This window comes from Vigna unguiculata, chromosome 7 (genome assembly GCF_037176805.1).
Source record: "Vigna unguiculata cultivar grain cowpea cultivar isolate G323 ecotype 2 chromosome 7, ASM3717680v1, whole genome shotgun sequence".
NCBI classification, from domain to species: Eukaryota; Viridiplantae; Streptophyta; class Magnoliopsida; order Fabales; family Fabaceae; genus Vigna; species Vigna unguiculata.
The window spans coordinates 34,596,788-34,721,658 of record NC_140798.1 but is presented as its reverse complement, the minus strand read 5'-3'; the positions used below and the strand labels follow the sequence as shown (position 1 = coordinate 34,721,658).

Here is a 124,871-nt window from a genome sequence, read left to right as displayed (position 1 = left end):
TACCAGTTGTCTAACATGTTTACTAAGTTCAGATCAATTTTTCCAATTGAATAACCATTTTAAATCGACTATTAAGAATTGCTTGGCACCATACAAGGTAATAGATTTTTTTTCAATATAACCATTTAAAAAATATATACTTAAAATTGGAAAAGGCATTTATTATGAATTTTAATCATGATATAATTATATATTAAAAATATTTATTTACAAAAATATGAATTACATAAATATTAATATTTATTTCCTATATTATTAATATTCAATACTACCTAATACACGTCAAAAAATTGTAATTTAGTCTACTACAAATACAATAAGGTAATAGTAGATTCTTTTTAAATATTATTTTAAGTCGTTTGTATCTATTTATGTTCATATTATCACATTTTAAGCTCAATTTCAATTTTGATGTTGTATTTATGATATACGATATCCATAATACATAATATTAATATTGGTGATATTAATAATAATAGTAACATTACCCTTAGTATTGATATTAGCATTGGTGTTATTTATTATTATTATTATTATTATTATTATTCAAAATAAAGTATCTTTAACTGTCATATTTTTATAGAATTAAAACATTTATTTTGGGATCAATAATTATATCATTTGTTTCTAAATTTATTTTATTAATTGATTAATCATGTCATTAACTATTTTTAATTTTCTAATTGTGAAACGTTTGTTTTTTATTCTATATGTTTTGAAATCTTTTAAATTTAAATATTTACAATTATTAATTATATGATTAATTTTTAAAGATTTTTTATTAATTAGTTAATTTTATTAATTATTTTAAATTCCTTTAATTATGACCGGAGTTTTCTATTAGTAGTTGGTAATACTATTATATAACTATTACTTTTTTTTTATTATTTGAATCAATAAAATATTTGAATTGAAATTATTCATTCATTTATGACTTAAACAATTTGAAGTAATATTTATTAAAAATATTTATTACATTTTATTACTTTCAATCACAAAGTCAATTTCAATTTACTTACATTTTAGTTTAACATCGACCTATGAATAGACACTTTATTTTAATATAATCTATAATAATATTGTATTATTACACATCACTATTCAATCACTATGTTAAATCCATAATTTAGGATAAAAAAAAATTATATATGCAATAATAATTAGTTATTATAATGTCAATGTATACGTTAATAATAATATCTCTATTTATTTCTATTTAAAAAAAATTATTTTAACCTCAAATTCAAATTATTATAACTTTTTTAATATGGATTACATTTCATAATATGTTGCATTTTATTCACATATACATGTCACTTTTGTTTAAATATTTGAAGTTTAATTCATTTTTTTTTATTTCATATGGTCAATACATTTTCGATATTTTTTGTCTATGTTTTAAGTTGTTTATGAATTTGGATTCTATGTTGAATTTTTTTGGTATTATTTTTTTACTGTGTCTCCATAATACATTAATTGTCACTAATTTTGACGTTTTAAAATATATTAAAAAGATATTATATATATATATATATATATATATATATATATATATATATATATATATATATATATATATATATATATATATATATATACACACGTTACTTTTATTTAAAATATTTTACGTTTTTATTTAAAAACTTTAACATCAACATGTTAGATTTATTTTGAAAGAGATCCTTTAGCAAAATATGCCTTCCTTCTTATTAACAATTATCAATACATAGAAATTTCATTTTAATATAATATATAACTTAAAAATTTTATTGTAAATTTTAATTATATAACAATATTGTTTTTTACGCACACTAACCAATTGTTGTGTCAATTTTATAATTTAAAACAAAACAAAAAATCATATCCAAATGTTATTTTTTAATCTTATGTGTATTATTATTATTGGTATTATTAATTCTATTTTTAATAATGTATTATTTTAACATAATAAAATCAATATTTAAAAAAATATTTAATTTAATTTAATTTATTATATAAAAATACTCATAATTTATTATTTATCTTTTATTATTATTATTATTAGTGAAAACACATGCGCGACTTATGTTAGCATTTTATAACTTTTATAGAAATTTGAGTTAAAGATCAATAAAGAATATATAAATAATTTTTAAAATAATTGTTAAATGTAAAATTAGAAAAAAAAATTATATACACAAAAGAAACTGTTAAAATAACTGTTAAAGACGTAAGAGAATTTTAGAATAACTGTTAAAAGTAAACTATTTATAAAATAATTAATATTTAAAATAATAATTGAGGATAAAACTGAAAAAACAAAATGTGCATACAAAAGAGATATCGTCTTTATATATTGTTATAGATTATTATTACTATTATTGTTGTTGTTATTTTATCATTATAATAATAATAATAATAATTATTATTATTATAATAGTTAATATTGTTATTAGTGTTGTTGTTAATATTGGTATTAATATTAATAGTATTAGTATTATTTTTTGACACTGAACTAAGCATGAGTACCTGAAATTGAAAAATTAGACCGGTGAATACATAAAACTTGAACAATTAATTAAGTAGAATAACAATTTCAGGCCATTTATAAAATAAACGATCTATCTTCTTAGCACCTGTTGCGAAATACCTAAATAACTTATAATATAATATATATTTATAATCTAAAAGATACACAATCATCATTTTAAATTGATACATTTAATTACTAAATTTAAATTTACGTTTATATTATTAAATTATATTTATGTTAATGTAATTTTACGATTTATATCTCAAAAAATAATATGGTTATTCTTAAAAATAATATAGATAAATATATAAAATAATGTTTCTTTAAATATTATTCTTATGAAGAGACTTAAAAAGAAATTATCTTTATTAAATATTATTGTTATGAAAATCAATGTCAGCTACGAATAACATTAGGTGTGTGGTTCTCTTTACTTTTTTTCTCCTATGCTAATGTTTAATTGGACGTGTGTTAATGTTGTTGTTGGAGGGTGATGGTAAGTCATATATTTTGTGGTATTTGATTTACTTTATTTCAATTATTTTATATTCAAATTGTTTGTAGTCATATTTAGTTACTTAATCTAGACAACTTAGGGTTGAAAATTTTGATTTAGCTTGATAGCTATTAATCTCATACACTAAATAATTAAACCGTATAAATATGATTATTCCAAAAAAATTGCCAATTTAAATATAATAACAATATTATTTATTTTTGAAATATAAAAAAAAACAGCAACCACCCGCGCATATTATTAATATTATTTGTATTATATTACTATTAGTATAATTGGTATTACTTTTGCTAATATTATCATTATAATTGTTAACTATTTATATTATTGTTATTATACATTTTATCAAAAGATAAGTTGCGTTAGTAAAGAAGAAAAGATAGTATTGAAGAAAGATATCAATGAAAAAAGGGTGTATTGTTATTAACTTAAATAGTAGCATGTACTCCATTTTATTTTCTTTGGTAGAGCCTAAGCATTTTATGTCCCTTTTTATTTTTTTGGTTGTGTGGAGAGAGTAATGGTAAACATAGTTGAGTGAGTGGTGTATAATAGATTGAGTTATAATTATGAGACTTTATTGGAACATTAAATTACACATATTGACATTGACGTCATGAAGAAGGTTGGGGTGTTTGTTTAGCGATGTTATATGCATACTTGCTTGGCACCATATAAGATCAAGAAGGTTGTGATGTTTATTTTATTCGGTAGTGTTGCTTTTTCAATTTATACATATTTTTAACCATTAATATAATTTCAATCAATTTATACATCTTTTAAAATTGTAAATTAATACTAAATATTGTTACAACTATAATAAACAAAGTCATAAAATAAAATATAACACATATATTTTATATAATATATTTGAGACAAAAAAATATAATTAACGTTAATTTTTAACTTAAAAGTAAAATAATATGATGTGAACATAAAGACTTACCATAGTCTATTTTTGACCAAAAAAAAAAAAATGAGTAACAACATCATATTGTTTTTCACCAAAAAAAAAATAAGTAACAACATTATATTGTATATGGTTACGAAGCTATAGTAAAACATTGTAAATGTGTTAGTAAAACATTGTAAAACATTATATCGAAAGAGTTAACCATCTTTGCACTGCTTTAAAACATTATAATTGTGTTATTCTTCGGACAATTAAAATATCAATGTTTTCATAACAATGTTTTTTTTTACAAAATAAAAGAAAGTTAATAAATTTTTTTATGTATTTTCTCTCAACAATAGTTTCTCTTGAGGAGATTATGTGATGATTTTGTATTATAAGCATTTTATTGTATAAATAAGCTATTTATATAAGACTTGACAAAAAATTGTAGTTTAAACAAGTACTATATGATAACAAGTTAAATAATTATAACAAAAATGTGATTTACTCTGTTATTTCAGATTCGGTTGATCGAATAAATATTGGTCCTTTCCACTTTTACTTTCATGATTTCTTGCCCTTCGTATTGCGAAAATAATAAAAGTGTATTTGGTTATTTTTAATTTAAAAAATTTAAAAATTTAATATTTTCAAAGTAATAATTATTTTATTTCAAAACCGGATTTCAATATTTAAAATATTAAAATATTTATTTTTGCAATCAATTATATGATCTGTTTTTAAATATTTTCATCAATTGACCAATTAGTTCTATTAATTATTTTAATTTTATAATTTATTTCATAGGTTTTGAAATCTTTTAAATTTATATAGTTGTAATTAATAATTACATATTTAGTATGTAAAGATTTCTTATCAATTAGTTGATTTCATTAATTATTTTAAATTTCTTTAACGTTAAATTGGAGATTTTGAGTTTATACATTCCTATTTGTTTTCTTTAAATATTTTAAATTTCTTTAACATTAAATTGAAGATTTTGAGTTTATACATTCCTATTTGTTGACTTCTTTAAATATTTTAAATTTCTTTTAATTATTTCCTACAACGATCCATAGATACCTATCTTATTTTAATATAAAATATATTTGTGTTTATATTTATATGTGTTTCTATTTAAAAATTTTAATATCAATTTTATATTATATAATATTTTGTAGACTATTTACATTTTACTATAATATATATATTAAAATAATTAAATTAATAATAAATATTCAAATAATTAATTTATATATAATAACAAAAATTTTGTTTTAAAAATTACAAAATATATAAAAAAAACGACCGTGCGTATGCACGGGTCTCATGCTAGTTGCCTTCTAATTAAGATAAGACCTTCAAAGAACTGTGATGATGCATGCTGTCACCACGTGCTGTCCCACTAACCAAACCAGTTTAACTTCTTTATTAATTGCTCTTCACAGATTAAAAGTAAATTAATATCTTAGTTAATAGTTATACCAAAAAAAAAAAATGAAAATTCCACAAATAACCCTTATGAACTTATTTTGCAAAGTTACTCTCCCATTACGACGACGTATTGCAAAGTTCAAAACTGGCGCGCTTCCGAGCGAGTTTCCGTTAGGGGTGGCAAAACGGGTTGGGCCCAACGGGCTAGCCCGTCAACCTGTGCTAAAAGGAACGGGCTGGGTTGAAGATTTCAACCCGTCAGCCCGTTCTGGCCCGTCCCGTCCAGCCCGTCAACTTGACGGGCCAAAGTACGGGCTGGCCCGTCCTGGCCCGTTGGCTCGTTTTAAAAAAATAAAATAAAATGAAAATAATTAAAAAGATTAACTTTTTAGATTATATATTTTAAATGTAGAAATATATAATAGTATTGTAATTTAAATCATCAACACCTACAAATTAAGTTTGAATTATTAGTTATAATTGAATAATTTAATATGTAAATTTAATAATTATTTTAACTTATCTAATTAAAAACATTAACTAATCAATTAAAATTTAAAATAATATTTTATTTGATTAAATATGACTTTAATAATAATTTATATGTATATATAAACAAATTTAAAAAATAAAATAAATTTAAAAATTTAAAAACTAATTAAAAAAATTAAAAAAAATTTAAAAAAAAAACTAGACAGGCCAGCCCGGCCCGACCCGTTAGCCCGTCCTATACGGGACGGGTTGTGATTATTGATCCGTTTCTATTTGACGGGCTGGCCCGTCCCATCTCTTTTTTGACGGGCCACATACGGACCGGGCCAAAACGGGCCGAGCTGGCCCTTTTGCCAACCCTAGTTTCTTCTTCAAACTTCGCTCAATCTTTCTCCTTCGTTTTCTTTCCACTTTCTTGAGAAACACACAACCCTTCACTTCCCTGAATCTTCAGAAGCTTCTTCTCACGATGGATTTCGATACCGAGTTCCCCATGCTTTCTAGAAGACAACTAGAAGCTATAACCGATTTCCTCAGAGTCGAGCACGAATTCGTGGCTCCTAGGTCGTTTTACACATTATCATCCAACGCTCGGAATCGGATGCACGCGGTTTCGACGATAGCTAAGGTAAGCGAAAATCCGAGATTCTTTTTTCCTTTCTTTTTGCTTTGCTTTTATGAGAATCTTAAATTCTTGCATCAATGAATTTTCTGTTTGTTTCTCAGATTTTACTTTCTCGGCAGTTAATCCATTTCTTTCAGCTTTCATTTTCAACGCTGGGTTTTTGGCTTTCTCGTTCAATCTGTCTGGCTACGGTTTTGTTCTTTTGTGCAAGAATCTGATCCGTCATTGTTCGTTTCGTTTTGCTCTCCTTTTTCTAGGCAGCGTTTATAAGCGAGTTTTTGTCTCTGATTGGATTCTTAGAAAATACTAAAGAATTTGAATGCTCGTTTAATTTCATCCGTGAAACAGAAGGAAAACATAATGTATTATCTTTGCGTAGATCTTTTAATCTTATTAATGGATCTGTGTAACTGCTATGAAGTAAAATTTAACTATCCGCTACTCTTTAAGTTTTTGGATAATTTTCGGAAGCGAAACCGGTTCTTTCGTCCAAGCATATGTCTGTTTCCAAATTTGCTTAATTATTGTCGGATTCTTTTTTCTCTCTGTTTTATTGGCTGTGTTATGAACTCATTTTCCTACCTGTTTGGTTACCTAGAAAACACGAGGAAAACTGAATGTTTGTTTAATTTTCGCGTTAAAACACGAAGAGAATTGGACATAACTTGCACTGTTTTTTAATCTTGTTTATAGATCTGTCACCGTGGATTGAAATTTTACTGTCTGCGCTGATTTCTTTTCCATGTTTTGCCACAGCTCGCTAGCACCGTAACTATGGATACGTACATTCCGTATGTTGCAGTGAATTACTTCGATCGCTTTACTTCAACGAATTCGCTTTCAGTAAATATATTTCTTTCTTTAAGGCTTTCTTTAAGGAGATTTGAAATTTTTCATTGTATTTTCTTTGATTTGTTGTGTTAAAGTCCTTGTTTTTCTCAAGGAATTACAAGGGTCTTCTTTACTTGATAAAGTTCGTTTGGTTGCAATATGTTGCTACACACTTTCCGCCAAGATGAGGACAAAGAATTTCTTCCAAAATGACATTCAGGTAAACCACAATGTCCACTGAAATTAAAATGACGTTGAATTCTAAGCTCACATTATTTAACGAAAATTACACCACAAAATGCACTGATCTTTTGCGCAGACGAGAAGAGATTACAAAAGCGAAGTTGTAATGAGAATGGAATTTCGCATTCTCAGCGGACTTGACTGGCGAATGCGATCTATAACTCCCTTTCACTTCCTGGATCACTATTATCCCACCTTCAAAAGAATCGGGGGTTTTAAACGCCGATGCATTGATGAGATCATAGTCCAGTCTCAAGGAGGTAACATAACAAGAATTTGTTTGAATCTGTATATTCGCTAGTAGTGGTGCTGAGTGAACATTTTTTTCTCATATGTCTACAGAGGTCTACTTCGCTCAATTCAAACCTTCTGAGATTGCAATGTCCGCTTTACTGGCTGCTACTTACCTTGGATATTCCTCAGAATTTACCTCAATTGAGAGATCACTTCGCATTTCGGTACATGCAACTGAAACTTTATACTATCCTGTTCTTCTTGTGGGAGCTTATGACCTGTTGTCTTGATTATTAAATTATGCCAAATTATATTTTTATACTATCCTGTTCTTCTAGGAGGATCTTAAGGCCTGTTATCAAGAGATGGTTGATCTTTGTCGTAAAAGGAGAATCAACATATGTAGCACTAATGGAGAAGTTATCTTTTCTATTATTCCCTCCTCATCGGTAGAAGCTTCAGGATCACAAGCAGCTGAATTACAAGTACAAAGACAAAGCGAGAGCTCGACGACCCAGTTTTTGAACATGGTGTTGGATAATGATGATGAAGAAGAAGACGACGAAAATGTAGCACTGTTAAACTGCCGAAAACGGAATACGAGCGAGGAAGCGGTGGAGGCACCTAAAGAAGTTGCAGAAGGCAAGAGCGAGGCACAGAAACTAGGAGAGGTGAAGCAAAAGGCAACGAGTGTAGCAGGTATACGTATATCTGAAGAGAAAGAAGTAGAAGCTGGGTGTGGAGCAAGACAGGACAAGGGCGAAGAGAAATCTGAAAAAATGGTAGAAAGTGGGAGCGGAACAAGAGATGAGGAGTCCAAGGGGCCATGTGAAGAAACGGTAGGAGCTGAGAGCAGCGGAGCGGAAGAGGACAGGGGCAAGGCTGTAGATGAAATGTCTGAAAGCGAGAATGAGCTGCGAAAAAGACAGATAAAAGGCAAGGGCAAGGCTGTAGAGGAGGCACCTAAAGAAGTTGCAGAGGCAAGGAAACAGGTAGATGTAGCGACAGGAGCAGGTATACGTATATCTGAAGAGAAAGAAGTAGAAAGTGGGAGCGGAACAAGAAATGACGTGTCGAAAGTGCCATGTAAAGAAATAGTAGGAGGTGAGAGCAGCAGAGCAAGAGAGGACAAGGCTATAGATGAAATGTTTGAAAGAAACAGACAGATAAGAGGCAAGAGCAAGGCTGCACTTGAAATGTTGAGGTCAAAGACAGGTCTAGAGGATGCACCATTCAGGGCAATGAACTTTAAGGTGAAGTGGCCTGTTATTGTGCAGCCAGGTGAGAACGTTGACAATATAGATCCGAGCCTATATATAGATGAATCCAGCATGACAACCGCTCGATCTCCTACAACGATAAGAGGGAGCGGCAACGTTCTACCTATAGTTTCCAATCCTTGTCAGTGCACTATCTTGTAGAAGACCAAAAAATAAAAATTCTACACCCAAATAAAGGGGAAAAATGCTGTCAAGTAAGTATATCTTGACGTACTTCTAATCCTGGTCTAGATAACTGTTTGCGGATTGTGCAATATTTTGATTCTTCTGTATAGGGCGGCATTACACAGCAAGTGCTTCCCAGGATTCCGTTTAATTCTCCATAATTGATTTTCAAACCATATATGATCCTTGTTTTCTCCTCCTTAAAAACCGTATAACCAACCCTTCTATCACACCAATATTCCTTAAATACTTCCAGTAATTTCAAAGTATTCAATTTTTTTTTCTAGTTATTATAACAAACTTAAAGAATGAAATATTTTTATAATAATTTGATTTAAAATTATTTTTGAACTTTTTAGGTCTTGTTCTTTCGATATCTAAAGGAATTAGTATTAAAAAATATTTTTTAAGACTTTTTTTTTTTGCCTAAAACAATTTGTATTATAAAAAAATTCAAGGTCTTTTTTTCTTGGAAACTTAAAGCAAAGAGTTTACTTATTTGTGCCTTGAGTCAATTCTGACTTAACGTACAAAATAAGTGGTGTAAAGGTGTTAAGGTTCTTGAGAAATAGATTAAATCAAAGAGGATAAACAAGTCTATACAAAGAATTTGAAATAAGTGAAGATAAATGTACTGAGAAACCTCGAATCGAGGAAGTGGATGAGGAAGTGTTGTAAAAAATCAAGAGAAGCATGATTGATACAAAAAAGGGGTTGAGAGAAGCATGATCGAGATAGAAAAATATTGAGTAAGTACAAACCGAGACAAAGGCTGAAGTTAGATCGAGAGAAAATATTGAGTAAATACAAACCGAGACAAAGGCTGAAGTTAGATCGAGAGATAAGTTATACACAATAATTGTTGTAGAATGTGAAAATAACGAAAACTCCTTATACAGCATGAGTAGTTTAAAATACTTATTGTTAAGAAGTGGATGTTAAGCCTAACTAAAAATTACAAAACTGACTTGTTAGGTGAGGTTTGCACATATTTATATACTATAAATTGACCTTATCACTAGTCGATATGATTAACAACCCCCTTCATGCCGAGGCATATACATTTTGAGTATGAAACTAAACATTAATGAATAGTTTGATAGCAGGTAGAACAATAGACCAAACAAACTTTCACCGGGATAGATTCTAACATATTCTAATACCATGTTAATAAGTGAATTTTCAGTATAACTCAAATTTACAAAATCAACTTGAAAAATAAAGTTAGTACTGACTTATATATTATAAACTTATCTTATCACTAGTTGATATGAACTTCTAACTTTTATTTCATTCATGTATATTTCCTTTTATTTTATTTGTAATGTAAAAATATGAAAAATTATTGATTGAGATTCGCACTAAAAAAGAAACCAATAATATGAAAATATTTATGACTCTAATTCAAAATACGAAGGAATTGTTCACCGATTGATATATATTCATGGTGAATTATTCATAAATACTTAAAACACTTTGAATTAGATTGAAAAACATAAATTTACTAACATATTATAATAAATCCACGTCAAGTAGATTTGGTTCACCCAATAATATTGTCGAAAGTATCGACGAAAATTGTAAGTAATTACAAACTGTTACAGATGTCAGAAATAATAATGAAGGAGGTGTTAAAGAAGCGAAATTAGTTTAACATGAACACAAAATACAAAGATACATATATTTGTTATTTTGAGAGGTGAAGCAGAATAAAGAAAAGAGAAAGCAACCGAAAGCATTGCGAATGCGACAGTGGAGAGAAGATAATTTAAAGTGCATGGTTTTGCGAAGCCCATGGTTTTCAGTGACATTATTTATATTGTTATGATGAGTAATGAGTATTTGTTTAATATAGTGAGTGTTGTCGATGATGCCATATGCCTCCTACTCAAACTGAAACTGAAATTGACGAGAAGGAGCAATGTGTCTTGTTTGTGGAGGTTAAAAAAGGTGAGTAATGAGTGGGAAAACGACCGGTGGTTGTGTCGTTTGGACAATGTTAAAAGTTGAATGATGAATATGCATGAATGTTAACGTGCGATGAAATAGCTATCACAGTCTTAGTTGTTGGTCACGGGAAGACAATGAGGGTTGTGTGAGTAACCTTAGCAACACCCAAACCTAAGATCTTCGATGTCTGGTTGTTTCGTATGATTGAATTTTTGGGACCCATAAAGTAACTGTTGTTGTTCCTATGAACCCTATCCAATTTGGTTGGACTCAGATACTACTCTAATTACAACCACATGGGTAGGACCATGATTGGTGGTTGGGACATGTGGTGGGTTTAACATCTCTACTTTGCTGCAATTATTGCTACTTAACCTAATATTTCTTTAAACATTCTTTAATTAATGTAATATGATGGAATCTTGCTCAGCAACCCAAACACAGAGATAAAAAATTGGTGGAATCACTTTCAGTTTGGTTTCCAAGATTCACATATTTTTGTCTTCTTATAACTGATTTTAATTCTGTTGGGAAATTTAAGCGAAAACTAAATATAGTTTTATATTGGTGAGTAATTTGTAGGGAGTGGGGGAAACAGTGTGCAGTGTTGGGTTGGGTAGATAATTTTTGTTGTTGTTGTGGGGTCCCATATAGGAGAGTGGAAGTATTGTATATTGTGGTGGTGGAACGAGGAATCACGTTAGGTAAAGCAGAGATAAGTTATCGGATGCAACAATAACTGTGTGGTGGGGTCCACTGTGTGCCGTAACAAAACAAAATAGGTAGCAACTGCTTAACGTGGGTGGCTGCCTACAATGCAATCAAACAACACAACAGATTGTGTCCCCTCCACCTCAATAAATGTACTCTTTACTCAAATTTTATCTTTTCTTCATAAATATGCGTAGATTTTTTTTTTTCATAATATTGAATTGTTTAGGGTTAAATATAATTTTGTTTCTTAATTTTTAATAAATTTTGAAATTAATTTATTTTAAAATTTTGGATTAATTTAGGATTTTATTTTTGAATTTAATTTTTTTAATCAAATTTTGTTAGGTTTATTTAATGTTTCAATATTGTATTCGAGTTGTTTATACTATTTGACACATTTTTACTTTAATGTTAAGTCTGTTACGAATCGCGCTTAATATGTCAAATAAACTTAACAAAATTTAATTAAAAGGACTAAATTCACGTATTTTAAAAGATGAAGGACTAAATTTATTCAAAATTTTAAAATGGACTAATTCTAAAATTTACTAAAAATTAAGAAACAAAAATATATTTAACCCAATTTTTTATATTAATAATACTCAATTCATTTTATAATTTTTTTACAAGATTATGATTGATTTATTAAAAAATAAATTATCATTTTTATTTTTTATTTTCTGACATAATTTAGTGGAGTTATTATTCTTTTTTATAATAAAATAATAATATATTCATTCATAATTCATATTAAGTCACGGAGACGGAGATGAGAGTAAAAAAGATTAGAATCATAGTATTTTTTTTTATAGTTTGTCGTTAATGTCATACTAACAGATTGTGATGATTATTATGATTTATTATTGTAAACTATAATGAAAAATGTTCACACTTGCAATTTTTAGAGAAAAAATGTCGAATGTTACTTGACTTTTTTTTCGATATATATTATTTTTGATTATATATTGTTAGAAAAATAATAGGATGGGAAATGGGTCAAAGGTAAAAAAAGAAGGACAGAGAAGAAAGTAATGGGCGCAGACAGCAATCACGTGGGTGGGGTCTTACTTTAAATTTGAAAACCAAAAACCATACACATGTCGATGCGTTTGAATACCAAACCAATTCATATCTCATAACTCATGCTCTTCCACACTCTACACACCTTATCACATTAATGTCCTTCACTCCTTATAATAAAACAACAAATAGCAACCAGACAAAAAATGGAATCTCGTAAATGGGTTTAACTTTTCATTTTAAAAATATTTATTTTAGAAATAATTTCCAAAACTTAATATATTTTTTTATTAAGAAAAAAAGTCACTCTCTCTGTACCGTCACTAGGGATGGCAACGGGTCGGGTCGGGCACGGATAGTATGATATCCGTACCCGACCCGTTTGAAAAAAAACCGTCCGTTATCCGTCCGTTTATCCGCCGGGTATCCGTTTAAAAAATACCCGCGGATATTTTTAAAACACGCGGGTACCGTGGATACCCGATACCCGCAAATATTTAAAAAAATATGTATTTTATAAATTTTTTAATATAAATTATAAAAATAAAATATAAATTAAATTAAATTATAATTATAATTAAATTTGACATAATAAAATATATTGTTACTTCTAATTTTAATTAAATTTAACTTAATAAAATATAAATTAAATTTTAATTTTAATTTTTTTGCGGGTAACGGGTACTCGCGGGTACGGATAGTATGATACCTGTACCCGACCTATTTATAAACGGGTATTAAAATACCCGCTACCCGCGGGTAATAAATACCCGCGGGTAGTAACTATCCATCGCGGATTTTATCCGCGAATATCCATGGGCACGAATATTTTTGCCACTAGTACCGTCCCTGCAGTTTCGTATGTGGAAATTGTGTAAACATAGTTAGCGTGAGATTTACGAACTCTGTTGCGACTGCGACTGCGTAAATGATGGGATTACGCGTGGGAATAAGAGAAAGAGCACGGTCATGTTGTACGGATATTTCGAATTAGAACAACCTAGAGAACAGACACGTCACACGTGGCACGTGCTTTCATCAACACCGTACGTGGTCGGCAATGTTAATTAGATTCCTTCATTTTTTTTTTGTTATGTAAAAAAGATTCCGACTCGTATTTTTGGACCCATACCATATCAATCAGCTTATCATGGCTCTTTTACTTTATGCCCTTTATTGGTGATAAAGGGAATATTAAGACTATCTTCATGCATCTTCCAATAACGAATTAAAGTTGAAAACCTCAGAATTTGGCAAATAGGCAAAACAGCATATGCGCATGCATGTGCTTATATGCCATGCCTACACATCCATCCCTTGTCTTCTAGAAGCTCCGTTTCAACTTACAATATAACGTCATAGCGTACGCTACGCCCTTTTTTCCTTTTTTTCCATTTCACATCTAACATGGTCCTGCCCTTTATTTTTGTAAATTCACTTTTTTTTTTCTTTTAAAATGTGTTTTATTTCTAAATTAAAGGTTTGTTTTTGTTTTTATTTTGGCTTTCTTTTTCGATCGTTTCTCTAATTTCTATTTTTAATATTCTGATTGTCTTTTCGGTTTGTCGTATGTTTTACCCCTAGAAATGGGATATTTTTTGGAACACCGTATAGTCTTTAATTTAATATTGGATCTTGTTAACTTCTGTTATTATTATATGAAAGGAATTCTGACAACATAATAATAATAATATTGATGTAATTTTATTTTATTTAGAGAATAAAAATATTTATAAAAATTATATAATTGTGTATAATATTTTAGTTAATATATGTAATAAAAAGTTAAAAATAATAATAAAATAATTATATTTTAATATTATTAAAAGTTAAAATATAATTTAATGAAAAAAATTAACAGGAAAAATCAATAAAAAATGTTTATCAAAAATATACAATTAAAATATAAATTTGAGGCTTGGTTAAGTTTTCTTTCTTTGATTCCTTTATAATCTTTTGTAATATTCTGGTTAACTTTACAAAAGTTTTCTATATTAAAAAAAAACAATATTTTAATATCTAAAATTATTAATTAAGATATAAAGTTAACAGTATAAAAAATTTAATTACATTGAATTTTTGAATGAAATGGTGGATTTAAATTTATATATCCATAGACACTTTTAATAGAGGTCTTAAAAAAATTTCGAAGTGATTATTTAGATTCAAAGAGATATTACTTAAAAAATTTAAAGAATATTTTTTTTTCTTTATAAAATATGATATTTACATTAATATTATTGAAATTAATTAATTCAATTTTTAATATCAAAATATAAAATCAAATATCATTTATTATATTTTAACAACCGGTACTTTTTAACATTTTATGTATAAATCATAAATGATACGGTGAAACAACACACTCTTGAGATCAAGGTCTCGGCTCAAAGGAAGTTTGATCAGTTATTTTTGTAAAAATTTCTTATTCGAAGTAAAATAAAGGGAAGATAATAATAAAAAAAATCCCATTTGAATTCACATACAAAATATAATATGGTGATATATGGAGAAAGATAACTTATTTATAAAACGAAATAAATTAATATATTTGGACTAAAAATATGACTTCTATCTTTTGCCCAACTTGACAACCATTTGTTAATACTTTGATCGTAGAAATGGCTTCTTGTGACGTTTCATGCCTTTCCCATACCATTATTTTGTCCTTTTTAATATCTTAAAAAGATGAAGTTGTTTACTTTTTTATTATTTTTACTTCTAAGAAACTTATCATTTGCATGTTTTTCTTTTGTTCAAAAATTATTAATAACACTGAATTTGTATTTAAATATCTTCCTTTTCTTTTTTATTATTCTTTAATTTTTTTCCTTAGTATTAATTGTTAAGTTAAACACACATTAATTACTTTCTTATAGTTTATACGTTTACCAAAATTTTAATTACTTTACACATGTGGTTATTGAGATTGTGAAGTTAATTGTATTAATCAATTGTGAAAGGAGTGCACTCATGCATGGAATAAAAGAAAGTGTTGCTTGTTTGGATTGAAGTTTTAAAAGCTATTGCCATGCGACGGAAACATGATGAACCTTGGAGAAATTTTTGCAATGTAAGACAATTTCCTAAATAAGTTCGTTTATTTATTTTATTTTTGAATAGTATTTGTGTTAAAATATTTATTACTTTTTGTATAAATGTTATTGTTTAAGTATCATCATAATCATTCAAGTGATAATGTGTTTTACTTCAATTATGACGTGAGTTTAATAAAAAGAATATAATGAGTTTTTTTTTTCTTTCTAAAATTATTACTAAGGATGTCAAACAAATTCGTACCCACTGGTATCCATAGAAAAAACTCGCAACAACGGATAAGAAATGTGGATATTATAAATGGATATCTGCGGGTAACGAATACGAGTATTTAATACCCGCATATTAATGGAACGAGTACGAGTATCATAATATTCGTACCCGTAGATACCTGTACCCGCTATACTCTAATTTAAATTAAAAAAATAAAAAAATATGATTAAAATATTAATATATTGATTTTGAATGAGTTGTTTTTTATCAATTAGTTTTAAAAGAATTTCATCTTTGTAAACTGTTATTCAACACTATTTAAATGAGTTGTTTGGACTTGGTTTAAAATCTATAAATGTTATGTATTGTATTTTATTTGAATTTACGATTAAAATATGTTGTTAAATATTCATTATTATTTTTTTGTAAATACTCGTGGATATCCATGAATATTAGTGGATATTAAAAAATTATGCGAATATCCACATATAACGGATGCCCGACGGATATAAGTATGGGTACAAAGTGAATATTTATCCAACGAATCGGGTAGAGAGCTATTATTCATACCCTATTTACCCTGTTTACATCACTAATTCTTACTGCTAAGTAATCAATTAAGTAACAAATAAATACCATGCACAAATTAAAAATGATATATTTAATAAAATAAACTTAAATTAAAACATTTGTTTTTCAAATATTCAATAAAAATATATAAAGTATTTAAAATAGAGATGAATAATACAAATACCTAAATTTTTTTAAGTCTGATTGATATAAAATATACTATATCTAACTAAAAAAATGCCAAGAAATTAAATAAGTGATAGATTTATTAATTATTGATGGACTGGTATAAAACCTTCCGTGAACAAATTTATTTAATATAGTTAAGACAAATGTAATATTCACGATCGGTGAAAATTTTGGTCCAACTTCAATTATAACAAATATAATTGTTATATCATCATTTAATAAATTTAAAGATAATTTTGTTTTGTTTGTATCGAAGTTGGGAAAATAAAAAGTAGTAGATTTGAGAGAAAAAATAAAAATAAAAATTGAATTAAGAGAAAAATAGTGAAATAAATTATGAAAATTTAAATAAATTAACTATTTTTTAATTATTTAATTATTTAAATATAAAATATATATTAATATTTTATTTTATCTTTTTCACACAGCCTTCCTGCTTCTGTCACACATAGGTTTGGAAATGAAGCTTTCCATCTTTCGAAACAAACACATGCTTAGTTTTCTTTTCAAATAAAATATTTACGTATCATCAATTGACAAGCAAAGTTTCCATCTATATTTTTGAAAATAAAAATATAAACAATGTTTCATAAAGTACTTTTTAAACAGAAAAAAATATTAATAAAAAGAAATATTTTAAATAATGAAATAAATAACGGGTTTATAAATTTTGATGTATCATTTTCAATATAATAAAAAATTATAATTATAGTTTCATTGTTTTATTTAATTCTACTAATAATTAATACAATTAAACATAAACTTAGTATTTAACAAATGTCACATATATTTACTAAAATAAAATTACCATCAACATAAAATTAATCTTTTACAAATTGTTAAAAGATATTTACAATACAAAAAATATATAAAATTAGAATATACCAATATCTTTATAATTTTATAATAAAAAATTATAATTTTATTTAATTCTATTAATAATTAATACAATTCAACATAAATTTAATATTCAAAAAATGTCACATATTTACTAAAATAAAATTAACATGGACATAAAATTAATCTTTTAAAACTTCTTAAAATATATTTACAATAAAAAAATATACCAATAATTTTCTTACCAATTATTTGCTCTAAATAATTTATCAACTCTTCACATAGAGTAGGAAGAAACCAAAGTTAGTAATTTATCTCACATCAAAACGGTAAAACGTCTTTTCAACTAAACTGAAAACAAGAAAACGAAAATGAGGGGTCACATGTGAGGCATGGTCCCAACATAAAAAGTGGTCATACACTATACTGACAGTGGGTCCCACTATGATAAGGGCATGCCTATATATACACACAATTGCTTATCTTCAATTTTTGCATTTTCAACTTCTTATGACGTCATTGCTTACGCTTTTCAATTCACACCCTTCACATTCAAAAACCCTCTTAAGTTTGAACACTTTTTGTTAAATCATGATGTGACAAAATACTTAAAAAAACTATCATTTATTGTAATTATATTCATTTTTAACAAAATTATGTTGTATAGAAAAATTACTGATTTTTTTTTTCTAGTCATGTCAGTAACACCGATAATACTTTAACTTTGTCCATGACTATTCTATAACATACCTAACTAATTATCTTTAACCAAATTCTCCTCCCAATAAATATGATTAAATAAATTTTTGTTTTTCTATAAAAATAAGATTTGACCAGTAATGCGTCATGAGGTATGAAACATGGCAATTTTCGTGCCTTAAAATTCAATCTCACCAAATCGTACGGCAAAAGATTTTAATCCATTTTCGTTTTTCAATGTGAAATAAGACGGATCTTGCCTCCACTTAAATTAAATAAATTAATAAAATAAAATAATAAATTAATCGAATGTTTCAAAATACTACTATAATGGATCTTGTTCCCCCTCTTTACCACACAAACTATATGATACAAACCTCGTTAAAATAAAATTACTATATGATATGAAGGTTTCTATTTTATTAAGTATTGTTTGTTGAATACTATTTTATTTTTTATACAAAAATAAAATATTCACTCATAATTTATCCAATGTATATAATAAAGTGTGAAAGTAAAAGAATAAAATTGCATGCATCCTGAGATTTAAAACATTATAAAATTATTAATATCGAGACACTAAGTTGAAAAAGCATTGGATTTAATTTAAAAGTGAAGAGTCAAATCCGGAACATAACATAAGGAATCACGTTCACACCTTCATTATATTCATTAAATATAAAGCTAAAGTTCATAAGTAGAACTCCTTTTCTATCAACTTATATTCCTTATTTTAATCATCAGCATCTCTCTACAGTTACAACTATAATGGTTTATGTTAACATGTCATTTAAAAATAATTGCTACATATTTTAAATTTATTAATACTTTAATAATTAAATCGGAAATCACATGCAATATGACTTCATGCTGATTGATAATAATTGTTATACTTCTCCATCTGTTCAAATAAACGAGTCCCACGCAAGTTTTAGAGAAAAGAAGAAAAAGATGAAGAGAATTAGAATTGCAGCTGATTATTAAATAGAATTTATTAAAAACAGAGCACCTGAGTCCACGTGGTCTTTGTTAGTGGTTACATGTCACACCAATTCTCTAAGAAACGGACAGACAAAAAAAAACTTATTATTTTCTTCATAATTCTTTTCCCACCTAAACCAAAAAATATAATATTTAATATTTATTATAGTTACACAACTAGGCAAAACATATGGAACCAAAGCAAACTTTTATAATAAAAACAAAACCCCGGATTTTTAACTTAGCTTTTCTGTCTCAGTTATTTTTGAAATTGGGACATAAAGGAGTAACAGTTTAGAGGTGGATTTAGACGTTGAACTTGCTTGTCCGCAAAATTGCGCAACCTGCAGTAATTAAACATGGGGGCGGGACAGGGTGGGATGACCCATTAAATATTTTTTTTAATGCCCACAATATTTATTATGTTATTTATGTAAGTTCTTTCTATTATTATTATTATTATTATTATTATTATTATTATTATTATGTTTACTTTTTTTTCTTTTGATTTTGTCCAAAAATATTAAATTAAGTTCAATTTGGTTCTGATTTTTAAAAAAATATGTAATTTTGATCATTTTTGTTAAATTTCTTGATATAGATAAAAGATTTTTCACAAAAATTGAAGTTGGTAATAAGGATGAATTGCTTTATTGATGTAATTAACATTATCATAATGTCAATTTTTATAAAAAAAAAAACATTGATTAGTGTTAAGAAATTTAACAAAAAAGACCAAATTGCATCAAATTTTTAACAATCTGGACCAAATTAAAACTTGAAAAAAATTGAAGGATCAATTGACATTTAAAAAAAAAACAAGGACCAAAAGAGTAATTAAACCTTATTATTATTATAATGCATAATTATTGTATATAAGATAATGATTTTCGTTCTTAAATATGAAATATCTTTTTATGCATTTTTAGGTTAACAAATTTGTACTTGTAAGGAAACATTTTGCTATTTCACTTTAGTTATAATCTTTGTTGCCATTATTCCTTTTCTTTGATTCTTTATACTAATTATTTAAAATTATTTCGATAATGTGAATATAAATTATTATGGAAAAATAAAAAAACAATTATTTTGCTCATTACATATGTGAATCAAAACGTATGGTAAGCCAAAACAGATCGAGTTGGCCCACTTTGCCATTGCCATTCCTAATTTTGTCTTAGTTTTACGAAAATCCGAAGTATAAAAGACCAATCTACCTCAATTCTCATACCACCTGAGACCATATATCAAATAAAATAATTTAAAAAATGTTAGTTTTTTAAATTAAACCAACTCATCAACCACATTAAAAAGTAATCGAGATAACAAATCTTTTTATACTTTAGTTTGGAGGGAATCGAAGTCCAAGCATCTGAATTCAAATTAAAAAATTTAAGATAGTGGGAATTTGAAAATTTTGAAAGATATTAGACTATAGTTATATTAGAAATGAGGTAGAAAGGCTTTCATGCTATATGATTATGAAGACAACATAGATATAAAAATTCGCTGAAATTGAAAAGCTGAAATTGAAAAGTTTACATCGTATTTTAATATGGTTATGTTCATGTGTAACTGAGACATAAAGGACGATATAAAAGTTAAAATTTGAACTATAATTTTATAATAAAGAAAATCATTATTTGCTTATTGAGAATGTAATTATCAAAATATTTTTTTTAATTAAACTAAATATTTAACTTCTATTTATAAAGATTATAACTAATTTATTTTAAAATTTATTATGGGTTATGTTATTATAGTAAAAAGATACAACAAATTAAATGTGATTATATAAAATATAAGCACAATATTCTTAAAAATAAGACAATGGAGAATATGTATAAAAGATACCGCCAAAGTAGTTAAAATACTAATACAATAAAATAAGTTATATTTTTAAATATTACATTTTTATAAATGTCTCCGTCAGAAGAACTATTTTCTAAAGGGTCTCAAAGCTAAATCCAAGGGCCATTGTAGACACTAACTTTTTTAATTATTATACTTTAATGCAAGTTTTTAGCAAATTTTCTCAATTGATATGGTGGTAAGGATTGGGATTAAATGATGTTTAATTTAACAAGCTGGATTTATATATATTTTTATTTAGCAACTTAATTGAGTTGAATTAGAGGTTAAGTAATTTAGAAAGGACTTATTTTGTAAACATTAAACTATCTCAAAATAAAAATTTAAACATTTTTTTTATAATTACAACATGAGGAGGATATATAAATATTAATGGTGTGATAACATACATTTATATTATAGCTACGGATATTTTATTCCAAAGAAAAGAAGTCTTCAGTCGTGCTGAAGACTCTGTAAACCTTAAAGACAGGTTCGCTTGTGGCTTGAAAATTCAGCAAGTCTAAATTGTTGCTGAAAGTACACACAAAATTTGACATGTGAGTATCTGAAATACACATCATAGATCTTCTTGGTGTGTGAAATTTAAAGTTCGAACAAAATAAATTTTAAAATTATCAATAAAATAACCACTAAAAATGTTCATTTGAAGCTTCATCTTCTTCCTCTGTATTTTCTCCTCCCTTCACTTCAAGGTTTTTCTTTTATCTTCCTCTCTGAATCGATTCTTTTACAGCAGAATCTGTATTTAATTTGATGATGAGGGTAAAAGAAAACGTTGAGATGAAAAGAGATTGAGAATCCAGTAACATTATTCACTCAAAATTACCATTATTATTATGGTTATTGCATTTACAAGAAGAACAGAGGCAGTTTGAAACTGCACTTTGTAGTGGGGGAGTCTGGGAGATAACCCACTTTCTCACTTTCTATACAGAGAAAATCATCGAGAGTGGAAGAAAACAAGATTCTCTGGACTCACATACATACATACATACAGAGTCTCCCTCAGATTCCATGATAAAAAACAAAAAAAAAAGGGGAAAAAAATCTACTTGCAACCACCAGAATTTACAGAAGCTTCCTCTGTTCCGTTCCTTCCTCTGCCACCACGAGTAGACCAGCTTATTGTCATAGTAGAAGAGAACAAAGACAAGGGGCAAAATCAGCTACACCAACCATCTCAAGTAGCTTAGGTCGTCTCTCTCTTTCTCTTTCTCTCTATCTCTTTCTATATATATAAGTATATCTAGCTCCATTGCATTCATCTCACGTTCAAGTCAACTGAGCCGTGTCACCAGCACTCAAGATCCAAGGGTGTCCTACAGAGAGAGAAAAAAAAACCATCAACACAAAAGCCCCAAAATGAAGTAGAAAGATGAAGATGGAAGAGTTGTTTGTTGTGCAGAAAGTGATGAGAACTTACTCAAGGCTTGTTCTGCTGAGAACCTTCTAGAAGGGTCTCGAGAGATCATTTTTCTGAGGAGATCCTTGGCGGCGGGGGAGACATTCCGGAAGATTCTAGAAGGGAAGCGGAGGTTAGCCCTAACGACAGCCTCAAAGATCTCAGCGGCAGAGTCTCCGTAGAAAGGAGGGATCCCTGCCAACATTATATACAAAATAACACCACAGCTCCACACATCAACTTTCTCATCATACTCCCTTCCCATCACAACCTCCGGCGCCACGTAGTACGGCGTCCCCACCACGCCACTCATGGTGCTCCCGTCGCCGAACCACTCCGCCGACCCGAAGTCCGCCAGCTTGAGATTATCCGCGGAGTCGAAGAGAACATTGTCGGGCTTGATGTCGCGGTGGGCCACGCCCATGCGGTGGCAGTGGGCCAGGGCTTCGAGAAGGCTCTTGATGAGGACGGCCGCCTGGGCCTCGGAGATTGGGCCGTTAACGATGCGGTCGAAGAGTGTGTGGGGCTGGCAGAGGTCCATGACGATGGAGAGATAATCGTCGTCCTCGAAGACATCGAAGATTTGAAGGACGTTTGGGTGAGGAGAGAGAAGAGTCATGAATTTTGGTTCGTTCTGGAGACACTCGCGGTCGGTGGAATCGGCGAGGAGAGACTTGTCGATGACCTTGCAGGCGTAGGGTTCGTTGGTGAGAGGGTCGAAACACCGGAAGATGGTTCCGAATCGTCCACGACCGATCTCCTCGTTTACCTGGTACTGCGTCTTCAGCGCTTCGCACATTCTTCTTTCTTCCGTTTTTTTTTTTTCTCTTTTGTGTTGTGTTGTGGGGTTTGTTTGGTTACTCTGTTTTTATAGAAAAAAAGGGGAAACGCGAAAGATGGGGAAAGAAAGGGACCCAATGTGTGGCGGAGTATTGAAAAGGAATATTCGTTGTTGGATACCACTTCTTCACTCTTTCTTACACTACACCACTTATCACCTTCTCTCTCTGCCCTTCCCTTCAACTACATATACTAAAATAATAAATATGTTAACTAAAAACTTCGACCTACTTTTATTTATCTATTTATTATATTATAAATCTAATTACTAGATATGTTTTTTTAATTGAATATATTTTATATCGTTTAATAATAAAAATAAGTTAAGGTGGAGTTATAAAAATGTTACCGTTTAGAATAACTAAATTCGAATGTTTAGGAATTAATTTACCGAATAGCATGACAGAAATGTTTGAAGGTGATAGTGAAACTATTTTTTTATTTGTTTGAAGTAGGATGAAAAAATTTCCTTGTGCTCGTGAATATTATTTGTGGCGTACCTGAACTGAACCATTGACATCCCTAATTTAAAGCACGTACAAGTGTCTATAATTAGGCGTGAATTAGAGAAATGAATTTGGTTTGTTATTCTGCAAGTTGAATCTCTTGGTTTGCTTTTGTTGTGTTTACAACTGCTTATTTTTAATGCTTTTATAAAGGAGGATTCTTTTTTCTTTGCATCTGAACACGAGGAGTAAACGAATTGGAATAAGGAAAGGCTATATCCTTAGAATATACCTCCTGAGGAACCGAAAGTCTTAATTTTTTTAATAGTCAGAAATTCGCATGACTTTTGTATTGAGGCTGAAGTTTGGTAAAGTAGCTGACTTCACCTCTATGGGCTTCTCACACCTAGAGTTTGATTACAAGCTCACAACCTAACTTCTACTGTGACACCACCTTTTCTTATTCAGAGTGAATTTTTTTTATCATATTTTATGTTATCAACTTTTTTTTCCTAATTAGATTTGACACGAACACAGTATCACATTATTATTATTCCATTTCCTATATTTCTCCTTTTTTTTCTCCTACTTTCATATGCCATAAGCTCTATATTTTACATGTGTTGTAGATTGGATTTAAATTATTAGAAAAAATAGAATAAAAATATATTTTTCTTAAATTCTTCAAAATAATAATAATAATATTAGGCTCGATGCTTGATAGACGTAATCCAAATTGAACGGAACATTTTAGTGAACTCTATTTCTATTCTTTACAACCAAATCCAACTGGCCAAGGACATCCTATACGGCATATACACGTTTAACATTCAAGAAATAAAAATTATACCAAAATGAATATATTAATAATCGGGAAACTAATTTTTCTAACTAAAAGGGTGGGATTTGAAGTTCTATCTAATCTATAAACTCAAACGATCTAACGCCCACAAAAATTAAATCCCAATTTTAAAAAAGCGCAGGATATTTTGATAAAATTAAACAAGTGGAAGATTTGTGGGGTACCAAGTGATTGTTCCCACCACCATAGCAATATTTTTGCCTAAATCCAAGAACTGGATGGCTTCTTTTGGGGTCAATTTTCTGTTTTGTTAATTGTGAAATGTATTTTGTATTAGAAAGGTAAAGAAAAGTTATTGAGCTGGGTCCATTGAAAATGATGATAGGGATATGGACCACAGCTTTTCCGGATATGAAGCCATTAAGAAAAGAGCACCTTAAAAAAGATTAGGATTATTTATTTTTGAAAAATGGCAGGCTCCGTATGACTTACCGGACAGTGCAACGTACAAGACAGGACAATCGATCCAGATATTGGAGAGAAGAGTACGATTAGCAACCACGTTGCATAGCTTTATGCCACTCCAATTTACTCTTTCTACCCACGGGTACGATTAAGTCCATGCTTTAAGTGAGCAGGTCTTCACTCTTGACCCAACATTTCCCCCTCCAAAAAACACCACTCAGGGATGCACTACAATTTTGCGTTAAATTTCATTTATTTAACAAATTAATAGTTCTATAATTTTCAATTTGTAAGTATAGTCAGATGCACTTATACAAATTCAAATATGATTCAAAATGAGTCAATAAAGCCTGCACCTATCCAGTCAAATAATTGATTAGTAATTAAGACTTTGCCCAAAAATACTGACTCTACACTGTGTCAATAAATTATCAATCCAACTGATCAATCCCAAACCAATTACTAGTTGACCTTTAAACAATCTGGGTAACATATTCCAGATATTGATTTCTTACTTGGGCTGCATTTTTTTAAGTCAATCTCAAATCCTAAAGCAATTTTTCTTTTCGCTCCTAAACTTAATACAAATAGGCACTTGGTCATCTTCAACCTTCATCTGGATTTAGCAATACCAGACAGAAGTAGGATAATTGAAAAGAAATATATGCAAAACACAAAGCGACTGGATGAAACGTACACACACCCTCTTCAGCCCACCGTCCTCCCAATAGAAAAAAACAGTCAACTAATATGTATACGGAAGAATCAATATAATCCTGCATACATCTTGAAAGATAAATCTTATCATCCAGAAAAAGAAAAAATGTGACATTTTTATTTGTCTAGCATTACTCGTTAAATTCTTCGACGCCTAACAAAAATATTCAGTGAAAGACGGCAACCAGAGATGATGAGACAAATGCACTCTTCAACAGATCTGGGGAAAAAGGGGGTCGATCACTGAAGCAAACTACTAAAAGTTCCAAAGGTGAGAAAATATTGCTACTTATGTTCCTTAACAACTTGGGTCCCCCAAATAACATACTCACTGATGTTAATAAGATTCAACCTTCTCAGAAAACATCCTCATTTTGCACGGATAGCGACAGAAGGCAACAAAACTTCCATGATAATGGCCCAAAGTTTTATCACTACCAGCATATCAGAATATTGTTGGAACTTGCCCACCAAAATCACATTTTCTTAGCTTCGGAATTTCCCACTAGTTGAAGCAAAATTGGCACAGTCCCCACTTAAAAGCTGATCCGGAGCCCAGTGTCTCTGAATAATGGCCAGTCTATCAGTTATGGGGCATTAATTTCTGTTCATCCCTGTGCTAATACACACACACAGACACACACATACATATATATACAATGCCCAAAATAAGAGAAATTCAGAATTTAAAAAAAAAGAGAGAAGAGGGAATAGACACTGAACTGAACGAAGACCTCATGTTCCTGATTTCATTTTCAAGCAACATAAATCAAACTTCTAAGCATGTAGCATGGTCAGAAGTCAAAAGAAAGTATTATTTTGAAAACACTTACCTAAAATATCTTTAGAAAGGAGCCTCCAGTGATTCATCCCAGACTTCTGCACTTCCGTTGGAGACATCTTCTACGTCTTCTTCCATTGAAAGCCTGATGTATTCTCTATGAGCAAATCGGTCCCACTCTGTCAATGTTGGATTCTCACGTTCCTAATCACACAATACATGCATACCAATTACTAACGATGTCACTAACAGTATCCAAGCTCACATACAACTCAACAATGCAATAAAATTTATCAAATATTTCATGCACCTGACGGATCAAAAAAGGGTCACGAGTTTCAAAGGTCATGAATACATGCATACCAATTACTAACGATGTCACTAACAGTAGCCAAGCCCACCTACAACTTAACAATGCAATAAAATTTATCAAATATTTCATGCACCTGACGGATCAAAAATGGGTCACGAGTTTCAAAGGCCATGAACTTGTTGAGATTGAACAGGATGTTGAAAACACTTCCAGAAAGTTTACCACCTTTCAGATCACGCAGAGTTACAAAACTATCCTCCTGCAGAGCGAAAATTTCAACTGATTAAAAGTCATCCAAAATAATAAATCAGCACTGACATGACACCAACCAAAGATATAGAGGAAAAAAGAAGGGGGGCAATATGTTTGGGATAAGCTGTATTCCAGGAAAAAAAATTAAACTGCTCACTAGATTTGCACTCACTTTTCCAGGTAATGTTACCTAACAATGTTATAATAACAGATCAAACAATCAGCAAAAAGACGGGAAGGCAAACCTTAGGTTTAATCATGTCAATTATCTGACATAATATGTCCTCAAAAAGCACAGGCTCTTGGGCCATGCACTCCATCCGATGCAATTGCTCCTCATAAAAAAATTGCAGTTCATTTCTTGTCAGAACTCCATTTCCATCCAAATCTATGCACTTGAACCTAATAGTAATATTTTCAAGTCAGCCTATACCATGATAGTTAAAAAGTTGGAAAATAAGTTAACCACAATGTCAAATATCAACTCCAATTAGCATGCTTTCTGGTGAAGAAGATATAAAAGAGCAGTTACAATGTAAAGCATATCATTTTGCTCCAACACTTTGCAAAAGATGAAAAGTATACTAATAAGTGCCAAAACAGTTGGGGAACCCACCTTTAAAAGCTAGATATTAAATGAGGAGAAAGAAAACACATAAATACTCCACCAAGCATTCCACACAACTCAATGTGGGGCTTAGGACCCCATGATACCTATGTTCCTAGCACCAACCTAAGGGCCCATGTATCGGCAACTTTCACTCGACAGCACTTCACTCGGTGAACCCTTTGCAGGCAGCTTTTTCCGAGACATTACCAACCAGCCTTAAATTGATAAGTACCAAGGCAGTTTTGGGACCCATTTCAAAAGCTAGGTAGCTATTAAGGGGGAGAACCAAACACTAGTACTCCACTGAGAATTCCATACCACTCGATGTTCCTATCATATATTCCAAGTCCAGACTTAAAGTTAGATAGATGGAAAAGTGCAAAGGTTCATCTCATTATCAATTTTCCTATAATTGTTCTGCACAATATGGCCCAAATTTTCAATACTTCAGTTTCCACTGTCCGATTTTCTGATGTGCCAAGCATCCTTCAGCAACTCTCTTCTAGTATACTATAATCATTTGATACTAAACTTGATTAAACCATAGAATGATGCAGCTGACCAAACATACAACAACATATTCACGGTCTCAAGCACATGGGTTACTTGGCACAAATAGAACTGTTTTGAACAATGCCTTTGATTAATGTACATAACATTCTAGACGTCTAGCTACAGATAAAGCTTCATAAGAATGGACCCCAACACAGGGATGTGCACCATTCAAAATCCAATCAAATAAAGCAGCATCCTGAGAAACTAATCTGATAACTCCTTTCAGAAAAAGAAACCAACAAATGAAATAGATAATGAATGAGAAGCAAATACCAATACTCAAGACTTGGTTCAGATGGTTTATCCTCTTCTGCCAGTATGAAATAAACAAAATCTTCATATCCCATCTTTCCCCCAGCTTTACTGGTAAACTTTCTTGGGACCTGAGAGATAATATTGAAGCAAGTCAAAATCTGCATCTTCAGTAAATGATTTCATAAATAAAAGAGAAGGGGTGTTGGGTCCGTTACTGAAGTTAGAAACAATTAAATCCCAAAGACAGAAGAAACAAGTAATCTACACAAACCTGACAAAATATTCTATCAACAATTCGGTAGGTAAGCGCATGGTTACCATATCTGATAAGATTCTCTTTGTCTATCAGGAAATCATGGTCTGTATCCAGCTCCCAAAACTTGCAGTATATAACATAAAAATGCTCATAAGAGAAGTACCTACAGTAAATTATCAGGTCAAGTAAAAACAGTCAGTATATTTTGGTATGAAAATGTTTCGGCACCTAAACAGAGACAATGTGTAAAGTTAAAGATAATCATAGTTTATCTACCTCAAAACCTTATTGATATCTTCTTCTTCATCAGCATGCATCATTGCATCAATTATGTTTCCACGCTTCAGTTCCCTCAAAGTGAGACAACCATTTCCAGCTCTATTGATGTAGTAAAAGATTCTGTATATTACAGTTTCAGCTGGGACATTGAAAAAATAAATTAAGATTAGCGTACTCAATGCTAAATAAAATATTGCACCAGAAATCAAGACCAGTTAAAACCAAACTGGCATAGATTTCAAGTTTCAACAATCACCTTTAGAAGGCCACTGGAAAAGCTTCTGAATAATTTATTTGGAGTAACCAAAATGGTTCATAATTCTCATAAGCTTCTTTTAGCACATTCAAATAATTTCATAGTTAAATTTCCGATATAAACTATCATGTCATAAGAATAAGATTTAATTAAATAACTGCTTAACTAACCTATACCCAGTTGGATTTAAGGGGGAGAATTTAAAGACAAAGCAAGAACATAGAGAAGGAGTCTATTAATTCCGATCACTGGAAGGAGGAACTAAAAGTTAAATATGATGTAAAGTAGTTACCAGAAAGTTTGCTACAGATTTAATCTGGAAATTATGGAAAAAAGTTTAAAAACAAATTGGTTACATACTTCAATAAGGAATGTGGCAATGGAACTGTGTCAGGACAGTTCCCATTGAATGGCACTGCTCTAAATTCTAATACCATATTAAAATGGACTGGGCTTGTTCACCCTCAAAATCAAAAGTAGGCTCAAGGGAGGAAGATTCCCAAAGTTATAAAGCGACAACATTCTAGCCATATTTTTTACTTTAAGCAAAGTCGGACACCTTTACACACCCTTTATGCTAGACATTTGAAATCTGGAGCAGGAAGTTAGTGTTTAGATATTTGTACGTAACCCAACATTAATATTAGACAGACTTTAACACCACATTAATTTCAAAGAGAAACAGGATACAACTTATTTGGTAAAATTTGTATCACATAGGTTATATAGTAATAGACTTGGTGATGACTACCACCTAGGTCATTACTTTCTATGTTCCTTATATGTGTCAGGTTTTTTGAAATTTTTTGTTTGTCTTTATCTATTCTATTCAAATAAGATAACTAATATTTTTTTTCAATTATACAGTTAGTTCTCTATTAATTTTTAATTATTTATTTGCACATACAATGAAAGTGAAAAAGGAAAAACTAACACAATTTTATTATGAACTAGAAATGAAAAAAGGGTAAAATAGGAAACTTCTTAACAGTTTTATTACGATCAACAAAATTCATTGCATTTATTCATGTCTACATAAAAACCTTGCAAGATAGTTAAAAAGGAACAGGGGTAGTATTTGTTGAAAATCAGAGTAATATATTTTGTACTTATTGTAATAATGGTGGCCTATAAGAATGGAATATTTTTTATAGGAAACAGAATATACCCCATGTATGTATAATTAATGCAATAATAACACTATAAACTTGCATCCGTTGTTTATTCAGACACCATTTCAGTCAAATGTCAATGTTTTCTCTTTCTTAACAGTGTTAATTAAGTGGAACTACCTAAACAATAATTTACCAATGAAACGGTAAATGCATATAAACATGAGATACATGAATGGAGTCTGAAATATTAAGAATACGCTGCCCACTATAAAATCAGAAACATTGTAATTTACCAATTAAACAGTAAATGCATATAAACATGAGATACATGAATGGAGTCTGAAACATAAGAATGCTCTGCCTACTAGAAATCAGAAACAGTGAAACACATGCAGAAAAATCCCTGATTAATCTCACAACTGGAGTTCAAAAGCCTATTTATTTATACAAAATTAGACATTGCTTTAAGCCTTGCCCCTCCCCCCACACCTTATGAAGCTCATTTTTGTCGTCCTATCATCTGTATAACAAAGAGATGCACTCCAACCAAATATTATTGTCGTATTTATTTTGGATTACTGATACACGATGGCAAAAAAATAAGAATATGCCCATTTTTAGTACCAATGATATGCCTTCATCTTAAACATTGTTATTTATACTACGATAAATTTATGCTTCATACATATATGTTCTTACTCTGTTGATGTTACTTATTTTAATGCCTGCAACTATCCTTGTTTCTAATCATATGATTAACTTTGTTTTATTATCAGGAACTAGGAACGTATCACAAAGATACGGATAGGAACCAGAAAAATATGATAGAACAACCAACTCCAGTTGTATTAATAACAGAGGTTCCAACCAGAATCAATGAGATTAAGAGCATAGAAATAGCAGAAGGAAAAAATCATAACAGGGAAAAATCGAGACAGCCCAATTCTCTCCCAAGTTCCAGACAATTCCAGCCTACTTTCCCTCTCCTACGACCTCCTATTTATACTTTCTCTCTCTTTAACAACTTATGCGCAGCCCAGGCCACCAATGCCAAGTCAGCAGTTAGTTAGGCACCCAATTATATCCTTATTCTGATCAAGTGTAGTATCTCACTTTCACTTCTGTATCCTAATGTACACCGTAGGCATAGGGGTCTTATTAGATGCCATGTCAAGTCACAACAGGACCAAGCCTGAGTATATCTCATGGAAACTGATTAGTAAATGAAACAAAATTTCCACTCGATAGGAAAAATAAAGTTTCAATGAACCACATGTGATAGAAGAGTTTAAAATCATTGCATCAATCTACAATTACAAACCCTATGCTTACAAAAAAAAAAGCAATTACAAACCATATCGCTCTTGAAATTCAGGCGTGCTCTGCAGGAACTCCAGCCCTGGATGAGTTGCTAAAAGCTCACGTAGCACAGGCTTAAAATCATCCTGAAATGTAGTAGAGTATTGCTCTAAGAAAGATGGATATGAACAAAATATGAAAGGCAAAGAAATCAACAAGCAAGATCCCTTTAAAAATATAAATCCTCCTAGAATAAAACTGAAATTAATATACGAAATGACATATTTTGATAGTCTAAGATTTAATGTACCTTTAGGATGAACAAAAGGAATTTAAAAGAAAGAAAAAGCCATGGGAAAGAAAAATAAATTAGAGAAAAAACCTGAGTAATGTAATTCAGCTGTGGTTGCTTTAATATTTTGAATATTACCGTAGCTATATCCATTGTCAACATGTTGCCATTAATCCAATATTCAACAAATGCGTTCCTATAGGAACATTTCACAAATTTAAGAATAAGTATAAGGAAATAATAACTGCTAGGCACAAGACCATTCATTAATGATTGCCTGCACTAGGCTAAAGGAGAGAACCAAATTAACCAATATACCTTATCAAATACAAAAAATTTCACCCAATAATTCAACCAGCATTGTGACAAAAAACGGAAAGTCATTCAGAAAAAGTAAAAGAATTTGCACTGAAAGCATTTCATTAGTATGCCTAGAAACATCTTTCCCGACTAAAATGGAAATTTACTAAGGGATTTCCCATATAGTGCCATCCACAACCTTGATGTCTTTGTTGTTTCAGTTGTCCAAGTTGCATGTCCAAGTTGCATCTGTGTGTGACATTCTCTTTGATTTCCCATCATTGATTCCAAATATCTGAACTTCGGAACTTGTGCAGTATCTTCTCCCAGTTTTACTTCCAATTGATTTTGCATTATTGATTGCTGTAATAGCAATACATATACTTAGCCTTACTTCTATTCAAACAAAACCCTTTATTTCCAAAGGTTCTTTCCAAAGCTCAAGTTTAGACTTAACTTTCCCTAATTTCTCAATTAAAACTATACCATTAAAAAACATGCAGTCAGGAGCACTGTAACGTAAATCTTTGGAAAGCACATCCAAGACTAGATTAAACAGATACAGACTCAAGTGTATACTAGATGTAATCCTGCCCTCCATTTTCTATGTGGGCTGGTTCCTCCTTCACTTTGGCCTCTCCTAAATACTGTCTGGCTTCCCCTTCCTTTGAGCCTTTGATGGTTCAATGCCAGAAAATGTGTTATAAAAATTGGTGCAAAGAATAAAACACCCTCAAAATTAAAAAGAAGATTTAGAAAATGAAATATAAGGTAGATCCGTTAAAATTAAAATTATTACCAAAACTGAAATCCAGAAGCAATAAATCCATTTTCTGGTAAAAAGTTTTTGAAATACCTCAATCTTATTACCTAGACCTAAAACTTTGAAATTCTCAACAGCTCAAACAAGAATCGCAATCCATGACACGAAAAAAGTTAACAAGTTTAAGAAAAATAAATTACACACCTTGTCACAACACCAGTTCCATTGTCAATCTTTCGGAAAAGAGTAGTGGAAAAAAAAGATGGCAGCTTGCAAACTTCCTTAGTAATTGATTTGAATTCTGACATTTCAAGAAAACAAGTAAAATGATTCTCAGAACTGGCTGCTACAACTCTTTATTATATTAGAAAGTGAGTTTATATAGAACATCCCCATTTGATCTTTGGCAATATTTAAAATAAGTAATTTTTACTCAACTTAAAGAGGGTGGTGCGAATATCTGATTACTTAGAAAACTAGAACATGAAACTAATATAAAATCACTTTTCCCAGGTGCAACAAATGGCCCTTCAGGCTATATCAGCTACTTATGTGTGATATCTCACCATGCACCTGCAGGCCATCCATATGTTGAAGGAATGCTCGATCAGTTTTAAACAAGCACTGTTCTTTGAGGTCATTTGTAGGTGGACGTCCATTTTGATAGTAGAACTGCAAGTGAGCAAAGATTTGTTATGACATCAAAATGGCAGAAAACAAGGGACAAAAAAGGAAGGATAAAGACACACATAACAATCCCAGCAGAATAGAAAGGTACCTTCAAACAAAACCTAAGCTAAGAGAACTAGACAGCAGTTCTTAATAGGATTGGTATAAATTATTTGCTACATATTCATGGGGGGTTTGCCAGCAGGGTTGGAAGTGTTCTTCTACTTTGGAACAACTTTTTATTATTAAGTAACAAGCTTAAGAAAAACCACAATGTAAGAGTTTTTGTGATAATCTGCAGTTCATTCATTTCTTTGGAACATATGGTTGTTGTGCAAAGTCACATATTTAAGGATGTCTCTGTTAGTCGACTGTCTATAAATATATGGGATAGTATGGTTTATAGCCTTTCTTTGGTGTTCTGCAAGAGACTGTCTGGGTAAAATTTGTCATTTCATATAATATATGTTATGGGATTGAGCATCTAGGCTGAATTTTTTTCATCTTCTCAGAGAGGTATTTTTCTTTTTCTGTTTAGGAGGATGGCTTATCCTCCTTTTACAAATTCTTTGTTGAGTTTTTAAATTTCTTCCCTATTCTATAATACATTTTACAAATTAAAAGAAAAGGCATACCAGACTGCCCTAACCTGTGGTATCACTTCTTTAACTGGCTCACTGACTACTTTCAAAGGGGAACCGAAATTGGAAAAGCCAACTCTTTGTTTCAGAATGCGAGGGGAACCAGATGTCCTTGGTGAAAGAGGCGGAGCAGTGCCAGCAGGAAACATGGAAGGCGCAGAATTACTGGTAGCATTTGGACTAGAGCAATTCCCCGGGACATTCAAGGGAACACCTGACCTTGCTTCATTGAGTAACGACGTTACCTGAATAATTAAAAAGGGAGATGTTAAAACAATATCACCAACTTTGCAGGTGATTTTTTGTGGAATGTTCAGGAGAATGGCGTAACAGTTTCAGGAAATCCAAAAACAAAATACAAAAGCTAAAGCGTTCTCAACCAGCATTGCACACATTTCAGTTATTACCAGGAGCCTATCTATTGATATTGTTCTGGAGTAGATAGGATATACAAAAAATTGGTCATGGTCATTTGTCGTAAGAGATAGAACTATGGCAGTTGAAGTTGATTACTACACAATAATATGGAGAACAACTCATTCATCCCAGAAAAGTGATAATTCTCACACCTGTGTGGAACGGTACCCACAAGTCAACGAGTTAATATAATATAGGACTGATGCATCTTTTCCCCGAACCTTAATTATCTAAATAATCATTGTCTTGTAACCACGGATACTATATCTCACCCCTTTCAACACCAGCATTGATTTATTTCAAATCACTACATTCTTCATGCACACGTATACATACAAATATATCAACGAAGGGAACAAAAGAGAATTAATGAGACTCCTCAAATCCGCAATATAGCAAAGTTCAGATTCCGAAACGGAAGGAAGCCTACCAATCGATTACTTTCCGGAAGCGACAACCATTGGTCGAAGAGCTTCTCGATGAAATTGTGGTTAGACTTGAGTGCCAAAGCGGGAAAGTCTGGGAGCAGCAACAATTCGACGTCCAACGACGCCGCATCAGTGACGACCTCCATGTTAATCTAAAACAATCTTGTTACCGTATCTCTCATTCACAAACGAAATCACTGCGCACAGAGATCAACGCTGATCCTAAGTTTTATTTTTCTTTCCTCCTTTAAAAAAATGCATTAAGTTGATACTGCAGTATCGAAATGGAACAAATGCGGTTCAGATATTCAGATTGGGAGCTTCAGGGGCAGAACCCTAGATCTCTACGAATTAAAATTTAGAATCAATCAACAAAAACATAAAATATGTACGGTAATGGTGATGTGATGAAATATTTGGAATGGACAGAAAGCGAAGGAAAACGAGAAAAGATTATTGAGAGAGAAGGAAAGAAAACGGAAGAGAGCGAGAATTTGTTGCATGTAATTTTATTTTTTTTTTATTTTTTTTGCAAAGAAAAATTAAATTAGAAAGCAACAGAAAAAAAAATAGACTTAATTTCTTTTCTATTATTTATTGATCATTCAGTAATTAAAAAGTATCAAAATAAGATAATTTTAAATTTCTAAAAATATAACTATGTAATTCTTTGGTTAGACAATATTAATTAACGTTAATCATAAATGGTATGACTATGATATTATTAATAATTTACTATTAATTAGATGTAAATTTAAATTACTAAATTGCTAAAAGTCGAGAAGAATCTATAACAATATATAAATATATAAAGAAGGAGATTCTCTTTTTTTTCCACAATTTAAAATACAAATTTTATCTTTTAAATATAATAATTTATTAAATTTTTGAAAAATTAATCATTATTTTTATAAACTTTTTATAAAATCTGTTATCCATGCTTCTTCCCTTTTTCTTATTTATTAATAATTATTCTTTCATCTATTCTGATATATTTCATTTAATTTATATATTAATTTAATAATATTATAATATTATCACCTACTAATATAATATATTTAAAAAATGTTAAAAAAAATGTATACAGACTCGATAGCCTCCGTATTTACAGTGGTTAGTAATTATGTATTTTATAGTTGAAGACATGCTAATTCAATATAATTGTATTCTTAAATAAGTTTGAGCATTTTCTGTGTCTATGTGCCTCTCATCTCATCCATGAACACGAAAAAGATAGGATAAAAAAAATGTAAAGAAACATAAAATAATAATTGCGGTCTCGAATCCATTACCTTTGTATAGGTGTTGGATTCACGCCCCCAACTGCACTCTTTCCTCGTTCTTTCAACCCCTTATCCACAAACCAACCCCTAAATTTTCCTCTGCCACTTCCCTTGTGGGTACCCATTTGTCGATGAGTAGAGAAACCCAAAACTTGAACTCACAGCATCGTCAATGACAACAGTTTCAACCGAATTCCTGTCGCATACCCTCTCACTTCGAACAAATTCGAAGCGTTCGTGGCATCCAAAACCCAACGCTGTCATCAGATGCAGAATCCCGGTTCTGAATGAAGACAACCCCAGCAAGCGAAAGAACAACTACAATAAGGGAAACGGGAGGGTGAGTTCTTCAGACACCAGGCCCCGACACTACGACTTCCGAGACACCCATCACATGAAATCCCTCAACAGGTTGTGCAAAACGGGCAAGTACACCGAAGCCCTCTACTTTCTGGAGCAAATGGTGAAGAGGAATTACAAACCCGACGTCATTCTCTGCACCAAGCTCATCAAGGGCTTGTTCACTTCAAAGAAAACGGAGAAAGCGGTGCGAGTCATGGAGATTCTGGAAGAGCATGGTGACCCTGATGCTTTTGCTTACAATGCAGTGATTAGTGGGTTCTGCAGGAGCGATAGATTTGATGCTGCAAATGGGGTGCTTGTAAGAATGAAGAACAGAGGATTCTCCCCTGATGTTGTCACCTACAACATTCTAATTGGGAGCCTCTGTGCAAGGGGAAAGCTTGATTTGGCTATGAAGGTTATGGATCAGTTGATGAAAGATAACTGCAACCCTACTGTGATCACTTACACTATCTTGATAGAAGCGACTATCATACACGGTGGCATTGATGAGGCAATGAAGCTTCTCGACGAGATGGTGTCAAGAGGGCTTCAACCTGACATGTACACTTACAATGTGATTGTTAGGGGCATGTGCAAACGAGGTTTGGTGGATCGAGCGTTTGACTTTGTTTGCAATTTGAGCACCACCCCGAGTTTGAACCTCTACAACTTGGTTTTGAAGGGTCTTTTGAATGAGGGAAGATGGGAAACTGGGGAGAGGTTGATGTCTGATATGATGTTGAAGGGTTGCGAGCCGAATGTGGTGACTTACAGCGTTTTGATTAATTCGCTTTGCCGTGATGGCAAAACTGGGGAGGCTGTGGATTTGTTGAAGGTTATGAAGGAGAAAGGGTTGAGCCCTGATGCTTATTGCTATGATCCGTTGATTTCTGCGTTCTGCAAAGAGGGAAAAGTGGATTTGGCTATAGGGTTTGTGGATGATATGATATCTGCTGGGTGGTTACCTGATATTGTGAACTACAACACTATCATGGGGTCTCTGTGTAAGAAGGGAAGAGGGGATGAGGCTTTGACCATCTTTAAGAAGCTTGATGAAGTGGGGTGTCCTCCAAATGTGAGTTCATATAACACAATGTTGGGAGCACTGTGGAGTAGTGGGGACAAGATTAGAGCATTGGGGATGGTTTTGGAGATGCTGAACAATGGTGTTGATCCTGATAGGATCACTTATAATTCACTCATATCATGTTTGTGCAGAGATGGGATGGTGGATGAGGCCATTGGGTTGTTGGTGGACATGGAAAGGAGTGAGTGGCAACCTACTGTTATTAGTTACAACATTGTTCTTCTTGGGTTGTGCAAAGCACACAGAATGGTGGATGCCATTGAGGTGCTTGCTGTTATGGTTGACAATGGATGTCAGCCAAATGAAACAACCTACACGTTGTTGGTGGAAGGGGTTAGCTATGCTGGATGGCCAAGTGATGCTGTGGAGCTGGCAAAATCCCTTGCTAGTATTAATGCTATTTCTCAAGATTTATTCAGACGTTTAAACAAACAAAGCCTTTTCCGTGCCTGATTTATTTGGGTCTTCTAATTGAGAGTTTGTTCAGATCATCTTAATGTGTCATTTGCTAATTTACTGTTTTAGAGGGGCAGTTTGAAGGACAGAAAATATCAAATGGACTGTCATTACCAAGTCTCTATTGTTTCAAGTGCCAAATTTTTGCCTCGTTGTTTTCCGATGACTTGTACAGAAAATTGAAATCTGTCAAAATCTATTGCTTCTACAAGTATCCTTTCATGAACATATAGATCTTGCTGAACAATGACTAACACATAAAAAAGAAATAAAAAGTTATTTAAAATATCACATGAACTTATTTCTTTATCATTAAAAAAATCCTTTTAATTCCTTAACAGCAACAATTAGCAGTTGCCAATATACTATGATTTATGCAGTAAATAAAATAATGTATTGGAGATTTAAAAATAACTTCTTACCTGACAACGAACAGGTATGAAAGGATAGGTAACTTCAGAGATTTCAAAAGGTTAATTCTACTCTATTCCTTAATGATTCGATGACATATTTTTACTTCAGAATTTTATAGATGATACTGTTTTTGGTTCACCTAATAGATACATACGCCAATAATTCACAAGTTTTAACGCAGGAGTTTGAGAGGCTCACGATGGCGAACATGTATTTCATCTTAAAATCAATTGGAGTCAAGTAAAATTCTCCAACAGAAATACAAATCGCACTCCAAGACCTGAGACAGATTACCCTTCTTTGTTGGACTTCAAGAAGATATCTTCATTTGTCAATCTAAATACTGCAATGAACTACAAAAGATGTTTGACATAGATAACTCCAAAAAAAAATCAACGACACCCATGATTACTACATGCTATCTTAATGATAGATTATTTACTCTATCTTACTACTAGGATACCTAATATCGTGCAAAGTGTATGTTAAGAAGATATTAAAATACTTTAGGATAACTAAGTAGTTCTTTAAACAAAAAGAAAATGTGGTAAATCAAATCCATATGATTTCTGAGTTGATAATAATGCACTCTTCTCACTACTAAAAGTTGAGCACTCAAGACACCAAAAAGATCAAATGTATTAATTTTTTATGACATAAATGCCCCTTTTTCAATCTTTTCCTTACTCTTTATATATCTAATAAGATTCTAAGCATGATTTCTCCAAAGGAAATAGTATCATAACTCAACTTTACTTGAACATCTATTTTCCATATCAGGATTGATGTTTTTCTCACAACCTTTGCACAATTGAACAATAATCTTTCAAGGTCAAAAACTAAAATTAAAATTAAATATATAATTTACTCCCAATTAAAATTAGAATTCTAAACACGTTCAAGGGCTAAATTATATGATTAGCCTAAAATAACTTGCAAAATCACATGGATGTGTGCAATAATGACAACCTTCAATCCCTAAAATTGAATGGTAAATGCTAAAAAATGCTCTTAGACTGTATTATACAAGTCAACGAAACAAACTTAAACTACCAAAATTAACACATGGATAAAACTTGAAGATTGGATTGACTTTAAAAATAACTTAACACCAGCACAGGTTCATGTCAACCTCAACTACCGAAATTCTAGTTCGTGCTGAGAGACAGTATTAGCCAATACTGTTGGATCTTGCAGCCCACGCAACTATCCGTCAAAACTTCCCAACATGCTTTCCTACATTGGCAAATACCCACAGCAAAAATTAGCGAGTCTTAGGTATACAAACTGGGTAAAGATTAATTCACAGATCTTTACAATCTCAAGCACAAGAGTAGAGGTTTACTAAATAAAAATCTAGTAAAATGTCTTCCAACTTGATCAAATATTCTGATATCAAAAGCTAAGCTGACAAAAAATGAAATTAAAATTCAAGGATATGCTAGAATTACCAAAAAAATAATGGGATGGAATTATAATAGATTCCATTATTCGGATTGTTTAAAGATAGTGTACAGTGAAATCAGATGGAACGCAACCCCTTCCATAACATCCATTACCCCTCTTTCATCCATCTAATTTGAGGGTATAATACGGAATTTGTCTTCCTTTTTTTTTACATTTCATCAGAACAGTAATAGTAAGTTTGCCCCCATCTTACTCTATTCTATTTTGCTCCATCACCTCGCATTCCATTTCATCTACCAATAGATATCCAAACATAAACATAATATTACAACAACAATTCTCTAGTAGCCTAATGGCCTATATAACGTGGACATTTCATTTTATTAATGTCAGTGACTTATAATGTAATTATTGCTTAAGATCAACGGTAGTCAATTGTGCTTAATTTAGTAAAATATAATAGCACCAAGGGTGGTTCCAAATTGTCACTATAGCCCTGAAAGAACGAGGCAAGTTGTAAATTAACAAAAAAAAAAGGGCAAATGCACCAAAGTAATGTCATTGTAACACGTATGTGTTAGAATCTGCATCGAAATTAAAAAAAAAAAAAAAAAAAAAAAAAAAAAAAAAAAAACTAGAATAGAAACAAAAGACTTGTGGGTTTAGTCATCATTACAAACAACCAATAATCAATAGAGATCAGAACGAAGGATTTGGGTCCTCTTTGATTCAGGGGAAGATTTGTTCCCAAAATTCTTTATCTCACTATAATCTCTACCACGAATATGGAGAAATAGAAATAGAAGAACTTAGGGTGTGTAACTCACTCTAGCCTCTACCATGATTAGAAAGAAATAGAATTACAGAGAACTTAGGAGGAAGTGTGAAACTAATTCAAATAGGCACAATCCAATTCCCACGAGAAAAAGGGATCAAAAGAATTACCTGAGAGAACGTATAATCTGTACATAGCCAGAAGTGTGATATTGTGTTTGTGCCTATCTTTACACACAAACTTCAACTAATCCAAGCTGATTTCTTTCAGAATATTCCATTTGATCAACGTCTGATGCAAATCATTAGCCTCTCTTTGCATACCCCCATCAGCAACAGCTTTGATTAAAGCAGAATATATACTCTTATCTGGATTGCATTGACTTTTCACCATCAAATCTAGAACTTGAACTGCAATATCAACCTTCTTTTGTCTGCATAATCCAAGTATTACACATTTATATGCAGTACTTTTAATCCTTTGTTCTTTCTTACGCATCTCCTTTAGCAGCTCTGTAGCTTCCTCGAATTGATCTGCCCCGCAAAATCCCCAAGTCAAACTACTGTGAGTAATTTCATCAGGAATGATTCCCTTTTCCACCATTTCATCATATAATTTTTTTGCTGACTCCATGAAACCCATTCTAGCAAACCCATCAATTAAAATATTATAGGTGACTAACCCAGGAGAACAGCTAGTACCTGCCAATAGGTTAAGTAACTGGATGCCCTCATCTACAAACCCCTCCTTACATAGACCACTTAAAAGAGTATTGTATGTTATAATGTCTGGCGGACAGTTCTTAATAACCATTGTGCTGTAGAGGCTTAAGGCACGATCCAAAAGTCCAGATTTACAAAAGCCATTTAGAAGGATATTATATGTAACCTGTGTAGGAGGATAGGAAGTCTCATTCATAATCCTCACAACATCATCAACTTCATCCCAATATCGATGGTTAATAAGAGAGTGGATAAGGGTATTGTAAGTCACGACATTCGGCTGCATTCCATGCGATAGAAGATTTGATATAACCAAAGACGTATCCTTGTATTTCCCTTGTTTAGAAGTCAAATTTACAAGAGAGTTATATGTAATGATATCAGGATAACAGCCTTCCATTGCCATATCTTCCAGTACTTCTAGGGCTTTAGCAGCCCCGCAATATTTGCAAACCAGTTCTATAAGCACCGAATAAGTAATCAGATAAGGAGGGCAGCCTTTTCTCAATTGGTCTCTCCAGAAACTAATTGCCTGATGATAATCCCCCTTATCAAATAGGCAGCGAATTACTGTATTATAAGTAACTGCATCTGGGGAGCAACCACTCAGGCTCATATCTTCTACTAGATCAAGGGCAGATCTTAAATGACCCTTTTTACACAGGCCACCAATAACCATGTTGTATGTAATTGTATCAGGAATGCCACCAGACATGACCATTTTGTTCATTATTTTGCAAGCTTCACCTACAACACCTTTTCTAATAAAACCTCGGATTAAATTGGTGCAAGAAGGGAAATGCGGTATTTGACTTTTCCGTGCCATGATATCAATCAACCTAGCCGCAACCGTTAACTTTCCCAGACTGCAGAGCCTCTGAAGAATTTTGTTGTTGGTCGTTTCATCGTTTTCAACAAATGGTGCCTCCTCAGGAGCCAGACTCGGAGAGTTTCTAGCATTGTTTGAATCCTTTAGTTCCCTGGAATTTCTCCTTACACCAACATAGTCACTTCCAAGGCCACGACTTCCATGGTCAACTTCAACAACTCTATCAATTAAAACACTTCCCTGAAAACTTTTACACCGCAATCCTTTCCAAGGAAAAGAGTGATTAGTGGAACAAAAGTAATCACCAAAGTAAAGTCGGTGTAGGGTAGGCGGTTCTTTACTTGAACTGTGATCCAAAGCAGAACTAGCACCTAAAATACAGCTCTCTCCTTTATTGCAACCAAGCAGACCATTCAAAGAATGGGAGCTGAGAATATTGTTTTGCAGAGCACCTATATGTCCCATCTTACCTGTTCAGTCAAGTATATTGATTGGACACTCTCAAGCTATAAACGGCTGGCACACTTCTCATTCACCTATCCTCTTTTCCCTACAAAGGTGGGACTCAGCTATAAAAAGTTCAGAACTTTGTTACAATAAACACATACTAAAAACAAAGAGAAGAAGCATACAAACACCCCTAATGGGAGACGGAAATAACATAACCGGAAATTCCAACAATCATCACAATAATATTGTAACAATATAGTAACAAAGATAATAAAGGCATGTGTTGAGCACGGAAAGGATAAGATAACGTAAGATTATCTAGAGGAGAGAGAGTGAAGAGGGAGAAGGAAAATTTTGATTAGAGTAATAACAACAATCAGGGGTTAGAGATTCTAAAGGGGCCATAGTTGGGGCAAAACAATTGTAGACAGTAGAAATTGAAATTATGGTTGAATGTTTGTGGTTGAATGTTATATAAGAGAAGGAAATAGACTCACCAGTAGAAGTGACAGTGAACAGTGGAAGCAATTGAGAAAGAACCGTCGAGAAATGTAGCAGCTTCGGAGGGTCAATGACTGTGGCGGCAATGGAGATGACGAAGTAGTTGGGGTTTACGGGTTTTTATATCTAAAACCCATAACAAGCCTACCCCTGTAACAAAAACACACCGAGCCGCGGAATTTGTATATTATTTTAAATCTTTATTTATATCAACTTGGCTTTTATTTAAATATTTATTTAGAATTTGTTAAAAATGTTTTTGAAAATGACAATTTATTAGTAAACGATTTATTATAAATATTTTCATTTTCAATGAAATTATTATTCAAAATAATTTTTAATTATTAAATAATTCATTAGATATTATATATTACATATTGATATTTAAAAAATTTAAATGTCTTTTGCAGAAGAACAAAACGTGAAATTCCTTATATTTTATTTTGCCGTTAAATCACATTATCCATGTTCTCAAAATATTTTAAATGGTTGTCATTATTTTTACATATAAAATATAGGTCCAAAAACCCCCAACATTTAATTAAGGAAATTACACAATTAAGTATCACCTATAACCTTTTTTTTTCCTCTGCGGTTGCTTCTTTCTTCCCTTCATGAAATAACATCAAGTTACCATAATACTTAAAAGTTAATGTATTAATGTACTAAAGTACTTCTTTAATTTTTGTGTGAAAAACCAACCTTACTATTTTTCACTTAACCCTCGATTACAAGCAGTAGTCGTTTGATTTCTTGGCTTGATTGTAAGTGATTTATCCTCATCAAACTATTTGTGAAAAATGTAATTTACTTAGAATAATATAAATTCAAAAGATTATTCATAATAATTTCCATCAAGGATGATTTAAGTATATTTTAAAAGTAGAGACGAGTTGAACCAGTCTACCACTCACATAAAAAAAAAAAGTATTTGTATTTGTGTGGATTAATTATTCTAAATTCTTGTATAAGTTTTTAGTTATTGTATAAGTGAAAAAAACAAATATTATATATTTTTGAATAAGATTTGAAGATGTTAGATTATTTTTCAATTAGTTGAACAATAAAAAGTTTTATCATAAAAAATTTTTAAAAAAATAGATATATACACAAGTCCGCATCAGACTTTTTAAACTCACATTTTCCAAACAAGAAGAGCCAACTTGACCCTCATTTTACGACCAAGTGTAAGACAATTGCCACTTCTAAAGTTAAATAAATTGTGACATGTGAAAATTAGTATTTGCACCTTTAATCAAGGTTATACAAAATTTCTACTTATACCTATTTCAACTTTTGAACATACAAATAACCCATTTTTTTCATTTATACGTCTATTCAAAATTGAGCTTAAAGTCTGCATATCAAACGTCTGTTGCCTACAAAAAGTATAACATCATTTATCAACTTTCATTTGACTCACTGTTGACGAGAAATAAAGGTGAAAATAAATTAGGTCAAACAAATTTTATTTCAAAATTTGTCGACTTTAAAAAATTGTAAATATTAACTAATTGGTGACAAGATATTACTTAAGTTAAAAGTAAACTTTTCATGGGATACTAAAAATAAAACACCCTCTAAATTTTAACGTTTCTCATAATTTTCTATTAAAAGTTTGTTTTTAATTCTTAACCAAATGTTTCTTTGTTAAAATTTTGAAGTTGTTGAAACAGCTGCTGGAGAAGATAGTTATCAATCAAACTAAAAGCACCACGCTATCACATGTGAACATAGTATAGCAAAGAAATCCAAAAGACACTTCTTCCAAGCATGGGTACATAGTCACAATTTTCCCATTAAATAACAGTTTTCAGTAGCCAGTTTGTGGCAGATGGGATCTTCAAATTGTATTTACCCTTCTCCCCAAAGGGCGAACATGAGTACATAATCTATGATTTTTCATTAATTCAAATATGCAGAAGTCAAATTTTATACATTTTGAGTTTAATTCCTCATCCCACTGCATATTCCTGAAATATAAACATCAGAATTAAGGTACAGAATTTTGCAAGCAGTTCCTTGGAAATAAATATCTGAGAGGGAGGCCCTTAAGTAGGCTACATTTCATATGAAAAGACAAATAGCATTTTGTAAACACCGTTTTACTTAGCCAAGTTGGTAACCTGATTTACATAGATTCTGGCCCCTTTTACTTGTGCAGCACACCTTTCCTGGACAACTTTGGTTTCTTTTGAATGTGATTCTGTCATGTAAACAATAAAATAATTAAACTGGACATATAGGAGGATCCATTAACGGAACAATTTCAAATCATTGACAAAGAAAATTGCACCTTCTGTTTCTCCAGTGCTTCATAATCAGTCCTCTCCTTCCAGTTACTCTTGCGTAGTTTTATTGGCCGATTTCCAACATATTTTCCTGAAATGGAGACATCAAAATATAAATACAGATTTCGTTGCATTTGGTAAAATATTGTCTCCTTATGTTGACAGTATTTAGTGACAAATGGGAAGCCTTAGATAAATTCTTTACTCAAAGAAACAATAATCCATCATGAAGTGTTGGATTGTCAAGCTATCATATATCCGACTAACTAACTAGAATACTTATACTAAATCAAAGCAAAAGTCAGCAGAGAAACAGATATTACAGATTAAGAGTATTACTTAAAGAGGTCCATCTGAACTTACTAACCATTCATTTCTTTAAGTGCAGCAGCAAGGTCAGAAGGATTGGCAAAGCTCACAAATCCATAACCCTTTGTTTTACCAGTGCGCTTATCTCTGACAACCTAAAAAGATTAAAAAAAAAAAAAACTTGATCAGCCCCCATTACAATGCACCACAACAGTGTAAATAATTTTATTGTTTAGTTTGCTTACAGACAAGTAAAACAAGGCAAATTACAAATTACAAACAGAAGAGTATATAAAACTTAAGTTCATTAGATGGAATTATGTCATCACCATTAAATAGCATGACCTCATACTTCCATCAACATAACACCGAGCGAATTGCTCGGTTTCAAATGAGAACTACTGTATGCATGCAAAAATGCCTTTATAACTTCCGATTTGCACCAACTCAATATATTATTCACATTATTTATTATGCACAAAGAACCTGGTTTCTAGAGAATGAATAATGAATAATTAGTTGATACTTAATAGACACAACTACTACTAATTTTAGCAATTTTGTCATTCCAATTGAACTAAAAAGACACCTATGTCTCCAGCCAACACGCAAAAGAGCTAGTCTCAGCTGCCCTCTGATAGGCCATTGGTCCAAGATGCCCATTTACAACTACTAGCAGACCCAAATGCCAGTTATGCCAGCCCATTTGGCTCAAGTATTTCAATCATTAGTCAACGATTCCACGTACAGTGAATATTTTAGAAGCTTCTGATAGCCTGTGGGATCATGCCACCTGTAGGGCTAAGGTCAGCACTGGGGTTCTCTTCTCTGTATTTATTGATCAAATCCTAACACAATAACAGAATTTCCACCCATATTATTGTCAGTAACAGTAGAATAGTTTTATACAGCCTCCGTCTAGGGTAGGAACCGTCCCTAGGAAATTTCAAAGTCCTTTTAATGGTCCATTATTTTCATCCACACTCAAACTTAACTTCGTATAATGTTGAAAGAATTGCATACTAGAAACATTACACAAAAATGCAATGGTCGAAATAATTCTGAATAGTTAGAATGCTATGTGTATGAAGGTTAAACAGAGATGAACCAGGCAGGAAAACAAACAAAATCTAGTAGAAAGATTCCATGTAAGAATCAACCTGATGCCAAATCTACCAAATTCAAACTAGTTAGCCAATACTCATAGGACACCTGACTTCATCTATTTCTGATATTGAGATCTCACAACACTACAAAATAATAATCACAACGCTGATTTTAAAATGAATTGATTGTTAAAATTAAGGTGCATTAGGTCACCGGTATATAATTTCAATGGCCCTTGAATTGTGAATAACGAGCAACAAGAAGGGGAAACCTGAGATGACAAAATAACACATCAATTTTATCATTAAAAAATGTCTAATCAAATGTGAAGTATAAAACAAGACCTACCTTAAGATACACAAATCATTAACAACTCCATCCCTTCAAACAAAAATCTGAACAGGAAATAAAAAATGCTCACACTAGCACGACAATCATAGCCAAACATAAAGAGAATTCAAGTTAGAGGGGAAATCTACTTACTCGTGCCATGTTAAAGGAAGGAAATCGGGAAAAAGCTTTTGAAAGAACATCATCATTCACTTCATTACCAAGATCACCACAGAAGAGCCGATAGTCATCTAATCATAAAAGAAAAAAGATAAATTAGTTTATCATTTCTTATCTCACTTCAAAATCACGACCGCGAATTCTAAATAGGCTCAAGAAAAAAAAAAAAAAAACATGCGCCCTCACAGACACAATCCAAACATTTATAAAACTGGATTCAGGAATACTAGATGATATTTTAAAACACAAGAAAACTTTTTAAATATACATAAAATTAAATTAACCATTAATAGATACTTAATAGTAATGACTACATAATATTCATAACCATCATTATCATACCTTCTGGCCACTCAGCGAGGATAGGATCCTCCCATGATTGGCCAGCAGCTTTGCGAGGAACCGCTTTCCTTTTGGCATCGGTTTTGTGTTCCACGTCGCTGCTCGCAATCGCTGCCTTAACATTCTCAAGAGCCTCCGGCGTAATTATCTGTGCATCCCTTTCAAATAACTGTTGCGCCTGTTCAATCACGTAATATTCATTTTATTCATAAAATAAATTGAATCAATTTACCCCACCTCTCCCTCTTGGTAATCTAAGAAGGAAGAAAACGACTGACCTGGTATTGCGGCACAGCGGAGTATACAGCGGGAACCGGCGCCGGCGCAACCGGACCGACGACGGGAGGAGCGGGGATTTGCACGGAGGGGGCGGCGACGTAGGGTGCAGCGTAATGAGTTGTTGCAGGTTGCTGCAGGTGAAATGGGACGGGAAAATAGGAAGGGTTTGAATAGGCAAACTGCGATTGGGAAGCTGACGAGGAAGACGGTGGTGTCGTCATTGATCGCAACTCCGATCGAATTCCACAATGCAGAGGGAATGATAAATTGGACTCGAAATCAGCGTTTGGACTTCTTAGGGTTCTATCTGGGTTATGCCAATTTAATTAATTTGAAATATCTTGTTCCACAACTTTCTTGCATATTTCTTCCTGGTGGGCTCACTTTAACAAGGAAATAGTAAAAGTTTACTGGGCCTAAGGTTGAAGAAAAGATAATTAAAACCCAATTAAAATGTTGGTAATTGCTTCTTGCACCACTTTATTATTAATTACGCCTCAACCACTAAGAAAGGATTCAAACTCCCTCCAGTATTGCACACCACCACGGTCACCGTTCAACGCCCGCCACCACCGCACCATTGTTGTAGAAGAAGAGAGAAAAAACGCTGCACAAGAATAAGAAAGAAACTACATAAACAATTTAATTCATTTTTTTTTTCTGAAACGTATTTTGTATGTTTCGAAAAACTCTTCTTTATTTCATTTATGGATATTTCAAGGAACTCATTCCAAAAAAGTTTGTATGAGTTTTGAAAAACAATTTTTGAAAAATTTAGTTCTAATTACTCTTTTTGTTTTTCGTTAAAAAAAATGTTAAGTTGTTATTCCATTCTTTTTTTTTTCTCAATTTAATCTACTTTTAAAAATTTATACAATTTAATCCAAATTTGACATCAAAATTAAAGTTATTGGAATATGATTATTTATTTTGTGGGTGTAATTCTATTATCAATTTTAATGAGAAATTATTTATCTGCAACAATAAATTTAACAAAAATTAACCAAATTCTATAATTTTTTAAAAATTAAGATTAATTTGAGACTAAAAAACTAAAAAAATTAACTTGATATTTTTTTGCTAAACTAAACAAAAATAATAATTAAACTAAAAATCTATTTCGTAAAATTTATTCCAGTATACATCTCACACGTTATGAAAATTCTATTCCAAAAATCACACTTGTAATTTTATTATTTCGAAAATTAATTCTGAAAAGTTAGATAAAAAATATTGTTATGATAATTTCGGAAAGCTTATGAAATATTAAATCCAGAAAGTTATTTTTCTAAAGGGCAAAATGGCTATATCCAAAGTTTGAGAAACATATTTCAGTTCTGGTTATTTCAAAAAAACTCATTCTGAAAGGTAGTTTATGAGTTTTGAATTGTTTTTCCCTAAAATTACCTTTCAAAAAATTTATTCAGGCACACATTTTATACATTCTGAAAATTCTATTCCAAAAGTCATAAATCAGTATATTTTATTACGGAACTTTAGTTCTGAAAATACTATTTTGAAAATTCTGGAGAGCTCATACCAAAATGCTTCCTAAATATATAACCCGAAAATTACTTTTCCAAAGGGTAAAAACGATTGTTTTGAAAGTTTGAGAGGTGGTAAAGCAATTGTGGGGTGCAGGAAGTAAAAGTAAAAAATGTTTCTACAGCTAACATGGGCCATTAAAATTATGACGGCCTCATAATTTTTGAGATAAATGCCCCATTAATTAAAGCAGGGGTGACTGACTATTCTCACCACCTTCTATAAATACAAATATTCCCACCACCACAATGTTATTATTATACCTCCAATAATTTTCACCTTTAGAGTAAATTATATATATATATATATATATATATATATATATATATATATAAACTTAATCTAAAAATAATTATCAATTGAAAATAAGAATTTAAAGACTTTATATATGTGATTTAATAATGATTTAAGAGCAAAATAATAATCTATCTCAACAGAACTCAAAATATCGATCTATTAAAGAATAAAAAATGTTTAACAAACGTATTTCTGAATTTAATAATTAAAAACATATAAATAAGTTAAAAATTGCCAAAAACTGAGATTATATCTTACGACTAAAAATATAAATACCTAAAAAACATCACAATCACAAGTATTTTCCACCTTAATATTAACTAATATAGCGTATTGAAGACTCGAGATCAACATTATAGAAAGAACAAACATAGACAATTAAGACCTCACACTAAATAAATACATTTTTAAATAAACTAAATCAAACTATTTGTTATTGAATTAACTAAAACTATTTACTAATATCTAAATGGATAAATAGGTGAAACACAAAAAAAAAAAAAAAAAAAAAAGTGCGGAACAAAAAGTAGAAAGTAGAATTTAGGTTGTCTTAGAATTCAAAGTTGAGTTGAGACTATATACATAAGTTTGGTAGAAGTTGTAAAAAAAAAAATACTTTCTATAATAAATTAAACATGTAGTTTTTTCAAAATATTTTATATGAGTTATCCATTTTAGAAAAAAGTTAGCTCGGTTATTCATTTTAAATAAAAGATAACTAGAAATGTAATTAAGCACATTGTGAAGTCTGTTTATACTACTTGCAGTCCTCCCCAATTAAGGGAACAAATTATTATACATGAATAAACATTTCAATATATTCAAAAAAGTCAATAAGAAAAAGGTTAGTCATAAATATTTATGCAAAATATGGTTAATATGTTTTTGTAAACATTTTATTTTAGGATTAAATATGTTTTTGATCCCTTGACTTTCAACGAATTTTTGAATTAGTCTATTTCGAAATTTTGGACCAATTTAGTTATTTATCTTTCGAAATACGTGAATTTAGTCATTTTAATATAATTTTGTTAAATTTATTTGACATTTCAAACATGTTTCATAATAGTATTTAACTTAACATTAAAGCAAAAATGTGTCAGATAATATAAACAATTCAAATACAATTCTGAAATACGTACGAAACATCAAATAAACTTAACAAAATTTGATTAGAATGACTAAATTCACGTATTTCAAAAAATGAAGACTAAATTAGTCCAAAGTTTCAAAACTCACTGCAAGTGAATGGACAAAAACATATTTAATCCTATTTTTTATGATTAATTATCAGTTAATTAAGTTTAAACATCACGAACTCTTACTAGTGAGTCCATAACTATAACTATTAATTAAGGTGTATCTCTTTTATAATTATTAGATAAGTATAACTCTTTATTTAGAAGTAAAACAATTTAAACATCACGATTTAATTGTGATTCAATCCACTTGACTTTTGTCATAATATAATTAATATCACCTGCAACAATATTTCTTCGTACAATTCTTCCAATAAAAATCTGACTCTTAAAATGTGATTTGTTTCACCTACTTTCTAATTCAAGACAATTATGGAATTCGCAACCAAAAAAAAAAATACACTTTAAACTTCCAAAATAGAAGGTACGAAATAAAGATATTGATTTTAGGGTTAGGGTAGTAAAATATTAGTATAAGAAAAAGGAGGAAGTGGGAAGCATTTGCATGGAGACGTGATCCATTATTCCATTGTCATCGAGCCGATAAAAAATAGGGTCGTGGTTGAAGTGAAAGTCCCCTAAACCAAAACAGTAAAACCAGAGCGAAACCAAAATGGAAAAAAGAACAACCAATGCCGACATCCATAGTACACTTGCCACGTGGAGCACGCGCCTCGTGGACTCCACAGGAATTGCACGTGTCATGTGACCGGCGATTGCGGGGATGTTTGTACGGTCCTCATCACTCATAGTATAACGTGTCCACCCAAACATTTCTTTAATTTATTATAATTTCTCTTCCAAGTTTTACTTTATGTCCATTTTATTTTAAATTTTTAAAATATATTACGTATGTTAACTTTAGTGGAAGAAAATGTTTATTTCGCACACTCAGAATATATATTTGGCAGTCAACGCTAGTCGCTATATTGGTTGTCTCTCCATCTTTACTGGCTCTGCTTCATTACATGTCTACTCACTGCTTTTAATGTGATTTTAACACTTTTTATCTATGTAGTTTGCATTTGCAAGAAAAGCAGTTTCATATTTTTCAGCTACAAACTATTGTTTAAATATAAATTTTGTTCATTTTATAGTAAATAATTGAATTTAATTGTTTTATAATAATTATCTTAAAAGTTATGTTGCTTTATGAATGATGGATCCTAATATTATACATAGTTGTTAAGCCCACTTGTAAGAATAAGTCGGACATAGATAGTGTCGACATGTAATTCTATCGAAATAAAAAATCCATTTATAATTCGTTAAATGTCGGTTTAAAAAACATTTATGGGTTTTTTTTAAAATTTGTGAATACCCATAAATACCTATTAATATTTAGGAAAGAACATATTTTAAAATTTTTAAAATAAAATTAGAAAAAAATATAAAATATAAAATATATTAAATTAAATTAAGGGTTAAATATGTTTTTTATCCTTTAATTTTTGGTCGGTAAAAATTGAAAGTAGTCTCTCATCGAAATTTTGGATCAATTTAGTCTTTCATCTTTAAAATTATATGAATTTAGTCATTTTAATCAAATTTTGTTAAGTTTATTTGACGTTTCAAACATGTTTTATGACAGCATTAGAGTTGCTTAGATTGTTTGACACATTTTCACTTCAATGTTAGTTGACAAACACGTTTGAAATGTGAAAATAAATTTAACAAAATTTCGTTAAAAAGACTAAATCCATGCAATTTTAAAGTTGGGGGTCTATATTGGATCAAAGTTTCGAAGATTGACTAATTTCAATTTTTATTTAAAGTTAAGAGACCAAAAACATATTTAGCCCTTAAATTAAATATGAATTCAATTTTAGTGTTAATTAAATTTAACTTATTAAAATATAAAATTAATTTTTAATTTTAATTTATTGCGGGTAACGGATACTCTCAGATAGGGATAGTAAGATATTCAGATCTAATCCGTTTATAAACAAGTATCAAAATATCCGATTTCCACTACATGCTAGTAATAAATACCCGCGGGTATAAACTATCCGTCATAAATCTTATTCTATATATCAATTTGATAAAATTTAATGAGACTTAAAATATTCTTCAGTTTGGTAAGATTTAATGAGACTTAAAATATGTCTGATAACAATTCTGCATGAAAATTCAATGAACTATTTTAAATTATGAGTTATTGATTTTATAGAGAAGATTCTTAAAAATTTACCGATAAGGAAAACAATTTTAATATCTTTATTTTGACATTACCACGAGGAATTCAAACGAGAATGATTTTCATACTACTTTTCGTTTTCAAATATGTTGGATGTTATCTTACCTTCCAACATCTATTATTAATTTCTTATTGAAAACTCAGCTGAAAATGGTGCAAGATAAGATAACATGGTGTTATTTAAAAGACACGTGTATGTGTATATTTTGATGACTACCCATTTTAATTAATTCATTTCATTTAATCATTAACCTTTTTTAACAAATTAGCATTCGACGTTCGGCGACATATAAAAGTATTTGAATTAAGTTTTAGTTTCAAAAGGAAAATTGTTGACAAAAGTTATATATATAGTCATATTGTTAATAAAAAAACAAAAGAAAATTGCAAAACCAAGACGAAGTTCATTGAAATGATGAAGTCACGTGAGAAATATCTCCGTAAGCAGTATTAATTATTGTGAAATTAAGCACAACTATGCTCGTAAATTGAAGACAGAATAAAAAATATTTTGCTGTTGTTGCTTTCTTGAAATTTGGCACCCCGAAAGGCTTACCGGAGAACGCAGCACGTGGCTGAGAACATAAGCTGCCACAGCCACAATATTTTTATTTTGATGCCCAAAACTAGCAAAATGTAGTCCAATGTAGCCCTAAGCATATATAGAAACTTCTTCATGTAGTTTTTCAATTATTCAAAAATATACTTCCCAATCATCTTTTAAGATACACGGCTTTCTGAAATTATATTATTTTATTTATGTATAATTATTTCATAAGAATAAAATTAATAGTTAGTGCTCAGTCTTTCGAGATAGGATCATTGGAACATAAAACACTAATGAAATATTAGTTCAACCCACACACACTCTCAATATGACACGAGAATGATATAGGATTTGCAACAATCTCTTCCTTAAGTGTGAGTCTCTTCATATACAGTAACTCGTCTCGGTTGAATTTTTCGAGAAAAGATCATTGAGAAAATACAACACCAATAAGACATGAGTTTAACCCACACATAAGAGATTAACACCACTCTCAATCCAAAATCTTAAAACAATAAGTTTATTTGTTTTTATCCTTATATGGTACTCAATTTCTTTATTTTTATTTGATATAAGATTTAGACTCAAACTTTGAGTGTTTGGGATAAGAAAAAAATGAGAAAAAAAAAATGAGTATTGAGAGATTACGACCCTTGTAGTTTGGTCATATGTAATAAAGTTATTGAAGTAGTTCCTAAAAGGTGAAAGATTTCCCTGTAGAATGTCGAATAATAATGGAAGAGTTTCAAAATTAGTTGAAGAAATTCAAATGAACCCATCACCAGCGGCCAGAACCACGCCGCGTGTGTTGGCGAGTGTTTGTAAATATTATTCCTATCTTTACTTTACATTCATCAAAAATCACTTTAGTTTAATTCAGAATCTATAAAAGAAAAAAAAAAGAAAAGCAAAAACAGTTCTCATCTTTGAGTCTGTGACTTACGATTTGTTTTCTCTAGCTGCACGAAAGAACCATATCTATACTATACATCCAATTATGATATTTGATCTAGGGCAACAGAAAATCAAACGAATACAATTCTCACTATTAAATATGTATCGAACACAAGAATGAAAATGTTTTCTGATGAATAAAATAAAATTTGTACTTCATTTGTTTATATGTACTTATATATAAAAATGTTTTACGCCATCAATACATTACCCTTTCACTTCAAAATAAGTTTATATATTTACCTTTTTCTAACAAATTTTTAGGTTTAAATATGTTTTTAATACAAGTAAATTACTTATTTTTGTTACCAAAACCTTTTTATTAATTTCAAAATTTATCACACTTTTAACTTTAGATCTCCTATTTTTTTTATCACACTCTGTAGTTAGCTTAAGATTAGAAAAATTCATTAGCGTAATCAAGTTAATAATGAATAATATTTAAAATTAAAAGAGTTATATTTTTTAAGAAGGTAATTTAGTTAAGTACTATATTTATTATTTAACATGTATATACACGTACATACACATAGAGATAGTTATATATGTTATTTTAACTTTTTCATTCAATAATTTATTTATAACATTGTATTTTTTTAAATAATTATGTTCTAATTAGGGCTATATAACTTATTTTCTTTGTATTTATTTTTTATATCATAATATATTGAATCGTTATAAAAACAACTTTTCTATTATATTGTAAGGAAATATTTACTCTAAAGATAAAATTGATAAAATATATTTAAATTTTCTGAATTAATCATTTCAGTATATTAAAATCATATACAATACACAAATAACGGCTATTTTTATATCGTTATTGTTATTTAATTTAGGAATAAATGACTTAATATGTTTGAAGTCAATGCAAATATTGGAATACGTAGAAGAAATGCGCTATTATATAATTTTGATAAAAAAAAAATCAAATTAGAAAAACCCTACGAAAATTAGTAAGTTGTATAATTGATTTTGGAATTTTAGTAACAAAAATATATGTACTTTAACCATATAATAATCACATTGAAGTTAAAGCCATATAATACTATTATTTTTAAAAAAAAGTAGATTCGAAATCGTTGTTGATTATGTTGACTAAAGCATATTAAACTGTAACACGTTATTAATTCTTAAAAGATCTCTTTTCCTTTTTACATGCATTTTTTTTCACAAATAGTTTTATTTGAAGAAGGAACAGTGCTTAATATGAACATGTTTATCTATAAATTCAAATTTTGTTTCGTAATTTGCTGCGTGTTAGGAATCTAAGTGTGAGTCTAAATTTTATATTGACTAGAAATAAGAAAGTAAAACAATATATAAGGATTAATGTCTATAAATTTATTGTCTTAAAGTTTTAAATTGAAAGTGATATTAATGTCTTATGTGATTAGACTCAGCTTTTATTGATGTAATGCAACTTTTAAGCTAAAAAGATTGGAAAGTGTAATTTCTTTTCTCTCTTTTGTCTTAAAGAACATTTTGTTACTCTATTATTTTGCTGTATTAGTTTCAGTGCATCAATGTTTATTATGGCCACACCTGGTAGCAATCGTAGTTGGCAATAATAACCCAATTCTCATTAATTAAGGACTTCAAAAACTGTCTGAGGGAAGAAACAGATTTTATAAAAAAACACTAGTTTGAAACTTGCACAATCTTATTTTTATTTAAGATGTGTAATAAGTTTACCTAAACTTCTACAAAAAACAAAAAGACTTTTCCTAGTAACGCGCAATTCACCTTATTTAAATCAACTTTTTTATGATATTCTCTTTTCTAAAAAAAGAAATAAAACTAACAATTTTGTATATTAAAATTATTTCCTATACCAGTTAAATATAAATTAATCTTATCTTTTTCTACAAAATTTTGTGAAGAAACTATAGAAGTTTCGACTTCCAGGATTCAAGAGTCCCATGTCTTTTTTGGTCAAGACTTGATTAATATCTTTATCGGAGAATTGCTATGCATAATAAATAAGCACAAACCTGCATCAGAGTTGGAATTATAATTTTACCCAACATTGTCCGGTTTCTAATATATCCTACATTGTTGAGAGAGATGATTCTATCATACAATTGTATAAACCATAACATAATCATTTGTGACTTGTGGTGTGAGGATTTAAGTGTTTTTTGTGGGTTTAGTACGTCAAAAAATAAAAAGCCCGATATTTATAAGTTTCATTTTCTAATCTTTTATTTTTTTTCATTGGTACTGTACATACAATACAGGTAAAAATAAAACAATTGTGTCAATTAAGCATTCACAAGAAAACATGGTTTAAGTTGGTATGAAGGGAAAAAATGAGATAAATCACATTACGTTATTTTTCCTGAAAAATTATGAACTCCTGTCAACAAAGCCTTTTTAGATGATACAACAACTTGAAATGAAAGACTAAGCAAGTTAAAAATTTGAAAGTTTGTGAATTATTTTATTGTGTTGCGCAGAATCAAGGAAAGTATCAATCATGTCACCAAAGGTCCAACTTTCTCTCTTTTAAAGCGCAATTAATGTATATCTTTTCCCATTCAATCAAGAAGCTAACAAACAATATATTAGGTTTGGATCTTTACTGTGATAATTTGAATAAAGGACCATTTCATCCAAATGACCTAGCCAACCATTGAGCGAGGGGAGAGACACAACAAAAAGAACAACCTTTTTTACATAAAAAAATAGGTTGTTCTCCGAGCCAAAGGGATTAGGCAAATACTACAAAACTTAATCTCTCCATAGCCATATCCAATTACTTTTCACATACTCATCTTTAGCTGGCATCTATAATAGAGAAAGACAATCTACATATTTGTCTTATACCCTATATCATAGATTTTGCTAAAATCATCTTCTTCAATTAACTATTCAACTGGATTAGACCATTTACATGTTAGGCTCGTGAGTCCTCTCAAGCTATACTTTTATTTTCGTAATTTTACCTTCTGCTTAATAATTGTTCTTCCAGCTTCTGTGATAAAAATATTGTTCAATCACATTTTCTAGGTTAAATCCTCACTACTTCAATTTCGATCTCAAGTTAGTTCCTGAAGAAAAATAGTTATATTTTTGTTTCTCTGAACTTCTCTCCCTTCAGATGTGCATGGATATGCCAAGACAGAAAGAAAAACAAAGTGCAGGTTATAGCCAAATCCGTGAATACAGAAATGTTTAATCCCCATGTACATAACTAATGGAAGACAAGCATGTGTGTATATATATATACATATACATATACACCAGCTCATTTAATACACCCAAACCCAATTAATTAATCCCCTGAAAAGTCAATAAATATTTTTCAAAAAAGGTCTCACTTACAGGAGGAGAGGGTGGAGAGATTCAAGTGCATGCTTCATAAATATACACTAGATGAAGATGATGACTGAGATATATTTATATTTATATTTATATAGATAGATATATAATATTAACTTGAGTACAAATATGATAACATATCTTCTAGTAGTAGTTGACGGAGAGTGGTCGTGGCTCTTAACTTAACTTCCCCCGACTCACGAAGCGAGAAGAACAATTTCAAGGGCATCATCTCAACAATCTAGAGGACGAACACGAAGCACATCTTCGAAGAGACAAAAGCACCTTAAAATTGCAAAAAAGCAGCACAAAACATCCACCACTCGGTTTACTAAACCAATAATAAAGATCAACATACAAAAGACAAAACGCAAACAAAAACAAAGGCAACATAGAATATACGAACGATTCATGTTTGATACCTGTGGTGAAACATTGCTAGCAAAGCTTCTCTTCTTCTCTTCCAAGGTGGCTAAGTAGGAGCGGGAGTGAGCTTCGGCTTCGGCCTCTTCCTTTTCTTCTCATAGCTCACACCCCTCGCCTTCGCCTGAAAATCACGCACGTCGCGCAGGTAAATCCTCACGGCCCGTGCACCGAAGGGGTTGGTCTCCGGGCGGCCGCCGTTTTCCTCGTAGGCGGCGCGGAGGCGGCCGATGAGGGCGTCGAGGCTGCCCCACGCCTGGCGGAGCGGGCAGGGACACGGCGCGGGGGGGTTGGGAAGACCGAAGAACGGGCAGGGGTGGTTGTGAACCTTGGTCTTCCCGAACTGGTCGAGGTAGTGGAGGAATTCGAGCACGTGCGCGCCGCTGCACAGGGCCAAGGAGAGTGGTGGACGGTGGTTCCTTAGGTACTGGCAGAAGGTGTTCCAGTCTCGGCGCTTTTGGTTCTCGTAGCGGCTGGGGGTGGTGCTGCCACTGTTGCTTCCGGAAGAAGGAGACGAGACTGCGGAGGTTCCAGCGGTTGGATTGGTGGTGGGGGTCTCCATCTTGTACCTGGGGCTGGAAACGTTGGCCGATTCCGAAACCAAATCCATGGATCTGATCTGATATATCCCCCAAGTCTTTTTTCGTTTAAACCCTTGGATCTGCTTTAGATCTTGGGTGTATGGTGGTGGTTGGTTGGGTATAGCGAGGTGGTTGTTGTAGCAAAGACTAGGGTTTTGGTTTTATAATAATATTGATAGTGACGAAGTGTAGTAGTGATACTAACTGGAAAAGCGAAAAGGTTTTGTATATAATATACATATATCTATATATCATGCAGAGAGAAAGAAAGAATGGGTGGTGGTGGTGGAGGAGGAGATGAGAAAGGTAGAGAGTGGGAGATGAAAGGTAGGTTCCATTGTTGGGGTTTGGAGGTTTGGGGAAGGAAGTGAATGAGATTAGGTAGAGTGGAGTGAGTGTAGTTTGGTTGGAGGTGAGGGATGAGAAGGTTGCAGTAATTGGTGGAAGTGGAATGATTCCTGGGTAAAGCTTGGAGAGGGATCAGGTTATCAGGTATTTGCTTCCAGAAAAGCGCGAGGAACTGAGAGTTATGTGAGAGAAAGTGGTGGGTTGGAGAGTGGTGAAGAACCGAGGGTTAAATGAAGGAGAGGAGGGTGTTGTGCCGAAACAGGACAAAGTTTGGCAGTAGGCAGTGATGATGGTGACCAAAGATGAGCAGACATTTCAAATTATGCACATTCCTCACTCTACTTTTAGGCGCGTGACTTACAACTTTTACCACCACCCTTCCTTCATCTCTCCAACTTATACTAACCAATGCTAAATTAGTACAAGTGTGAGTGTTGCTCTTCAAATAAAGGAGCCAGAAGAATGAATAACAATACATCAAGAAGAAGGAACACTCTCTTCTAAATAAATGACAACAGTTCCACTAAACAAAATATACAGATAAAGAGTGCTGACAAATTCTAGTAGTACAATTATTAACAAATTTAATTGATTTACAAATTTTGATTTTTAAATATTTTATAAAATAATGACAATAATTATAAGTGCTCAATGTTTTATTCTTTAAGTGTAGGAAATAAGATCAACGGTTGAAATAATTTTCTCTCGTCTGTGCGAGAAGAGAAAATATGCTTTTAAAAAATTTTCGATTTAACATGTCATAAAAGTTAGCAGTACAGAGAAATAAAAAAAAAAAAAAAGATAAGGCTTAAAGTATTGACATTTACTTTCCGCGTTTTTTTTTTTATTTGCATTGAAAAGTTTAGTTCTGTTTCAAAATATTTCCAACATACGTGCGTGCATATAAAGCGAATAAAAGTAAAAATAAGTACATAATACCAACATGAATAACGTTGAAATAATAAATCCCGTTCGCAAAAATGAAAGTAAAAATAAGTACATAATTCCAACACGGAATGTTGAATTAACTATATAATTAAAATCTATAATAAGTATTTTTAACATATAAACAATATCCAATTAAGAAAGTGGAAACTCGTTATTCAGATTGTGAATTTTTAATTACGGAACCGGGAAAAAAAATTATACATTAGACAATTAATATGCATGTAACTAATAAAAAGAATGAGAATTACGTACATTATTAAATGAGCAACATGTATAGTTTTAAGAAAATATCTTTGTTATTATTTACATATTTTGACACCTTTCATCCTTCTATCACCTTCTATCAATCAATCAAGACAGTAGGGGCCTGGGTGCCGTGGCAATACGGAGAGATTTCATAATCTTTTGTATAAATACCGATATACGGTTATTTCTTAATATTTTTTTGACGCCGATTGTACCAATTTCAAAACTTTAAAAATAGTAAATCATAAATCACATGAAAAAAAAAAGTTTTACGTGAGGGTGCAGTGGCATGTAAAAGTACATCACAAAATGATGTGAAAGTTATTATTTATGCAAGAGGTATATTATTACCAGTGGAGGTGAAAAGTGCAAAGAGTTTTGAAAAAGGAAAGTGAGTGTTAGGAGAAATGTGGTGAAGCAGAATGAATGTGGTTTTCTGTGTTGAGGAAGCAAAGAGGGGTTGATGTTAAAAATGGTATGAGTGTTGGCATGTGTTTTGTTCCAGTTAAGGTAAGAAAGAGAAGTGGTGGTGGATTTGGTGCATTTGTAATCTCAAAAGCTAGAAATAGGGGCAGAGGAGCATGGGTGATTTTGGGATGTGGTAGGAACCAATAAATAGATAGATCTACGTATTGTAGTTTCAGTAAACTAGGTTTGCGCCTGAAATGGAAAGAATAAAAGATTTAAATTAATACGCCTAATATAAGATGGTCCCCGCCTTCATTTCTGGGGAACAAAACGGCTCTCAAGTGTGGTCTGGCATCCTCTGTTTCTTAATCTTCCTACATTTGCTTTGAGGGTGGCAAAATTTGTTAGTGCCTCATCGCCTCCAACCATTTCATCAATGCCTTCCCCCTCCGCACGTGTATAATTGTTAAGAATCGAACGTTTATCAATAGACTAAAAATTATAATTAGTTGAGACATAAATCTTTTTATTTAAGAGTGTATTCGTTTAAACATTACATAAAATTCAATTTATTTAACTTTAGTTACGAGACAATTGATGTCACTGAATATGTATTCCCGTTGAAAAATAACTCCTCCCAAATTAAATGAAATTAGTTTTGGAATGAATTTTAAATTCATTGCACTAAGTTTGGTTTAGATACACTAATTATACATCGTTCCATTGGTGTGTCTGGGTGGGACCCATTTGTTTGTGAAACTTTTTGAACCTTCTTCGGGGATGTATAGAAAAAGAAACCTAATTAACGTGAATTGGGTCTCTGACATGTTCATCATCATGTGCAGTGCAGGTGTATGAACATGTGACACTGATTTCCCTTTTATATTTGGCCAATTAAGGTGAGTTAGAAGACCCCCACAAGCTCAAGAAAGTGACGATGGAAGAGAGACAACACTAGCGGCCACAGGCACCAACACCTGAGACAGGTTTAGGTCAGAGACTCCGTCGGAGGACAGAGGTAAATCGCAGCAAGTGGAAGTGAAAACCAAAATATGAAAGAAACTTGACTCACAAAACCAACAAAAACTAGTTCAGATTTTCATTTATGCTGCTGCTCGTCGCAGATTCACATTTTTTTTATTCTTTAAATCGTAATCACCACTTTACACTAATTACAGATCAAAATGCACTAATTAGAATTAATGTCATGGATTTTTTGTCTCAATGCATGCAAGAGACAGACGCAGAAGATGATGATGATGATGATGATACATGTATAGAAGAGCCACCATCACATATCAGGTAATAAATCTTAATATATATTTTACCATATATATGAATCATCACCATCAATATCATTCACCTTTTCAGATATCCATGCATGTTGCCAATCATCTCATCTTCATACTTCATCTTTTACACCCATGCCAAAATAATATATATATATATATATATATATATATATATATATATATATATATATAATACCATGCATTCATTGAAGCTTTTTCTTTTTCTTTTCACTTTTGAACTTAGATATATATTTTTATTAAGTATATGCTTGAAATAATAATACTTTTTCTTTAAATTATTACCTCCCTTTAATTAAAAAAATATACTTTGTAAGTAGGTTCATAACTATGTTTCTTAAAGATTTAGATCTTATTGGGGCTAAGATTCTTACATGTGAAATAGTATTAGTTTGAAGAGGATCGATCCTTATAATGCATATATAAGTGTTTTAAAACATTCATTTTTAACTATTGGTCGATAAATTTCTTAGATTAAAAATAATATTTATCTTCTTTTATAATGAGAAATATATTTCATGCTCGACTTTTGAAATTAAATTAAAATAAACTTTCACATGAACTCATTCGATGTTAATTATTATAATTTGTTTCATTTACCAGAAAAGACGAGCACTAATAAGTACTTTGTTTGGAAGTGAGAAAAAAGAATTGTTTTAGTTAGTAGAAAATGAGAAGAAATAAAATTATAAATATAATGATATGAACATTATTAACAGCTTCTTTATTTATTCATAAATTATTTAAGCAAATTGCAAGTAAAATAAAATAACGTTTAGACATTTAAGTTAAATTTACAATAAGTTATATTTTTCGTTAAAGCAAAGCTACGATTCCCAATACAAACTTATGCTCAATAAATCAAAATTATAAAACAAAATACTCCAAAAAAAGTAAATAATTTTAATTTAACTTATGATCAGATTAGACGACCTCTAGAAAACAAGTATTTATTCAGTCACGTAATTAAATTTAGAATAAATTATATTTTTCATTAAAGTAAAGTTAGGATTTGTTAAAGACATACAGTGAATCACATTTATATGAACCTTTATTAATTTCTCTCATTTAAGTTAAATATAATTTGGTTAGTTAAATTTAAGTTAAATCTTGTTAGTTATTATTATAGTTTATCCAAAGCGAAATAATATAAAATTTAAGTTAAATCTTGTTAGTTATTATTATAATCTGGTTTTTACAAACTCGATGTTTAGACCTTTTTTATTTCCGGAAATGTAAATAATAAATAAAGTTTTGGAAGAAAATGAAGAGAGAAAAGAGAAGAACAAAAACAAAGGAATTGTTATATTGAAGCCAAACCAAACTTTCAGCAATAATTCTATTCTCACCCTCCCTTCTATTCCTTTTTCTATCGTATAAACATAATAATAACATAAACAAAACAAAACATAAATTTCAACTCAAAACAAATCTCATAAATAATAAATTTACACATGCGATTAAATGCCCCTAAAAATTAAATCTTAAAAAAAAATCTGAATGATGACAACGAAAGTTAACAACACGGAGGAAAATATTGTGCATCTCAAATCGCAATTTTGTTCGAAGTTTTCAAGTTATAAAGTTTTATAAAAACGTATCATTTTACTTGACATTTTAGATTATAATGTTATTATAAGTTGTGTATTATACAATAGTTTTATAATGTTTAAGCGTATTGATTATCTGTTTATTTTTGTGCTTAATTTTTTACATTATTTATATGACTAAAGAAAATAATTTCAATTTCTCTATTTTCCAGTATTAGAGATTGGTGTAAGAATAAGGTACGAAATATACAATTTTACCAGTTTCGTAGTCTCTAACTAAAACTATGTTTGAAAATGTTGCATTATCTTAAATCACACCTCGTAACGATTATTATCCAGTTATTGTTTTTTTTTTTCAAAATTTTCTTCCTTTATTCTTTTTTTCTAGGTTGGAGGCGTGATAAACCCATACCAAAATTATCCCAAGGCTGGTGAAAAAAAATGTCTAAACAACTTTAACTTGAGAAGAAGAAAATAAAGTCCTTAATTCCTTTATCATGAAGGGGTTTTTAAAGTTTCAACTATTTATTGAATTTTATTCAATGCAGTTTGTCCATAATATTGAAGGATTTCTTTTTCAAAAAGTTGAATAGTTTATTTGGAGAATCATTTCATAAATATTTTAAAAAAATAATAAATAAAAAATTAAATTTATACAAACTAAAATTAATTTATGTATGAGTAAAAGTTAAAATAAAATATTTTTTACAAAATAGTTTATGCCCAGACTAATTGTATTTTGAAGATAATGCATCCTTCTAAAAGAAAACTTAATTTACACTGATACATGTCATAAAAAATATCATTTGTATGGATAACTCCTTGATTATTATATAAATAATTATTATTTAATTAAAAAGTTATATTTTGTGTGTAATAAGAATTTTTTAGAGAAAAATTAATCACAAAATAATTTTTATATATATATATATATATTATAATATTATTAAGAGTTCAGATATATAGCATTTATATATCTGAATAAGATCTATCGAAAACTTTCTCAATAACTTTTACCGTTCTCTTTCTACTCCTACACATATGAAAAAATATTTAATTTTTTCAAAAACAAGAATAAAAAAAACTATACGAAATAAACTAAAAATTTTATTACTATTTTAGGCCCACCGAATGTGCCTTGTTATCATGTATAACCATTTACAACAAAAAAAATATAACCGAAATTATGTGTGGACAATGATATTTTAATTCATTTTTTTTATCCATTTTTAACTCATCATTTCAATCACTATTAGATCATCATATCACATCACTAAAAGTAATCAAAACAAATAATTTAATGGTGATTGAAATATTGAGTTAAAAATGAGTCAAAATAAGTGGGTTATCATTTTTCATCATATATAATTTTAATAAAAAACTATTTAAAAAAATTATTTAATTTTTTTATTTGATGAACTCAAAAAGAATTAATATCTAGTGAAAAATAAATTAAACGAAATAAATAAATAAACATGATTAATAAAAAGAAATAAATCAAATAAAGTAAATAAATAAATAAATCGTGTAATATAAAATAAATAAACAAAAATATTGCATAACTACAAATAAATAAACAGAAATATTGTATAATTATAAATATATAAAATAAAATAAAAGAATAATATATAACCATTCATCCATAGTATAAATATAAAGAAACAAAAAATAACAATTAAAATTAAATTAAATAAAAATAAATAAAATAATATATAATTCAAAATAAATAACTTATAAAACAAACTTAACCCAATTAAGATCGATTAATATAAGAAAAATTTAACTTCACTCCCTCCTGATCTTGTTCATTAGAGTCTCATTTTGTTGATTAGAGACACACTATTTTTCAGAATGTTAAATTTTTTTCTATTCATTACTCCAAATTCTCTCCCTCTCGTTGTCTTTCTCTTTCCCATTCTTCTTCTCGCTCTCCCTCCTTGTCTCTTTTTTTTTTTTACTTCTTGATCACCTTTTTCACTCCATTTCTATACAAGTTAATTAACTCTTACCTTTATAATTATCTTTTTTTTCCTTAAACTTATCGTTTGATTTTATTTTTTCTTTATTTTTATTTTATTTTTACAAACTTTCATTGCATGATAATATATATATATATATATATATATATATATATATATATATATATATATATATATATATATATATATATAAATTAATAATCATTATATACTTTTTCATTAAAAATTATATTTTTATTTGTTTGTTTTCTTTTTTTTAGAATTACTTTTATTATTATGGTTTTATTTTATTAAGTCATAACATTTTTTAAAAACTAATTGATTTGTTTTCTAATGCTCAGGGTTTAACAAGATTAACAAGATGAAATACAGAACATTTTATTTTTTTACCAGCTCACACTATGTGTCCACATTTTTTAGGAAAGAGATGAATTAGTGATAATTTTATACAAAATATTTTAAATAATAGTTACTCGGTTAACAATTATATTTTTTAGAAAAGCAGGTAATAATTATATTATAAAATATATATTAATAATATATGGGTATATATATATATAATAATAATAATAATAATAACATCTTTAAGCAAAAACACACTACATAAGAAATTTAACATAGTTTGACATCTTAAAACTTTAAAGTCCTACTACACCCACAAATACAACGTAAGTATTATCGATTCTTCTGACAAACACTTATAATCCTTTTATACAATTTTTTATGAACAAAATTGTAAATCTTTCTTATACAATCTTATTGAGACTTTGGTTGATGTGAGACAAAGTGAATACTTACTTCATAACTAATAATAATAATAATGTATATTAGTTCTGCATAATTTTGTACAATAATTTTTTCGACTACAAATTTTAGTTATCTAATATCAATCAAAATAAGGTATATCCTTGAAGTGTTGTTCAATCCTTAATCTCTTTTTACAGACTCTTCATTGTCTCCATACGTGCATTATCAAGGATCCATGATGATTGTTTGTTTTTTTTTCAATCTACACATATTAGATTGAAAACGAACATGTTTACACACATATGTGTTTACTTTTTTATTTTATAAAGAGAAAATTATAAATATAAAAATAAAGATGAATAACTTTTAAAATTTCATTGTATATAATATTTATTTGTTATATAAATAATTTATATTGATTTAATTTTAAAAAATTGTTAACTTAAAAAAATGTTTGAATTTAAGAAAAAAACGATAGATTAATTTAAGAAGTGATGGTTATTTATAAAATGATAACATTAGAAATGGAAATTGTGAGAATTCTTTTTATATATATACTAACATTTACAAAAGCGTTGTCGCACACCTATTTTTTTAAAAAGAATAAAAAATGTGAGAATAGAGATTATTTTTATATATAGGTATGGATATATAATATAATAAAGAATATCTTCACATGAATATATCAATAAAAGAATAAAAATATAAATTAAAAGCACAAAAATATAAATTAAAACAAACAAGAAATTTAACATAATTTAACATGCAAGCCTCACGTCCTTAAATACTTAACAAAAGTATTATTATTCAATTAACACAACTGCAAAAGTCTCATATACACTCAAGAAATTAATTAAGTCAGAAATGATAATTCTGAAAATAACTATTTATTTTTATAATATTTTTTCCCGTTATCGTCTTTATATTATTCAGTATGAAATTTTGATGAATATCGTTCGGGAAGCAACAATGTCAATCATAATTGTGGTCATGTACGTTACTTCTGCATAATTTTTTACAGTAATTTTGTCGACTACAAATTTTAGCTATCTAATATCCATCAAAAGAAGACATTCCTAGGAGTGTTGTTTTATCTCTTAGTCTCTTTTTACAGTGTATTTTTCTACATTCATTATCAAGAAACCATGATGACTTTCGGTTTTTTCAATCTACAAGAAATCAAAGTGAAAACAAATGTGTTATACACATAAATAATTACTACTTTTCTATAAAAAGAAAATATTATAATTTTAAAAAATATGAATAATTTTTAAAATTTAATTGTAAATAATATTTATTTGTTATATAGATCATTTACATTTATTGAATTTTAAAATATTGTTAAATTAAGAAAACCATTTAAATTAAAAAAAATGGTTATATATAGGTATAGAATGATTTAGAAGATTAAAGCGTAAAATTGAAAATGAAATTGTGGAACACCCAAATGAAGAATTTCTTTATATATACTAGATTTCACAGGTGATGTCCGTATTTTATAAAAAAAAAAAGAAACTTGTGATAGTTTGATAGAAAATATTATAGAGTAACAGTTATTTTTTTTTTAAATCACTTAACAATTATATATTTTTTGAAATCTGTTAATAATTATATTATAAAGGGTATAGCATAAAGGGTATAGCAGAAATAAAAATTGTGTACACAAAAAAAAATATGAACAAAACTGCAGTCCCGTCAATGACAACAACTGCTCAAATTCCCGCATAATCAAGAGATATATTGAGTTGTGGTAACAATTCTAAAATCAACTATTTATTTTTATAATTTTTTTTGCTGTTATCTTCTTCGTATCTAAGATATTGTTTGATTTGGAACATGTACTTCGTCACATATTTGTCCTTGAAAAATATATCAAAGAATAGAAAAAGAAAAATATATTTAAATTGTCTTAAGCCACAACTTTAAAATAATCTAAAATTATTGGGTATAGTAAGAACAAATAGTGTTGTAATTGGGTCACGGAAGCACCATTCTTCAAGTTATTGGATTTTAACATTATATCTTTGACTAGCTATAGCAGTATAATGCCCAACTAAGCATCATGGATAGAGTTTTGAAATAATTAGTTATTGCTTATAAAAGATGCAAAAGTATAAGGCAAATATATAATATCTAACATATTTGCTCACTACTCAGCGACAAGTCCAATAGTTCTTATGCCATCTTCGGTCCAAGAATTGGTGTTATTTTTTAAAGTACCTTCATTCTTACCCTTTCTGAAAATTCAGCTTTAGATTAAAACGAAACATATGGGTAATTGGAAAGAGAAAATGGTATAGGGTTGGGTCAAAACCCAATCCGAACTATAAACCATGAAAAAAAAGAAGTTATCGGATAGATTTATATCAAGTAGGTGGAGTTTTCAAAATTATGTTTTGATTTTCCATTTCATATTTTAATTATATTTTTTCTTAAAATGATTACAAGGTTTTGGACATATAAATTTGAATGGACTACACATATTCTCCCTTAAATTTTGTTCTAGTCAAAGTATTGAAGTCCTTATGCTATAACTTTTTCTCTCGCTTATCTCTCTTACATCTTGAAGTCTCGCCTTTCTACCTTTTTATCTCTTCTCTAACCTTCTATATTTCTTTTTTTTTTCATTAAGAATTATATTCCCTTAATACAAAATTTCAAGTTAAATATATTTTTGATTTTTTAACTTTCAATAAAAATTAGAAATAATTCATTTTTGAAACTTCGACCTAATTTAGTCCTTAAATTCTAGAAATACGTAAATTTAATTATTTTAACTAAATTTTGTTAAGTCTACTTGACATTTTAAATATGTTTACTAATAATATTTTGAGTGAACATGGAAGTAAAAAATTTGTCAAAACGAGATAAATAACTCAAATACTTTCATGAGATATGTTTGTTCTTTGAAGCTTGAAACGTAAGATAAATTTATCAAAATTTGATTAAAAGAACTAAATACACTCATTTGTACGTATAAAGGACTAAATTGATCAAAAATTTTAAAGAATAACTAATTTCAATTTTCACCAAAACTTAAAAAAACAAAAACATATCTGACTCAAACTTTTTATACCCTCCTATTTATTGTGAAGATATACTCAATTATAACTGTTTATGCTAAATCTGAAAAAAAAAAAAAAAAACTTAGGCCATACAACATTCAATGTACTAAATCTGAAAAAAGGACTTAGGCGATAAAACATTCGATGTATGTATATCCTTTTAATGATAGTATATAGGCTTATCTACAGAAATAAATAGATATAATTATTTTTTTCACTCTAATTATTAGAGATAATGGGATAATGACATTGTTAGCAAAATTTCTTATTTTAAATGAATTCCAAATTAGTATCTAAATTTAAATATTATCGATCTTTTGTATTTGTTTAAAGATAGAAAATTGTTACCTACGGAAAATATGACGAAAACCTTACAAAATGGACCTAACAAAATTCTTCGAAAATGAGTTTACCCTCATTAACCTTAGTCTTTCAGACCATAAGACTACATGAGCTCAACAAAACCCTTTGAAAATGGCCTACCACACAAATTCTTTAAGTTATAGAAAAGTTAATTTTTTTTTTTTCTGTAAAATTACGATTTAGTTCAATTTATGTTGAAACCGTGTGAAACCACACTCAATCTGCAGCAAAAATCGATACCTGATGAATCCAAAAATACAATGGAGTAGTTACCATCTTTTCTACAAACCTATAAGCTTATAAAATTCAAACTTTGATCACCCACAACTTCTGCTCGCTCTAAGAAAACTGTGGCCCCATTTAAATTTCAATAATTAAAGCAGACAAAGTTATAGAATTGTGCAAAACAATTTTACTTAAATTATAAGGTACAATTTTACATTTTTAAAATTAAACACTAGTACAAAATATAGTTTTTACCTCGTCTAATATGTTTCGGTTATAAAAAATCGAAGCATATAATGGCGCGGTGGTATTTTTGCAATTCTATTCAACTTTTATATCTCGGTTCGCAAAACATCCGAAACAAAACATCAAAAACTTTCCATTTGGCTTCGGGTGATAGAGGACCGGTGCCAAAAACCAATGATATGCTCGGTTATTAAATAAATCGAGACCCTATTTTATATAGGGTTGAAAACGCGGACCTTTTTCTTTTTCTTCTTCCCCGCCCCTCTCAATTTCTCTCTGAAACTTCATTTCTCTCTTCTCTCTCCCTGCAACTCTAACTATTCCACGCTGCACCTCCACGCTATTGGAGAAGGTTTCCCAATTGGTTTTTCTCAACTCGGTCGCGCTTTGTTTCGCCTTTGCAGTTCTTCACGTGCTCAAGTTTTTTTCTTTTCTCTTTCGCAGATTCCGACGAAACCCCATCTTCTGGCTCTGAAGAAAAACCTGAGTACTCACTCGTTCTCTCTCATATGCTCTCTCTCACGTGCATTGCTTCTAGGCCTCTGTGTTTCTTCCTTTGAATTTGAACTTTTGTGTTACGAGATTGATGGGTTTGCTTTGACGGTGTAGAGGGGTGATACTTGTTTCGCGAGTGTAGCGGCAAGAGGAGAGCGTGAGGCCAAGGTGGGTGTGGGCGTAGAAGATCAATGGTGTCATTGATTCTGATAAGACATAAGCATCGAAGTAGGAGTTTTCGACGGCTGAAACCACCGTGCATTGAACCTCTTGCAGCGTTAAGGGTTTTGTTGAACTTGGTTGAGGGTCTCCATGAATCTGCTGCAATCCCATTTCACAAGAAAGGTTTGAGGGTCTCCAACGCGCTGCAGCGCTGCGTAGAACAGGCCTCGGTTCAGGCGTGACCCGAGGCAGAAAAACACTTTACCAAAAGCCATCCCTTTTGGCCTCGCCCCAATATGCCTCGGTTCTGGAACCGGGGCAGAATATAAAAAACAACCGGGGCCAAAAGCCCTTACTATACTAGTGAAGTTTATAATTCTGTACTTTCATATTTTATTAACTCGTACTAATTATTCATATATCTTTTTCTTTTTTAAAAAACAAAACATCTTTCTTAAATGTTATCTAAATATACCATATATTTGTTATACATAAAATACTTGTTAGCATTCAATTAACCTTGTTTACATAGTATTTCGAACCTCATCACATACATATTGCGTTGCTTACGCTACTGAGAAAATTTTCTGAAATTAACCTCTGTGTAGTTATTACGTTTCTTACATCTTTGTTATGAATTACTATAACACTTTAATAATGCGTTAGTTACGTTACAACTATAGTATGGAACTGCAGAAATACACGAAACCTTTTCACTATCACTAGACCCCATTGAAAGAAGAGATAAGGCCATCAAATTACTCATAAATGATATGTTAAAAATATATGACAAACTTTGAACAATACCATATACGGAACGGATTCAATGACTTTTTAAGTAATTTTTCTTGTGTTGAATTATCAACTTCAGTCCTTCACAAAAATTAAAAGAAACCGGTTAAAAATTGAACAAAATTGCGTGACTTTTCGGAGAAAAAAATCACTGAATCCGTTCCCTACCCTATACATACACAATACACAATGATAAGACAGTAACAATGAGCCAAATTAGGAAGGGAACTATTATAAAAGTAAAAATAATTGATGACAGGGAACAGCATCAAAGATGCAAATCCTTGTGTGTCCTTTAGGGTACATTAAAGAAAATAAAATGAACCAAGGCAAACGGAACACGGCATTTCTTCTTCATTACTAATATGTCAACAACGTACCAAGTTTAAATTCTTCCACTAGGTGCCTATTTCGTTTTCTACTCCCTTAACAGCTTGCTGCAACATACAACAAAAGAAAGTTTCATCTTTCAGCTTTGAGTAAAAAATATATGGTAGGTAGAGGAAAAGAACAACACATGTTGGATGCATTGCACAAGAATTAACTGATTTGTGGTGAACATCACCTGAAAGCATGACAAGGCATATTGCACATCACTTGCCGATATTTGGTGGTGGAGAACAACTCTCAATCTGAAATCAACAGACACTGTCATTGACCTCTTGCCATATTCACAGAATGGAATTGTTATCTGATATGAACTAATTACTTCACGTATACAAAGAGAAGTAAGCAGAAAGAAACATAAGTTTAGGACATCAATAATGTTTTTAGCAAACGTGGCTCCTGTTCCCAAAGTCCACCAAAAATGTTTTTCAGAACAAACATTTTCCTTTTTTATAAAAGAAAAAGTCATATGCATTGCATGTCATGATATTCACGTTTTTTCATTGACCTGGTAACAAAAGGAAAATACAACAGATGCACACAGTCAAAATTGAAAGTATTGCAAAATAAGAGTGAATTTTAAACTTGGTGAAAAGGTCCCGTTATAAAAATATTCTAAACTGATGTACAACAAGTTTCTCCAACATTTGGATAAACATGTCAAATCGACTCAAGACACTCAAGACATATTATGCTTATAAAAAAGTAGAAAAGATCAACATGCTGATTCACTGATTACGTTGGGGTACACAAATAAAGAGATATTAGTCAACAAAAATAACAATTGAAACATGAATTTTGAAGGATGCGAGGTTTATGTCATAGTGCATTAAACTTCAGAAAGAACTCATAGTACTACTGACTTGACTTGACTTCATTGTAAAGTTTGCAATCATTTCAATAATTTATAACAGGCTGAACGTTCTTGAGAGGAAACAAGACCTGGATGAGCTCTCCTGCATCACAAGGATACCACGTTCTTCCAAGTACTTGCGTATTTTTTCTGCCCCAGTCCGTATACCATCTTCAATGTCAATGAATACCTAATATCAGAAAGAAAAACTCAGCGGTTCCTTAAGGGATATCTACAAAATTATAGTTATGTTGTTTTCACTTGGCATTCTAGGCTCAGTATTGGGACAGAAATTAAGAAATAAAACGTAAACAAGACAGAGTGCACTATCAAAACACAAATAAACAGAGCAACAATGAAGTTTCATCATATAAACAAGTTACACTGCACTAGATTCTAAATACTCACTATATTAGTCTCCCCAGCAAAGGTATCCACTCTCAGTCCTTTAAGTTCCCTCAATCCATCTGAAAGGAGAAAGTTATAGTACAATAGTAAGTTTAAGAGAAAATGGTTTCGAAGAGTTTAAGAAAATTAGAATTCATGAAACAGATCAGGACTCCACATGGAGTCATCTAAAACTGTGACATTTACCAGCTAAAAGTCTAGCTTTCTTGTGATCATTTTCTAGCTTTCCAATATTTTCCTGCAAGGCAACAAGTGCTGCAGCACAAATGATGCCAATCTGTCTCATTCCACCTCCTAAGGTTTTCCGGAGTCGTCTAGCCTGCAAAAAAAAAAATAGATAAACAAGACTTGAACATCTTCTGTAAGAACCTACCTACAATTAATTTCCCTCTAAAAGTATAAAACTACCTTGGCAATAAAATTCTTGGAGCCAACAATAACAGATCCAACTGGAGCACCTATACCTTTAGATAGGCAAACCTAATTCATATTTTCAAAGAAATAAAGTCAGTTTGCTTTACTATTATTCAATGGTGTATTATAGACGCAACAAATTCATATGAAACAGGCCATAAAATCAGTCCTCTGGAACTTTCCTCAATAAATTAGATAAAGGCAAAACTTCAAAAGGCCAAGAAAATATAATGAATTGTAGGCAAACAGGAAAAAAGAACAGAAAGCATACGGAAACTGAATCAGCTGCTTGGACAAGCCTATCCACCGGAACACCAAGTGCCTGAAAAGCCAAACTTTTCAGTTATAAATTATAATGCGTATGTTAGCAGGAAGGAGAAACAAAAAGCAAACAGGAAGCTAAAGACTAAAAGGTAGAGATATAATTAAAGGCAACTGTCAATGAGAAAAGTAATAACATTATCGGTTTATCTCACTTCATACTAAACAAATGTAGAAGTCACATCTAATCATTCAAATGGTAAACAACTTTTCTTTCAAATTGATTTGACTATAAATTCACATTGTCATATTCCTTCTTCTATCTCTGAAAGTAATTTTACACGTATAAATAAATTATGACCAACCCTCCGTGTTAGGATGGCAGATAGGAAAGTCACTACAGGATTCTCCCCAATACAACTTGCCCATGATTATAATAAATACTTTTAGGAGAACATAAGAAACGAATGTTCTTACAACTGATGCGTTAAAAATACGGGCTCCATCAATGTGAAGCTTCAGTCCGTGCCTCTTAGCTAAATCCCCAACTCTGTCTGTATATTCAACTGAGAGGCATCTGCCACCAGAGCTGCATTCAGGTAAATGTGAGCCATAATGTGTATATGGTTTTGAATCAATTATCCGCAGAAAGGAACATTTAAAATCCAATGAAAAACTAGCAAATTCCCTGGGCCTGAACTAGTACCTATGTGGCAACCATAACCAACAACAGTGTGCAGAGCAATAAGTGTCTGTAAACAAAGAGCAAATCTACAACACACAATTTGGATGGTTAAACTAAGTTCTTAAATGCTTACTTTGCGTGAGTATTTTCCAAACAAATAAGCCTGGTGGTTGGATACAGTAACTCCCCCCTTGGGTCCCTGATAGCAGCCTCAATCAAATCAATGTCCATGGTTCCATCATCGTTATTCTTCACTGGTCTTGGATGCACCCCTCCAATAGTTGCAATGCCGCCGTTCTCATAAATATAGATATGGCAATTGTCTCCCAGAATAACTTCACTTCCCCTAACATCACAATGGACAAGTACACATATAAGGTTCCCCATAGTGCCGGATGGAACAAAAAGAGCAGCTTCCTTGCCCATTGTCTTTGCCATCTCTGCTTCTAAGCGAAAAGCAGTAGGGTCATTGCCTAGAACATCGTCATCAACTTCAGCACTTGCCATGGCAGCCCGCATGGCTTCCGTTGGCTTCGTAACTGTGTCTGACCGAAGATCCACGATTCTGGTTACCATCTTCTCCTCAACTAAAATAAAACAAGCCAAACGTCGAAAAGTCGATCATTTTCCCTCTCTCACCATTTCCATTTTGTACAAATCCAATCTCAAAACAATTAATCACCAATTTTAAACAAATGAATTTCTCTGCCACCACTATTATCACTATTATTGTATTCAAATTCACTACTCGAGAATACTGTAAAAATTATCGCGACACAAAACAGTATCGTAGTCTCGTAATTTACACATCATGTATTTTCGATTATAATTCACAAAACTCCACCAATAACAAAGTACAGACAGAAGCACAAATACACGTATCAGTGTAATCTCCGCAATCCACGTTAGATGTAATTTAAAAATTCCCAGAATTTAGGAGTCTAATTGAACAATTCTTTCGACACATAACAAAACACGTACAAACAAGAAATTACCGCCGAAAATTATCCGTAAAATGAGAGGAGGGATGATAATCTTGAAACAGTCTCCACTCTCCACAAAATTTTAGAAATATAACAACACAGATATCACGAAATATAATTATACAACATTACATACTAGACGGTTCTGGAAGACAAAATATCGTCGAATTTCCTATTTTGGGAAAGCAAACAGTATTCATAAAATAATACCATCAATGATAGAAAACAAAATGCAAAATACACTGCAAGATAAGAAACGGTGAAGAAAAAAACACATATAAAAAGACGCAACTGCTGCAAAGGACAGGACACATGCAAGAGCAAGGCAACCCGTGAACCTTCTTTTTGTTATCTTTCTAAGACAACTGTACCGTCATTAACAGAAGTAAAAGCAAGATCAGCGGACAGAAAAAATGTGCACAGCATCATTATTCTTAACATTTGGTTTTAGTGGTTGAGAAAGGAACAAGAAGAAAAACGTGTTTGTACGATGAATTTTGAGTTTAGAAGAGTTAATCCAATTTACCAGATAAAGGTTCAAGAAGATCGCAGGCAACCCTAGCTCTGGCTCACTCTGAGTCCAGGTGAAGTGCATGCAGTGCGAGAAACCAACGCTTTTTGCGAGTTCCATGGGAAGGGTGGTTATACTTATATATAGAGACAGTAGTTACAAATTAGTGTAGGTGGAATCAGAAAATTAATTAATATACAGAGACATATAAATAATGGAAAATCCACCTTTTATCAGTAAGTTTATTATTTTAAAATTCTGAAGGAAAGAAAATCTCAAATTTTTTTGCATGGAAAATTATGAAAAGACTTATACCAGTTTTTATACTGTACTCTACTCTATTAATTAATAATTTTGATTTCGTTATTTATTATTTTCTGACAGAGGATGTTTTTCTAACAATGTTATTCCTGCCATCTGTTTGATATTATCCCATTGGAAAAAGGTTCTTTTTTTGGGAACACTCATCTTAACCATTATTCAAAAATGCTGTACATGCTGGCATTGACTCACCTCTACACTTCACAAGTTCTCATCTTCTTCCTTAGCATTAAAATATCAGATTCATGGAAAAAACACTTTTTCAAAAGCATTTTCTCCTCAACTTTTATGCACACTTCATTGTAGTTTCTGTCTTTTGCTTATCACAAAATAACTTCATTGGCTCATAATATAATTTTTTTTTTTTACATTATTACTTTCCTTATCTTTTAGAAAAGTGCTGTCCAACATCACTGGTTCCTTTTAAAAGAGGCAAAGGCAAATCCATTCATTGGCATGCCTTATACTCAATTTTTTTAAACCAATTTTTAACTTAATCTATTTTTTTAATTATAGTTTAGTATTTATTTGTTTTCTGGGATCTCCTTTGCAAATGTCTTATCTATCCCTGTGTGGCTGAGCAGCCTGTTAGGTGTGCAATTTTGGCGGCTAGGGTGTGTTTGAACTTTAATGATACACGAAATCAATTTTTGCTTTCCATCGAACACATTCACACTATTATTAAATATAATTAAATAATTCACCTCGAATTCATCTAACTTAAAAGTTATGACGTTATTTCTTTGTAGAAAAATGTTTTTATGGTATAAGTTGACAATCAGTATTTTGATATTAAAAAAGTTAATTTTGTATTTTTAAAGGAAAAAAAATTAAAGTTAAAACAATAAATGTAAAATGTGTTTAAAAATTATTTGATGTAAAAATAATAGTATCACTTAAAAATGAAATTAAAACACATTAATACCTTTTCATATATAACTGCTCTATAACAATTTAATACTTCGCGGTTTAAAATTATTAAGGTTGTTATTTTTATTTCTTAAAATTAACTAGTATTTTGGGTCTCAATAAATACTCATTTTTTATTGCCTAATTTCTCCTCAAATAAAACACATTAGTAGTAATATTTATATCAGATAAAAGCTAATGTATTTATTTAAAAGAAACGTTGAAGATAGAGTTTGTATGATTTAGTTAATGATGGTATCATAGACGAGGACCTTATGATACCTCAATAAATTTACTTTCGTGAAATAAGGAAAAAAAATCTTATATTTAATAATTTATCATTATGGTTATTTTTTAAATAGAGGAAATAAAACTAAGGTAACTTGATATATGAAAGACAGTAAAATTTAATTAATTTTTTTCATTACATAATATAGTTGATAATTTTCATATATGAAATGTATTTAATTGAGGTCATAAATTTATAGTAATATATAAATTAATGTTTGAAAGTTTGTACTAAATAGTATATAGTGATGACCTTCATTTAGTGTTTAAATCATATGAAATCATCAAGTGATAAAAAAATTAGAAGAAAGTTTATTGCATATGTGAAATACGATGGATTCCAAATGTTGACGGACTTGAACTCACTCTTATTTCGTGAATTTGAATTTGCATATAGTAGTGATTAAATGGTTCAAGTGTTTATATATTTGACTTAAATATATCTATAGGAAGATAACACTAGATGGTCATGAATACCAGTCTAACTCAAATTCTTAAAAAAGTGATATTTTTGTACAATTCAACTTCACAAAATCGACTTGTAAAAGATAAGGTTTGCACCTCCTTATATTATAATACTCCAACTATTACATAAATAATTATTATCTAATTATAAATTGGGAGTAATTTCTTTTTCATAAATAAGATTTTCTTAGAGAGAATGTTAATCATAACATCATGTATATATATACATGTGCATGTATTATGTGTTTTGTATGTATGTATGCATGTATGTCAACATTTTCCAATTTTTTTTTAACTATTTAGAGTATATTGCAAGAAAATGTAAATTTTTGTACAATATTAAGAGTTAGAATAGATGACTATTTGTAACATCCCTGGCTACCCCTCCTCGGATCCCAGAGACTGTCAGGTTACTACAGCCCAATGCACCCGAACCCATCACCCTTCTCCGTCCCTATCAACATCTTAAAGAATGTATCCAAAGCAATTATTACTAAGCATTATATTCGTATAAAATGTACATATGAATAAAAAACATGAAAATAAAGAGGTTTTTGTAAATTTTAAATATCAATATTAACAATTTTAACAAACAATACAAACCAATGCGACTTTAGGATTGGACCTATAACAATAAGACTCAATCTCATTTCCTCATACTTGTGGATCTTCCGCTAATTTATTATGAAGATAAAAAATTACTTAGGAAGTAAATACATAATAGAGTATTTTCATTAAAAACATTGGTTTAATAATAATTATTTTTATTGATAATATTAATCATTTACTGATCCAAAAAAAGAGATGTATTATGTTGAGGAGGTATTGGCACAAGTTAGTATATCAATATTCGATTCCAATTAATGTGTTATTATAACTTATTCATATATTCACTTACTTTGTAATTACTTTCTTAAACCTCACCATGGACCCTGTATTTCATCTCATTATCTAACAAACAACGACTTCCCAAACATAAACACTCATACGTTAATCTTAGTCTAGTTTCATCTCATTGCAACAAAACCTATGTTCTTTCTCATTATTTTTTTTTTATATTTTCAACAATCACATAACGTGAAAACTATTAAGATATTTCATAATTTCCTTTACCAATAATTTATACATTATCAAATCATATAAACAAAAGTATAAAATGAAAATAAAGTATACATATAACTTTCTTTTATCTAAGTTCATTGAATAAAAAAATATTTACTTTTACTTTGTTTTTATTATCAATTTATGTATTTTTTGAATTATAAAAAAATGTTTAAAATAATAATAAAAACTAACATAAAATAAGAATTAGAACAATAACTTCAAATAGATTAAGTATATATGGGTTAATATATCACATATAAATAAAATGACAAAAACATAAAACTATTACATAACTAAAGATAAATTGAATTGTAAAAACCCATTTATTTTAATACTCAAATTTAGTTGTCTCAGTTTTTATAAAAACACAAAATCTCTCTTTCCCTCTACACCAATCTCACTCTCCCCTTCCAATCAATCTTGTTCCTTCACCTTTCTCATATGATCCTCGTCTTTTCGTAAATCAAAGTTCATATTTGAGATTGTGACAGAGTCCTCTTAAAGTCTACCCGAATAATTTTCTCATCCATGTACGTTGTGATGAACCTTGTAGCACGAAAATAAAGAGGAGAAGGTTCAGGGCTGCAACGAAAATGGAGTGAAATGAAAGAGTGGATTCAAGCTTGGAGGCTCTTGGGCTTGTTGATGCATTTGGGCTTAGGCTTGTTGGGATTGCATCAAGTTGGAAATCTCACATTTTCTCTTTCAGTTTGGCGGTTCTTGCATGCAAGGTTCTTGAATGCATGTGGTTATTGTGGCTTTGATTCTACTTTAATTTTGAGGAGAGCCTCATTCCTCTCTATTTTCCTTTGTTTTGGCTTATTTAGGTTGAATTGGAGTTTTGGTGCTCGAATTATCTTGGGGTTTTCTTCGTTTCAATCTTGCTTTACACTAATGGTAAGGGAAGCTAGCTTAAATCTTGAAATTTTATGAGTGTTTGTGATTTTTAGTACTTTGCTTGTATTGGTTGATTTGATGTGGTGTGAGTATGACTACAAGTATTCTGTTTGGTTGGATTGATAATGATCTGTAAATTTTGTATGTGACTCTGATTGAACTAAAGAAATTATCTTTGTGAGGCTTCAATTTAAGTAATGTGACATTTGTTGAGATGGCGTCAGGCCGCACTAATGGGGCAATGGGCGCCAGTTTTGGAAACTCAAAAGAGAAGCCATTGCACATGTGGCGTTAGGCACCACCCTCTCACTGTCAGGTGTTAGCTTGATAGTGGTTCACTATCTTGCTAACATTAGGCGCTACCCATATTTTCAACATTGCGTCCTCTTGGTAAAATGAATATTCCAGCTTCGTTAACCGTCGAATCGAGCTGAAATTTTGGCAGCTAATTTTAGACATATGATTCTTTACTTTAATAAGTGAGATCTTTGTTTTAAAGTTTGTGGTTAGAGAAATTATTTTCACCATTTTGATGTACTTTAAGGATGTATATGATTGTGAAAATAATTAATTGTGGTAAAAGTATATTGTGAAACTATGATGATGATGAGTTTTGTTAATGTGTACGAGCATCGTATGTGTTTAACACAATTTCATGGATCTCATGGGCAGTGGCAGACCTTAAAAGGTCCGTAGGGAGGCCATGCCCCCCCTCCCAAGATTTTCTAAATTTTTTAAAATTTTTTAGATTGATTTTTTATTTTTTTTTATAAAATATAATATTTAATATTAATAAAAAAAAAATTAAACATAATAAAGAATTATAAAATTTATTAAAATATTTTTTTTTTGTCTCTCATTTTAAGTTTTTCACATATTGTATTCATTTATTACTTTTGCATCTCTTATGCTTTTTGTTTTAAAAAAGAAATAGAAAGTTAGACATAAATTCATTATCTCAGTTCTCAGTTCTCATCCGTTCTCTTTTAAGATAAAAAAAAAGGTAACTCTTTCCTTTTTATTGATAAAAAAATATTAATTTGATATTTAATTTTTTTTTTCATCTTATGAGTTTTTTTGTATATTTACTTTTTATGAATATAAAAAGAAAATAACCATTTTTGAATTGTGACTTGATTATCATATTCTTTTAGTAATTACGTTTCTCAATTTTTAATTAGATTTTTGATAAATTAATTTTTGTCTTAATTTTTTTTATATAGATATATTGATGAAAAATAAAATAATAGATTTTTTTAAGTAATAAGAGAAGATATTAAGCTGGTTAATATAATTAATATTTCATTAATGAAACTGAAAATATTAGTTAATTTCTAAAAATATTGAAAATTAAAACTGTATTAATTGGACTGATACAAATATAAGTTATAGCAGATGTAACATATCTAGCGTAGAGATTTCCCTAAACAAAACCTAACAAAAGCATCGTATAAAATCATATTTCATGTATTTTTTTGCGGTAAATTTTATTAATTTATTAACTTTAAATATACTTACATGCAATGATTACATATATGAATATATATAAATATTTAAGGATGAAATTTAATTTTGCTATCTACACACATAGAGGTGTTAATATATTTTTTAAAAAAGATTATTAGCTAGACGAATATTATAATATCTTTACCCGAGTTATCAATTACCATATATGTAGGATTTTGTTTACCTATAGTATAGTTTTTACGCATATTGAGTGTAGTGTTGTTAGAATATAGAATGTTTTTAATACATACACCAATAAATGCATTAAGTTAGTGGGTCTAGTGATGTTGTTAGGATAAGTACGGGAGGGACTTTCCAACTTACCATTAAAACTTTGTCATTTTTTTTAACTAATATAGTTTACCTAATCCTCACCAAAACTTAAATAAAACTTTGTTTTTTTAAATACAACTAGGGTATGGAATATTTAAATAATGTGATTATTTATATCTAAAAAAGTATTTTATAATTTATCAAGACAAAATGGAAGAAAAAATTAAATATTTTTTTAAGAAGTATATGGTTAAGTAAAATGAAAATAATATATATATATATGTCTGTTAATTATAAAAAATATTTATAGAAAAATTCTAATTCTAAGAGATAACAACTACAAAAAGAAAAGACGACAAGATAAAATAAAATTACATTGAATAAGAGTAATTGCGACTTTGAAAAGGCTAAAGTAAAATAAAAATTTGATAATTAAAGATAAAGTGAAAGAAAAAAAGTAAGAAAATAGGAGAGATAGATCAAGAGAGATGGGGAAACAGGGAGGGAGTAAGTGTGATAATTTGGAATTAAAGGTTTTAAGAATGAGGTAAGAGGAAGTGATGTTTGAACTTTTTTTTATTAATAGAGTTAGTGTTTTTTTGATTTTTTATTTATTTTGAAATATATATTATTTATTTTAACTTTATATTTTTATTTAATTTTTTTATAGTTACGATTCTCTTTTGTTTTAGTTATGTATCTATAATTATGTATATCTTTTGTTTTAGTTATGTATCTATAATTATGTATATAGAGGATTTTTTTTTTCCATATTTCAAAATAATAATTTTACCCTTTAACATATAATTATTTATTACATTTTTTAAGATTGACTATAACTTTTACAAATTTTTATAAAAAATCGTCTATCTTTGCTTCTCTTCTTTTTCTTTATTTATCAATAGTTATTCTCTAATCTTTTCTGATATATTTCACTTTATTTTTAAAAAATATAATTTTATTTTGTATATTAACTTAAAAATATTATATTATCATCACCTACTAATATAATATCATGCATATTTAAAAAATACGTACACAGAGACGCGACAGCGCCTATGTGTACGCTAGTGTTATTTAACTTACTTTTCATTGCACATTAATCCTTGCTATTTATTTATGGGTTAAATATGTTTTTTGTCCATCAACTTTTAGTGAAAATTAGAATTAGTCTATCTTCAAAACTTTGGTCCAATTTAGTCTCCAAACTTTAAAATTATGTGGATTTAGTCCTTTTCAACAAATTTTGTTAAGTTTATTTAAGATTTCAAATGCATTTTATGATAGCATTTGAGTTGTTTACATCATCAAATAAACTTAAAATAATTTGGTTATAAGGACTAAATTCACGCAATTATAAAGTTAGAGGACTAAATTGGACTAAAATTTTGGAGAGGGACTAATTCCAATTTTCACTAAAGGTTGAGGGTTGAGGACCAACAACATATTTAACCCTTTATTTATCATCATATCATTTAGTTTATCTTTAATTATACAATATATATATATATATATATATATATATATATATCATTAATTTATGTTTAATTAGTTATATTTACTAAATTTATAATTATGTCATTTAATTTATCTATAACACTAATCTTCTTCATTAAATTTATTATTATGTTATTTATGTAACATTTCATTTTGAGTAGTATAAAACTATTAAAATAAAATATTTCATAATAATATTCAAGGCAGATTAATAAAATAAAACGTATATAAATATAGTTTTTTAATAGTAAACTATAAAAATATATAATTTATATAACAATGTCAAACCTACAAAAAAATATTCTTATATCAAACATACTAACCACTTATATATTCGCTGCAATATCACAACTTTAACTATGAACTTCTCATCTTTCAGAGGTGCCTATAAACTTGCATCTTCGTATGCTCACACAAGAATGGTGACCAGCGCACAAAAAGAAAATAACACAAGATCACAAATTGCAAAGCTAAGCTAATATACAAAAGAGTTATCTTAAGACCATTTAAATCATATAAATTATAAGCCATACATAGACAAACTACAATAATCCACATAATTGCACACAGACAAATGACACCAAACTCAATTGTCTAGATACATGCATTTGGAATCAGATTCACTAGAGACTTGCACTTGTGGTGGTCTTTATTGTTCTTCAGGACCGTTACCAATGAGTTTCACCATATCACACACAAGGTTAATCCATCATTATCTAAGACTATTATTCTGCCATAGGCTAGAACCTCCTCTTGCTCTCACAACATGATCTATTCTACTCTATTTGAGTGTGAATGATTATTAGAGTTTCAGGATGTCACCTTATTTAAATCCATTATCCAATGCATACACTAAAATAATTCCACAATAGAATCTACCTATGAGGAGTGACGAATCTTGAAAAAAAAGTTTGAAAGTGCCAAAATAATATACTCAAATTTTATATATTTAATTATTATTACTAATATAAAAAAAGTATATATAATTTAGTATTGAAATCCTTGTATGTTTTTCTTTAAAAAAATTATAGTTTTGAAATTGAATTTAATATGAAATTTATTTTAAATAAGTTTTTCTAATTTCATCTCTTTCCCTGGATATTCTCTAGTTGAGAACGTTTTTCTTATAATAAATTTCAAATAATTAATATGAAATATTCTGCCTACAATTTAAAAGAATTAATATAAAACTTTCCACTTATAATTCTTTGAATGTTAAAAATTGGTTCTCTAATTCAACAATTGAATTGCAAATATTATGCTTAAAAATAGGTGAGAAAGTAAATTTATTTTCTTTTTATCTTTCAAATAAACTGCATCGATAGATAAAATTACTATATTTATTAAAGGAGTGTTATTCCAACAAGATTGTTAATAGCTAACATAATTTATATGTTTACATTTTGTTCACACAATTATTTACATTTCATAGAAATACCAAATAAACACAACAAATAATCTCCAGAAACTTCTATATCTGTATCTCCTCTCTCTCTCCTCGGGATAAACAGTAACACTGTTGAGGAGACTTTGGTTTAAATACTCGTTTAAATTCAAAATGAGTTTATCATTTCAAAATTATACAGATAATAATAAAAGTCAGCTTTACATTATATTTATGAATTTTTAAATTAATTATAAAATATTCCTTCTAATTTATATACTAATAAATAAAAAATATCGTTGAGGAGCAAGTTAATGTGAATTAGAAAGAAAAATTATGCCACCATTGTGTACCTATGCCAAAGAATAACTTATGTAACAAATAGTACGCAATGAGAACCAGAAATCTAGTTCATTTAATTCATTGATATAAATACCGTAACATTCTTCAAAAATAAGATGACAATATCGAAAAAAAAAATTATATTATGATTCTTATATTTTAATATCTTTTATATTTTCTGATATGATTCAGAATAAATTATTCATTCTTATAAGAAAAACAGTAATATATTAATTAATGATTTACGATGAATTACATAAAAAAAAAAAAAAAGAATTCACAGTGTCGTCTTCTAAAAGATAACACAGGCATCATCTCAAAATGCTCATACAATTTATCATGCCATGACAAGTTCCAAACTACAACTAGGGATCATTACAAAATCTACCCCAACTTTGTTTCTTCCCCGACAGCATTGGATTCTTCCAAGCTTCTGTCACGTGCGTTGACAGCATCTGTAAATACACCATGATTGAGGTTACTTGTTTCCACTATATCACCCATTTCTGGCATGGTCTTCCCATTGTCAGCATTGCCTTCAGTAGTACTGGTACCGTCCATTTTTGGTGCACCATTCTCTGTAGCTGGTGAAGTATTTGTAAATTTAACATTAATTTCAACTTCACAATTCTCTGTACCCTGTATATCAGTTTCATCGGTCTTGGTCTCGGTCATCTCACTTGACTCAGGAGCATGGTTGTTTGCTTCAATCTCTTCATGCTGTTGCGCTTGTAATCTGCAAAACACCATGCTTCGAGTTCTTTAATTGTAGTAGGGAACTTGGGCTGTTCCACTGCTCTATCTTCATCCGTAACATCAAAAAACCCCGAAGGGTTTCAATTTTTTTGTTATTAATCAAGGGTAAAACAGGCACAAGGGAGGTGCAGGAAGAAAAAATGTGATGCTGGAAGTAATGCCGTCTTTGCAAATAGGATATACTTTGGGAAATTTTGTTTTCATCTCCATAAATATGAAACCTCCACTTTGTTCTTTTGGTTAAGTAGTCCTTTTTGGAGTTTGCAATTTGGAAAATTTTTAGATTTATGTATTCATTATGAATTTTGTAATTTGAAACTTAAAAGTTTCGTTAAATGATTTCTTTTGAATTGTAAGATTTGAAAATTATTTAAAAAAAAAAAAGTAGACTGTGTAGTTCATAATGTACTTTTAACTTTAAGACTATAAAAGCATAAGTCATTATTTGCATTCAATTTTTTTATAATGTATAATGTGCAAGTTATTTTTTGTGTAAAAAAAAATTATGAACTTTTGAATTGTACACTTTCATAATGCATTATTAAATATTATAAAAACTTTCATTTGAATGTAATATGATATGTTTTCCTCTTTTAGATAGAGAATGTGTGAGAGGTATAAAATATATCATGAAAGGAATACACAACAAGAGAAACGACATATCACAAAAGAAGACGATGAAGGATCACAATAACATAAAAATAGATACTAAAAATTAGGCTTAATTAGTATTTTGGTCTTAATATTTATAGATTTTATTCAATATGATCTTTAAATATCTTTTTTCCTCAATATAGTATCTATTTTTATTTAAAAGGATTTAATGTTGTCTTTTCCGTTAAGTTAATGTTAATATCATTTGGAAGGATTCACTAAATGTCATGCATTTTCGGTGTTACCATCCAGTCATTCTTCTCGTAAATCTCCCACATGCATGTCTAGTCCAAGTTCAACTATTACCACACTAAATTTGACAATGCTTTGATTTTTGATCATAACCACATTCACGATAACAAAGGTGATAAAATCACTCTCCCTAGAGAGTTTCTACAACGCTCACATAAAATCCTCAAACATTATTTGTTGGGCAGTGGAGAAAGGGAAAAATGAAAACATGATGGTGAAAAAAAGGAGAAAGGGAAAAAAGGTGGTGTAAGGTGGATGGTAGAAATAAGAGAGAAATGAAAAAAAAGGTGGTAAACGGTGAAAAAAGGTGAAGGAAGATAAATTAGAAATTGACATGTGATCACATTCTGAATTATGTTAACACTAATTTAACGGAAATGGACACATTAAATAATTTTTAAATAAAATAATAACGAAATTGAAGACAACAAATATTAAATAATCACATTAAATAAACTCATTAAATATTAAGATCAAAATGCTAATTAAATTTAAAGATTAAAAAAAATATTTTAAACACATCATAAAAGGTAAGAAGAATCATAAAAGCATAAAAAAATATAACTCAAATTTGTTGTCCATTATAAAAGTGGGTCATCTCATGGTAATGACTTCCTTCTTTCCAATTCTTTAAATACCTTTCCTAATGTTCAGAAGAAAAAAAATATAATATATTCAATGATCAAGATTATATACATATTAAAGTTATTATTTCAAATTTAATTTAAAATTTGAAAGACAAGCTGAATTAAAGAATTTAAAGGGTACCTATAACACATTTATTTCATCCTTGTGTAGTATCTACAATAAAATAACATAATTCTTAATAAAGCAAGGCAGTAATAATAGATTAATAAATTTGCTTTTTAGGTTTTGTGTAAAATATCAAGTTCGCGTGGCCTAATGGATAAGGCGCTCGCCTCCGGAGCGGGAGACTGTGGGTTCGAGTCCCATCGTGAACGATTTATTTTTTACTAAAAAGTGTTTTGTTTTTCATTTTATCAAATTAATACCATTGTCATTTTTCAAAAGTTTTTATCTGAAATAATAATAATATAATCTTCAATTTAAAGTGGAGTCCATAATCCCAGCTATCATTAGTGCAATAATATGTATAGTTCAATATGTATTTTTGAAAAGTTTAGACAAAAAAATACACCAAACTAACATTCGTAGATTTTACAAAATAACATGTATAGTTCTATAAATTTCTTTCTAGAGAATCTATTATCAAATTATAAAAAATCATTTTATTTAATTGATATTAAAATTGATTGAAATCGGGTTTATTCATTCTATAGTTGAACAAACTCATTTATTATTTTAAAGTTAATACAGACACAATTTATTATTTCAAAACTATTACAGAAAAACACTTATATTATATGGTAGAGTTGAATATTAAAAAAAAAAAAAATCATAGCGTTTTCTTAATGAACTCTCAACTTGTCTTTTTTGGGGTGAGTATTGTTTTATAAGTTACACCTAATTATGTTTGTGTTTTAGTTTCTTAAACTTTTATTCTGAATGTCATTAACTTTTATTTAAAGAATATATTTAATGGGAAAAACTAAAACACCACATGAACAGTTGAAGAGTTAAGAATGACACAAATATATTGAAATAAAAAAAAAATTGATCAACAAAATACTAAGAGTCTTATTTTTGTTTTCAAAAGATGAGACACTAACATTAATTTAATAAAAAATTATAAGTTCATACAAGAAGATTGATGATGTGTTGGCTGATGTGATAAGTATATTATCACTTAGACGACTTTGTTCTTTTGGGTGGATGTACTATTCATAAGAAATGAGAATAAATGATTAGGAGGTGAATAACGTATTTTTTTGGAGGTGATACAAGATAATGAAAAGAGATGATTAGAGGGATTGACTGAAAATTCAATCTCACCAGCTATAGTGAAATTAGGGAGTGACACAGTTGGATTTATCAAATTATCCCTCATTATTTAATCTTTGTTACATGTGATTTAGCGGTTAAAATCAATATACGTGGTTTTAGTTCACTTTCTTAATTTTATGTTAATGATAATAATAATTTATTATGGTTATAATAAAAATTATTACTTCTAAAATTACTATTAAAAAGAAGAAAAGAAAAGTTTTCATGTAAATTAATTATTTTCCACCTTATATATATTAAATTTATTTTTATACAAAATATATTGTATCATTCATTTTATATAATTTTTTTTTTTATATTTTCAATCATTCAATAAAATTTATAAAATAACTTTAAATTATTTATATATAATTTTATATTACCTATAACAGTAAGGACATTTTGGTAATCTAACTTTTTTTTTCTATTAATTTTTTTTAATATATCACATAAGTGAATTCAGTCATAAACTTTTTCACAAACTTCACTCTCTAATCCACTTTAAAATCACCTCTGAATCACTTAGAATAAACAACATCAACTTCACTCTCTAATCATTTCGATCTCTTCCTCTTCCTCTCCCTCTCCCTCTAATCATTCATCTCAAAAGAACAAGGCCTTAATAATGACACTTAACAACATATAGTACAATGTTAATAAAGAAAAACAAAATTCAAGATTTTAAATTGAATAATTTAAAAAAATACATTAAAATGTTTAATAACATAGATTAAAGGTTTAATCATGCTTTTGGTCCCCATTTTCGTAGTAAAATCTCAATTTGGTTTCTCTATTTTTTTCGTCTCAATTTGGTCCCTTCCATTAGTGGTACATTAACACCATTAAAGGGGTGCCATGTGTCTTTTTTGATTTTTTTATTTTTTAATTTAAAAAAATTTGTCATGTGTCAAGCTGTCATCGTGCCACATGGCAGTGACAGAGTGATGTAGCATTGACAATGACATGTGTCACTTATATGTCAGATGTCATTTCCACTTTTTCAATTTGGTCCCTTTATTTTAATTTTTGTCTCAATTTAGTCCAAATTTCTGTAAAAATTCAATAATTTTATCCCTCTCCAAATTGAAATTAAATTAAATTTGTATATAAATATACACAAATATTTCTATCAAATTGATATTTCAAGTAAATATTTTTAACAAAATTAAGTTTATTTAATTAATATTTTACATTAAACTTTATTTACATCGTACTTTAATATTGTTTTTTTATTTGAATTTATATTTTAAATAATTGTATATTTTTGTGTAAAGTTCAATAATTTGTACACTAATGTTTGAATTGGTATAAAAATAACAATTATAAAAATTTTTAAAATAATTTTAACTAGTTTATGTAACAATAAAAAACATATAAATTTAAAATTTGAAAACAATTTTAAGTAAAGTTGAATGTGAAACACAAATTTAAATAAACTTAGTTATGTTAAAAATATATAATAAAAATATAAACTTGAATAAAAATATCAAATTTAATAAAAACTAGCGTACACACAGTCGCTTCATGCCTGGCATAATACTGACATGTGGTATTATCACTGCCACATCTCTCTGTCATTGCCACATGGCACAACAACACCTTGACACGTGGCAAAATTTTTATTTTTTAAAAAAATTCAAAAAAATCCAAAAAATCCAAAAATATTCAAAAAAAAATCCAAAAAAATCAAAAAAATTCAAGAACAGACACATGGCACCCCATTTAACGCTGTTACTATACCACTAATGGATAGGACTAAATTGAGATAAAATTTTCCAAAACAGGCACCAAATTGAGATGAAAAAAAAAAATAGAGGGACCAAATTAAGATTTTGCTACGAAAATAGGGACCAAAGGCATGATTAAACCTAGATTAAAATGTTAACAAAGGATTAGCATCTTAATAAAGTAAATTCAAAGATTTTAGATTGATTTTTTCTAGAATTTGTAAAAAAGTTAACATGCTAAAATGATATTTGTTTTGATCGTGTTCAATTCTCCCACATCACTTATACGTCGAGGTCTAAGGCGGTTTAAATATTTCACTCTCCTTTCATACATTGAAACACCTTCTAAAGAAAAAATTGTAATGAACTTCATACTCCAAAACGAATATTACATAAGATGTATATTGATTGAGAACGATTCTATCGTCGAAAACTTTATTTATTATACTTTTGTATAAATTTCTCCACACAAATTCTTTTCTCAAATAAAATTAATTTTTGCTTAAAATAATTGTAATTTTTTATATTCAACCTAAAATTTAAATATACATTTTCTTGCGTTAGGGATATTTTTCAATGGCGGAAAACTAATAAAATTGAATTCTAGAAAAGCTAACTTTGATTATTTTGTTTATTTGTTATTTATGCGCATGGATTTGGGGAAGACAATTGTTTGTTTATGTGTTATGTAAATAAATGAAGGCCTACAAATGTGAGGACGTGTTCTTATTCTTTCCTCAGATGCAAAGAAAGATTTAGAAAGCAAGTTGTTGAAATGTGCATTTACGAAAATAGATTTGTTTTTAGTATGCATATGACCTTAACATTCATTGTGCCATTCACGAAGAAAGTGAGGTTAGTGTATGCGGCTTTGTGGCATTGTGTTTGCGATATTGGTTGATTGTGGTGGTTTGGTAGCAGTTAGTTGAGACTAGACTCAGTGGCGGAGCACTATGGTGTGGTGGTAGGGGATCATGGCTTCCAAAAATTTTAAATTTTTTTTATATTATAGGTATTTTAATTTTTTTTATATTATAGATATTAAAAAATATACTATAAATTAATGATGATTAACATAAAAGAAAAATAGTGTACTGTGTGTTTTTTATAACTAGATTTTAAGTGTGATTTGATTATCATTGAATTTTATTTTGATAATCTTTTAGATATGTGTGATTTCTTTTTTAGTTATCGTTATACTAAATTATATATTTATTTTTATTTTATTAATGACAATAATTAAATGTATAAATTTTGGATGTATTATTTTGATCCTCTCGATAATATTGGTCAAAATCAACTGAACTATCAAAGTTATGCTAGATTAACGAGAAGCAGGTAAAAATCAATTCTCATAGATATAAGTGAGATATGATGGAGAATCAATTCTCCTCTTATCTATAGTGTAGATAATTGATTATCAATGAAGGAGAATCAATTGTCTTAGTTTTGTATGTACACAAAAATCAATTTTTTTGAATAAAATGTTATTTTGAAGTTGTAAATTCTATTTCTCATTTTCCTCCACAATATTTGACAACTGAGTTTTCATATTCAATAATAATAATATATAAACAATTTTATACATTAATATTAATAACACAATAATATTCACCACAACAACAATTTATTCATCTTTCAATTTCATTTATTAAAATATTTTTTTATCATCTACATAAATTAAATTACTCACAATTTTTTAGTCTTTTCTCTCATTTTCTTACAATTTTTATTGTCTTTTGCTTAATTCAAATAACTCCTCATTTACTTTTTGTTTCCTCCTTAAATACATTATTTTCACTCTCTCAAATTCAACCTCTAATCCAAACAAAGCATGACCTTGTTTGGATATAGAATTTCATAATTTCTGTGACATTTGAATAGATTGAACTTAAATTAATCTCACTTAAAATTGTTTTATTTTTCAAATATTTTCTATTGGATAAGAAAAATCAAATACAATGAAACTAATTTTCTTGTTTGAATAAATTACTTCAATTACTAGAAAATTTGAAAAACTATTTAAATGTTAAATAATTGTTAAAGATTAAAAAATATTAATATTGATATTCTTTTGTAACCAATTTTGACCGATGTTATTTTCTTTTTTATCAAAGTTCTTCAAAAATTTCTAATACACATTACCTAAAAATTTTATGGATTTACATTAAACGAGATTATTTTAAAGTTGTGAGATATTAGATTTGGTCAGTACCAAGTAAGATAACACTAAGTCAAACTCATATAAGGTGGAACCAAGTCAATCCAAGTTAGAGTGGAATGAAGTTGATTTAAGCACACAATGAGTTAAGTTGATCTAAGTTCAGTTTAAGCCAAGTAGGTCCAAATTTCAGTCAAGTTGAGTTAGCTTAAATATAGGTCAAGTCGAGTTGTCCCAAACCTAAGCCAAATAAGTTAGCATAACCCAAGTTGACTTAGTTGGTTTGGCCCAAGGTTGAGCCAAGCATTTCGAAGCTCGAGTTGAGATAAGTCAGAGCAACCCACATTCAATATAATTGGAGCGAGTCTATGATCAACCATGCTAGGGTGGTCCCATGTTAAATCGAGTTAGCCCAAATGAGCCGCATTAAGCCAAGTCAACCCAGACCCAAGTCAAGCCTAAACCCAGCAAGCCCACATTTATTTGAGTCCGGGATAATCCACATTTAGCTAAGTTGAGTTAGGCACAAATAGTCATAATATGATCAATACTAGGCAGGGCTTATTTTGATAAAGTTCGAGTTTAGTTAAAATCTTCTTAAGTCTAATCAAGTCGAGTTTGCCCAAGAAAGCCAGATCGAGTTAAGTCAACTCAAATCTATGTCAAGTTAAGTGAGCTCAAGCAAGTCGAGTTGGGCCCAGTCATCCCAAACTTAAGTCAAGTTGTGTCGGTCCGAATCGACCAACTAAGGCTTGGTCAAGTGGAGTTGGCCTGGGTCAGAGTTGAGTGAACTAGGGTCGAGATTGAGTTAAGTTAGCTTGGGTCTAGGTCGAGTTGAGTTATTCTAGACTCAGTATAACCAAGTCGATCTGGATCAATAAAGTCAAGTCGATTAAGATCAAAAGAGCCAAGTAAGTCCAACCCCAAGTATGGTAGAGTCAATCGGGTCTGGGTTAAGGCAAGTTAGGATGGGATGATGTTCAGTTGAGTTGGGCTAGGCCCACGTTGACTCAAGTTCAATCGAGTCCAACTTTGGTCAAGTCCAGGTTGATTAGGTGTATCTGGGACTGAGAGAAATCGAACTAGAGTTGGCTAAGTCAAGTTGAGACAATGTTAGGTTGAGGCATTGGATTAGGACAATGTCAAACTAAGTTGAGTGGATCTCACATTAACTCGAGCTAAGTCCATCCAAGCCTAGAATGTTCTAAACTACAAAAATTGGAATATAAATTTAAAAATGTGAAGATTTCAAATTCTTACTTTTAGATGAAATTTAAAAATCCTTAATTTTAAGGAACCCAAATACTCAATGAAATTTTGGAATTTTAATTTATTTCAAAATTCCTTATCCAAATAAGGTATTTTGTTATAAATCATATCAAATTCTTTAACAAAAATAATTACCCTGTTAGAATGTTTTTGTCTAAGCACAATCTAGGTGTAAGTTGTTTAGTCTAAAATCACGCTTTTGCAATTTGTTTGTGACAGTGTTGGACTTCCACTTTTAACTTGGTGAAGAAAGTGAGGTTGGTGTTGGTGTTAGTTGTTGTGTGACGTTGTGTTCACAAGGGTGCTTGATTGAAGAGGTGGTTTGTTGAGATTTGACTGTTTGGAATTCTGTTAACGTAAAAGGATAAGAGACAAAAATTGATTCTCGCCATTGAATTGCGAAGGAAAATCAATTCTCAATATCATTTATACTACAAAGAATTGATTGATTATTGGTGAAGGAGAATCAATTCTTTCAGTTTTGTATGTATACAAAATCGATCGGTTCTCTAGAATAAAATGTTGTTTTGAAATTTTAGGTTGTGGCAGTTAAAACGGAGAAAGAGAGAAGGGAGGGTAAATAGGAAGTAAGAAAGCAGCATCCATGGTAATGTAATAATAATAATGTAAGGGTAATGCTTGAAGTGCAGCACAGCAGAGGCATTTATTATTAAGTGTAATGAATTAAGACACCAAATCTAAAGGCAAAGGTCTCTCACACACAGAGTAGAATTATAGAATAGAGAGATAGCGGAGAAGGTGAGGGTGAGGGTGAGGGCCAGGGCAGAGAGACAGTAATAATAAGCAGAAGGAGGGAGCAACCATGCCTTCTCTCATTTCTCTCTCTCTTCTTACTCTCACACCGTCTTCGCTGCATTCATGTGCTTTTGAGTTGTGTGTGTCAGCCAGCATTACCCTCTTCTCTCACTGCTAGATCCAATCGCTTTCTCTCTCTACCTCAATTCAACCCTAACTCTTCCTTTTCTTCGCATAATTCACGCTCCTCTCTCTCCTGTCCAATCCAAATCCGCCAATTTCTCACTTTCCTTAAATCAAATCTCCCTCACTCACTGCTTCTTTCAGATGATTTGAATCCAGCTTAGTGGAGCTAGGATTTGGAGCAACAACCGATCCCTGTCTTCAATCGATTTCATTTTTGCTTTTTCTGGTGATGATAGTAGCAGCAGCAGCATAGAGGGAGAGAGAGAGAAATCTGATGGAGGATATATCGAAATACGCGCACAGTCCTGCACACGTGGCAGTGGCCAGGCGTGACCACGCCGCACTGCGCCACCTCGTTTCCACGATTCCTCGACTCGCCAAAGCCGGTGAGGTCAACACAGAGGCGGAATCGCTCGCGGCGGAGCTCAAAGCTGACCAGGTGTCGGCGGTTATCGACCGCCGCGACGTGCCGGGAAGAGAAACCCCTCTCCACCTCGCGGTGCGTCTCAGGGACGCCGTCTCCGCGGAGATTCTCATGTGTGCCGGTGCGGATTGGAGTCTTCAGAACGAGCAGGGTTGGAGTGCGCTCCAAGAAGCCGTGTGCACTAGAGAGGAAGCCATTGCGGTGATCATCGCGCGCCACTACCAGCCTCTTGCGTGGGCGAAATGGTGCCGCAGACTTCCCCGCATTGTAGCTTCCGCCGCTCGAATCCGCGACTTCTACATGGAGATATCTTTTCATTTCGAGAGCTCCGTCATTCCCTTCATTGGCCGCATTGCCCCTTCCGACACCTACCGAATTTGGAAGCGCGGTTCCAACCTCCGCGCTGATATGACCCTCGCTGGCTTCGACGGCTTCCGCATCCAGCGTTCCGACCAAACGTTTTTGTTTCTCGGAGAGGGTTATGCTTCCGAGGATGGGAATTTGAACCTGCCACCGGGTTCTTTGCTGGCGCTTGCTCACAAGGAGAAGGAGGTTACCAATGCTTTGGAGGGAGCTGGTACGCAGCCAACGGAAGCTGAGGTTAATCATGAAGTTTCTTTGATGTCTCAGACTAATATGTATAGGCCTGGTATTGATGTTACTCAGGCGGAGCTTGTTCCCCATTTGAACTGGCGGCGACAGGAGAAGACTGAGATGGTGGGGAATTGGAAGGCTAAGGTTTATGACATGCTCCATGTGATGGTGAGTGTCAAGTCGAGGAGGGTGCCGGGTGCTATGACTGATGAGGAGCTTTTTGCTGTGGATGATGGGGAGAGTGTGGTTAATGGAGAGAACAATGATGAGTATGAGGATGTGCTCACTGCTGAGGAAAGAATGCAGTTGGATTCGGCGCTGCGGATGGGGAACTCTGATGGTATTGGTCAGGAGGAGGAACCTGGAGGGGGGTTTGATGGTCATTGTGAAGCCAATGCTGGGGCTAAAGAGAAGAAGAGCTGGTTTGGTTGGAACAAGAAAAACATGAAAGGTGGCGGCGGTGAGGAGCTTGAGGATTTGAAGACTGCGAAGAAGCTGTCGGGTGATCAGCAAAAGCCACAACCTGAGATTGTGAAGGATAAAAACTTTAAGAGGAAAAAGAAGAAAGGAGGAGTTAACGAGTCCAAGAATGAGAGTGAGTACAAGAAAGGATTAAGACCTGTCTTGTGGTTGACACCGGACTTTCCTTTGAAAACAGACGAGCTTCTGCCCCTGCTTGACATCTTAGCAAACAAGGTTAAGGCTATCAGGAGACTCAGAGAACTTTTGACGACTAAACTTCCTCATGGAACCTTTCCTGTTAAGGTAACCTAAACATCATCATATTCTCAACCTTCCTTAGCTTATTTCGCACTGTTGCTTTGCTCAGCACTCTTGTGGTTACTATCCATACTTTTGGAAAACAAAAAATAGGAGTTTTTTTGAGTTATAAACATTCTTCTTCCTCCTCATTAAAGTTATTGTTATTGGGTTCGAAGTCCAGGTTTTCTTTGATTATGCGTATATTACAGATTCCTCTCCTGCTGTCCCAAGTGGGTGCCATACTATTTTTTTTTTTTTATATTTAGTTGATGAGTAGATAACTCAAAAAGAGATTGATGAATATAATTATCGTTATCTGGAGATATACTATCATCATTCTATTGCCAAGTATGTGGTTTGAAGTTCGGAGCATCATTATTTGAGATATTTATGGTTTTTAGATATCTTTTTCGTCGTATGGTTGTTACGTTTGTTCTGGTTGAACGCTTAGAAGAATGAGACATTTGTCCCTGCCTTACACTTAGCATTCTTTAGGCTGACACATGTAGTTTCCCTACTGCGGATAAATTTTTGAAGTTATACATTCCTCATTTTTTTATCCAGAAGCAGCAGAACTAGATAATGCAAAGCAAAATTACGTATCGTTGCCTTAAATTCATTCAAATTAAGCTAGTTTCTTTTCCACTGTGCATTCCACATTTTTCTTCAAGATATGAATGCACTAGCACTCCCGAGAGGGGATTCATACTGGTTTTGTAAGTTTAATGGACATCAGCCCTTAGAATGCCACTTATAAATACAATTGTTGTACGATAATCAAATGAAAAATACTGAATGCCTCCGTCTTGTGTTTTTCTGAATGTCAAATACATACTGATATATGAAAAGTATGCTAGTTAATATTAATACATGTCAATTGTATTGCATAATATTAATATTTCATATGCATTGCTAACTAATTTATTTACATATCAATTCCCCACCGTGTCATTATAAAAATGACAGTGTTCACGTTTCTCTATTGTGGGATACTTTGCATGAATGCAAGCTTTTAATATTGCCCTGGTTATTCTTACTGCTTTGCAGGTAGCTATCCCTATAGTCCCTACTATACGGGTCCTTGTCACTTTTACCAAATTTGAGGAGCTTCAGCCAGTAGAGGAGTTTTCAACTCCACTCTCTAGCCCAGCTTACTTCCAGGATGCCAAATCCAAGGAATCAGAAGGGTCTACATCATGGATTTCATGGATGAAGGGAAGTCGTGGTATACAGTCCGGTGAGTCTGATAGTCATAGATATAGGGATGAAATCGATCCTTTCAGTATACCTTCGGACTACAAATGGGTGGATGCCAATGAGAGGAAACGCCGCATGAAGGCAAAGAGAGCCAAAAATAAGAAACATAAGAAGCAGACAGCTACTAAAGGAGGAGACGGAGTACAGGTAGTGGGTGAGGATGTGGAAGAATCCTAATAACACGGTATCTCTCTAATTGCTGCCTTGATGATCGTTGTCAGAAAGAAAGTGTATGTGTCATTGTGCACAGCTGACTTTATTTTTCACATTGGATGATCTAGCCAAGAATTTACTGCAAGCTTTTTGGGGGATCCATTGTTACTCCTTAAGAAAAGGGTGCCTATGTTTTTCCCCTTTCGCGATGTTGGGTTATGAAGAGTTTACATCATCTGGAAATAGTTGTATTGTCATTTGAAGAGAAAACGAAGAGGAAGAGTCTCTATGGCCTTCAATTAGTTGGCTCCATTCTGATTTTGCCCAAGATACATTACCTATATTTGTATGTACATCTGTATCTCTGATTATTGATTTTGAATTTTTGTGAGTGGTATTTCTGTTTTCACTGTTCGTTCGTGAAGTTTTGGCTATTCTTTTGAACTGACTTTTGGCCTAGTAAAATTTGTTGAAATTTGTACCTACATCATTGAATACAAGAACCTCTCTCTCTCTTTTCGCTTTAATAGTTTTTTTTACACATTTACTCTGATAATAGTTAGGATCTTTTTTGTATTTTCTTTTTTTTGCACTAAAGTGCATAATCGAAAATTGCTTAAGTATTTTCTTATCTAAAAAATCATCGAGTACACCGTAACCTTTATAGTTTAAATGTTTACCAATAAGCTGGTAACAAAGTGAGAGAATTTTTAATGGACAAACTAAGATTTATATAGCTTGTATTTCTTTTAAAGTTTTTTTAATAAAAAATTTCAGTACAAGATGTAAACATAGTATGCAATCATATTTTTATCAAGGAGCACACAAAAATTCTTAGTTAAGCTCCATCATTTTTCTAATCCAAGTATCCATAACCATTTTTAGTTTTATGGAACGGATATGAAAGCAAAAAAGAAAACTCATACACATAAAGTTCAGATCTAGTTTCTAATAAATTTTCGGAAACATGCAAGATTTCATAATTTTGGGAGTTTCAAGAGTTAAACTGAATAAGGTATTGAATATGTCACGCAGTGGTTATAGAATTTGGGGACAGAATACAGGCTCACTGTTTTTCCCTACTTCTACTTGTAAAATTGATGGAAATATCCCATACCCAGCCGAGCCTGTTGACGATTTACCTAGGAACTCCACATGAAACACAACCAAAAAAGAACTAGGCAAGAAATTACGTAATATAAAAACAAGGTGCAAGCATTTTGATTCTTTCAACACCACCATCATTTAGAAATCGTGTCGTTTTTATTCTTTGCATATATGTACAATAGCTACACTACACATACAAAGAATCATAATGATATGGCACCCAGTGATGATCTAATTTACAAACATAACTCTTACCAAAATCTGTCTTTGTTAACAGTCAAGTACCCAGCCATTACCTTTCCACCAGTATTTCTCATTCCATCTATAAGAAAGGACCAGCTAGAACCCAACGCCCCAACGTAAAAATCTGAGTCAGTGGCCATCAAGAAATTAACAAGTGGATAATTTGTGCTGGTCTCTCTACCCAGGCTGGCTTCATACTCAGCCATCGACATGTTACTCTTAACTTGGCGTCTTACGTTTGTGAAGTAAAAGTTCCAATGAGAATATTCTCTTGTCTTGTCAACCACTTCCTGAATCAAATTAGTCTTATAATGTCAGTGCTTAACTAACTAGTATCATCCAAAAGATGAATCCAAATAACTACAATTGCAAAGCTGTATCCAGCAACAACTGTAATACCTGCATCTCAGTGGACAACCAAATACTATTAAGGTGAGGGAAGTGTCTCCGAATCCGACCCGCAAGCTGCATGTATTCTTCAAATCCAACCACCTTCATTTCACATGCTTTGTCTCCCATTCTTACATGCATACTTAGAAGAGGCCTTGGGACCCATGGCTTGTGACTGGACCACACGTATTCATCAATATCACCAGACCTTGCCTTCGCACTATTTTCCTGAATAAATGAAACCTTTTTTCATGAGTACAATTCTATGGGCAAAATCTGGTAAATTTTCTAACATTCCCTACTTTTAATCTCCCATGTTTAGATGAAAAACATGATTAAGTTAAAAAGTGCCAACCTTTGGCCAATCCCCAGCAAGACTTTCAAGAACAACTTTTGCTGCTAATTTTCCAAAGCTAAGATGGCGTGCCTCGTTCATTAAATTGCATGTGTATTCGGTCGGGAACCTCATCAAGTAACGTACTGCCTGAAAACAATATTTATGGTAACAAGATCAGATCATGAACCATCACTAAAATGAGGACTTATCATAACGTAACTCCTTTTTCACAAGTCTGAACAGGTACCTGTGCTCTCCACCACCGTCTATCCATTTTTCTATGAGAAGCTAACAAAGTTCCGTTTAAATCAGTTGTGGGTTGCAGATAATTCCACGGGAGGCCCCACTTCCTGAAGTTGACATTGGAAAAATAAAACTCCAATAAGTTCATGCTCCCAGAATGGAAGATATCATAAATATGTGATTGCAGTTGAGAGGTTGGTTACCTGGGAGTTGGTCCAGCCCATATATGCTTTGTTGTATAATTTTCCTTTGTGGTCACAATTCCCTTACTCCACGCATCTTCACTTTTTATGAGTTCAAAAGCGCGCCGCCGGCATTCTAGAGAGGTTTCAGGGAAGAAGTAACAACTCCAACTAGACCTGGAAGATCCTGCATATAAAAGAGTAACATCATACTCATCATATATAGACTTCTTGTAATAATAACAGTAGCATTTGAAGACTTTTGTGGAGAGCAGAAGTTCACATTGTACATTGGTTGTTACAACTGAAACAGATACCACAATGAGTGATGACAAAAAATTTACCTTTGCAGCCTTCATGGTGAGCTCTGTTGTAATAGTTAGTGACAAGGACTCTTCCTTCATTGATTGCAATAGCTAGAAGTCCTGTCATCCCAACAATCTGAGCCCCAATGCCAAATCCAGGTAATCTCTCCCAGTCAGTAAGGAGGAACTTCACATCAGGGCTACTGCAGTTTAAGGGATGCTGATGGATCCAAAGGTCACGCTGCACTTTTCTGGTCATGGGATAGTTTTCTTCATCTGACCCTGCAATCTGCAAAAGCTTCTATATCAATAAACCTAACCACATTCCTTCCAATTTTTTCACCACGAACATTATAAATGTCACTTTAGCTTCCGTATGCTGTTTTCTATGCATTCAAAGAAAAACATTGAACTGGACAATAGTACATTTGGAGATAACAATGTATCAAGTAATGGTTTCCGACAACTACGGCAAACAAATCTGTTTGATGGTGAACTAGCTCGTGGTGAATCCAAAAACACTTCAGAAATAGTTTAAGAACGCACCCATGGAGGATAGGCCCCTTCGGATGCAGCCTCATGCCTGAGCTTTTGCATCTGCTCATTGAATGCAGCCACAGAAAATGTCTGCAAAGACCCCTTCCAAGTTGTCCATGGCGGAAAAACATCAGTTCCTGTACGCTTATCAAGATACTCAAATAGCTCTGTTTTCATCTTGCAGTTTTCTAAATGTGGGGCATTAGGCAAACTGGACCCACTAATTCCATGTTTTTGCAAGTACTCTTTGCCACCACTTGTGGACTCATTCAACACAGCGCTCCATGCTGAATAAAGCAATGAGACTTTCTCTTCGTTATCTCGCTCTCTGCTGCTTTTAGAATCCCATAATCTCTCTGTTTCCTTAAGCTTGAAATGGCAATCCGAACGTGTAATCATGTCTAAGAAACAGAGAAAACATAATTCACTGTTAATTTCATTTGATATTTTCATCACAGTTAATCGGATTGGCCACAGTAATACTACATCACTGGGATCAGTTCTCATACTATTACAGGCATGTCATAATTCCAATGCTGATTACGCAAAAACAACGTATATACTGTGAAAAATATGCAGTTCAAGTAAAAAATAAGGTATGCTTAACGTAAAGACACTAATTACTGATTAAAGTATAATCCTTTAAAGTTGCTTCATGGCCAAGCCTAACCCATTTTCATCAAGTTCGCTTCAAGGATAAACGTCCTTGATTACATCAAACTTTAAAAAAGGTTGGGACTCGAAATAAACTAGGTTCTTTTTCTTAAAGAAGCAAAGGAAAATAAGAAACACAAAGGAAACCAAAGAAGTAAAACTGGTTCCACCTCTCTCCTTTTTCTTCTGTGTTTAAAGTTTTGAATCAAACACGGCTATTCTTCACAACCCAGTTTTAAAGTTTCTGGAATAGTCAATGTTCTATCTACAAAGCAATAGTTATATGATAACAGAGGTAGATGATGGTCCTGCATCCACAACCCCACTTCCGTAAAACAGAGAAAAAAAAGAACAAGAAATGTTCGAAATCAAAGAAAGGAAAAGGAAATTGACTTACTGATGTCGTTAGGAAAAGTTGAATTCCCTGATGAATTAGCCATTGACATGGTTGAAAACAAAATGGGACCAAACTGAAAGGAACCAAAGGAAGTCAAAGCAGCCAAGAACAGAGAGGTGAGGCACACTCCACAGAGAAATCCCACCACACAAATTTGGCAAGGAAACGAGTTTCCCATTTGCAAAGCTTTCTGCGAAACCACTCTCTCAATAGACTTCTGATTCAGTGGCTCCATTTCACTTTCCTCACAACGATTCTTTCTTTCTTTATTCAAAAAGCTTCTTCCCCAGCAACACTTTTCCTCATGTACTACCACAACAACACTAACTTGTGACGCTGATCCACAGTTACCTTGTTCAACTTGTGAGTCCTTCAACCACTTCAGGGAAAGAGAAAATTAAAGAAAACATACACAATTATTTGCACCTGTCTCCTTAAACACTTTTGTGGGACCACCTTTGTCAACCTTGCAACCGCAAAATTAATGCAAAGTTTCCATTAGGATTTAACAAAGCTACCCTCATACACAAACTCATGAAAAGACACAGAAACACATAAAAAGAAATCAGCATATCATCATAGATGCTTCAGCAGCCACAATAGCGTCATATTAAAAGAAAGTTGTAGCCCACATATTCTCTTGTACAATACAATCATCGTATCACAACTACACAAATAGCACAGCGAAAGTGACGGGCTAATAAATTAAGCTCAAAACAGAGAAGGGTCTAACCTAACCCAACCCAACCCAACCGAATTATTAGAAGCTATGAGAAAAACATAAAACTGTGAAAAAAAAAAATAGAAGTGTTTGGAAAGTGTGGCAATGACGATTGCTAATTACTATGACTGATTGTGAAAAGACATGCGAATGCAAGGTGGAGAGAAAAAGCATTAGGAGATAAACACATGTGATGAAAACGACAAAAGTTGCAATCGGGGGAGAAGATAAGAATATGTGGCATCAGCTTTAGCAGAACCACTGAGAAACAGTGACACGGATTTTTACCTGAACTCCGCGCGTGTCTAAAAATCTATCTATAATATATTAATAGTTAGAACTTAGAAGTGATAAACATAAATTTGGAAAAGGTGAAAAGGATATGACATTTTTGGGAAGGTGAAGAACAAAGGAGAGAGACAGGTTGAGAATCGTGAAGGGAAACAGTGAAATGTTGGTGTCTGATGCAGAGTGGGGTGGTACCAATGGAAAAGGATCAAATTCTGGTGTAGTTGCCACATATGTTCTTCATTCTTCTCCATATTTGTGGTCCCCTCTTCCTTCTTTTTTATTTGTAATCTTTGGGTTAGTAGGTTCTTTAATTTGACGTAGAAATTTTCAATTTTTATTACCCCAAAGAAAGGAATAAATGCACCTGGCATGACTTGTAAACTGTGATGATGAAGATGAAAAAAACACGCCACCAAGAACTTTCCAATTTCATTCTATACAATACTATGATGTTTGTTCTCTTTGTTAATACAATAGTAAACAAACGACATTTAAATTAGGTTGGAGATGATGACCTTGTTAGTGCTGCCACTGCCTGCATGTACTTTACTTCATACTTACTTTTGTATTTTATTATTTTAAAATTAATTAACATATGCTATGTTGCATAAAAAAATTGTATTAGTTGAAATTGGACCTCTTAATTATATATAAAAATAGGTTCATTAAGCAGAAAATCAAGATTTTTTTTACTGGAGATTAGTCAAAGCTTGCATTTAAGACTATTTATTATTAAGTGAGAATAAATTCATAGATATCTATTATTTACTTATTCATTCAGTGGTTTAAATTAATTAAGATAAAAGAGCGAAAATGAGCTGGCTGTGTGTGCATGTGCATCCTTTTCTTTCCTTCATAAATAATTTCATTCTTTTTAATTCAATTTCAACACATTCTGTTTAAGCATTATTCTTCTGCTTTTAACTAGTAGGTATTTTGAAGAAGGTTAGTTTATCTTCTTCTTTTTCTTTTTCTTTTTTTAAGTTATATTCCTAATTTCATTAGTTTGGAGTAAAAATCGTGATAAAAAATGTAACGATACTTAAAATAAAAAGCTAAAAAAATATAAAAAACACATTAACTTATAATTATACTAGAGATAAAAAAAAAGAGTCAAAATTGTGAAAAATAATTAAATGACTATTAGGACAAATAGAAAGAGTACAAAATTATTAAATAAATAGTACAGCAAATCATTACACAATAATAAAAGTAATGGTAAACTTTCATCTTTTTCAAATATTAAATATTCTTTTAATTTAAGATATTTAGGAAACGTCTACTAACAACAATTCATAAAGGGCCACAGTAATGATTATAAAAAAAATACTCTGAAGTTTGCTTCGATGAATATTTAAAAAAAAAAATCCAACCAGTTTACAGTTTCTTTTTTATAATTTTTAATTTAAATTTAATTATTGTTTTGACTAATTCTTTCATATTTTTCTTAAAATATTCTTCTGGTGAAATAAAAATGCAGGAAATAAAATTAAGATATTAATTAAAAGTAAAATATTTTAAGAAAAATATCATTAAATAAAATAAACGTAAATAAAAATGGTTTATGTTTCAGAAAAAAAAAAGTGCCAATTTTTCTTATAAATTAGTAAAAGTAGTATTGTATGTCAATTTTATCTGTTTTTATATTTATATTTCAATAATTTCATTTCTAATAGTATCTATTACAGTCTCATTCTACATCTTCAAAATTTAACTATTTTGTTAATAGCTACTAAATGCATTTAATACAGAAGGTTTTCATTAAAAAAACTTTATTAATGAAATGTAAATATAATAAATATTTTTAATGATTTAATTATTTTAAATTTTAAAGGGATGATAAGAGGGCGGGGACGGGTTTCCCTATCCCATAATCATTCACATACCTAAACTTAACGGGTATCAAATTTTTGTCTCTTGCTCATTCCTACCGAGTAACGAGTATATTGTCGTATCCATACATATACTCATTTTCTTATTGTTTCAATATTAATTACTTAATTTTTATAAAATAATAAAAAATTATGGTAAAGACAACATAATATATCAAATATTAAATATTAAGAGGAGGGTTATTTTTTCGATATAAAATATTTAGAAAGAAATTATAATTGCATGCATATCAAATTAATCTCAAATTAGAATATCAAATAAAATTTTATGAAAACCAAAATATTTATTAAATTTACAAATATTAATAAACCTTAGCTGATAAAATCTAAAAATATTTTTAAAAAAATATAAAAGAAACACAAATATTCAAATTAAAATATATTTTAAATGTTTGTTTACTTCAATTTTTTAAATTCAGAAAAAACTCTTTTTTATGCACAAATAAATATTATAATACATCATTTTATCAAGATCACGTAAAGCATAACTATTAAACTAATAATAATAAAATTTAAAAATCGATCACATATCTTTTAAAATTCAATATATATTAAATGATGATAAAAAAAACATTAATGAAAATCACATTAAATTTTTATATTATAGTAAATAAAATTTATTTATATAAACAATTATAGTGACAAAATTACAGCATGATTATAATGAGTTATAAAATGAAAAATAATTATATAAAATATATCAAAATAGTATTCTACATGATAAAAATAAACAAATAAAAATATTAAAAAGTTATCAAATGTGTGTTTTATAAACAACTTGAAAAACTATTGAATGAAATTGCACAAAGAAATTTATATGTATAATTATGGGTACAGTCAATGATAACGAAACAAAAATGGTTCTTCAAATGAAACAAAATTTAATAATAATAGAGTAAAGAAAATAAATTTTTTATGTTACCTAGTAAAGGAAAGGTTTATGCTATTAAATATAAATTGAGAGTCTTATATATATATAATGTTAATTAATTAATTGTGAATATTTTAATAATTTAAGCGGTGACGGGTATTATGGCGTGTATAGAGATGGGAACGAGGTGAATATGTACATCCTCATACCCAATTGAAAAGTCGGGGATTTCCTATACCCAATCAATGCGGAGATTTTTCGTTACAATAGAGACGAATTCGAGCTATACCTACGAGGATGAGTTTATTTGTCATCTCGAATTACAATCTTAAAAAATTATATTTTTAGTGAATTTTAAATTATAATATTATTTAGTGTTATATATGTTTTTGATCCCTTAACTTTCAGTAAAAATTGAAATTAGTCTCTCTCCAAAATTTTGACCTAATTTAGTCTCTATACTTTATAAATGTGTGAATTTAGTCTTTTTAATGCAATTTTGTTAAGTTGATTCGACGTATTCATGATGACATTTGAGTTGTTTACAGCATTTGAGACAATTCCGCTTCAATATTAGTTGAATGTTAGCTAAGAAATGCATTTGAAATATCAACAAAATTTGGTTTGAAGGACTAAATTCATATATTTTTAAAATTGAGAGAGTGAACTCGGTCTAAGTTTTGGAAAATGATTTATTCCAATTTTCATTAAAAATTAAGAGGCTAAAAATATATTTAATGCTATTATTTAAAACCACTTTATTTACTGTATCTATTACACAGTACAGAGTTTGTACCAATAAAAAAGAGTGACACTCTTGAGCCCATATGATTTATAATGAACCTCATTATACGATTCTCATTTTATATACCAGTTTAATCCCAGTATTTTTATATGTTCATTGTAAAAAATAGATTGTGGATTATAATTAAAAATTATAATAAATAACAACTTTAATAGACAAATATAATTGATATTTAAGATAAATATAATATGAAGAGAAAAATATTTTGTGGATAAAAAAAGTGAAGTTAGAAAAGTAAGTTGGAAGCAGCTACAAACAAGTGGCTCCGGGGAATGGGGTGGTTGTAGAGGCATAGCATGTCACATGTCACATGCCCCTGCTTCTGAAATAATTGCCACTTATTGGACACGTGGCCCAATCATAAAATCAGAAAGATGAGTTTTTTCTTTCACTTTGTTTCTCGGTAATGTCAGTGAATCCTTTCATAAGCAGATAAACACTATAATCAAACTTAATTAAATGCCAACTTTTGTTGACTTCTTCACACATCTCTCTTCAATCTTAAATATAATTAAAAAAAGTACTATTGGAATTTGTGAATTATTTTTAAATAACTATAAGTATATTTCTATTAAGATATATTAGTTGATCTTGTTTTTTTATGTTGTGTTTATTTACATGATGATTATATGTTATCCGTAAGTTGAGAATAATGCAAGTAAAGGACATCAACAATAAAATAATTTTAGAGGGGTGTACATTAAAGGGGTACATTCAGTTAAATCTAATTAAATCTATTTATGTTAGTCTTTTTCTTTTTTGGTATAGCATAAAGTTTTTTTTTTCATTATTGTGTTTCGGAAAACACATTGAGCATACATACTTAGTTTAATTATTTAAGATAAATTATGACATGTTTTAATTAGTAGAATAGGATAATGATATCTTGACCCTTTTTTTTTTACTTATTTTTAACATACTACTTTAATTATCTTTTAATTATTTATGTTGATTTCTTTTAGTAATGTGATGTGATGATCTAAGAATGATTAGAGTGATGAATTAAAAGCCAATAGAAAAAAAGGAGTCAAAATATTATTATCTAGTAGAATAATTCTACTAATTTGGATGTTACACTTTTTGTTAAAAACAATAATTTAATCCTTATTTTTGTTCGATTTTGTGAATTTACTCCTAATAATTATTTTTTGTCCAATAAGATCTTAATTTTTGTTACTTTTGTTCAATTTAGTTATTTTTGTTAATATCGTTTAAATCATTGACATACAGTGAATGTTGTATGTTACATGTCAGTTCTTCATTTTTAAATTTTTAAATTTTTCTTACTTGTAAAAAAATGTTCAGTATCAAGTCAACATCATGTCACGTAGTAGTAGTAGTAGTGCCACATGACAGGATCAGTGACAAGCGTTATTGACACATGTTAGCGTCAATGACACATGTTAGTGTCAGTGACACGTGTCAATGTCTTATAAAGGGGTCAAAGTGAGTCAATCTGTCTTATACAGGTTGAGCTAAAAAAGGCTAGTTCAACCCGACCCAACCCACAATGGATTTGTGGGTTGACTCACTTACAAATATTTTTTTTACAATTTATTTTATATATTTATTGCATTACAATGGAAGTGAATTGACTTAATTTATTTTTTATAATAGTGGAATCAAAGTGTTCACCTAATTCTTAAAGTATTAGTATAAATATAGTTAAAGATTAAAGTATCAGCATATATAACTTGACAAACAAATTAATTAAACTTTCAAATATGATTGAACAACATTCTAGCATTTAAAAACATAAAACTGTGAATCTATCAATTAGAAGTAGTAAATAATTATAATTGATCGGGTTGGAACATATTTTGACATCTCTAATGTCTTATATTCAATATGGTCTCTATATTCGTTATTTTTTTTTGTTAAAATACCTTTTTTGTTCCAATTTTCGTCAAGTTTTTTCAAATAAGTCATAATTTTTGTTTTGTGTTCAAATAGGTCCCAATTTTCGTCAATTTTGTTCAATTGGGTCCTTTTTTGCTAACACCGTTTAAATCATTAACGACCATGAACAATGACTGTCACATATCACTTCGTGGTTTTTTTTGAATTTTTTTTATTTTTTTTGAATTTATTTTTATTTTTTTAAATGTACACATGTCAATCCAGTAGCGTGCCACGTGTCACTTCGTGGTTTTTTTGAATTTTTTTTTAAATTTTTATAAATGTCTACGTGTCAACCTAGTAGCGTGCCTCGTGTCAAAGTCAATATTTTATATTCAATTTGGTCCCTATATTTGTTATTTTTGTTCAATTAGGTTCCAATTTTTGTTAACATTAACCAATTTGGTCCCTATCAAAAATGTGACCAAACTTAATTTATATATCAAAGTTATAATGATGTGAATTTTAATATATTATATAAAAATATTTAATAAAAAATGTGAATTTTAATATAAAAATTAAATTTGGTTTTAATTTGGAGAGGGACCAAATTGATTAATGTTAACAAAAATTGGGACCTAATTGAAAAAAAATAACAAATATAGGGACCAAATTGAATATAGAACATTGACTTTGACACGTGGCACGTTACTGGGTTGACACGTGGACATTTATAAAAAATTAAAAAAAATAAAAAAATATTCAAAAAATATTCAAAAAAATTAGTGACATATGACACCCTATTGGGTTGACACGTGTACATTTAAAAAAATTAAAAAATTTAAAAAAAGAAAAAGAAAAATTAAAAAAATTCAAAAAAACCACAAAGTGACACGTGACAGTCACTGTTCATGAACGTTAATGATTTAAACGGTGTTAGCAAAAAAGGACCCAATTGAATAAAATTGACGAAAATTGGGAAAAAAAGGTATGTTAATCTTTTTTTTTTCAATCCAATATTTTTTTATATAAATTGAGACATTTTTTTCCCTTTCTAAATAAATCCCAAATTATTTTTTTTTATAAATGTTACATTCATTTTTAGGTTAAACTAATTAATTGATTTTTAACCTAAAAATCACATAAACTATTATTATTATTAAATAGTTTATGTGATTTTTAACCTGTCCTAACATCTATATAAAAATTAAATTTAGTTTCAATTTGAAAATAGATAAAGTTGCTTAATTTTAACAAAAATTGATTGAATTGAACAAAAATAAAGAATATAAAGATCAACTTGAATATAAAATACTGACACGTAACACTAACTTTGACATGTGACACTACTGCCACCACGCACAATGTTAATTTGACAAGTGGGTATTTTTTTAAAAATTTTACAAAATTAAAATAAAAACCACAAACACGTGACATATACTATATATTCACTGCCCATTAATTATTTAAACAATATTAAAAAAGAACTAAATTAAAAAAGATAACGAAAACTAAAATCTTATTAAAAAAGAAATATTAAAACTAAATAAAAAAAAATCAAACAAAAATAGTAATTAAATTTGAATTTTAAACTACATTTGTTTATCCAAGTAATCGTGGCCTTCCAATCTCGTTATTAGGTTTATTACTTATTTTTTTCAAAAAATTGTATTATTGACGAATAACTAAACTGTATTTGTTATGTTTTATTTATTCAAGTTTAAAAAAAAAGTGATAATTGTAAATGATAAATTCTAATAGCTTATATAAATATTAAATATTAAAATTATATTTGGTTTAAATATATTATTTTATCTCTGAAATTTTTTATTAAAATATATTTGGTTTAAAATATTATTTTAACTCTGAAATTATTTCAAATAGAAGCAGTTCAGTGTCACAATTCATGAATTTAGATCTTCCTTCTATTTAGAGTAAATGCAAGAGTATTGTTTAATCAATTCTGTCAATCTATTATATTTATTATTCAATTTATTTTCTCAAATAAAATAAACTAAACAATAAAAAATAATGAAAAATACAAGTTGCCACGATTCCCTTACATGCTTTTACTTTTAATTTTTAACGAACACGAAGAACGCACTATTTCTTTTTTAATTTTTTTTTCTTCTGGGTTCTGGCTGGTGAATATATATTTTTCTTTTATATTATACTTGTTTACTTAAACCCAAATAATTAAATTTAATTGGCAGTATAAAAAGAAATCAAACAGATCATGTGGGTAAGAAGAATCATATACACTGCTATCCCTGACCCACCCAGATTTCTTCTTATTTATTAAACTGAAATTGGCTTATTCAAAATCCAAATTAAATTAGACAAAATTGAATTAAGTCAACCTTCTAGTATAATATATAAAATTCTATAACATAACATAATATGTAGTTAGATCCTAGAATAACATAACATTTTACATGGCTTAGAGATCCTAGAATAATATTAACATAATTAACTCTAGAGTAATATTATTGGAATTAAATAAGAATAAGGAAGTGTTGAAAAGTTCATAAATTATTGGAAGCCTATACTTATTAGATATAAGACAACTTCATAATATATAAATGAGGTGCAAACCTTATCTTATAAAATTGGTTTTAGAACATTGAGTTAGATTTAAAGTCTATTTCTAACATGGTATCAAAGTCATTGTTTAGAAAAAAAAAAAAACTATCCTAGCAAGATTTCTTAGAGATTCTCTTTCACCTCCTCTTTCACCCCTTATCCCACCGTTAACTGGTCACTCATTAATTTTTAGTTTCACGCACAAATTTCATAATATATAACTGAGATACAAACCTTACCTTACAACTTAGTTGTATAAGTTGAGTTAAGTTTAAAGTATTTCTAACATAAATAAATGATTTTATTAAATTTGAATTCTTTATTTTAGAAAATTTTACTAAATTTTGTGCTATTAACCGAATTATTATGTATATGTTAAATGGATAAAATGGTTATTATCTTATTTTATTATGTAATTTAGTTATTTAATTTTATAATTTATAAAAATTATAAGATAATAAAATTATATATAAATACTGACAAAATAAGAGAACTATATTAACTGTTTAATTGTCACAACACATGATTAAAAAAATCAAATAAAAGGGTAATAGTGTTTTTAAATTTATCAAAAAATTAAAATATTAATTAACTTTGAGTTAATAATTAAAGTGTTTGGTAACATTAGAGAATAAATTAGTAAATACCAAAAAAATTATTAAGATATAAATATTTCTTTTATTTTAAATAAAAATATATTATTATGTAATTATAATTTTAAATATTTAATATAATTAAATTTTGGAGTTAAAAAATTAAATTGAACCAATTTATTTAAAAAAAAACTAATTTTAATTTTTAGTAAAAGTTAATAAACAAAAATATGTTTAACTCAGAAAGAAAATATGACAACGCATAAATAAATTCTGTGATATATAGACCCAACTCACCTTCTTACCAGAATAAATAAGTTATACTAAAGAAATTATATTTAAAGTTTTAACGATATATTTTTATTTTTATTTTCATAAAAAAATGTTGTTGTTGTTAGTGAAATTTGTAACTACAATTTCCCTGATGGTAATGAAATAAATATTTAAATAAAAAATAAACTAAATTTGTATATTTAAATTAATTTTATAAAAAAAATTATTTTAAAAGTGCTTTTTTTTCTTAGTTTTTTTTGTTAAGGGATTAATGTACTTGTCATTTCAACCATGATGATTATGGTTTTCGGTTCATTCTCAAAAGGGCTTAACTAAACTAATTTTAATAAATTGATAATCAGATTTATCAATTTGATATAGTTCTGGACCTATCTTACATCAGGGAGGTCCAAAGAATTCATAAGATTAAAATTTCGTATAAGAAAAAGGTTGATATTGTAAAAATGTCAACAAACGTCCTATGACCTAGGAACAACTCGTGAGTATTTTTTTAAAGTTAAAAATTTTATTGGAAAATGAAAATGAAAAAAATTACTTTAAATAAAATCTTTATGCACATGAAAACATTTATTTAATTAAATTTAAACTGAGTAAAGTAAGGTCAAACCTAAGTTAAGTTAGGTCAAGTCAAGTCAAGTTAGGTCGAGATAGATCAAGTCCAAGTCAAGTGAAGCTAAGTTTAATTCATATTATGTAGAATATGACTATACACGAGTTATGACAAGTTAGTTCAAATTGAATTTAGGTTGGGCTAAATTTATTTTCACGCGGGTCAATGTGAGAGAGACTCAAATCATATATGGTCAAGTCAAGTTGGACTTGTGTTGACTAATTTGAGCTGCATTTAGGTCACGTTGAGTTAGATCGCGTCTAAGTTTGATTGAGCCAACTCAAACTCATATTAAGTTTAGTTGAGTTAGGCCTACATTAAACAAAATATAGTTAGACCCACCTAAAGTCAAGTTAAATTAGATTCATATTAAACGGAGTTGAATTAAACACACATCGAATAAAGTCAAGTGTGACCCAATTCAGATTGAGTTGATGAGTCCTATTTCTTGCACCCCATTTGTTTCTCATGCATCCCTTAATTTTTTAAATTTCCCATTCTATCCTTAACTTAATAATATCAGTCCAACCTTTGTTCTTCTTTTCTCTTTGCATTCACCCTGATCTCCTCTTCTTCATTGTGTAGGTTTTCGTTCCCTCCTCCCTATTATCACCATTTTGCTTTGAATTGTGGAGCTTTGAAGATTTGGAAGATTATTCTAAGGTGTTTCACCATTCACACCGTTCAACAAAGATAAAGTGTTTAGTTTGGTTTTGTTATGATTATGTCATCGAATTGCATGTTTAGTTAGGGCGTTGCTTATATTTTTGGAATGAAGATTCTAGAACATATTACAGGATCTAGAGCACACAATCATATAGTTCTTTCCAGATCTGGAATGTGTAGCTCAAAATACGTGATAGCTTTTTGAAATACCCTTTTCGAAATGTTATTTCAAATCACTTTCAGATTTTATGTTCCACAATAGAAGCATTTACTAAAAAAGAAATGATAGTTTAACAAAGTTTTCTTTGACAAACTTCGACAAACAATCAATTTTGATAAACTAAAACTTTATTATTTTATTTTTGTAACTTTCATAAAAAATAAAAATTATTTTTGGTTTACTATTTATTAAGGGGTAGAATGATATTTTAAAAAATTAGGGAGGTGCCGGGAGAAAAAAAAATGGGGTGCAGGAAGTAGGAGTCTAAGTTGAGTTGAGTGAAATCCACACTGTGTGCCGCATTGAGTTGGTTCCATGTCAAACCCATCTCAAACCTAGACAAATTAGACACATTAAAGCTAAGAAGGTACAATATTATATATTTTACATGGGAGTAACTTGATTCTCTAAAAAGAAGTTTATATAATTTAATTGTTATTAATCAATAAATAAAATAGGAGATCTCTTCTAAGATTAATTATGCTAAACAATATTTATACTTTTATAATTTTAAAATGAGCACATTTTAATAAAAAAATCATACTCTTTTTAATTTTAAAAGAACATTTGCCCCCTTATATTCATAATAAAATAATATTAACAACTCTTGTGATTTTAATAAATGTCACTTACTTCTCTGGTTTTTACTTAAAAATAACATATGAATTAAAATGAATGAAAAATTAAAAATTTCAAAATATAGAAACAAAATAATTTTTATAAATAAAAGTGAATAATTTAATTATGAAAATTTACATCCACTCCTCAGAAGATTTTTAAAATTAAATTTATACATTCTTTATTTTGAAGTAAACACCTATACCTCTTACATTATTAATAAAATAAGCTATATTTCTTATTTATTTTTATTAATACTTAATTTTTTTTTACAACATATTTTTACTCGTATTAAAAATATATTTAAATACAGTATTAACTTAATAACTTTAATAACATTAGTATTATATTTATGAATATTTTTTTTATATTAAAATAACACTTTCTTAAAATATAATTTTAAGATATTGTTAATATATATTGAATAAATCATTCAAATTTTATAAAAAAATCTTTAATTTTAATTTAAAACTTAGTTTTTAATATTCATAATTTGTATTTAATCACCGTATTCAAAATATAAAGAAAGGAAACGTCTTTTAAAAAAGTAAGAAAATTATGATTATTATTTTATTAAAAATCCAGGAAGATGAACTCGTATTTTAAAATTAAAAAGGATGTAAAATATTATTTAGTATAATTTTGTCTAAATAAAATGATTGGGAGTATGATTAGATCTCCTATGGCCAATCTTACGAAAACCCAGTTCAGTTCACTCTCTATTCATATTCGTCTTTTCTAAACCGAGAGTTAAGCATCGACATCAAAGCAAAACCCACAAACAAAGCAACGGCCCCTCCAACAATTATCGCTGCCAACCTTTCCGTGTTGCCATTGCTTCTTGCTCCTGTATTCATTGAAGAAAATTCTAAGAAATTAATTTTTTTTTTTATAACTATTCTTGATCTGGATAATTAAAAATTTAAAAGTTAAAAAAAATAAATCAATGTGTAGCAAATGAAAATAGAAGAGTTTGATTCTCGTTGAACAGTTACCTGGGACAGAGTTACCATAAAAGTTGTAGTTTATGAAACACTTGTCAAGATATATTTGTGCCGAAAGTGAAGTACCACATTCTTCTTTTCCAACCAGCACTGCATCGTTGACGCAACTGCTACAGTCACAAGTCTCTAAATCTCCTTCACACTGCGCCATTATTTTCACCGATCTATAATTCACCGAGTAGAACCCATTACTGTTCAGAATCCCACTTTCCAGCGTCGCAAAACCCTCCTCCATTAACTCTTTGAACTTCACGTACTCCATAACCGGTTTCCCACACTCTCTGTGAACCAAACTGTTACTTCTAGATTCACCGGCTGTTTCCTCAATTTCGTAGTGCAAATAGCAACCGTCAAGTTGTACCCGTGCTGATACGGAATCACTGCACAAGGTGTTTGACATCTGAGGCAGTAAGTTGACGCAGCTGAAACATTCTTCTTTGCTGATATCATCTCTGCATTGGAAAAGGCCCGAGATGGCTGTTTCATCATCAACGGCTTCTGTGGTTCTGAAGAACTTGTGTTGGAAGGATTGTGCAATGAGTTGTTGGAACAGAGAGTTGAGTGTTAGAGAAAATTGGTGGTTCAACGTTTGGGCTGCACAGGTTCTGTAGATTAATGTGGTGTAATCGGAAAGTGGGTTAGAAGAAGGTAGGAAGAGGAAGAAAGTGAGGGTGAGGATAATGGCGGAATGGGAAAGGTTCATTTCGGAAGTGATTTTCGGTGTGGCATTTGGTGGTTTGGAGAAACTATGTATAGGTGTGGGGGTTGGGATTTTGGTTTGTTTTTTCATTCCTAATCCTATCTACCGACTTAACTGAGAAACACTGCAACAAGCAATTAACAAAACACATCTTCCTCAGTTCATTTTACTTTAAACCTTGTGCTACAATACAAGTTATTCTATGTACATTCAACATGCCTACGTATTTCAGGTTAGAAATTTGAAGTTTGCTTGGTATGAAGTTGGTGCAAGTTTACTTTAAAGCGTTGCATGTAACTAACGTGGTGGTTCTCGAATTATTTTTACGAAAATGATATTCGAACATAAATTTCGAACTCATTTTTGACATGGGTGACGTGACAGCCTTTTTTTTTTTTTTTTAAAATCAAACTGAACTCATTGTCACGTGCGCGGAAGTTAGCCTGTAAATTCTTTTTGGCAAAACGAAATCAGATGTGAAGAGAGAAAGTAAGACAAAATGGAAAACTTGGTATAGTGTTGGTGAGACAGGGAGAGAGAAAGTCGGAGGAAGTGGAGACAGCGTGAGGAAGTCGGAGGAGAGGCAGAAACAGCGTGAGAAAGTCGAAGGAAAGGCGGAGACAGCGTGAGCAAGTCTTTGGAAAGGCGAAGACAGCGTGAGAAAGTTGGCGGAACGGAGGAGAGAGAGTGAGATAGTCGGAGGAAGTCGAGACAGAGGAGTTGTGGTGTTACAGAAGCGAGGCGGGAGGCGGTCACCGTGAGAGGACACACCTGCGACAGCGACGATAGTGGAGGGGATCGAATCCAGTGGAAGCGAGTCGACGGCAATGACAACCATTCCACCGGAAGCCGTTCTGCAATACCGTTTTAGTGTAAGGTTCGTGTTCTTTTGTTGACCATTCGAAAAGGTTTAAGCTTTGGGAGAAAAACTTTTTATTTATTTTCGTGTTTGGTGCAACATTGTTTGACAGAGTCCTTGGTGTTGTTTGCATTGTGGTGTGGTTTTGTAGTCTCGATTTTGTAGTGACGTGTTGTGGTGTTTGACAATGGTGTGCCTTTGGACAACACCAAAAATTTCAAAGTAGCACATTTGGGGGTTTTTAATTTTGGTGGCCGAATGTTACTGAGTTATGGTGGGAGATGGAAAATAGGAATTTTTTATGTTTCAGGGGATGGGCATTGGTGTTTGATTTGGCCATAATTTATTGTTGTTAGTGTTTGTTGTTTTAGGAATGTTATTTGGTTTGTGTAATTATTTGATACTATGCCATTGAAGGGTAAATCTTTTCGGTTGTAACATAGGAAAGGATGGCGGGTAAAAGACAATCTGATGAGAAGGTATTGACATTACAGTTTTATGAATTGATTGTTATCATTATTTGTGTATGAATTTTAAATAAGTTATAATTTATGTATTTTGATTGATTGTTAGTGTCGGTTGCAGACCTTTTGTTACACGAAGTACATTGTTGAAATTAACGGCTTGCTTTTGGATAGCCATCGTGCAAGGATACAAGATACATCATTCCAATGGTGTTTGCACATAGTAAAACCGTTACAAATATGTAATCCCCTTCTGCTGGAGATGTTGAAGCGATGGTTACCGGCTCAGGAATCTTTCCGTGTCATGCAATGGTGTATTCCATTAACTTGTGGTGATATTTCCATGTGCTTAGGATTGGGTGGTGTTGGGGTGGATGTGGAATTTGATAAAAATATATGTGGTGTTGTCGGTTCAGTTATGAAAGATAAATTACTAACAGTTGAAAATGTTATTGATGTGATTAAGAGTTTGGTAGAGGTTGAGTTTGTTGATGTTGATAATGTTTGTCGTTTGTATATTTTAGTTTGTTTTGCTGTCCTTTACTTCCCTAGGAATTCAAGAACTATTAGTAATATTTCGTTCAGTGTTTTAGACAATATAGATAGGTTGTCCACTTACAATTGGAGTAAAGCAGTTCATACCTATCTGGTAAAAAGTTTAAGTCGTGCCTTTTTGGCACTTGGTCAAACGGAAATCTGCTTAAGCGGGTCAACAACAATTTTGCAGGTACAGAGAACTTTATTTAATGATTATTTCTGATTTGTACAATATTTAAAATGATGAAATTGACAATTTTGTTTTTTGTAGTTGTGGGCTGTAGGACGACTTCGATTATGTGTGTCAGATGCAGAGTTAATTTTTCCACGAATTTTGGGCTGGACGAACTTTCAATTAAAGAGAAGACGCGTGAGAAGTTATTTCAAGAGAGCCATGTATAAGTTCCTACCATTTTTACTTTATGAAAATGTTAATTATATTTGAGCACTAATTTGTTAGGTTTTTTGTTCATTTATATATTTTTGGAGTGGAGGTTGAGAGAAGAAGACCATGAGAATGAAATTATTCGACAAGCCTTGCAACTTGGAGACGAAGGGCAATCCAAAAAAGCGCATGTAGATAACAAGGCTGCGTCGACGCAAGACTTGTTAAAGAAGCTGCGAAAGCATGGAAGACGCCTACGGAAGTTGAAGAAGCACATGACAGAATTGCGTGACTTTGTCCTGTAAAATCAATCCATATGTGGCTCCTCAAATAATTTAATGGGGACAAAAGGGGACATATCACGACACTTCATTACAAAATTTCTATTATCAAATTAATAAATACATTGGTACATACACAAATGGTTTTCCAAAATAACACCCACCATACCATCAATTTCGTCCATAATTTCCATCCATACATACCACCCATAACAAACATTCATAAATAACTCAAAATAAAATGGCAATGGTGTTTTCACCTTAACAAAATCAACCAATTTGTAGTGATTTCAACTTCTTCTTTCCATAAACAGAATATGGTGTTTTTGTGGCAACACTCTTGAACCGCATCCGAGGTCGGGCCTTCATACGATCATACATATTGCTCTGTTGTGCATCATCATCTTTTTCATCACTCATTACATCATCACGTGGATCATTGAAAACATCATCACCAACTTCATCTCGGAACTCATCCTTCGACTGTTGACCCTTCCATTTTGCAACTAAGTCATCCAATGCAGACATAGATTGTTCCAAATCAACTATCTCTGCTTCATGATCTTCTAGTAAATGCTCAACCTCTTCCTTGTCCTTCAAATCTTGGGTTTTGTATTCAGTGCCAAATTGTTCAAATGCTTCTCTTACAATAGCATGATCAAGTTCTTCCTTTGACACCGCCACATAAACAATAGCCTATAGAAAAAACACATGTGTGACTTCAATAAAAACTTACAGATTTCAAACATAACTAATATAGTTAAACACGTCCACACCATGTCGTAATCAAACACAGTCTTCATGACCTTGTCACCCACGCTCACATTCATCCAATTCAAAAATTGTGGGAACAAGTTCATCTTACACTTGAACGTTGACTGGCAAACAACCAAATGATCAAATGACCATAACTGAAAACATAAATAAAAACTAAAATCAATTTATGCAAAATGAAAACCATATGTAAACAACATTAAAAAACATAAATCACTGTACCTCAAGCAAATACGCACATCTAACCACATAAAACTCAAATCGACTTGGTTCATTCTGCAATGCCAACGAAGCAGTACACAAGCTAAACACCAAATACTCGTACACTAATGTACCCCAATTATATTTTCCAATATTTTCCATGTCATCAACAATTTTAAAAATAACGGGGAAAACACAACCCTTTTTACTTGCAAGCAAGAACTCTGATATTCCTAACACAACATATAGCTTGCAAAATAATTCAACATCGCCAACATCATCATCAAATTTCATCAAAAAATCATATATCAACTTAACATAAACTCTTTGACGCCCAAAAGTATTCCACGTCTCACTCTCCACAACTTCCTCATTTAAATCAATTTTTTCTCCGACCACCGTCAATCCTAACCCTAAACAAACGTCTAATAAACTAAAGTCCACCACTTCACCACCAACATCAAAACCACCCCTTCTCTCAACCCATTTAATACATAACTGAGATAAAACAGTTCTACTTATCTTCAATGATTGCTTTAACATGGGAAACCACCAAAACGGGGTGCTTGCAATATACTCCTTTTGTGGCACAATTAACTTTTCATTCAAAGCACCAATGCACTTCGCTTTACAGCAATGACGAAAATACATCTATGTAAAAAATCATAATTTTACGAATTTCACAAAAATTATATACATTAAATGAACAATTATTTCAACACCTCAATCAATTATTTCAACACCCAAACTGCCCTGTTTTGTACACTAATAAAAACAAAATCAGCAATACCCCCAAATGGAAATTTAACTTTACTAAACCAAACATTGAATACATAATTCCATGATTGGGAAACCCTACAGATAAGTAAAACCGAATTGAAATCGGACATTTTCTGCCATAAAAGAGGTTATAAAAAAAATCAACGATTAACAAATACAATAAGGACAAAAAAAGGTTTCTACCCACCGTGGTCGTTGTTGTGTGCCGGAGGTGTTGGATTTTTGGAAACCCTAGTGGCCGTCTTCTTAAAAAAGCCCTAACTCTGGAAACTACGTCGTCGATGAGTTCTGGTCAGACACTTGTTCTTCGACAACCACAAAAGTCTTCTTCTATGGCTTTTGATCTCTCTCTTTCCCTATTTCTCCAACAACTGGACTTTACCCAGGCGTTCCTATCTCTCTGTCTGCAACGCCTTCCTTTGCCTCTATCGCACAAACAACAATTTCTCCGCCTCTACTCCGACTTTCTATCTCACGCTGTCTCCACTCTGCAACGCCTTCCTCTCGCCTTTCTCTCTCCCTGTCTGACCAACACTCTACCAAGTTTTCCATTTTGTCTTACTTTCTCTCTCCACGTCTGATTTCGTTTTGCCAAAAAGAATTTACAGGCTAACTTCCGTGCACGTGACAATGAGTTCAGTTTCATTTAAAAAAAAAAAAGAAAAGAAATAAAGGCTGCCACATCACCCATGTAAAAAATGAGTTCGAAATTTATGTTCGAATATCATTTTCGTTATTTTTAATTGATCTTTACAATAAAATGTGTATTTTATTAAAAATGTGAAAATATGTCAAACAATGGAGCAGCTTAATAAGACAGGTTCCTCATTTGTTTAATTCTTAACTTTATCTTTGATTTGCTAGTTGATTGAATCACAACATGTAACAATGAATCACGCAACAATGAATAACTTTAACTAGGTTTTGTTGATATATATATATATATATATATATATATATATATATATATATATATATATATATATATATATATATATATATATATATATATATATATATATATATATATATAACTTCTTTATTTATTTAAAAACCCCTATGTCTCTGAATTTAGTTTTATCTTATTTCACTATAAATTTGTAAGTCCAATATATTTTTCTAGATCCAACTCTGCAATTTAAAATTACTTAGAGTAGGTCACAACTAATCATAATAAGTTTTTCTCCACGTATTTCAAGTTTTTTTTATTTATTATTATTGTATGTAGGAATTTCCTTAGCGTGTGTGAGATATCCCTTAACATTATGAATCTTTAATATTGCAGACTTGTAATATGTCTGGCTTGCGAATAGGCTTTCCAAGAGTAGGTCAAGACATTTTTGTCCTCTTCTAAGTTTTGTTGGCAAAACAATAAGATAAAGTCTAGTTGCAAAATTTTGATATCTAGTCAAAAGATCTTCAAATGATATCAAAAAAATATTGGAATATTTGTCCCTTCTTACGTAGTTGATTAAGTCTTTGTAATAACTCCATAATTGTGAACATATTTGTGTATAAGATTAAGTTTAGTGAGATACAAAAGATGTATGCACAAAATCTAATTAGTAACGTTTTCCTTTTTTCCTACAACATAATAATAATGATAATCGATTATCCAAATGAATAACAAGTTTCATAAATGATTCTAATTGATTATTTTTTATTGATAATCGATTACCACGACGAGAAAATGCTTTTTAAAAAAGTTTATGGAATAATCAATTATTATTTCAGATAATCGATTATCAATTATTGTTCCGTTCCCGGTAAGAGAATCAAATCAGAACAAAAATCTATCTCTCACTCTCTCTCTCTCTTTCCTATCTTTTTCTCTATTTTCTTCCTTCTTTCTCTCCTCGGCTGCCTTTTTCATTTTCTATCACTCCTTTTATTTATAGAGTTCTTCTACAACTGATTGAGAGGGCTTCCGAATTTCAGTTTAACAGACCTACCCACTACTCCTCTATCTTCTCCTAAAAATCCGCATGTCGTTTCCTAAAATCTTGGGCGCATCTCCAGAACGTTGCCCCTTTTATTCGCACCTCTCCGCTGTTCCCCATTGGGCTATCTCTTTTAAACTAGTTGGGCCAAACTTTATTGGGCCGCTTGGAGGTATGGTCGGTGAGTGAGGTCGGTCCGACCTCTAAACTTGGCGTCCTGGATTTGAGGTCGGGGAGAGCACAATCTAAGTTCGGGGAGAGTACAATTATCAATGACAATTGTAACTTGATTTTTCATATTTTTAACCTAATTTTCAAAATTCTATATATGTTGTGTTAAACCTATTTTGAAAATAATTTTTTGATAATCAAAAGTTTAATGAAATGTTTCTCATCTATTGTATCTTCAAGAGAGCAGTTCTCTAAACCGTGAACTTTCTCTTATGTGATTGTAAGTGTGGTTTATTTTAGGGATGACAATTTAGAGCGGGCCAAGTGGGTTGACCTGCACAAAAAATGTGGGCCGGGCTGGGATGTTGAACCCGTTGGTCCGCAATGGCCCGCCCCGTATAGGCCCGCAGCCCGCACAGGCTAAAGGTGGGGCAGGATGGGCTGGCCTGCTGGCCGCTTACAAAATTATATGTTCTCATTTTAGTTCTTACATCATTCATCACGTTATTTCTTTAAGTTCTTTTTATTTTTTTATTATTATTATGTTTATGTTTATATATAATCATTGTATATAAGATAATGATTTTAGTTCTTGAATATAGAATATCCTTTTATGCATTTTTAGTTACATGTCTTGTAAGGTGACATATTGCTATTGTACTTTAGCTATAATTTTCGTTGTTATTTTTCTTGTTTTTGATTAGGTAAACTAATTGGAATTATTTCGATAGAAAATAAATATAAATTATTATGAAAAAATAAAAAAGTTTTTATTTTGCTCAACAAAAAAAAAATATTTCGTTGATCACAAATGCGGATCAATCCGCGGGCTCGTAGGACGGGACGAGGCAAAACGGATCAGACTGTCCATTTTGCCATCGCTAATTTATTTTAGTGATTAAATTAATCTCCCAGTAAAGAGATTAACAATTAAACATATAATATTTTGATCCAAATCAGTAAATATTTTGTGCAAATCTCCTTTTTTCTTACTTTCTTTAATTATCTGCTTGTCAACACCTTGTTATATTAAAGGAAAGTTTTTTAAATGAACGATAAATTTTTGAAATTTTTTTAAAGTATTAATTTTGATTAAACAAACCAAATCACTCTCTTTTAATTTTTGTCCAAACATAAACATTTTTCTATGCAATTTTATCAAGTTTGTAATTTTTTTTACTCTTTTAAGATTTTACAACAATGGCTTAAGGAACACATATTTAAGATAAAAAAAAGTTAGATAAATTCTTAACTGTAATTGAGATGGATTGTAAACCAAACCATAGATTAGATACCTATGGAATGCATCGGTACATAAATTACGTTGAAAAGAACACAAGACTTCCATGAATTATGGTTTTGTTGAGTAAAGAGAGTAAACTGAAACCCTTGAAGTAAATTTAAATTGTATGGTTGAAATTGACGAAAATGTTCAAGTTATCATTATATATTGTGCTTAGTATTTGAATAACTTCTTAAAGGTTGTTAA

The 124,871-nt window shown here is 30.6% G+C and overlaps 11 protein-coding genes, 1 long non-coding RNA gene and 1 other non-coding gene across 27 annotated transcripts; 5 read left to right on the top strand and 8 right to left on the bottom strand.

The window, feature by feature from the left end:
* The first annotated feature begins 6,224 nt into the window (after positions 1-6,224).
* On the top strand, positions 6,225-9,406 carry LOC114183617 (uncharacterized). The gene is made up of 6 exons (XM_028070698.2): positions 6,225-6,478; positions 7,232-7,318; positions 7,419-7,526; positions 7,626-7,809; positions 7,892-8,007; positions 8,122-9,406. The coding sequence occupies exons 1-6, from the start codon at positions 6,320-6,322 to the stop codon at positions 9,202-9,204; spliced, it is 1,737 nt and encodes a 578-aa protein (XP_027926499.2). The 5' UTR covers positions 6,225-6,319; the 3' UTR covers positions 9,205-9,406.
* A 12,735-nt stretch (positions 9,407-22,141) lies between these two features.
* LOC114189686 (phosphoenolpyruvate carboxylase kinase 2-like) lies at positions 22,142-23,591 on the bottom strand. Its single transcript, XM_028078327.2, has 2 exons — positions 22,757-23,591; positions 22,142-22,652 (listed from the first exon to the last, which is right to left on the bottom strand). Exons 1-2 carry the CDS (start codon positions 23,532-23,534, stop codon positions 22,606-22,608), a joined length of 825 nt encoding a protein of 274 aa, XP_027934128.1. The 5' UTR covers positions 23,535-23,591; the 3' UTR covers positions 22,142-22,605.
* Positions 23,592-25,971: 2,380 nt separating this feature from the next.
* Positions 25,972-35,962, bottom strand: LOC114192752 (putative serine/threonine protein phosphatase 2A regulatory subunit B''delta). 9 transcript variants are annotated; one of them, XM_085665074.1, is made up of 13 exons: positions 35,489-35,962; positions 34,650-34,886; positions 33,898-34,003; positions 33,536-33,632; positions 32,359-32,464; positions 32,032-32,122; positions 29,304-29,445; positions 29,043-29,190; positions 28,790-28,899; positions 27,597-27,753; positions 27,233-27,358; positions 26,839-26,990; positions 25,972-26,569 (listed from the first exon to the last, which is right to left on the bottom strand). In XM_085665074.1, exons 1-12 carry the CDS (start codon positions 35,630-35,632, stop codon positions 26,850-26,852), a joined length of 1,605 nt encoding a protein of 534 aa, XP_085521200.1. In that variant the 5' UTR covers positions 35,633-35,962; the 3' UTR covers positions 25,972-26,569; positions 26,839-26,849. The 9 variants fall into 9 exon arrangements, with proteins under 9 accessions (XP_085521200.1, XP_027938354.1, XP_085521199.1 ...); XM_028082553.2 differs by lacking the exon at positions 33,536-33,632 and adding an exon at positions 32,768-32,931 and having other exon boundaries at positions 25,972-26,624; positions 34,636-34,886; positions 35,489-35,961; XM_085665073.1 differs by lacking the exon at positions 33,536-33,632 and adding an exon at positions 32,768-32,931 and having other exon boundaries at positions 25,972-26,619; positions 34,636-34,886; positions 35,489-35,961.
* A 799-nt stretch (positions 35,963-36,761) lies between these two features.
* On the top strand, positions 36,762-38,868 carry LOC114189869 (Pentatricopeptide repeat (PPR-like) superfamily protein). Its single transcript, XM_028078590.2, has one exon. It carries the CDS (start codon positions 36,942-36,944, stop codon positions 38,652-38,654), a length of 1,713 nt encoding a protein of 570 aa, XP_027934391.1. The 5' UTR covers positions 36,762-36,941; the 3' UTR covers positions 38,655-38,868.
* Positions 38,869-39,911: 1,043 nt separating this feature from the next.
* Positions 39,912-43,923, bottom strand: LOC114192180 (Pentatricopeptide repeat (PPR) superfamily protein). 2 transcript variants are annotated; one of them, XM_028081813.2, is made up of 3 exons: positions 43,752-43,923; positions 41,424-43,373; positions 39,912-40,307 (listed from the first exon to the last, which is right to left on the bottom strand). In XM_028081813.2, exon 2 carries the CDS (start codon positions 43,267-43,269, stop codon positions 41,500-41,502), a length of 1,770 nt encoding a protein of 589 aa, XP_027937614.2. In that variant the 5' UTR covers positions 43,270-43,373; positions 43,752-43,923; the 3' UTR covers positions 39,912-40,307; positions 41,424-41,499. The 2 variants fall into 2 exon arrangements, with proteins under 2 accessions (XP_027937614.2, XP_027937615.2); XM_028081814.2 differs by having other exon boundaries at positions 41,424-43,354; positions 43,752-43,918.
* Positions 43,924-45,494: 1,571 nt separating this feature from the next.
* LOC114192140 (RNA-binding (RRM/RBD/RNP motifs) family protein) lies at positions 45,495-49,122 on the bottom strand. Of its 2 annotated transcripts, XM_028081757.2 has the most exons (7): positions 48,593-49,122; positions 48,315-48,492; positions 47,946-48,043; positions 46,414-46,510; positions 46,052-46,137; positions 45,882-45,961; positions 45,495-45,728 (listed from the first exon to the last, which is right to left on the bottom strand). In XM_028081757.2, exons 1-6 carry the CDS (start codon positions 48,812-48,814, stop codon positions 45,908-45,910), a joined length of 735 nt encoding a protein of 244 aa, XP_027937558.1. In that variant the 5' UTR covers positions 48,815-49,122; the 3' UTR covers positions 45,495-45,728; positions 45,882-45,907. The 2 variants fall into 2 exon arrangements, with proteins under 2 accessions (XP_027937558.1, XP_027937557.1); XM_028081756.2 differs by having other exon boundaries at positions 45,495-45,961; positions 48,593-49,120.
* A 9,553-nt stretch (positions 49,123-58,675) lies between these two features.
* On the bottom strand, positions 58,676-59,961 carry LOC114190298 (protein LIGHT-DEPENDENT SHORT HYPOCOTYLS 2-like). Its single transcript, XM_028079129.2, has 2 exons — positions 59,079-59,961; positions 58,676-58,941 (listed from the first exon to the last, which is right to left on the bottom strand). Exon 1 carries the CDS (start codon positions 59,687-59,689, stop codon positions 59,129-59,131), a length of 561 nt encoding a protein of 186 aa, XP_027934930.1. The 5' UTR covers positions 59,690-59,961; the 3' UTR covers positions 58,676-58,941; positions 59,079-59,128.
* Positions 59,962-71,331: 11,370 nt separating this feature from the next.
* Positions 71,332-71,833, top strand: LOC146884824 (uncharacterized). The gene is made up of 3 exons (XR_014983901.1): positions 71,332-71,447; positions 71,540-71,582; positions 71,705-71,833. It is a non-coding gene; the product is annotated as an uncharacterized LOC146884824 (long non-coding RNA).
* A 918-nt stretch (positions 71,834-72,751) lies between these two features.
* Positions 72,752-77,286, bottom strand: LOC114192078 (low-specificity L-threonine aldolase 1-like). 3 transcript variants are annotated; one of them, XM_028081652.1, is made up of 10 exons: positions 77,062-77,286; positions 75,686-76,139; positions 75,345-75,456; positions 74,878-74,928; positions 74,601-74,672; positions 74,379-74,511; positions 74,193-74,251; positions 73,874-73,974; positions 73,110-73,176; positions 72,752-72,981 (listed from the first exon to the last, which is right to left on the bottom strand). In XM_028081652.1, exons 2-10 carry the CDS (start codon positions 76,126-76,128, stop codon positions 72,943-72,945), a joined length of 1,077 nt encoding a protein of 358 aa, XP_027937453.1. In that variant the 5' UTR covers positions 76,129-76,139; positions 77,062-77,286; the 3' UTR covers positions 72,752-72,942. The 3 variants fall into 3 exon arrangements, with proteins under 3 accessions (XP_027937453.1, XP_027937454.1, XP_085521248.1); XM_028081653.2 differs by lacking the exon at positions 77,062-77,286 and adding an exon at positions 76,548-76,774; XM_085665122.1 differs by lacking the exon at positions 77,062-77,286 and adding an exon at positions 76,746-76,767.
* An 11,297-nt stretch (positions 77,287-88,583) lies between these two features.
* TRNAR-CCG (transfer RNA arginine (anticodon CCG)) lies at positions 88,584-88,656 on the top strand. The gene has a single exon. It is a non-coding gene; the product is annotated as a tRNA-Arg (tRNA).
* A 6,771-nt stretch (positions 88,657-95,427) lies between these two features.
* Positions 95,428-99,373, top strand: LOC114191609 (uncharacterized). The gene is made up of 2 exons (XM_028080894.2): positions 95,428-97,481; positions 98,526-99,373. Exons 1-2 carry the CDS (start codon positions 95,973-95,975, stop codon positions 98,910-98,912), a joined length of 1,896 nt encoding a protein of 631 aa, XP_027936695.2. The 5' UTR covers positions 95,428-95,972; the 3' UTR covers positions 98,913-99,373.
* Positions 99,374-100,106: 733 nt separating this feature from the next.
* Positions 100,107-104,479, bottom strand: LOC114191610 (uncharacterized). Of its 3 annotated transcripts, none has more exons than XM_028080895.2 (9): positions 104,293-104,479; positions 103,284-103,749; positions 102,242-102,633; positions 101,735-101,984; positions 101,412-101,577; positions 101,213-101,315; positions 100,984-101,112; positions 100,638-100,856; positions 100,107-100,528 (listed from the first exon to the last, which is right to left on the bottom strand). In XM_028080895.2, the coding sequence occupies exons 2-9, from the start codon at positions 103,516-103,518 to the stop codon at positions 100,247-100,249; spliced, it is 1,776 nt and encodes a 591-aa protein (XP_027936696.1). In that variant the 5' UTR covers positions 103,519-103,749; positions 104,293-104,479; the 3' UTR covers positions 100,107-100,246. The 3 variants fall into 3 exon arrangements, with proteins under 3 accessions (XP_027936696.1, XP_085531597.1, XP_027936698.1); XM_085675471.1 differs by lacking the exon at positions 104,293-104,479 and adding an exon at positions 103,057-103,194 and having other exon boundaries at positions 103,284-103,474; XM_028080897.2 differs by lacking the exon at positions 104,293-104,479 and having other exon boundaries at positions 103,284-104,201.
* An 11,423-nt stretch (positions 104,480-115,902) lies between these two features.
* On the bottom strand, positions 115,903-117,029 carry LOC114192401 (plasmodesmata-located protein 2-like). Its single transcript, XM_028082113.2, has 2 exons — positions 116,282-117,029; positions 115,903-116,133 (listed from the first exon to the last, which is right to left on the bottom strand). Exons 1-2 carry the CDS (start codon positions 116,991-116,993, stop codon positions 116,006-116,008), a joined length of 840 nt encoding a protein of 279 aa, XP_027937914.1. The 5' UTR covers positions 116,994-117,029; the 3' UTR covers positions 115,903-116,005.
* Between the last annotated feature and the right edge of the window lie 7,842 nt (positions 117,030-124,871).

Excerpts from the sequence above, each read along its gene's own strand:
- LOC114183617 (XM_028070698.2), top strand. The coding sequence starts at position 6,320 with ATGGATTTCGATACCGAGTTCCCCATGCTTTCTAGAAGACAACTAGAA. Across the intron at positions 6,479-7,231 it reads CGGTTTCGACGATAGCTAAG|CTCGCTAGCACCGTAACTAT; the intron begins GTAAGCGAAAAT and ends GTTTTGCCACAG. Across the intron at positions 8,008-8,121 it reads AGAGATCACTTCGCATTTCG|GAGGATCTTAAGGCCTGTTA; the intron begins GTACATGCAACT and ends CTGTTCTTCTAG.
- LOC114189686 (XM_028078327.2), bottom strand. The coding sequence starts at position 23,534 with ATGTGCGAAGCGCTGAAGACGCAGTACCAGGTAAACGAGGAGATCGGT. Across the intron at positions 22,653-22,756 it reads CTCAGCAGAACAAGCCTTGA|GACACCCTTGGATCTTGAGT; the intron begins GTAAGTTCTCAT and ends CTCTCTCTGTAG.
- LOC114192752 (XM_028082553.2), bottom strand. The coding sequence starts at position 35,632 with ATGGAGGTCGTCACTGATGCGGCGTCGTTGGACGTCGAATTGTTGCTG. Across the intron at positions 34,004-34,635 it reads CCACAGGTTAGGGCAGTCTG|TTCTACTATCAAAATGGACG; the intron begins GTATGCCTTTTC and ends GCTCACTTGCAG. Across the intron at positions 29,191-29,303 it reads GATATCAATAAGGTTTTGAG|GTACTTCTCTTATGAGCATT; the intron begins GTAGATAAACTA and ends AATTTACTGTAG.
- LOC114189869 (XM_028078590.2), top strand. The coding sequence starts at position 36,942 with ATGACAACAGTTTCAACCGAATTCCTGTCGCATACCCTCTCACTTCGA.
- LOC114192180 (XM_028081813.2), bottom strand. The coding sequence starts at position 43,269 with ATGGGACATATAGGTGCTCTGCAAAACAATATTCTCAGCTCCCATTCT.
- LOC114192140 (XM_028081757.2), bottom strand. The coding sequence starts at position 48,814 with ATGACGACACCACCGTCTTCCTCGTCAGCTTCCCAATCGCAGTTTGCC. Across the intron at positions 48,044-48,314 it reads CCTCGCTGAGTGGCCAGAAG|ATGACTATCGGCTCTTCTGT; the intron begins GTATGATAATGA and ends TTTTATGATTAG. Across the intron at positions 45,962-46,051 it reads AAGCACTGGAGAAACAGAAG|AATCACATTCAAAAGAAACC; the intron begins GTGCAATTTTCT and ends TTTACATGACAG.
- LOC114190298 (XM_028079129.2), bottom strand. The coding sequence starts at position 59,689 with ATGGATTTGGTTTCGGAATCGGCCAACGTTTCCAGCCCCAGGTACAAG.
- LOC114192078 (XM_028081652.1), bottom strand. The coding sequence starts at position 76,128 with ATGGTAACCAGAATCGTGGATCTTCGGTCAGACACAGTTACGAAGCCA. Across the intron at positions 74,673-74,877 it reads AAGCAGCTGATTCAGTTTCC|GTTTGCCTATCTAAAGGTAT; the intron begins GTATGCTTTCTG and ends AATATGAATTAG. Across the intron at positions 73,177-73,873 it reads ATGCAGGAGAGCTCATCCAG|ATTGAGAGTTGTTCTCCACC; the intron begins GTCTTGTTTCCT and ends TGTTGATTTCAG.
- LOC114191609 (XM_028080894.2), top strand. The coding sequence starts at position 95,973 with ATGGAGGATATATCGAAATACGCGCACAGTCCTGCACACGTGGCAGTG. Across the intron at positions 97,482-98,525 it reads ATGGAACCTTTCCTGTTAAG|GTAGCTATCCCTATAGTCCC; the intron begins GTAACCTAAACA and ends ACTGCTTTGCAG.
- LOC114191610 (XM_028080895.2), bottom strand. The coding sequence starts at position 103,518 with ATGGAGCCACTGAATCAGAAGTCTATTGAGAGAGTGGTTTCGCAGAAA. Across the intron at positions 102,634-103,283 it reads AACTTTTCCTAACGACATCA|ACATGATTACACGTTCGGAT; the intron begins GTAAGTCAATTT and ends TCTGTTTCTTAG. Across the intron at positions 101,316-101,411 it reads TGGGCTGGACCAACTCCCAG|GAAGTGGGGCCTCCCGTGGA; the intron begins GTAACCAACCTC and ends TGTCAACTTCAG.
- LOC114192401 (XM_028082113.2), bottom strand. The coding sequence starts at position 116,993 with ATGAACCTTTCCCATTCCGCCATTATCCTCACCCTCACTTTCTTCCTC. Across the intron at positions 116,134-116,281 it reads TTATGGTAACTCTGTCCCAG|GAGCAAGAAGCAATGGCAAC; the intron begins GTAACTGTTCAA and ends CAATGAATACAG.